Genomic DNA, 139932 nt, shown 5'->3' on the forward strand with positions numbered 1-139932 from the left:
CTGCTTTTTGGGCCTCTCATTTGAATTCTACAGGGCTCACTTGATTGAGTCCTAGAGTGCCTGTTACTTCCCTCTTATCTAAAGAGATTTAACGTGCCCTGTTTCTCTTTACTTACTTTATGCTTTGCTGAGTGCATGGTCAATAAATTGAGCTCCAGAGAGAAACTCAGAGAGGTTTAAAATAGTGAAGTCTTGCCTCCACTCCATAGTAATCAATGTTCAAGCCTAGGTAGCATTAGCAACATTATTCCATGTCCCCTCTCTGCCACATTGAGAACGTTTTGTACCTTGTTTTTCAAGATGGTTGCAATCCGTCTAAAGTCGAAGCAAATAATTGAACCTCACTTAACCTCAGGTAAACCTTTTACACGTTAATCTTTTTGACATAGTACCTTTGATATAGTAGCTTTTTCTTTTTTTTACTAATTTAGGTATGGATCAGATCTAACTACTATACATTCAGCTCCTGATCTTGGCCAAAGCCATTCCTCCAGTTCTTCCACAAATGCTCATGTACAGTCACTTTCTGAATGAATCTTCACTGGTGTAAGTGTTCTTTGGATGCCATCTTAATTTTCAATTCCCATTGTTGAACAATATGAATCTTATTCCTTGGAGAGAAAGGAAAAAAGAAACGTCATTTAACATTTGTCTTGTTTTAATGTGTTTGTCTTGTGCCTGTTAATGGTTTTAATGCAGCTAATAAGGGACCTGTAAACTAAGCTGTCAAAGCTTCTTTTTTATCTGCAGTCTAGTGGTTCAGCCTGAAGACTTGTGTTTTCATCTTAACTTGATTGTAAGAATGCATGATTATACTGATGTGACTACTTAAATACTGTCCAAACACATTTCAGTAGATGATGCAAATAGGTTTTATTGGCTGGTTTGTTGAAACTTTGCTTACTATGGTTAGGGCCTGTTGAAATCTCAGGATTAGGCCTGAACCGCCTATATTCCCTGCGGTCTGAACAATTGTTCCCCTCTCTTCAAAGACAAGATTGGATTTCCAAAATATCCTACTTAGTGTATAAATGATTGTTTGTGTAAACATGAAAAAAATATTGCGTTTGCCCCCCTAATGGTGTGGTGCTTGGCTCCTATATTAACAGCCTGGGGTGGTCCGTATGCATCAAGTAGACACGGCGTGTTTGCTTGGCCCAGAATAGGCTGCACATTTGAAATGGAATTTGTAGGCTATTGATCTGAGTTCTCTGACCTTAGTAACAGGAGCTGATGAGGGGAGTGGCGCGTTTGCTGTACACACACACAGCACCAGGTATTTGGTCTAGAAGATGCATGTACTGTTGCTGCCTCACTGTAGTGTGATTAAAACGATTAAATCGCCAAACTTTAATTTCTAGTAGGCGATTGATCCGACAGGTATCGCTGTCTGCACTCCCATTGGTAGTCGCCGCTCCACTTTGCTGATCATCATCTGCATAAAGTTGAGCGTGCATCGCCAACGGTCGCTGTGGTGATGACGTGAGAAATCGGGTTTCCATCATTTAGTTATTATACCAAAGACTTTATATACAGTAAAAACTTAGGCTACTATAACCAAAGTCACTTTAAGTTTCTAAGTACACACAAACAAAATAACCATTATGTTAACAGTTCTTAAAATAGACCTATATGTATTTGTGTGTGAGAAGAATATTTCAATAATCGGGAAAAATGGAATGTGCAATGGAAAGGTTCAATGTCTGTAAGCTAACTAAAACAGACATTAATAGTTATTATAACGTTGTTCAAAAACATGGGATCGCTTGAGGGACGGAGAGCTGTTTTCTCACGACACGGTTATATGTACATTGGCGTAAAAGAAACCCATTCAGTTGACCCTGAATGTGTTTCTTTTTTTAGTGTTTTTTGCAGAAATATTTTTTATATATTTTGTTTATATAGGCTAATTGGCGGAGAACGTTTATATACACAATGCATTAAGAGCCGTGGGGTGCAAGCTTTTGAACAGGATGAAGATGTCCAAATTTTTTCTTAGTTTATTTAAATAGCCTATATATTTTTTTCATTTAGTAGCCTACTCCCCTTCGGAAGCAACAGAAGATACTTACATGTTTCCCAGAGGACAAATTAAGTACAATTTACCTTGATCTTCAAATTCAAAAAGTTTTCAGGAAAACTGAAGAATTTGCTGGATTTTTCTGAAGAACATTTCTGCTCAGGACAAACGAGGGACAACAGTTGTGGATCATAGGTAACGATACACAGTATTAGGAATCAAGGGTATGTAAACTTTTGAATGGGGTCATTTTAAAAAGTGCAGCTTTTTTTTTTCTTGTGGAATGTGTAAAAATGTTGTATGTTCCCTCTTATTTTGTTAAAATTAACATTTTGCAAGGTGTATGTAAACTTTTGTGTGTGTGTGTGTGTATATATATATATATATATAATATGAATGATGTGGTCTCGCATGTATGTATATAGAAGTTCTTATGATTTATTCCAAACCCAGAAATATGAAAAGGGGTACATCGCTGTCTGCCTAAACCTGTTATGAACGAAAAGCTTGTTTGTATCCTGAATCAACATGAGAAAATTATATACCCCAAGCCCATATCACATCATTATGCAGATTTGAATATTCATAATGAAAAAAAAAAAAAATCATGTTCTCATCACGCACCGTGCTTGTGTTGTCATGTTTGTGGATCATGACAGATACAAGGGAGGAAGATGGCAGCTTCAGTCAAAGGCCAGTGAATCTGACTTTTGTCCCAGAGGAGACGGTACAGCCTGGGCCCAATTCCACCAGCCAATTATTCCCTCCTTACACTGCCTGCTGTGAGCCCTCCTACAGGCAGCTGTCCTTCCTGGCGCCCAGTGACTAAATTTGACAAAAATAGGAAATCTCTGTAGAGCTGTGCTTGTAATTTAATCCAAAAGGTGTTTCTTTTTTGAACCGAGTTTAACACAGTCTATGTAATGCGAGCTTGGCCGCTGCAAATGGAATGGTAATTGCTTTTCGCTTCCCAGATATGTGAAAAGGACACATGAATCATCTCCGGAGAGGGATGGTTTTCAAAACCATCAGCACTGGATGTTTTTTTCACCACCATCACTCACCTTGACAGGGAAGTCATTAAATTGGTGATGTTGAATTCCTTTTACTGTTTTGTCAGGTTCACTTATTCCTTCAACCTTGAAATCTTCTTTCTTTTCCACAAAAGCAGCTCTATTACTGTGAGACGAGGTCTTAATTTTCATGAATTTCAAATCATTCCAGCACATATGTTCCAAAAACATTAGTGTCGCTAGCTATATTTCCGACCGACATTGTTTTATATACTCCTTTTAAATATGTTTTAGCATATGCTTGTAATGTAGAAAATGTAAAGAAATATCTGGCTGTGGGGGTGATCTTCATACTTCATGTCTGAGATGGTGGCACAACGCTCTTCTAAAGTATAGCTTCTTTCTGTTGAAACGGTATTACAGCCAGACCACATTAGTTGATTGATGATTTGATATGAATCTGCATACTCTTATGTCCCTTGATTTTTTTCAGGGTTGAAAATGTATCAAGGTTTTCAGAAAAATATTGAGCACCAAGTCAGCTTTCTGAAGGATCATGTGACTCTGAAGACTGGCGTAATGATGCTGAATATTCAGCTTTGATATCACAGGAATAAATTACATTTTAAAATATATTGAAGTAGAAAACAGTTTTTGTGAATTGTAATAACATTTTAAAATATTACTATTAAATATTTTTGATTAAATAAATGCAGCCTTAGTGAGAATTGACCATTTTTTATTTTTTTTTGCAGTGAGTCAGGCTTTAGTGATTGTCACAAAATAAGAAATTCTATATTTTTAAATATATATATATATATATATATATATATATATATATATATATATATATATATATATATATATATATATATATATATATATATATTATTTTTTATTTTTTTTTTTATTTTTTTTTTTCTTCAAACATATAACGTACGTTTTCCTGGTATCTTCAAATGGTTGTCCAGAAAGCTGTTCTAGAAAGCCTGTGTTGGGATAGATGTCCCTGTTCAGTCTGACAGCGATGATGTTCTAACACATCATGAGGAAGGCCAGGACCAACGCTCCGGAGCGACTGAATCCCATTGCACAGTGGACCAGCACTTTCCCTGCAGAAAACAGAGCCTCCATGTCTGACATTGGTTAGAATTTACATATTTCACTTATTAAAATTACTGTTCTGCCTGCTGATTTTTGCACTGCTCCATTTATTGTTTTGCTCTGCTTGTTTTAGATTTTATACAATCACTGACAAAATGAATCAGTAAAAGTTCAAGGAAGTCAGACTTGTCATTTTGAGTGAGTGCAGCTTTAATGAAGGATGCAATAGAGCTGAAATTCTGTCTCAAATCAAACAGTGGGTGATCTGAAGCCTCGACTCCACACTAACTTATACCTGTGTTGTGTTGATGCGATGCGGTCTGTCGGCACAGTTTACAACATGAGTGATTCCCAGATCAGCAAGAAGTCCTTTATCACGAGCCATTGACCTGAAATGACCGGCTTTTTAACATATGTTTGCATGTTTTTGATTACATCATTTACATACATAAATTGAACCGTAGTTAAAGCCACAGGTGTAGCGTGAAGCTTTGGATTTTCACTGATATCTTGGTTAGTTGTTTTTTCTTCTCAAGACTGTGATGACTCGGTACTTACTCATCTCCAATATACAGGCTGGGCCAGATAAGACTGACATGCCCGAAAGGCTGTCTGTTAGTCAGAAGCAGATACCACAGATCCGAGAGATATATAGCCTATATATATATATATGGCGCAATGGTTTGTCTTTTGGAGCTTTTCTGTTAAAAAAAAAAATGTTACAAATCTCTGGAATCAATGATATAGCCTTATATTCTGTGTTAAGTCAATGCATGTGTTATGAGTAGAATGATCAATGCATATTTTCATGGAAATGTTTGTATTTACACATATTAGTTTGACCTTTCTGCTTCTGTAATCATGTTTGCCTTCACAGTCCAAAGGGAAATTAGATGAAAATGAACGGATGTCCTCTTTCAAAACAAAACACATAATTCCTGAGGTACTGTGTAATTTATTTAATAGCAACAAGAAAAGAAAGGACACAAAGTGTTTTTTTGTTTTGTTTTTTTGTCTCTCTGGACTGAGAAATTTAAACGCTTTATCATCACAATTTGGTTTGGTCATCAGTTTCACCAATATCCGTGGGTCACAACACCAATGGATTTGAGCAGAAACCATAAATATGTTGGAACATATGATACCCATTAGAAACTCACTACAGGGGATCAACCCTTAAGACATGTAGCCATGCATGGCTCTTCCACCTTCCCATGATAAAGAGCAAGCCACAACCGTTTCATTTCACTCCAATAAAAAAACCAAACATGCTTGCAGGCTCATTTTGAAACAAGTTCAAAGTATATCTCATCTGGAAGAAATTTAAAAACCTGCCATTTATTTTGTGACCCTGCTGCCCTGTGGAGGTTATTTACTATTTATGGGGAAGCCCTTCAATTTTGCCTTCTGATACCCACTTTGCCATTGCACTACAATGGATATTAGCAAATAAGATCTGGCCCAAAATAACTAGGATAAGGCCATGGGGGAGGAGGCCCTTAAGGGACATGCTCTTGAAATGGGATTCATCACATTGTTACCAAGTTTTCAGTTACAATTTGTAAGCTTCCAGTTTTTTCTTCCTCTCTCGGACGAGGCTCATGTCAAGATGTCGTAGCTGGTTAAGGAAGCCAGGATTAGGACAGATGTCCCTGTGTTGCCGTACAGATTTAACAGCCTCCATTAGAGTAAGATCCTCACAGATCATGAGGAAGGCCAACACTAGAGTGGCAGAGCGACTCACTCCCATCAGACAGTGGACAAACACTCTTCCTGAAGAACAGAACAGAACAGAATCAATGCAAGACACTTAAGCCCCTTTCACACAGAGATTCCGGAAAATACACGGATAAAGTGACTCGGGATTTTACCCGGGTTCGTTTGATTTTCGTTCATTCACACTGCCAGTGATTTTCCGGAATCAGAGAGTGCACACACAACCCGTAAAAAATCCCGTAAAGACACGTGACATCGATGTGACTTGTAATGTCTCAGCAGCGTCTTAAGTTTGCTTATGAGCTGCGATTTCTCTCTCGAGAAACCACGCTTGTGCATTTTTTTCTCTGATTCGATCATAAACCTAGCATAAACCTAAACATAGCCTAGCATAATTCACTAGCTGGCAAACGATCCCGGCTTCAGCGTCATCACTACGACACGGCATTATTACGGCTTTTGTTCACACAGCGCGCGTTCAGGTGTTGTGCCGAATTTCGACCCCCGCCAAATTATTACCCCCCTAGTATTGGTAGGTTTAGGATTAGTTGTGGGGGAGGGGTTAGGATTAGGCAATCAGGTACTGACTTCAACGAGGGGGGTAATAATTTGGCGGGGGTCGAAATTCGGCACAACACCTGTATCAATCCCGGGTCGTGTTTGCGTTCACACAGAAGGCGTTCTGGCAATTTCCCGGGATCATCGCGCTGTGTGAAAGGGGCTTTAGACAGTGCAAATGCTACTTTTAGTATAGCAAAAAGAATGATTCAGTGCCATTAGACATGATGGATGCTTTCGAAACACTGCTTCATGAAACTTCAAAACCATTTTTTAAGAGAGCATGCATACTCAACTCAACTTTTTTCAGAAAACGAGGCTTCGAAAATTTTGGTTTTTGAACTTTTTGAATTTTATAAACACAAACATATGGTATATACTTAATGAGTTGTAGATTAGATTTAATAGATTACACTGTCATAAAAAAAAAAAAAACATTTGTAATTTGTAAAAGGTGTCTTTATTCACCTTTTATCTATTGTTCATGTTCCATATTTGCACTGTTTTGACCAGCATACAGCTGGAGTTTTGAGCGCTTCGAAACAGTGAGCCATTTTGTGAAGCAATTGGTTCAATTTCGAAAGTTTCGATTCTTCTTCCAACAATATTTTCCGTTATGCATGCGTGAAAATGCAGAGTCTGCACGTGAGCCTGCAGAATGCACAAATTGTGTATCTAAATGGAGCGGGAAAATGGACATAAAAATGGCTGACAAAGGTGGAAACACGTTAGTAGTACTAGTATGACAATATAGTTGTAGTGTGCATGCGTTAAACGCGCCCGTAAGAGTTTATGGTCGAAATGATCGAACTCTACAGTGCACGAGAAGCAATGGCAGGTTGGAAAATGAAGCATTCCCCAAGCAGGGCATAGTGAATATTTCTGCTGAAAGTTATTCTAGCCCGTAGTGTAACAAAAATGTTGCATCAAGCATGGTCATGAGGATGTCAACTCACCATTTTTTGACAGTGCAGCTTGTATGAACCTTGCTGTTGGATAGAAAAACACACTTAAGATGAAGTCTGAGGAATCATCAGCCTCTACTCCATAGTAATCTATAGACATGTCTCTGTAAAAGCGGGCTCCAGTGTTGACATGAGGGGGTCCACTAGCAGCATTCACAATATGTGTGATCCCCATATTGTACAGCATTGGTTTGTCACGTGCCGCAACCCTAACAAAATAAAACAGAGAACATCTGTAGTTCTGTGCATTTTATGAATTTCCATTTGAATAGAAAAAATAATACACACTCATTGCCAATGTACACATTAGGCCACACTTGGTTGACATGTCCAGTGGGCCGCCTGTCACTCAACAGGAAGTTCTGCAGTTCAGCAACGGATGGTGTTTCATAGGCACACAGCTCCTTGAAAGACATCCTGGCCCAAAAAATAAAAAATTATATTTTTTTAAATTACAGTAAGGGTTTGGATATTATCATGTTAATATGCCTGATATGCAGTTTAGATGCATTCTCCATCCCTCTTGATTTCAAAATAGCCCATAGTTGAGCCCACCTGAGGCTATTGCTTGTGAAATCTTCTTGTTGCTAAGAGCACATTGACATTCCAATTCAGCTCTTAACATCATTAAATTGAATACTGACGGCTTTTATGGAATATCTTTCCACTTAGGTTTTCCTGACTGTCGTGGCAAACATGTTTACAGCTCAGGTGTAGGAAAGAAAACATGCGATGCCAGAGCTGTGAGCGATTCACTGAGGCTAGCTTTCATAATAGCTCTCAAAAATACCAAAATGTTTCTTTCTAAAAGCCTCTAAAATCTTCCCTCCTTTTGTGAACTTACATTTAGCAGCCGGTGGCCCTTTTTTCCCCCCCTTGTTCTCAGATTGCCTGCTCTTCTCTCCTTGGTCAGGGGCGTTGTTGACAGCCAGTCCACAGATATGTCTCTGGAGGCTGTTTCTTTTTTTAAATGGTGTATAATTATAAACCTCCCTGGATACAAAGAACTCTTCCAGGTCTTAGTGGGCAGTCAGGTTTGCTTTTAGAAGACTGTCTTTCCATAGACAATGATCTTTTGAGCACGTTCTGGCTGCACATATTGTGTATATCTTGGCCAGACTCCCAATACTGTAACTCACTCTTGCAGTGCAGACGAAGGTAAAGGTGGGTCATCAGTGGCTTTCATTGGACACATACATCTTTATCATGAGTCATTGTGCAGGGAAATACATATCATCTCACAAGGTCTCGCCAGCTGCTAGGTTAAACACTCTTGAAATCCAGATGTTCCTTTCATTTGCCTTGAGGGCGAGTCTCTGATAAATGGTGAGATCTTTGCACATCCAAGTGCGGTGACATGTTTGGTAATTGGAGCGTGTCAGATACCCCTCTCAAAGATACTCGGCCTTTTTTGTACTCCAGCTGAAACTGTTTAGTTAGTGCTTAAATGCTACTTGTGTAAAACAGGAAAAGACTTAACTAAGAGTTGTTCTTTCCATGCCGGTAAAATAAGCTTTGAGACCCATAGTAATTAAGGTTTTATGAAGCTAATAAAAAGGAATTAATGGCTTGGGTGTGAAAGCCACATACACCTGTTCCTTCTCAAGATCTGCTTATTACTTACTATTACTGAAACCGCATACTGTATACGAATAAATTACGATAATACAGTATGTTTCAAGGATTTTAATAGACTTTTGTTTCTTTTTTAATGTCCTTGTCCTGTTGAATCAAATAATACAGTGCAGTGGATCTGGCGTTATTTAATCTTTATTTGGAAATGCATTATATGTAATTTGTATTAAGTGGTCCAAATTTGCCAAGTTCAAATTGTCATGGTAGATCCAGTCCATGAATCATTCAGCCTGCTTTTCTTATGTGGTTTTTAAAGTAATGGAATTTTTTTTTTCCTTCAAAGTAACATTTTCTCTTCCGTTTAAAAGTTTGGGGTCAGTAATCATTTCTAAGACTTTTATTCAGCAAAGTGACAGTGAACACGTTTACACTAATATATCTTCTTCTTTTTTTTAAATAAATGCTGTTTTTTTAACATTCTATTCATCATATATATATATATATATATTAAGTAGAATTAAATTTTTTAATATTTACTGTATTTGTAATAAATTAAATGCAGTCTTTAAAAAAAAAAAAAAATAATTCTTACACAGTGTATGTTTTTAGCTATGCTTTTCTATTGCTATTTCTTCAAAGCAGTTTGTCCAAGCCAAAGTATATGTTGCTGCTGGGCTGATCTGTTTGTTCTTTTTATCCATGATATCTCAGGCTTGACAGTCTTCCCTGAGAAAACACTGACACAATGCAATCACGTACAGATGCATCTGTTTTCCAGAGCACTTTTGTGACACTAATGTGGTCATCAACATCACCCCCTCTGTGCCTCTGGTTCCTCCAGTCAATTCAGGAGATGGCTTCGCTTAGCAGAATATATATATACACACACTTGGCTTAGCTGCTTGCGTCTGTTGCCTGTTTCTCTTCTCAACTGCTTCCATGATTTATCATCATACAGTGTATGCCAAGCAGCTAATCAGGAAGCAAAGTAGTGTCTTAATTGAATGTTCTCTGAAAGCGAAGTATGTCTGGGGACTCGTGTGGGTCCTGCTTCCTCTGGTTGCACAGCTGCAGGTCACGCTGTCAGGGTGACGACAGTCCAGGGGAGTTAGTTTCTCTCCTCAAGGTTTCTGTGGGTTAATGCTGTTCTATTACAATCTTGGTTGGTTACAGTTCCCTTAAATTACATTTGCATATTGAAATGTCATTGACAAATGATAAAGGACAGGTTTGAATCTATAATCTATTTATCATGTAGCATTTTTTTTATGTTTATTACAGCACAAAAGAGGCTTATGTTAATGTAGCATATGAAGGATATCAGATGAAAAGAAAAAAGGAAAATATTAGGGGAGGACACAGCATAAAAAACAGCAAGATTTTAATTTGATTTTCATGGCACAGCACTGAACCCTGCTGGAAGCAGTCGGAAGCACAAAGGGAAAATTAAGCAAAAGTACAGTAAAATAGATGAATAAAGTTATACCCTACCCTAGAAATGGTCATCTAGTTAATATTATAACTGACACATAACTTGCATATATTTTAACATGTGAGGTAAATGATTGGAAATGCATGACATATAAAACAAGAAATGTTACAAATTACATTTAGTTATGTTCACTTAGTATACAGGTAAATACAGGTTTGCCAAACTAGTATGTTTATTTTTTAAATCAATACAGATACAAATGAAGTTTATTTGGCACCTTGTTAGTATCTGTTCATGAAACATCTGCATATGAATCCACTAGTGCAGTTGTTACACTTTCTAAAAATACTGTGACCAATTGAATATTCATCCTGCTCATGGTCAATAGAGTTTCTTGTCCAATTAAATGTTTTAAGTATACAGTGCATTTGACAAAACTGTTTATACACCAGTAAATGTTCTCCAAGATAACAAAGGAACTTCTGTGAATCAATGACCTGAATGAAACACATTATTCTGCTATTAAAACAAAAAGGTGCACTAAAAATCAAATCAGTGAAGTGCTGCTCAGTCATTTTAAACAAGGCTTTTAGGATTGAGTCAACAGAAGAATGTTGTGCTTGGCCCGTATAGTTCTCCAGATATGGCTGCCAAAAGCAATGTAAAAGCTAATACTGCTCACAGGGAGTGTTTTCTCTACAGCCAAATAATCAACCACAATTCAATCATTTAATACTGCTTAATTTGGTATTCTATGCTGAATACTGACTCCACTGTTAAATATTATTTGCTGTGTGAGCAGCATGTGGCACTTGTGTGCTGTGGTTCTTGAATATATCGAACAGATTTTCATAAAAAACACCATTCTTCAACATAATTCTTCAGTTACACTACATTTTACAGTAAAATCCCCCATGACTATGCAAACATGCCAGGCGTCAAGTAAGTTAAATATTTTTCATTCAATATTAAAGTGCTTTTATAGCTAAATTCTCATATTATAAATAAAATAACCCTGTAAATGTATGGAAAAGTATAAAGATGGCCTACACTAAACCTGAAAGGCACATGTTTTACTATGAAACTATATATGCAATCAAACCAAAAATTATTCAAACACCCGATATCATTTTTTATATTTCTTTACTAGTGGGTGCAGAACACTATAGTTCATTTATGAAGTGAGGATAGCAAAATAAAGTAAACTGTGACATATTATACCCAAAAATTCTTCATAAAGTGGACTACCAGTAAAATTTATAAAAATTTGGGGCCAAAAATTAATCAGACACTTTGACCTGACCATGTTTTGCTTAAGGTTTTTTTTTTGCTAATGCGACCTTTTTTACACCGCATACTGAACAAAATTAAGCATTGCTTGGTAATTGGTTGACCTAAATTGGTATTATCTAATTCTGTACTTAAATTTAACAGCTGACAGCTACTCAACCATTTGTGAGACAGTCTAACAGAAGGATGGCCAAAACCAGTGAAATATCAACTGATTTGAGTTCTTGTCATATTTTATTACCATTCTCTATAGCGAATTAACTGTGATAATGTGAGAAATGTTGAGGGTGTCTGGAAAAATTTTGGTTTGACTATATATATATATATATATATATATATATATATATATATATATATATATATATATATATATATATATATATCATAAATAATGTAAACATACCATTGCTTGTTACCTCTTCACCCTTTAGTTATAAAATGAATGCATGTGCTTTTGTGTGTTCGTTACATTTGTGTTGTTTTTCTGTCAGAGAATAGGACACAGCATTCGCTTTCTCTGAAGCTGAATGTCCAAATCCAGGAGAAGGCTCAAAAAGTTCCTGTTAGGATAGATTGCACGTTGCAATACGACCGTTTGGATGGCAGTGCGGAGAGTAAGACGCTGACGCAACATAAGGTACGCTAGAACCAGAGTGGCAGACCGACTCATTCCCATGATGCAATGAACAAGCACCTTACCTGTGGATAAAAAACACAGACCGTAATGGTCAGGAGGAGCTGCTAATACTATTGAAATGAACCTTTTCATTTTCATTAAATATGGATATCTGTATTATAAAGCATTTCAGAATCAAGATAAGTTGTTATCAGGTTTAGAGGGGAATTCAAAGAGATAAAGAGGAAATGCAGCAACGGAAGTTTATTTTTCTGTCCTCAAAATGATGTAAAAGTTTTGGATGGTTTTAAATTGCATTTAAAATTAGTTCTTATCTCTTATGGGTTATTTATGACAGGGAAAGGTTTTAGAAATACTTGTATCTTAACTATATTAAGAATTATGAATCAGTGTTAGTTTAAAAATGGACTTCAAATTCCTCCCCAGTGCATTTTGATCGACTTGTTTTGCATTTTTGCATCACATTAGCATCACTGACTGTGGTCACTCACCATTCTTCTTCCTCAAAGCTTTGTGGATGAAATCAGAAGCCGGTTTAAAGTGCACACTAAGATCAAATGATGAGGTGTCTTCTGCTGGGATGCCATAATATACAATTGTATTTCCATAATAACTCTGGTCCCCAATGCTGCCTTGCTTGGAATGGGCAGCATTTAAAACATGAGTGATGCCCATTTTCTGCAAAGCTTTTCTATTTTGAGCAATGGCCCTATAAAAAAGTGAAAATGTGTTATGTAATGTAACAGGACAACCACTATAGCATTAAAAGTGAAGCAACTGCAGAATTGATTTAACTAGAGGGATGCACATTATGATTGAATCTCAATCAAATAAGTCACTTTGAATAGAATAGTATCTTCTCAAATCCTTAAATATAAAGATAATATAATAAAACGAGATGTAAACCACAATGACATAGCTTGCGTGCTATAAATCTTTAAATAAGAGCTAATGGTACGACACCGCATATCAGTTATGTGGTAGTACCGGTAGGCTACTTACACATTTCCGATGTACAGGTTCGGCCAGACCTCGTCGACTGGAGTTAGATCAAGTTTGCATGTGTCCAGAACATTCTCTAACTCTTTAATAGCCAGGAGTCCGTGTTTATGTTTCTGAGCTGTCATTCTTCTGAACTGACCCAAATCAAACTATTAACTTACTCCCGTGAATATTAGTTTCTGCTGTTTTCCCGGGGTTCAGCATACATAATCGGGTTGGCACGTCGTGATCCACACAAACAGGTGCTCTTTATGACGCTGCTCGGTCACCAGATACCGCTGACCATCTCAGCTCTTCGATGTTGATAGAAGCCTGTGTGCGTACAACAAATAGTGTGAATGACCAGGGCAGGGGGCGCCCGGTGGCTCGTAAAGTCCAAACCTCCATTGAGTCGCATTCAAATATATTGATGTTTTTCATCTTACTGGAGACATTTATACTCGAAAAAAATATAACCAATATATTGGAATTAAATATGTGAATTCCAAGGCATGGAACCTGACATGTAAATTGACTTATAGCTTGACAGTCTTAATAAAATATTTGAATAAAATGGCTGCACCAGTAACGTTAATCACGTATTGTGATTGGCTCATCTTGACTAGCGTGGGAAAAAGTAACAAGCACCACGTGATCATGTATGTACTAACTACATCAATGCTTTGGACCAGAATAATGACACTTTAATAGCCCCTGGTTTGACAATACATTGTAAAGCGCTTAGATTTGTTAATTGTTATTTACATATCGTAACTGACGCCTAGGCCGCTAATTCCAACCTATTTAAAAAATATATGTTTCTTATTGTCATTCTAGCTTGTTCCATTTCTATGGACATTGTGATCTGTTTCACAAATGACGGATGATTCATCCGATGACGAGAGAACGGGACAATAAGTGACAATTGTGTTGAGTGAACATTTGGAGTATTGTACATAGTGGAACAAAGAGAAAAACAGAGTAACAGTGTTTGCTGATCAGCTTTGCATTTGTATACTGATCAGCTTAAGATTATATAAAATATATCAAAGATTGTATTTGAGGTTTAATTTGTGCCCAGTATATTCAGTAATTAAATATTGCTTAAAAAAAAAGAACTAAAAATAGCCAACATTTAACCAAAGTACAACACAAAGCTGTGATTATACAAGAAACTGTTTATTATTATGTTAATGATGATTGTTGTTGATCACTGCAGGAGTAGGCTACTGTTTAAATGTTATTAGATGTTTGAATTTACAGATTTCTGAATTGCATGCTTGTTTAAAAAATATCAAGCTACTTTGACTGTGCCTTGTAGTTTAATTCATTGCCGAGAGTTATTAACTGCTTCAGAAATCCTCGGTTTGGAAAGATCCATCTTCTTTCTTTCACTTTCAAGATGGCATCCACCAGAGAGTAATTGCAATAAATCATTAGGTAAGCTAAGACCAGAGCAGCTGAACGGCTCACTCCCACAGCACAATGCACAAACACTTTAGCTGTTGAAAAGAGATACAGTCATGAATCTGACAGTAACAGATCTATCTATCTATCTATCTATCTATCTATCTATCTATCTATCTATCTATCTATCTATCTATCTATCTATCTATCTATCTATCTATCTATCTATCTATCTATCTTCATAAATATTAAATTAGATATCAATTAATAATGAAAATGGATAAAATAATAATAAAATAACACTAACCAGTGTTGATCATGCCTAAAAAAATGTTATACTATTTTAAAAATGGAAATTAAATGTTTTTACATACCACCTGCTGTGCTGAGAGCATCATTAATGTAGTGTGCTGAAGGGTAGAAAAAAGGTGAAATATCAAATGTAGGCAGATCATTGGCCGGAACACCATAGTACTTCACAGTTGTCCCATAAAAATCATCTCTTCCTTTGCAACACATTTTACCATGTGCAGCATTTAAAACATGAGTTATACCCAGTCTCCATAAGCCATATCTGTCATGAGACATGTGCCTGTTTATGAAAGAATGACATAGTAAACGGCTAATATTTTCTTATAATCAACAAATCAAAAAGAAGTCACACACAAATGCACTTACATGTCCCCCAGAAACAAATTAGGCCACACTTCATCGACATGGTTACAGGACAGCTGACCCCCATGTAATATATCCTCCAGCTCTTCAATAGAAGGCGTTTCAGACAAAATGTTGCCCACTGTTCGATCTACATTCTCCATTTTCAGGAATAAGAGCAATGGGGAGAACCCACAACTTTATGAGAAGGCTACTAGACTACATGAGTGACATTTCCAGGTGTGACACTTCTGCATTACCATGTTTTCCCCAGTAGATATCAGTGTATGGCCACTTATTTAACACAAGTCCTTTTTCCAAGTGCTGTATGCCAAAGTGAGCCTACGCACTGTACGCAGTGTAAATGAGCCTAAATCACTGACGTCTCTCCCTTTTTAAGCGTGTGGTAGGCTATAGTATATTTGATTAGAAATACAGTATATTTTTGTAGAGTAGTTTGATTGAATTAAGAAAATGTTAGGCCTTTTAGACCTCTGTGAAACTAGAAAATGTTAGGCCTCTTGAAACTCATTGTTCACGTTCAGACAATCAGTAACACTGTATCCAGTGTATGGGACATAGTATGCCTGTTCTCACCATTTGAGTGTTACAAAGTAAAAACATATATATTTAAAAAATAATAATCTAATGGACAGCGTGCCACTAGTAAGAAGAAGCCAAGAAGTCAAAGAAACAATTGGGCCGACAGGTGGAAGATGAATCAAAATGGGAATATAGCAAACACCTGTGTATGAGGTCATTGGTTAAAACTGTATAAAAATAAAGAGTTTGGATTGAGGATGTTAGATGGTCTACAGGCATCTCGGCTTAGCCATCTAGAACTGGAATGTTTTGGGGTTTTTTTTGCAAAGAGAAGACTTTTTCCATAACAGCGGCTGCTTTTTTCCCTTTCAAATAGGTCTAATTATAGAGCTTGAGTGCGGGCTGTGAAGGAGCAATATCAGAAGTTGTTTATTTATTTATTTATTGGTGAGTGATTAAAAGGATTCAATTAAATGGGATGAATCAAATCCCCTACCTATCACTATTGGTTAGGTTACTGGTTTTAAGTCAGAACAGTGCAGTCCTCTGCATGACCAGCACCAACTGCGCATGCGCCATCTTTTCCACTGCCGGGCACGCGCCTTCCCTATCCAAACGCACGCGCTTTGAGTCCTCCCGCAACATCCTCGAGAAGTTAGTCACGAGAGACCCGAGCGACCGTTGAGCAAGGCGCGAGAAACGTCCATTTCAACACCGCGAGCAGTGTCGACTGGCCTGCTGGTGTTCTGTACTTTGTTCAATCGGTTTTTATCGAAACGGGTGTGTTTGGCTAAGCTGTACACACACCCCTCCCGTGAGCAGTAGACTGAGCTCAGACAGGAGTTTGGTCATCAGCATCCGCTCCGCATTTTTACGGTGTGCTAACTACCTAATCGCCTCCACCTTTATGGATTTTACTGTACCGTAGTTTTTTTTAAAACGACATATTTCAGTACGCGAGACTTGTTTGACTGCGAGGCTTATTTTTTATCAGACGGATGAGGTAAATACAGAGAATCACACACATGTAGCCGTTGTGAAGCTAGCTGAGGAAGTGGACTGTTACTTTTCCATCCCTGTGTGGAAGGAGTCGCTCGTCTAGATGATTCAATGTTATGGAGACGCGAAATGCCACATAAAGACTGACCTCGGTCACTTTCAGAGAGACTAATACCTTCGCCGCCATTCACAGGATTACTTGGAGCTGTCTGCAACTGTACAGTTAAATGAGTTAACATTAGCTAGGAATCGATCATCCGCAGCTAGCTCATTAGCCAACTCCCCAAGTGATTCGTTTAGTACAGTGTTAACACAACAGTTTATGTCGTGTCATTTCTTTTTTTAAACCGACAGACATATAGATTGCGTTTAGAAGATGTCCTTTTTCAATTTTCGGAAGATATTTAAGCTGGGCACGGAGAAGAAGAAGAAACAGTATGAGCACGTTCACAGAGACATCAACCCCGAGGAGGAGTGGGAGATCGTGGGAGAACTTGGGGATGGAGCCTTTGGGAAAGTCTACAAGGTAAATATCATCTTCCTCCAGTAGGTGATTGTCACCTGACCTGAGTGTATTAGCATTGTCCCTCTGACTCAACTGATTCATTTTAAAGGGGCGGTTCTCTCCAAAGTGTAAATTTTGTCAATATTTATTTACCGTTATGTTGTTCCAAGCCTGTATGACACAAAACGAGATGTTGTGAGAGACTACCAGCATAACTCCATTAATTGCATCTGTTTTCCATACAATGAAAGTAAATAGTTGCTGAGACTCATTCTAACAAGTCATTTTGTGTTCCACGGGATAAAAAGGTGATGATGATAGAACTTTAATGTATAGTTGAACTATCATTTTAACTGATTAAAAAAAAAACTATAATTTTAACTGATTAAATGATCGTTTCCTGACCAGCACTTGACACTTTCTTGAAAACTGCTTGATGAATCTATTGATGACTTCCCAGTATTATGAATAACAGTAGCACTAGCAACTATGGTATTTTGGCAGAAACAATTGTTACCATGGCATATTTTTGTAAGGGCAGTAGAGAAGTAAAGAAAAGGATGTAAACATGGGCAACTTCATCTAGAATGTAGAGTTATTGAACCCAACGACTTTCCAGTCTCAATTGAACACAATTTAATTGGACAAAAAGAGTCAAACACAACTAAGTAGTAGCCTATTTGGCTTTATTTAATCTCCTTACATTCTCAAAAGCCTAGTTAATGTAGTTTTACTCGTGTTGTAGAACCAGTTGTAGTTGAATTCACACCATTGCTGTCAGTCCTGCTTCAGACTTCTGTCTGATGAAGAATGTTTCCACACTGCTGTTGTTTATGGAATGCATTGTGTTTGTGACACCACAAGTTGGGTGTGGCATTCTAAATAAATTGTACAACACACACATCTTTGTGGTATCATAGTGACATGATTAAAATGCAGACAGATTAGCCTTTGTTATTTAAGATTCTGCACTGGTTTTCATACAAAACCAGCCACAAAATATAATCAGTAGGCCTATGTCTCAAGTTTATCGACATCTTATTCTGAAATAAGTATTTGTAAGAAGTTGTCTAATGAGGAAGTAACGCTCTGTGTGAATGAATGTAGGATCTCATGCAGAGGTGTGGTGAGGTTTATCAGAGTGAATCAGCAGGATCTTCCTGCCTCAGTTTAGCAGTGATGCTGGGGGGTGTTAGGCGCTTTGATAAACATCTAAACCACATTTTCATGTGGTTTACCAGAGGTTCGCTACTGTTTCTTTTTATTTTGCAGTCTTTTATTCCTATCTTACCTATGGTGAGATACACTGTACTGTATTTTGAGTCTCTTTAAAAAAATATTCCAAGCAAAACAAGTTATCAATAAATTAATGTGCATTCCTGGACAGTGAAAGATTCATCAGTGGATGTTATTCCAAAGGGGAAAACAATTGTTTGTCTTTGTAATCTTTAATCATTCAAAACATAATAACTCTCCTCTGAAACAATTTTGCTTGTCAATGTCCAGTGACATCTTAGGCCATACTGGCTGTTGGATAATGTAGTTCAGGCATTGTTTTTAGCAAATTTGATATGGCTCCATCCTTATAATGAACAACCACCATCCAGTAATTTCCAGATGGATAAAATCAAGCTCTGTTCTACATGTTTTCCCTGACAAGTTTAGTTTTTTAGATTTCTGAGATTTATGTGGCTAACTTAAAGTTGGCATGAAATGACAATTCCCCATATGTATTTTGTCAATACATATTATAGAACTTATTGTGAACAATTCATCTGTGCATGTTTTGTTTTTCCTAAAAAAAAAATACCTCAGAATGTTTGTTAAAATGTCATAACTTGACCTTCTGGTGATATATGCAGGACTCCCAAAATCCAATCAACAACTGATGGATAGAACCAAAGCCCCGCCCCAATTATTATTTTTTATTATATATTTTTTTTTTTAGATAATCCATTACTCTTGGGAATTTTACGTAGCAAAATGGAAGAAAAGATCTGTTGCGACTTCAATTCCATTGCGATTTTAAACCGCATGATCTGAATTTGGTTTTACTGACCAGTCTGTTGTCTTTGAGGATTGAGATAGGTCTGTCATTGTATATTCTTATCAGCACTAGTACAATACAGTTATAAATTATTATTTCCTCTTCAGATGAGCGATGAGAAGTGTGACCTGCCCAGACTCGCTAGTTCTGTGGAACAATAATGGAAACCAAATTAACCTCTCTCTCTTTATCATGGTTGTTTCAGAAATGCAGAGGTTGTGTTAATTTCCTGTTGGTCTGAGGGTAAAAACAGGCGTGAAGCAGTACAAGTGAAATTGAGAGAGACTTTCTGCTTCAATAAACTCTGGTCCACTCACACATTTCATGGTACACTTGACTCTTCTCTGTTTTCGGGTAGCTGTAAACACTCAGAGGTTGATCCCAGAATAGAAACTGTTCCTTGGCATAGATGGAGGATGGTTGAATGGAATAATGTGTTACACCCGTCATTAGTCACATCCGATTTGAATAGAATATTCTGGAGTTGTTAGCTAATGCAAACACTTACAAAATACAACTGCAACACTTTACTTTTTGTGTTGTAGTTCATAGGGATGATCTCAAAGCCTCATGGAGATATGTATTTCCTCAAACAGCCTCTGGCGCGCCTTTAGATGAAGTAACCCTGTCATGCTTCCGTTTTTCTTTTTTCTGCTTTTTTAAAGAATAGATGTTGTTGCTTTATGTATCAGTTGCAGGTTACTGGGAGGGGCTAATCTTTTACAAGATATTTCTGTTTTTTTATATATATATATATATATATATATCATATACAAATCTCATGTTCAATATTACAGAATTTCATAATACAGTTACACGTGACGTCTGTTGGCTTATTACTTAATCATTATTGTAACAAATTTGTTAGTTAGCAAGGCCAATGTGCTTTGATGGTTATAAGTTTCATTCTGAATGTCTCTCTTGTTGGAGTAAAGCTGTGAAAATGCTTTTGTAATGAAGTAGGTCAAAGGCAATAGGCTAATCTCTGGGTACATTCAGGAATTTGTTTCTCATTCAGCCATTTTACAGGTTGTACACAAGTTCTTTCTTTTTATCAATAGTTTTACTTCTAGTGCTACTCATGCCATTAAAGGGGTCCTCCTATTATGCCCTTTTACGAAGTCTTGATTTTGTTTTTGGGGTGTACTAGAATGTTTTCATGCTTGACTGTTCAAAAAATTCATTATTTTTCACATATTTTGTATTATTACAGCTCCTCACTCCCCAGTCTCTCGAATGCGCCATTTAGGTCCTGTTTCAAAGAAACCCCTCCATCCAAAATACGAAATGTGCTGTGATTGGTTAGTTGGCCCAGTGTGTCGTGATTGGCACAGCGTAGCGCATGTTAGGGAAATTTCCCGCCCCTCCATAACTGCGATTTCTGCTTTAGTGTAAACTGTAAATATTAAGGATTGCGCCAATTTCAAACCAATTCGAGCTCGATTCAGCCCCTGACAATGTTAACGAATGAGGATCATTCGTCTCTTCGACATAGTGGCAACACTATTCATCTTCTCTAGCGCAGCTCAACCAGGCCTAGCCCCCTTTTTTGCGTATTCCAGATTATTTAAATGAGAAACATTGTGACACAAGTCAAGATCCGGAAAAATCGTGTTGTAGTTCAAACGAGCCATTTATTGTACTTCTTGAAAAGTGGATTCTGTTAAATAAAATATCTCCCTTTGAAGTGGACTTTGAGCTTTGTAACCTGGCAGATCTTTTTATGCTCAAACAGCAACATTTCAGACTAACTAATGTTGAAAAAGTGGAAGTATTAGTAAAATAAAGTAAAAATTTAGTACAAAGCTACACATATCAGACAGTTCAGAAGTCAAGATAACGGTGTATTTTGCTGTAAACTGTCTCCTGAAGCTGTACCGAAAACCGAATGCTTCATGAATTCATTTTTTAAAATTTATATTACACCACCAGAAATGAGAATTTTACACACTATTTGATGTGAAAGAATGTTTCCACTTCAGAATGTTCTGTTCGTCATCATCTTATAACATCTGTGCACTTCAATTGGTCAAGGATCGCCCACTCAGGTAGGAAGAGGCCATCTGACTGATATGTAAAGCAAATAGTTGTGCAACTATCTGCATTTTAATAAATTAGTTCGAGAGACAGTAAAGTTTTTTCTCTGAATTTTTATCCATCTAAAACTAAGCACAGATTATTTCAAAGGTGTTCACTTGATCAACAACCATCAGACGGCTTCTGTACACTTCTCTCCTCGTTTTGTGCACTTAAAACAATTCGGGTGATCCGAATACAATACTAAATCAGGCGGCTGAGATTGCAGCATCAGCACTTTCATATGCTGCAGGTATTCCATTTTCAGTAAGGTACTTTACCTGGTCTTCCATTTAAAGGGGTCATGAACTGGATTGTTTTATTATTTTATAATGTTGCCTGGGGTGCCCTTATAATGTTAGTATGATTTTTACATCAAAAATTGTCATAATTTATAAATAAAAGCCTTTTTTCCAAGCCTGATTTCAGCCTTAGATTTGAACGCTCCGTTTTAAGGGGCGTGTCTGCTGTGAGACTGCAGTGCAAACGCCCACTGCTGTGATTGGCTGACATGCTTGCATATGAAATAGCTAGTTTTACATGAACTCTCTCGAAAACTTTTACTACGTTTTTACTATTACAGCTATCGAGATTAACAAATCGTGAAAAGTATCGTTTAAAGCATTATATTTAAATCTATTCCATCACATGAAAGGTTGCAGCATGATGAGCACTGACTGAGCAGATGACAGACAGTCTGTTGATCGCGTGAATAAAGATCTTATCATTGCAACGCAATTTTTGCACTCTCACAAATGCTTACTCCAAATCACAATGCAAACACGATGTGAGTACACAGTAAGAGCTTCGTTGTGTAGTGTAACAGTGTCATTATTTCATCACGAGTTTGGTAAGTGTCCAGATAAGCTCTCGCGGCTCGCGCTGTGCTGTTTGATTGACAGCTTGGGCGTTTGGAAAGGGATTGTTCTTTGATCTTTCTGTATATAATTTAATAACAATTTAAAAAAGATTATTTTCATAATACTACGAGAAATTATGTGAAGTTGATCGTTTAGTCACTGATGCATAAACAGTATTGAACGATTTTAAGAGAAATATCTGAACTTGAATAATTACACAGAAATCACTGATCGCAGATCAGGCATTAGCATACACATGGTTACTTACATGTTGCTGGCAGATCCGTGTCGGGAAATTGTGATTGACTGATTTAATAAAGTTTAACCATGCTGTAATCCGAAGGAAGCTTATGCAGACTGTCTTCTTCCACAAACAGGCATGCACAATATTTAGTAAACAGCATGTTTATTGCTTGGAAGTAGCTCGATCCGGTTTAGCAATTATCATGTCGTCCTATGTTATTTAGCATGTTTGGGCGAATCGGTGGGCGGGGCTAAACAGGCCGTGTTGAAGTAGGCGTTGATCTTCTTTTGTGGAGGTGGTGTTTTATCCTCTTTGACGTCATAGTTCCCCACTTTGAAAAACGAGTCGTTTGCTGAGCCTGATGTCTATAAAAGCTTTTATTGGACTAACAAGGTAGTTTTCAGTTCTGAAACTTACAGGATATTATTATAGTATGATGATCTCTTATATGTCAAAAGCTCAAGGAAATTTTGATTTCTCAGTTCATCACCCCTTTAAGATGTGAGAGGACATAATAAAATGAAGAATCACCTAGGAATCCCTTCATATGTTGGTAAAGGGTGGGCTAAGCTTGGAAAATTATACTTTTCCTGTATCCTGTAAGTAAACACATCTATTTTACATTCAACTAAGTGCCTCAAAAAAAACGATTAAATATCTTTTAATGTTCCTAACCTGCTTTGCATGAGCAATTAACCGCTGGATTTCAAAAGGTTTAAAATTCATCTACACTACCTTTTTAAAACCCAGCATTTAGTAGTTTGTGAATCGGTTATTGTCACCGTCTTGAAGTAAAAGGATTTGTTTCCTAAAGACGGCCAAACACTAGACTCCTAGAAATCAGGTAGAAGTCGACATATGACTTTGTGTAAGTATTTCTTTATTAGTCTGCCATATGCATCAGACATCAGGTGAAAGGAGTGTGGGCAGTCCGTGAGCATGACGTCTGAGGCTGAGACTAGCGAAATTGAGCTTCTAGTTATTGATTGTATCTTAGTGGTTGTCTGCTAAGGGTAGAGGTGCATCATAGATATGTAGGCTAACTCACAACGACACTGACAGTTATTACAGCTCAGATGAAAATGTGTTCAAGATCAAAGAAAATTATCCTTAAGTTTGAGCCCCTGGCATTGACAAAGTGTTGCATGTGGCTTGTGAGCTGCTGTTTGAATAGCAGGTCTGTACAGCATCATAGAAGCCATTGTATGCCTGTGCTACCTGTTGAATATTTCCCACTGTTTGCTTTTATCACAGGCTCAGAACAAAGAGACCGGGATCCTGGCTGCAGCGAAAGTGATCGATACCAAAACAGAAGAGGAGCTAGAGGACTACATGGTGGAGATTGAGATCCTTGCCTCCTGTGACCATCACTACATAGTCAAACTGCTGGATGCTTTCTATTATGAGAGCAAACTATGGGTGAGTGACTCTTCTCATGAGGGGTTTGGTTACTTCTGCTGTACTGTAGCCAGACACACACATACACAGACATTGACCTCTGTAGGAGGAGTAGGAGTGAGAGCACACTTCACTCTCGCCTTGCTCGTCGAGTAGCACTATGCTGTTGGTTAAGAAGTGTTTGTACACACAACAAACTGGATCTTGCTGTGTTTTTCTCACATACTTCAAGGCTATTAAAATATGGCATAATGTTCATTCTGGGCTTTGTAACCATTTTGTAACCACATTATTTTAAAATGTTTTTAATTTTCTAATTTTAAATGTTTTATTTTTATCAAACTAATTTGTTCCTAATAAAATCTAAGATGTAATAATCCAATCAAATCCTGTTGGATAAAATCAAGTTCATTCTCACGTTCATTCTCAACAACGGTAAAAACAATTAAAAAAACTTGCTCATTTCATTTTTTTTAAATGTAATAGTGAATAATGACAATGTCAAGGCTTAACAGCTCCATACTAGTCCACAACTATCCCTCTCTGTTCATCCCTGTCTAAAGAGTGTCAGTGGATCCTATTTTTCTACAATAGAGCTCCCAAGATAATTATGGAAGGATGGTTTCATATGATCATCCCCTCTGCGGTTGGCATGTATAGAAGGATAATGGCCTATTTCAAATGACCAGAGAAAGTGCTCATGAATTAATTAGATGCAAGTCCAGTCTGCTTAGCCTGGCTGCTATTCAAGAGATATGAATGCACAGCTCATAGCAGCACAAGCAAGCCTCTTAATGCGTAGAGAGATCGTTCCTACACTCAGTGTCAGAGCTGTGCAAAATATTCATAGAAAGCTGACTAAAATCTGCACTGCAGTCAATTGTTTGTCACGTAATGTTACATTATTCACCAGCCTCCTGTCAGTGTTCAGAGTTAATTCAGATGCAGCTGACTTTTCATGTGTTAACATTGTATGAAGGAACTGACGCTTTAGTGTCGAAGTGTGTCCGATAAACTTAAGTTCTCTTGGTTTGTGATGAGATTGCTTACTGTATGTTACCATGTAGGCTATTTCTCTCCTCTCATGGGACATAGCATAATATAGGGGTTGTATTGATTTTTCTACAGCACCTGTTACCTTAAAGACCAGCTGCTGTGGTCAGTGTAATAGGACGGTGTTCACTTACATAATGATTTTATCATTTCACTCAGAGGATTAAGTTTCATTTATCACTGCACTGCTGTTGGTTGCCATTATCCAGTATACCAAAAAAATAAGTGAATACTTGTGTAACCTAATAAAACTAGAAATTAGAGTAGCAATTTTTACAAAATGTTCTCATCTCATCATAGCCCTTCTAATGATACCTGAGAGTGGCGTTAACAAAGACCTCGGAAAAGGTTTTTAAGTGAAGTCATCAGTGCTTTAACTAGAAGAAACCAATATTTAATAAAAAAAAATGAGTGGAAACCGTGATACTTTCTTTCAGGATTCTTTGATGAATAGAAAGTTTAAAAGAATCATTTATTCCAAATAGAAATCTTTTGTAACATTATAAATGCCTGTACTTTTTTCTCAGTGTCATTATTAGTTCATTCATCTTCTGGATCTGTCTTTCTCCTCCTCCTTTAGATTTTCATTGAGTTTTGTGCCGGAGGAGCAGTAGACGCTGTGATGTTGGGTAAGTTAATGGTCTTTGTTTAACTGAAGGTAATAGAAGGCTCTGTGGTCGTCTGAGTCTGTTCTACTGTGTGATGATGTTCCATTCCTCCAGACCTCACTGGCACACCAGCATGCTTGTGCTCAGTTTTGCCACTGGACTGGACCATATAATTATCAATGTCAGTTTTTTAAGGAGTGGTTAGGCTCTTTTTAAAGCTACTCAGCCTTTTTTCCATGTTGGTTGGAAGCGTTGTTGAAATGTCCCCACACGGATCAGTCCTTTTCTGTGACATGCCATGTCAGCAAATTCATAAGTAGAAATTACAAATTTTTCATGGCTCTCAGTGGTATTAATTCAGCCAGAAACAATTCTTAAATGTCTAACAAATGGTCCCATTTCTTCTCTTTTTGTACAGTGTTGTCTGTACCATTTACAAAAAGCTGTTTTCAATCACAAATCTTGTCACCTTATTGATTGAAAAAACATTTTGCAGTTGTAAACAATATCCTGTAAGAATAAAACCTCTCCTTCTTATGACTGTTTAGTCTTCTGTGATGAAAATCTGGCTACTTCTACATTTAGCCTGAAAGAGAGGTGTTGCTGGTGGGAGGTGTTGGGGTGAGGAGGTGTTCTTATGATGGAAACGCTTTTGTTGACTCACTGTTTGTGCTGTTATAACTCCCTCTGTTGCCTTCTGCTTGTTCTGTGATGGCCTATCCCAGTAGTGCAGCTGTAATAAAGGCAGTTCACATTGCTTCAGTCAGTGTGCACTACTTAGCCAAGAACAACAGCAGAGAACAAATCTATTAATAAAAGCCACAGCCCTTTGTCACTTTTACATTGTAGTTTATTTGTCTAGTTTAAGTTGAATACACATCACAGCAAATAAAAAAAATCGTATAAAGTGTGCTTGCTTAGTAGTGACTGTTTACGGCAATTTTGCTTGTGTATGTGTGTGTCTGCAGAGCTGGAGCGGCCACTGACAGAGCCTCAGATCCGGGTTGTGTGTAAACAGACACTGGAGGCGCTGGTTTACCTCCATGAAAATAAGATTATACACCGCGACCTGAAGGCTGGAAATATTCTCTTAACCTCGGATGGAGACGTCAAATTGGGTAATAGCTTCATGAAGTGTGCTTAAATACTGTCTTAGCACCTGAGGGACAAATGACTGCCTTAAAAAGAAAACAATGTTGTTATTGTTAAATAAAACTAAAACTATTACAAAACATTTTCGTTCATTGAAATAAAGCTGAAATAAAATATTTTTGAAGATGAAAAAAAACTTGAGCGAAAGTTAAAATAAGTTGAAGTACTAAAGTTATTTAAAAAAATAAATAAAAAAAAAAATAAAAATAAAAATGACAAATTCACATAACACAACAAAACACACACAAAAAATAACAAAAATTGAAAGAAAACTGAAAAATATAAAAATAGGTTAGTTCAAAATATTAAGAAATACTATAATATTATATAAATAATACTACATTTTCACTGGAGTCTTGAAAGACTGGAAGTATCTGGGAGTTTTAAAATGGTGATTTCCCTGTCCTTGAATTGTGATCGACATGAATAAATCAAAAATATATAATAAATAGAAATTAAATATTTATTTATATAACAATACTAAATGCATTTATAAAAAATTTTTTATAATTATAAAATTCTATGAATATGACAATTCAATTTTATTTTCTAACAGTTATAACAATTCATAATTATAAAATTCTAATTTTATAATTGTTACATTTTATATATTTTATTGTTGCTTTGCTCTAAAACATTAAATTGGCTAGGAATTACTCTTTATGGCTGTTGAAGACACCTAATAATTTCTGTAAAATGATTAAAAAAAACCTTATCCAGTCATCCCAAACATCTGGAAAGGTCAGGGAAAAGTAATTTTGTCAAAAAGCCTACTCCTCCTACAAAAAGATCTTCGGTAATTAATAGGGGTAAACTGAAATGTTTATCTTGACTCTTAAGTTTTTCAACAACTGTTGTTGTTGTTTTTTAAGGCTTTTTTAATAGCTTTTTTAATTCCATAGTGCTGTCAGCCATACTGTATGTCTCTAATTTTGATCAATGTCTCTTCTCAGCTGATTTTGGAGTGTCTGCAAAGAATACAAAGACCCTACAGAGAAGAGACTCATTCATTGGAACGCCTTACTGGTTAGTCACTCAATTTAAGTCTTGCTTTGAATCATGAGATCTGTCACTATGTAAGAACAGAGCTGTGAATAGGGCACATAATACGATTCTTTATTTGTCCGATTTACCAAAATCCCCTCCCTCCCCTTCTCTCTCTTAAATGCAAGGATGGCACCCGAGGTGGTGATGTGTGAGACGTCAAAGGACAGACCGTACGACTACAAAGCGGACATCTGGTCCCTGGGGGTGACTCTGATCGAGCTGGCACAGATCGAGCCGCCCAACCACGAGATGAACCCAATGAGAGTCCTGCTAAAAATAGCAAAGTCTGAGCCCCCCACACTCGCAGCTCCATCACGATGGTAAGAGTTATGACTCACAGTGCCATGATCTTCCACTTGTGTCAATGAAGTCAAATGTGATTAGCAATAGAAGCAATATCGTTTCCGAGGACAGGTTATTTCGATAAAAAATGTTTTTGGTCATATTTAGTAATATTTTGGGTGGTATGATAAATAACCTATTGAGCTGATGAATCGTATAAGCTGTCGCCCACCCAGAGTCCCAACACATGATCAGCCTGGAACTAGCCTGTTGCTCAATAGTTATGACTGTAATACCCCCAACGAAGAGCCCTTTTACATTCAGCACATGGTTTATATTTGTTCCTCCGCTGTGTTAAACAGGTCTCTGGAGTTCAGTGATTTCCTGCGGAAAGCGCTGGATAAGAATGTAGACAATAGGTTGAGTGCATTGCAGCTCTTACAGGTTGGGCCGTCTTGTATTTCTTGGTGCAGTTCCATTTAAAGGATGAAATTAAAATGCACATGTAAGTAATGAGCCATGGTCTGCTTTCAGCATCCATTTGTTTCAAATGTGGAGGATAGCAAACCACTGCGAGAGCTGATTGCTGAGGCTAAAGCCGAAGTGGTTGAGGAGATTGAAGAGGGGAAAGAGGAAGAGGGAAAAGAGGAAGAGGAGGAAGAAGAGCCCGAGCCCCAGCTGGTATGAACATCTACATTTTTGACCACTTTCAGAATGTAGAAGCACATTCAGAGAATCTGAAATTGTGATGATAATATGCATGGAAGACAACATCACCAGAGTTCTTTAAGTATCTTCATGCACATCACACTGTTCAAAACATCACATTGTTTTTATTTGTTATATGTAGGCAGTGCCTGGACACAAACGTGCATTATCAGACACCAGCGTTGGCAGCTCAGAGGATGAGAGGCAGTATCAGAACACGCCAACTCTTGAGTCGGTCACAGAGAGGGCTGAACCTGAAAGAAAACCCAGTTCAGAGGATCAGGCTAGTGACAAGACCTCTGACATGCTGGTGGACACCAGCAAACCCAACCATGCTGAGGATGAGAAGATGAATGAGTTTAGTGTGTCAGACACCAGCAATGACGAATCACGTTCTGGTGAGGAGGCTGTACCAAAACAAGAGGAATCTCCTACACCAGTGACCACAGAAGTGGAGATTTCTGATCAGCCAAACCCACCAGCATCAAATGACACCGTCCTCCAAGAGATTGTGACTGTCAGTGAAGAAACTGGAGAGGAAGAAAAGAAAGAAGTGAAGGTGGAAGAGACAACAGAGAAGAAAGAAGAGTATGAAGAAATGCAGCAGCAAGCCAAAGCACTAACCACCACAGATGAAGAAGAGGAACGTATCCTGCCTTCAGATGAAGCTGAACCAGTGAACAAATCTGATGGTGTTACTGAAGAAGGCACTGAACCAGTTGTTATAGGAAAAACAGAAGACAAAATTGAGACTGAGGAAGAAATTACTAAAAAGGAACTAGTGGAGGATGAGAGAACAGTAACCTCACCAGATGTCCCTACAGAAGAGGCAAAGAAGAACCAATTGGAAATTTCACCAGATGCTTCTTCAGAAGTAAAGGAGGAGCAAATGGGAACTTCACCAGATGTTTCTACAGAAGAGGTAAAGGAGGATCTTCCTCAAGTGGCAACAGAGGATAAAGGTGGAGATGAGGCTGAGAGTTCAGAACCCAAAGAGGATCCTGCAACCAAGGGAGCAGATGTAGTAGAGGACACCTCTGTGAATGAATTGCCTGTTGTTGTCATCAATGGTGTAAAAGAACAGGAGGTCAGTGCAACAGAGAAACCTCAAGAAGCCAATGAAGACAGACCAGAGACCCTGGAAGCACCTACCATGCTTGAGAATGACCAGAATGCAGCAGAGGTGGTGAAACCTGATGTTGAAAAAGAGAAAGACTCTGACTCAGGCAGCAGTTCTGCTGCAGATACTAACAGCATTGACATTAACCTGTCAATCTCCAGCTTCCTCTCCAAAAGCAAAGAAGGATCTGTTTCAATACAGGTACCTACAACTAACATGTGTCAAACTCCGGTCCTGGGCCACTGTCCTGCAGAGTTTAGCTCCAATCAGCTCCAAAACGCTTGCCTGGAAGTTTCTAGTAATCCTGAAGACCTTGATTAGCTGGATCAGGTGTGTTTAATTAGGGTTGAAGCTAAACTCTGCAGTGTTGTGGCCCTCCAGGAACTGAGGTTGACACCCCTGCTATAACTGCACCAGATGTCCTTGAAATTAAGGTTCTGGAAGTAAATATTCATTCAACTTTATTCACTCCCACAGGACAGCAAGCGCCAAAAGAAAACCCTGAAAAAGACCCGCAAGTTTTTGGTCGATGGGGTGGAAGTCAGTGTCACCACATCCAAGATTGTAACAGACAATGACACCAAGAGTGAGGAACTGAGATTTTTGAGGTATCTAAGCTGACATCAGTTACTGTTACTAGTTAATTGCAATTTGCGACTGGCAAATGATAATGTATATATGATAATGCTTAAATGTCTTAAATCACCAGAAAAAGTGTGTGAAGTGTGTTTATTTTGTAGGCGTCAGGAGCTACGAGAACTGAGGCTGCTGCAAAAAGAGGAGCAAAGAGCTCAGCAGCAGCTCAGCAACAAACTGCAGCAGCAGAAAGAGCAGCTCTTCAGGCGCTTCGAGCAGGAAATGACGGTCAGCACCCTCATTCCCTCACCATATTTGTTTACATTAAACATTGTAATCAACTGTTTATTGTACACTCTTTTGTTTTGTCCATAAACACTGAAAGAGCTGTTTTAGTTTTCTTAAATGCAGATGTAGCATGATGGATAAGTTAAAAGTATCTAAACACAGCAAGGTTGATTCACATAACAGGAAGGCTGCAATACACTGCCTCCTAACCATCTCTCTCATGTTAATTTGAGATTTTGCCACCACAGTAACAAGCAGTGCTTTGGATTTATGATCTATTTTTGTAATGTTGTGATCTATAGTAACTCCGCCCACAGTCATTGGTCCAAAATCTTGCTTCACATGGCATTTTATTAAACATCATGTATGTTCTGATTGGCTGTCATTTTGCTTTCATCTGTAGCTATGTTTCGTCCCAAAGTTTTGAATTTAACTTGCGCAAAATTGGAAAATCCATCCAGTGAGCTTAAGAATACATAATCGTTACTTCCTCATAACCTGGCGCTAAACATCATAAAGATAGTAGGAGAAGCCACTGTATGTAATAGTTTAAATATAAATATATATAATAAATTACTTGTGCCTCAGAGCGCGCAGTTGAAACACAAAAGACGCGGTCATATTATCTTGCTTTGGAGGCGGATGCCTGCTGTTTGGGAACGCAGTTGTGTAAGAGATAATTAAACCGAACCACTTTGATGACAGACTTTGCTGAGGCATTTCAGAATGACCAAAACAGCATTTCAGATGATCATCCGCTGGGTAGTCCAGTTATGCCGTCCCATTGCTTAGTCACGTCTTTGATTGATGTGCATCGATTCAATTTATGAACACATTTTCTTATCGGATAAAAAATCTATCTGACTCAGTTGAGCGCACAAGATTTTCATGTGCAGTTTTAGAATTTATGAGAATTTAAAAAAGTGTTTTTGTTGAAGTGCTCCCTTTTAGTTCAGGTTTAAAAGCCTGATGAAGTCTCACAGGGGCACAAGCACACAGATAAAATTGCTCAGTGCATTAGTGGTCAGTTACCGTAATTCAGTATTCCTCTTTCACACTCTCTCTCCACAGGGAAAGAAACGTCAGTATGACCAAGAGGTGGAGAACCTTGAGAAACAGCAAAAACAGACCATAGAGCGTCTGGAGCAGGACCACACCAACCGGCTGAGAGATGAGGCCAAGAGGATCAAAGCAGAGCAGGACAAGGAGCTCTCCAAGTTCCAGAACATGCTGAAGAACCGCAAAAAGGAGGTAACCGAGAAAGTGGGGCGCAGAGTTGAATGTACTGTATTTATGCATGTATTTGTTCAGGCCATGACTTGTTGCTTGTTGGTACTAGGGATGAGCATTCAGAGTAATTTAACAGTTGAGTACACTAACTAAAATTCAAATTAAAAATTAAAAAATGCAAGTTTGACACTTTAGAGAAATTGATTTTTATTCTCAAACATTAAACTATATCACACTTACATTGGTTTTGAAAAAAAAAAATTGACAACCTCTTTTGAAAGAATGAGAAAAAAAAAAAAAAACTCTTATCTGGAGCTTGCATAGAAATCAGTTTGAAAAGTAGGCTGCCACCATTAGTGTATTTGCATACATAAAAATGCTGTTTCAACATATCACTTTCACTTTTTATAGCTTCACATTCTTATTTAAAAAAAGGCTGATATGTGTCCCTGCAGCTTTTCATCTAGATCATGCTTAACATTTTCTTGACATTGATTTGAGTCTATGGCAGGTAAAGGCACAAAGGAGTCGGACAATCTATTTGTGATTAGTGTTTACTTGTCAACTAGTTAGCAGAATGAGTATTTGTCTGTTGGATTGCTCATGTTCATTCCTATTTGGTGTGCTTTTAGTAGCTTTTTTTCATTCTTGTTTTCTGGGGATGCAAAATCCAAACAGACAATCTTGCATTTGACTAATTTACTTAAGCAGCTTTGCTTCTGGAATCACAATGCAGCTGCAAATGGAATTGATTTCCTCACCTGTCCCTTTAGACACATCTCAGCTGTGTCTCTTGCTTTGTGTTCAGACTTGTAAATGCAAAGCAGTTCTTTTCTTATCATGTTATGTTTGCTTAACGAAACTCTGGCTTTCACATTCAATTACCTCCATCCTCCGAGAGGCCACAGAGATGGCTTTAAAGGTTAATTGGGTGCTAAGCAATGGCTTAGGAACAAAATAAAGGTTCTCTTCATTTCATCTCTTCCTCCTGTTGGTGTTTTCAAGTGTTGCTAATGAATGAAGGGATTTCAGTACAATCATGCATGGCTTCATGGAAATGGGGTCTGTGTGGTGTGGGTTTGTCACTATTCTTATTTCCTTTTAGGTATTGATGCATGGTGCATTTGCTTTCATAGTCAGTAACATGATTATAATAGCACATTTCAGCTGTTTGGTCTCTCATTGCATCATCAGCCAGCATGATACATGCTCACAGCTATGGTCAAACTGTGTATTAGCACCGCTAGATTCTCTCTTATTTTCTCTTGTTTTGGTTTTTCTGTGGCACTTGTACTAGACCGCTTGCTCCTCACTAATGCTGTCATATGCATGAACAGAGTGCCTTAATGGATTCAGATACGGGAATGTCTTGTTTTCTCTCTCTCTTTCTCCCTCTCATGATACCCTGTTCAAATACATCTTGAAATTGAAATTTATACATTTTTCCTATAAAGTATTAACATTATTTTTCAAAATAAGTATATGTAAAATAACTGTTTTTTTGATGTTATGCTTTTCTAAATGTCACTAATTATGTTGCTGTGTGAGTGTGATGTAATGAGTGGAGATCAGTGCTGTGGTGTAGGGCCTCTTCTCTTGATGGGAACACAGTTTTCATAGACTAATATGTACTAGAGATTAAGTTTCCTTTCATTTTAAAAATACTGTTAAAAGTGACCTTCATTGCAAGATGCACATTTCAGTTTTCTATATTGCTGAGCAGCAGATAAAGTAATATACACTACCCTACCATTTAAAAGTTTGGAGTCGGAAGGATTTATTTTTAAATGACTACTTTTATTTATCAAGGATGCAGTGATCAAAAGGGACAGTATAAGACATTTATAATATTGCAAAAGATTTCTTTCAAATAAATGCTGTTCTTTTGAGTAAGCAGCACAACTGTTTTCAACATTGATAATAATAACAAATGTTTCTTGAGCACCAAATCATCATATTACAATGATTTCTGAAGGATCATTTGACAGATTTTAATATATTAAATTAAAAAACAGTTGTTTTAAGCTTTTATTAATATTTCAATTTAAAACTGTATTTTTGATCAAATAAATACAGCATAAGAGACTCCTTCCTAAATATTAACACAAACTTATCAGCCCCCAAACTTTTTACTGGTAGTGTGCATGAAATGATAATGTATATGATTTTATTATGGCAGAGATAGACAAAATTGTTCAATTTGAATGAACACTATGTAACATTTATTAATTGGACAATACAAATAATTTGAGCTGCTTAATCAGACTGGGTTAAGGCCGGTTCACATCAAGAATGAAAACTATAAAGATAACTATATTAGCTAAAAGTAAGTGTTAATATTTTCAGTTGGACAGTGACTGGCATTTCTGAGAATGAGGATAATCTAGAGTCAGCAAAATATCTTTCTTTCCTGATCAAACTGACAATTTGACATTTTGGCACTTGACCTCTCTTGCTGTTGAAAAAAAATTCCTGCTGACACGGCTTCCTTTACAGAAGAACAAACGTCAGCAAAATAGAAGTGTGCATCTTTTAGAGATTAATTTGAAGGGATCTATACTCTGATGGTTGTAGAGGTGAAGGAAGGATCTATGTTAGCTGCTGTTAGTGGGCTTTTTCTCTGTTCTTCAGCTTCTGAACAACTCTTTAACGGTAGTAGCTGATCATGGGCTATTGGAATCATCTTTATATTAACTGCTAACCCATTTGGAAATCATCAGTGGTTTGGAGATGATTATCTTTCAAATACTAAAGCGTTCATCATCATAGATTAACCCTTCATGGCAGATTTTGCATGACTTTCTCCGACTAATGATTTACACCGTCAGTCCCTACGCAAGTAAAGCATTCATTCCCAACAGTCTGCATGCTCACACTGTAGGTCAAACAAGAGGTCGAACAGTCCCCCAAACGCATGAGAAAAGAGCTCATGAAACGCTTAAAGGAAGACCTAGCAGTCGTTCAACATGAAGAGGTAATTTAGACACCCCATACACACACTTCCACTTCTCCTCTTTTCTACCACTCTGATCTTGAATTGTAGGATTGACAATAATTAAGGTTATTCCTTAAATTCCCTATTTAAAAAGAATCTTCCATTGGCATTAATGAATAATTTATCCTCCCTTTGCTGCCAGAACAGCTTCCACTTTTCTGGACAGACTTTCCGCTAGATAATAGAACATGGATGCAGGGATTCGCTCTCTTGTCCAGACACAAACGCATTAGTGAGATTAGGCGATGAGATCTGGCACCTGCATTCCAATTAATTTTAGGGCTGTGCGATAATATTATAATAATAATAATAATAATAATTATTATTATTATTATTATTAACTAAAATAATAAACGAACAAGAAATATTACTGATATAATATTTTACTGTAATATAAAAATAGCATTTAAGGAAAGAAATATAATAGTTTTGTAATTTTACAGTTGTACAGAAAAATAAAATGATTAATATTTATGACTGTCTTAATTTAATTATGAAACATTAAACCTTAAAGCTTCTCTTTTGTTGACAAGTGTTTATAAGCTTGCTTATTAAAGAACACAGTCTGCGCTTCACTCCAAAACATGCAGCGCATATATTTATATAATTAAACCATACCCTTTCACTTTTATTTTTGGTTTATCATGCAGCCCTACCCTATTCCACTTCAAGTGTTTGTCTGTACAGATGGCATGGCTGTATACTTCATGTTATGCACCTGTTAGAAATGTGTGTAGCTGAAGTAGCAAAACCGGTTAGAAAGGGGAATCCCCATACTTTTGGCCCTGTAGGATGTTCTGTCAATCCGTCAACTCCAAAGAGAGAGGAGTATAACAGACTAATGATGACTCATCATGCATGTCAAGGATGACAGCCTTCAGACTCACCAGCTGCTAAACCTGCTCTCTGTCCATCATCTGGATCAACTGATTTCACTGCTCGCGGGTCTTAGCTCAGGACCCAGGACACTAACAGATTATTGCAATGAGGAGACTAGATGATATTGTGAGATGTGTGTATGGTTTGCGTGTGATGCGCTTGAGTGCTGGTGTGTGTCCCCTGTTCCTGACGTGGTGGAGTTGGCTGTGTTTTGCTCCACAGGGTGTGGCCCAGGTTATGATACAGTCTTTTCAGTTGTCCTCATGTGCTCTGTTCAACGCTCAGATGCAGGATGTAAGTCTCCTCTCTCCTCGTGACTCAACCCTCTCACATGTGCCCGTCCGTCACACAAGTTACGGAGCAGATGCATACAAATTCACAACAGCTGTAATAGTTTAGCTAACTTTTTTTAAATAACTAAAAGTAATGGAAAACCGATTAGCTTACACATTTTAAAATCAGAGAGAATAGACCATAAAGTATAGAATGCAGTATAAATGCAAAATGCATGTTTTCAGCACATCTCCTCGCCCCAGTACTTTGATTCCAGGGAGGCTCACATGAACTTCTGCAGTAGGAATGAGGCATTTCATTGCACTGTTGTCACTCCTGAACTATATATTTGTTGAGCGACACTAGCAGAACTGATTTGATTATGTTCAACATGGTTCTACTGAAGCATGCCCCTTTGTAACGGTGCAGTAGTGTTTGAACGTGATGTTGACGGCACATGCGGGCAGGAAGGTGCTCTGTTGTGTTGGAGTGCTGTTGCTGCACTGTCTCAGTATCTCTTCTATCCATTCACTCTCTCATACTGTTACTGAAACTTTAGTCAAGTTTCTGTGCGTCACCTGTGCTGCTTTTTTTCTGTCTGCCACTGAAGGCCAAGTTCAAAGGAGTCGAACATCAGGATGACCTTAGGATGACATTTGAGATGTATTATTTTTATTAGTAGTTGTATATTAATGCATTAGCTTATATATATCGCCTGTATTGCTTTGGTTGAGTAATTTGTCAGTGTTATGCATGTCTTTGGCAAGCCCAAATGGATCTGAAATGATTGTCAGGAAGTTTTCCGAAATTATACAAATACATACACTACCATTGAAAAGTTTGTGGTCAGTAAGATGTTTTTATTTTATTTATTTTTTTACTTTCTATTCATCAAAGAATACAAAGAATCTATCATGGTTTCCACAAAAATATTGAGTATTTTTCAACATTGATCATAATAAGAAATGTTTCTTGAGCACCAAATCAGCATATTAGAATTATTTCTGGAGGATCATGTGACACTGGAGTAATGATGCTGAAAATATAGCTGTGTCATCACAGGAAAAAAATACGATTAAAATACAAAAACAATATTTTAAATTGGAATATTTCACCAAATTAATGTTTTTACTGTATTTCTGATCAAATAAATGCAGCCTTGATAATCATGAGACTTTTACCGACCAAACTTTTGAACGGCAGTGTACTTTTTTGCGTTTATCAAATTTCATTAAGCTTTCAGGAACTAATTTTAAAACACATTTTATTGTGTTTAATCCATCCCATCTTTTTTCTCCCCTTTAATCAGCTTAGAAAATATGAAAAAAGTCAGTCTGGGCTTACCTTAAGGTTGTTATTGCTGTACTGTGACTTTGTATGTATTGTTAATCTATTCTCTAGATCATTCCTTTCTTAAATCTTTATCCATTTATCATGAATTTATAAATGTTTTATCTCTGTTAAATGGTTTTAAGTGTGTGACCTTCCTCTTAATGCTGTGGTATCAGTGCTGTGTTAGTGCTCATGTGAAATGTGTCTGCTTCACCTTGGAGCATGATCATGTACAGATACTAATTTACAACCCCCCTGTTGTTTCTGTACCCGATTCCTTTCTTCTTCTTCTCGCTCCACCCGTCTCTCTTAGGAGCAAGAGTTTCTCCAGAGGCAGCAGCAGGAGCTGGATGGAGCTCTGAAAAAGATCATCCAGCAGCACAAACTAGAGATTGCCACTATAGAGAGAGACTGTCTCAACCACAAGCAGCAGCTCATGAGAGGTCAGGCACTCTTTACAGAGAAGCCTCTGTAAATATTCTTACATTTAATAATAATGAAAAGCATTTTGATTTCTTTCTTTTTTTTTTGCCTGCAGTATATTTTCATATAGTTGCACAAACTTCCTGAATAAAAATATTACTTTCTCTCAAAAAAATTGTATTGTCCCCAAACAGTAGAGTGTGTGTGTATATATATATATCTATTTACAGAGGTGAATATTCTTACATTCTTACATTTATAATAGAAAGCATTTTAAAGCATCCTGTTTTTTTTGTTTTTTGGTGTTAACATTTTTGTTACTTGCAGTATATTCTCAAAGAGTGATTATATGAGAGAGTCCAGTAGACTTTTGTGGTTATGTTCATTATAAATAAATCAGCTGCACATATTTGGTGATATATTTATCTAGGTCACGCTTTCAACTCCAACCACAACGGAAACACGTCACCTGCTTCTACTGACAGTAAAGCTGAAATAGAGCTAAACTTTGTTATTTTCAGACGGGGGCCAATTATAAAGGCCAGCCGTATTCCTCTTGAGGTGTGGCCCAGATCTCATTTGATTAGATGTGTGTGTGAAAAATGTCCCATACAGACCGTTTTGAGATTTGCCATCTATGATGTGCAATGAACTGTGACTGTGTCTGCAAACATGTCTAAACATGAATGGAGTCAAATGATCTGGTTCTAACGGCTGAGAATTGCTCTATTTCCTCTATTCTTTGGCTCACAAACCGACAGCTCGGGAGGCAGCCATGTGGGAGCTGGAGGAGCGCCACCTGCAGGAGAAACACCAGTTGCTGAAGCAGCAGCTGAAGGATCAATACTTCATGCAGAGACATCAGCTCCTCAAGAGGCATGACAAGGTGAGACCTGGCAGTCAATTTATACAACAAATCAAATACTGCCATGTTTTGTAGCCACTTTGACTGTTTATTCCTACTTGGCTGGTCATCAGGAGATGGAGCAGATGCAGGGTTATAACCAGCGGCTGATTGAGGAGATGAAGAACAGACAGACACAGGAAAGAGCTCGGCTGCCAAAGATCCAGCGCAGTGAAGCGAAGACGCGCATGGCAATGTTTAAAAAGAGCCTGCGGATCACTGGCACAGGAACACCAGAGCAGGACAGAGAGAAGATCAAACAGGTCAGACCCTCTATCAGGAAGCTCGGGAAGACCTTTGTCAAGATCAGAGGAATCAGGCTTGTGTTAAGTCCTTTTTAAACTTTTTTCTACTTTATTTTTGAGCAGTTTGCTGCTCAAGAGGACAAGAGACAGAAGAATGAGAGACTTCATCAGCATCAGAAACATGAGAACCAGATGAGAGACTTGCAGCTGCAGTGTGACTCCAACATCAGAGAACTTCAACAGATGCAGGTCTGTAACACACAGACATACATTCTTTCCATCTTCCTCTTTCCTTTTTGCCTGCTTTTTTGACTGCATTTATGCTCTGTTCTGTTGAGTCTTTTAAATTAAACTAGTTGTCCTCCATCTTTGGTTGTAACATCTGGTTCATTGTCTTGTTGCCAACAGAATGAGAAATGCCACCTCCTGATTGAGCATGAGACTCAGAAGCTGAAGGAGCTGGATGAGGATCACAGTCAGGAGCTGAAAGACTGGAGGGAGAAGCTTCGTCCCAGGAAGAAGGTATTCAGTACATCATTAACATTATTTGCATTTTCATTGGATCCAGTTAAACCTGATCATTTCAAGTGGATCATGCTGCATTTTCCCCCATGTCAAAGATTGTGGGTTTCCAAACAAGCTGTTAAGAAAATATCTGAAATCTAAAAATGTTTTTAACATGATTATATAATTATTAATAACTTTTATATGCACACTACTACTGATTAATGTTTTTGAGAGAAGTGTATTTTGTTCACCAAGGCTGCAATTATTCAATCAAAAATACATAAAATAATATTGTGAAATATTATTACAATTTAAATAAATGTTTTCTCTTTGAAGTGATTGCAAAGCTGATTTTTTTTTTTTTTAGCAGTCATTGCCCAAGTCTTTAGTTGTGCTGCTTAATATATGATGAAACTTTGAATTCTCTGATGAATTGAAAGCTCAAAAGAACAGCATTCATTTGAAATAAAAATCTGGTAACACTTCAAATAAGGTTCATTAGTCAATGTATTAATTAACATGAACTAACAATGAGCAATACATTTGTTACAGTATTTATTAATCTTTGTTCATTAATCCAGCTGTTCATTGTTTGTTCATGTTAGTTCACAGTGCATTAACTAATGTTAACAAATACAACTTTTAATAATGTTTTTGTAAATGTTGAAATTAATATTAACTAAGATTAATAAATGCTGTAGAAGTATTGTTCATTCTTAGTTTGTTAACTAAGGTAGTTAACTAATGAACCTTATTGTAAAGTGTTACCAGAAATCGTATGTTACATTTTATAAATGTCTTCACTTTCACTTTTGGTCAGTTTCATGCAGCCCTGCTGAGTAGAAGTATTTTCTCCTCCCCCCCAAAAAAATATCTTACTGACCCTGAACTTTTGAATGTGTGTGTGTGTGTGTGTGTGTAACCCTATATACCCTAATATTATCATTTTAAAAAAATCTAAGAAAATATTAGAATAAAGTCTGAGCTCATAGTATTCTGGAATGATAATATGCCATCTCATATATTTTGAGTAGGACTGTTCTTTGTAAGTACACATACTATATGTCTCTCTCCTGCTCTCTCTCAGGCTCTGGAGGAAGAGTTCACACGTAAACTGCAAGAACAGGAAGTCTTCTTTAAAATGAGTGGAGAGTCTGAATGCCTCAATCCCACCACCCAGAGCAGAGTCTCTAAATTCTACCCTATTCCCAGTGTCCACTCCTCCGGCTCTTAACCTTCACCACTGAGCTTTATTTAAAGCGAGGAAGTGCTGTTCTAGTCAAGAGTCCATTGTCCTTTCAAAGGTATGAGATCAGAATAGATGCATGGGTTTGAAATTAAAGAGAGTTAGAAAGCTAACAGTAATGAAGGACAAACCTTATGCATTACATTGACATGCTTTTTGCCACATTGAATCCAATGGATTAACATTTTAGTTTTCTGTACGTTGTCTTCTGGTCATGTTAATCTGTGCTTAAGACATTAGCGCAAATTAACCGTGAATACACTCAGGCAATATCATCTTGTCTTTGTGGAATACAATCATGAAACAGCCTTAATAAGGGTCACATGATGAAAAGCCCATAACAAACATAATATCACAGACAGAAATATTCAACTTAAGTGGTGAGAGATCACATTTAAACACGTGGACACTCGAGTCACTGGTACACAAGCTTCAGTTCTGTTATGGTCTTGTATCAGCTGTTATATGTTGTATTTTTGCGGCATCCTCTGTTTTGCCTATTCTGTTTTTAATCTCCATGCAAAGTTGCTTTTAAAACATACTACTCTTTTGAACTTTTACTCTTTGCTTTATGGATAAAGATATTTGCAGTCAAGGAATGTAACCCATAAGTTGACATTGCACACTTTAAAACAAATTGAACATATGCAGTAGTGATCTCTTTAGTGCATTAGGAAGTAAATTGTCCAAATATTTGTATACGATGATGTCATTTCTCATTGTGCATGTCACTTTGTGGTCCAGAGTAACCGAGTTTATTTTTTTATGAGCAAATTAATTTCACGTATTTGAAGGAGAGTAGGGCAGTCTTTGCCGCCTTGAATGTTTCTTATATGGTGGTAAAAAGTTATTTATGGATTTAACCGAAGTTGAACGTTTTTATTGTTAGTTCTTTTTCCTGTTTCATCGAAATATAAGGGGAATATGAACTTGCATGTTACATTGTTTATTTTAATTTTAGGTTTTCTTTTTATTGAAGGACACATACTTTTGATAGTCAAATGTAGAGCAGAATTTTGAATAGCCCATTGCAGTCTGCAAAAGTTTCAGTGGGAAGACATGAACACCTCTCACTGTTGCTGAGGACTTTTCATCTGATTCAAGCTTTATTTTTGATAACATGTTTTGTGTAAGAAATCACACATCTGTATCTTAGCTATATTATGACATGCTGTGCTCATATACTTTTTGCATGCTGAGAGAAATCCCAAATGCTGTACTTTTACCAGAGACGTGAACTCTTTGAACAGGTTTTAAAAGTTGGCATTTGCACAAACAGGATATTTGTCCAGAGATATCCCAGTGTCATACAGCTGAACAGTGACCTTAAACTCTTGCAGCACTTTGATGGAATATCTGATGCATTTTTGAGGTAAATTTATGTATCAAAACGCTTGTCCATTGATAAACTGTAAATAAAACTCATTGTATTTTCTTTGATTTATTGGTGTTTTTTTATTTCTAGACATGGTGCAGTTTGGGTTCATATCGGGTTAGGCGTAAAATCAATACTCTTTGTTAAAGATTCAGTGGCTCTTGTAAAGAGCGTGAGTCATGTTACATCACATGGTCTATCTCAGGTGCTTAAAATACCTTTTTGTTTGATGTATCCGTTACATTCTGATTTGATTTTGTGTGTTTGCATTGCAAGACTTCACCATAGACAAATTTATATAATACAAAAAAAAACATTTTTCTTTTTTTTTAAATCATAAAATAAAGGCAATTACCCACTATCGGATAAAAAGTACATTTCAAGTGCTAAATGCATAATGAAGACTAAGACTGATGTCTTAAACCCATGTTAGTAAAGCTGAAAATCGTTTTGAATGTATGAATTATAATATTGCATGCATTGGTTTGAATATAAAACTGTATAGTGTGATAAAATAGGAACCAAACAAGCCTCTAAACTGTTACTTCATAAGGGGAGGCTAGTTTATGGATTTATCTTCTTAAAGATTTATTTTCGCTGTCAGTGCATCCACAAAAGTGTGCTGCTGCAAAAGCCCTTACGCACCAGTGGTCCGTACCCATCTACCAGTCTGGATATCACCTAAAGTTCAATATTGAGAGAGATGCATGTCAGAGTGCCTGCTGGATGTCTTTAAATACGTCATCATTGATGATTTTTAGATGCTGGTTGATGTGACATAATAACTTTGAATATATTGAATGAACTTTGAATGAATACGTTGTAACATCATGCTAGGATATATGAGTATACTATTCTAACCTTTTTCACCCTTTTCTCCCCTTGGTCCCTCCAGTCCTCTTTGTCCCGGGAGGCCTGGTATCCCTGAGCTCCCTGTTTCCCCTGTAGATCACATACAAACCATACAGCTTAATATTCACAGCTCTTCACTTTCATGTTTAATCAGGCAGCGCTTTAGCTGATTTCCTGTTTGATTTTGTCCTGAATAGCTAAATCAATGATGACTGGTACCTTTGTCTCCTTTAGGTCCTGGGTATCCTCTGTCCCCTTTGTGTCCTGGCCTGCCAGGAGGCCCTGGGATGGTCCCATATGCTAAATAGATAATGTTTAGGCAAAAATAAATAATAATACAAGCCAAATGTGGTAATTAAATCTATAATCTGCATATGTGAGTAAAAGTAGACACTGACTTCTAAAGAAGTCCATGAGGTCTGCAGTCACGTTCCCATAGGCACCAATCACACGGCTGTACCCGGGTGGGCCAGGAGGACCAGGAGGCCCAGCAGGTCCTTGGATCCTTCCTGCTTGTGTTCTCCAGTATCCCTCTGTCAGGTCCTGTAGTAGACCTTGATCTAATGGAAAAGAGTGACATGGGTTTGCTTATTATCCCTGTGATGGACTGGCCATCAGTTCACTGTGTTTCCCTGGCCCAAAAAGCTGGGATTAACTCCAGCATCCCTGCAGCACTACTTAGGACAAGCGGTTTGGAAAAATGGATGGATTTGCTTTTTATTACAGTGCTTTGTTATAACTATTTTGCCTTTTTTTTGTAGACACCATCGCCAGATAGGCTACTCGTAGTACCAAACTAAGCCAACACACAGTAGTGGAGTTTTTGAATGAATCTACCAAGTGACTCATAAAAACTGGCTGCACCAAAAATGCATTCTTCCCTACTAAATAGTTGACTAAACAACAGTATGAAATGGCTAGTATGCCCGAATTCACAGTACTCGTAAAACAGTAGGTACAATTTACCCAGATGACCTACTACTTCCAGTCAGGGCCATAACCACCATAGACATTGATGGGGACCCCCAAATATTTGAGATTTCTGATGCTGCTTTCCTGCACTACATTACACAAAACACTCTGTTGTTAGGATGAAAAAAAAAGTTTTGAAAGTTAAATTTTTAATATGGTCTGTCTCAGCGGTCAAAGAAGCAGGCTTTAATGTTCACAGAAGATGAGCATGAATTCCAGCACAACACTTCTTGTAATGCATAATTGAATGTGACGGGGCAACAAAAATATTAAAAGAGCTTTTTTTTTAGGCATATTAGGCAAAAAATTCAAGTGTGTGCATATTTTTAAAATAAAAATATTTGCTTAGTTAAAATTGATTACTTTAAAATAAATGTAGGCTATTTTTGCCTTTAAATTCTTTACTTGTTTAATTTCCTTAAATAAAAGACCATTACACCCATTATTATTACCCTCCTCCTAAACACTGGTTTGATCTTCCCCAATCTTTAAAGACATGGGACTTCATTTGATCTTACGATCATTTCTCAAATGTGCATATGTGTGATTCGGAGAACGAACATACACACAAAAAAAAAAAGGTTTGTATGTCTCTCTTCCAAATGTGAAATTTATAAATTGCAAATAATCTTGAAATTGTGCACAGCTGAATGGTTTCAATCTTGTAAACTCCCCTTAATTAACGCCATTAACATATAAAAGTGCACCAGTCAGCATCTAAATTCTTTACTTGAGAATGGCGAGCAGCAAGAATTGCTTAGATTTCCAAATACCTGCAGACTCTCTGCCACAGGGAAAACTGTATAGACTGTGGCGTTAAGCACTTTTCCACGCCGAAGACCGTTTTTATAAATATGAATGTTGCTGTGGATTTTAGTGTATGCACACTCTAAGATCAAATCTGTGCGTAGTACTTTTATAAATGAGGCCCACGGTTACAGCCTTGCATCGGTCGATATTCTGAAGTGCGCATCCAATGGACAATTCACTATCCCCTAAGAGATAAATGGCAGTGAAGTGACACAACTGACATTGGTAGGTCACATGACAATGACAACATGACAAATATAGAAGATCTGACTTACATTCATACTAAATAGAACATGAAGTCATTATTCAGAAGAAGTACTAAGAGAATAGAACAAATCACCTAAATGAATGACTCAATGGCTTACTTTAAAGACAGTCACTTGTTTTGGACTAAATATCAGCACTTGTGATCAACACTTACCTAAATTATTACTCAATTCTTTTGCTGCATTGTATGTGTGGATATTTCTTTCAGAAACACAAATTTAAGTTACTTTTACAGCTTCATTATGAATATAACTGTGGTGCATATGACTTGACTGATACTGTACTCACTTTTAATGTAATCGGTTACTTTTATTGCAACATTGGAGTAGTCCACTGGTTCACTGATCTCAGTGCCAAAGCGGTGTTGGCTTCTGGCATTCTGATAACTGTGTCCGGGGTCACCACGTTCGCCCTTCTGGCCAGGGGGTCCGGGAGGCCCAGGGGGACTGTGAAGATAGCGCCTCATAGTGTCACCTGAAAAAAATGAAACTATTTATTGATGTGGTAAAAGCGTTTGCAGAAACTGGTGAGACAAATCTGGGAGTTCAACAAATCATGCATTCAACTTTCAGAATCTAGAATGGAGTGAGATCACTTGTTAAATCAGTCAGACATCCACCAAGTGAAAGTGTCCAATGTAAAGTTACACTGAGGTGTCAGTTTCTGGATTAGAGCATGTGGTGAGTGACACTCACTGTTCAAGTAATCCTGCAGCTCAGCACGGATCTGTTCTCGTGCAGAAGATCCTGTATATGATTCAAGGCCCCTAGTGTCACCTGGAGGACCCTGGGGTCCTGGTGGACCAGGAGGTCCCCTAAAACCAGACTCTAAATACCACAGAATCACATAATGATTTTTTGTAACATTGCAGGTATATATAAGGCCCTATTTACACCTGGTATTAAGATGTGTTTTTGTCTATCCATTTACAAGTGGACAGCATTAAACACAAGTGTAAACATGGTCAAAAACATTTTGAGCTTGTCCACTTTCAACTGCTTCCAAAGGTAGTCGAAAACGTATGCGACTGGACTGCTTTCATAGTGTTGATACTCAATGTGTTCACCAAACAGCCAAAAAGACTGCCTGCTCTCCACCGGTTGACCACTTGTGGTTGGGGAACTGAAAAAACACATCCTAATACCAGGGGTAAAAAGGGCCTCAGACAGTAGAATATAACTCATTGGACAACTCACTCTGCAGGTAGAGCTGGATGTCCTCCAGTCTGTAACCTGAGACTGCAGAGGAGCTGCCTCCTGTGGCACCAGGCGGACCAGGGGGTCCCTGTATTCCTTGAGGACCAGGGGGCCCTGGACGTCCAACGCCTCCCCCAAGCCCTGACCCTTCAAACACATTCAAGGGGAATTTAAGGAGAGGAAACCCTTCGCATGTGCATGCACTGTTATAAAACACATAATGAAAAATGATTTTTAAATTTGAAAAAGAATCACATACTTTGAATAAGAGCTGTTATGTCGCTGTAGGTAGCACCTGCTTGGCCAGGTAGGCCAGGTGGGCCAGGGGGGCCTGGTGGTCCAGGTCTGCTTGTAATACCCTGATCTAAAAACAAATTCACAAATGACATTGGACTTACCCCAGACAACAAAATAGTGTCGGCCCAGATCTGGCCCACGTCTGGTACATGTTGATTCCACGTGTACCAGATGTGGGCCGGATCTGGGCAGATACTATGTTGCTGTCTGGGACAAAATTCAATCTATTGCAGCTTTAACATAGAATTCGGGTTGAAGACACACCATTCATTATTCTGATAGCATAGTTTGCCACTTCCTGTGCATTAAAGGTACTAGCACTAATCCCTGGTGAACCCGATGGTCCTGGAGGGCCAACCACATAACGCCTCACATCTTCTCCTGAGCAGAAGAAAGTCACTGGGTGAGTTCCCAGATTCAAGACTCAAAAGGCTATATATGCATAAGTGGATCTGATATGGTTTACTCACTCTGTAAAAGGGAAATGATGTAGTCAGCAGTTATACTTCCAGGTGGGCCAGGAGGGCCAGGAAGTCCTGGAGGACCTTGAGCACCTTGGCTAGTAATGCTACCACTGATTCCAGAGCCTGAAACAAAAGTATATATTTTACTACAAATGCAGCAGGAGACACAGAAATACAATTTAAACGGCACAGATTCCATCTTAACTTACGCTGAATGTAAGCGATGACCCGAGATGCCATGTCCTCTACAGACATTGAAGCTCCAGGTGGACCTGGTGGACCTGGTGGTCCCTGAATACTAGACAAATGCTGCCTCATGCTGTCACCTGTGGAAAGAACATGACACATTCATGAGGAAATGACCTTCAGGAGAAGGAATGTGATCATCCAAACCAGGGTTCACCAATCTCGGTCCTGGAGGGCCGCTGTCCTGCAGAGTTTAGCTCCAACCAGCTCCAACACACCTGTTTGAAAGTTTCTAGTATGCCTAGTGAGACCTTGATTAGCTGGTTCAGGTGTGTTTAATTGGGGTTGGAGCTAAACTCTGCAGGATACCGGCCCTCCAGGACCGAGATTGGTGAACCCTGATCCAAACAAACAGGTACTCACTTTGCATATACTCCATGATGTAACGCCGATACTCTGAGGCAGAATGGGATCCACCGGGTGGACCAGGGGGTCCTGGAGGACCAGGCCGCCCCTGGGGCCCGACTGCAACTGCTCCTGATACAGAGACTGATGACAATGAGAAGTGATACAGAGAGTAACGGCATTGTTTTGCTTTGGGAAACTCATCTACTAATCTAATAGTGGTGCAACTTGAGGTCAGTGTTATTCCCAAACAGCTCTAGTGGGTCCATTATATTTTTCCAAAATGAGGTATCCCACACTGAGGTATCCAAATTTGTAAATTTATATTAAAGGTGCAAAGAGCAAGTCTCTGAGTTTTTGCAGAACTATGCCCCCCTCTGGCGACAAATGAAACTGCAACACTGCAACTGAACGCGCATGACGTCACGCCCAGTCTCAGATTCGGCCCGAATCCCTCTTATTTATTTTACTGTACAGGATTATAGAGGCAATCGCAGTGATCAGAGAAGGGCTCATTCAGCCCATCAGGCAATTGTTTAAGCATGTATGGGTTAGAAAAACAGGTATTTTTAACATGAAAAGTTGCTTAATGCACCTTTAATGAATATGGTTTTATTTTCGGTGACAGCAAACAAAATGCTCAGTTACAATTTTTTCACTAAAGAGGTAAAGACTGGTTAGACAAGTCAATAGCTTAAAGGGTTAGTTCACCCAAAAATAAAAAAATATCCTAATTTGTGTTTTGAAGATGAATAAATGCTTATGGGTTTGGAATGACATGAGGGTGAGTAACTGATGACAACATTTACATTTTGGGGTGAACTATTCCTTTAATACATATCCAGTACATCATACTAAGATTTACCTCTTGACTCTCCTTGTGATGCTGATAAACCTGGTACTCCAGGATCCCCTGAGAAATTATTTGACAAATTATTGTACTGTAGATATTAATATACCTGAATACAATGTCTCATCATTATTTAAGTTATTTACCTTTACGGCCCTCTCGTCCAGGCGGTCCAGGAAGCCCTGGAGGACCAGGTGGCCCTTGAGCGACACCGTACTCAGAGACTAAAGAGTAAAATAAAGATTAATTCAATATTTATTATAGCTTTTATGAACACTTAGAAACTGTTCCTCTTTGTGTCAGATGTTTTATAATCTATTTACAATATTTAAATTAACAGCAAATTAAGTATTGTAGAGGCTAAGTGCCATAAACCAACTAAACACAGGCACAAAAATATAATTAAAACTGACTCATTATTGACTAAATATGTTGCTTTGAGTGTAAAAAAAATAATAACTTACTAACTCTACCGGGACTCCCTGGAAGGCCAGGCTGACCTGATTCCCCTAAAAAATAATATCACATATGGCAAACAAAGCACTATTATAAGGCATGTGGTGATCCATCTGAGTATTTTATGTGTTTTACGGTTCATATAATTCTTGTCACCCATATTCAGAATTAGTTGGAGAAGAAACCCTTACCTTGATATCCTCTTGGACCTTGGGCACCTGCAGTTTACATATATATCATTAGATATCTGAATCTAGTTAAACTACTCTCTGACATCACATTTCACATTCATGGTGTTTTCACTGATGATAGGTTGGAAGAAAAGTACTAAGAATCAACAAAACTCACCTGTCGCTCCTTTAGGCCCTGTGGGTCCTGGTGGCCCAGGTGGTCCTGCAAAAAATGTTCCTGTGTAGGCAGCATTTGTAAAGCTGTGAGACTTCAAAAACCACAACACCATTACAATAATGTAAAATACCAGGCATATGCTGTAATCCAACCTGAATTAGGCACAAAGTTTCCTGGATCTCCCTTGTCTCCTTTAGGACCAGGTCTGCCATATCCTATTACACAGTAACAGAAGAGTTGAGAAAAGTATGCCATTATAGAGTATGAGTTAGTAGTAGAGTGAGATGTACAATTGGCCAAAAAATGAAAGATGTCATATTTTGTGTAAAGTACTGCTTCACATCATCTTACCTGCTGAGCCTGGTAAACCTGGTGGTCCCGGTGGACCTGCTCTGGAATCTCCTATTGGAGATTAAAAATGAACATCTAAAATTGTTTTTTAAACACTGGTGTATTTTGTCATATCCATAACTTTAACATTTCATGAACTTGAACTTCACTTCATGAACTTCACAAAGAAAACTTAAAATTAAAACTTAATTAATGTGCCAAAAAAAAAAACCTGTTTCATGGATAATGTTACTTTACCTGGACGTCCAGGAGGCCCTGGGGGACCAGGAGGACCTGGTGGTCCAGTAACAGCAACATTTGCAGCCCCATACTGTCCTAAAAATGACAGACATACAAGCATTATGTGAATGCATTTCTATAAGCTACTAATGTTTAAATTAGATTGTTCAAATAAAGACTTACTTTCTGCACGCGTGGAAACCAAAGTCTCACCAGTCTTCACAACAATACCCGGTTCTCCTTGATCTCCCTTATCACCTTTAAGACCTGCACAAAAATCAAGGTAGATGCATGGATGCATGGAAAGTCATTTGATAATAATTTATATTTTACTCATATACAATATTAAATAGCAACACCAAATACAAAATGCAATTTTACCAGGCTGACCAGGATGTCCAGCAGGGCCAATGGGACCTAGCATTACAAAACAGATGTATCACAAAGTCACATTATAAATATATAGTTTATATATAAACGTGTATCTAAACGGTGTAAATAGGTCAAGCATGTCATTCGGTGTATTTTTTAAAAAAATATACACAATTTTATGTATGTAAAATGACAGGCAAGTTGTCATTATTAATAATATCTAAAATGTGTTTAATCAACAAACGTTCCTGGCACAGTGAGTTTACTGGTTAACAGGAGGAAGGTATTTTGATTTGGCTGAATTTTTAATCTGGGTTTTGTTTGGTTGTTTTTAACAGTTTATGATTATGAGCATACCTGAGAGTCCTGGTGAGCCAGTTGGGCCAGGAGGACCGGGGCTTCCAGGCGGTCCTGGGATTGCCACTGAGCTAGAACCTGCTGCAAAATCAAGCAGTTTTTCACTTCAGATTTACTCACAATTCATGTTCACAACACTGCACACAGTGCACAGTGACCAGTTAAATGTGTTTTAATGCTTCACTTAATCTTACCTGCATTGATCACTCTTCCATGCTCACCAGTCTCACCTGTGAACGTTTTAAGATTACTTATCAGGACATTGATATGCATAGTTGTACCTATATAATTATAATGTCCAATAATAAAACAAAATATACAGCTAAAAATAGAAGACTTCAAAAAGCAGCTAAACATTGATTTTATAGTCTGTTTCATTAATACTGATGTTTTCACACAAGCACCTTTAGCTCCAGGCTGACCAGGATTGCCAGGTAGGCCTATGACAAAAGAAAACAAACAATGATCACCATTACAGCTTCATACATAATTGAGAAATTTTACAACAATCTTAATTGCACAAAAATAAAACACATAACTTGGGTGGAGAATATAATGAAGTTTACGTGACAGGTTACCTGGAGGTCCTTGAATCCCTGGAGTTCCTGATTCAAAGAGAACAGTAGAAAAAGATAGAGAATCAAACTCAATGCACTATCAAATTTTAGTTATTATATTTATCACATGGTGAATGATGGGAACTGTGCTATAACTATGCAGCTTAAGATAATTTTCTAAGAATGAGGATCATGATTTTCTACATGCTTTTATACCTGGTTGCCCAGAATCACCGAGTGGCCCAGGTGGTCCTCTGATTCCTGGCAAGCCAATTGAGCCTGACTCACCTAGATATGAACAAAATGATATACAATACAGATTAAAATAAATTTGTAGATTTAAAAACATTCTTTAGTTTGAAATCATCAAATTCTGAAAATGCCACTCACCTCTTTGGCCCTTTTCACCATCAGCTCCTTGAGGCCCTAGTATGAAATGACAGAATTACTATCTGGGAACTTATTTTACACCAGTACAAGATTTGCATTAAAGATGTCCAGGTAATAATGGAGCTTTAATCTGTGCCATGCAGCTAAGCAACTGAGTGTAAATATACAATATAGTGATATTATGTAGTGATATTATTTGGGGGGAAATCGCTTTAGATAACAAATAATTATCACAAACAATTTCTGGACATTTTTCATGGATTTCCTTTTCTAACTATTTGAGACAGACTTTATTTACACAACTGTATAAATAAATGTTTGGGGTTGGTATGATTTTGGTATCTTATAAAGTAGCACAAACCCCAAACTTTTGAACGGTAGTGTAATTTCTAAAGCTTGCACTCTCACTTGTACCCACATAATGAAAATACAATATTTTTCTAAAGACGATTAGAAATCCAGCTCTGTCAGATGTTGCATGTCGGACTGAATGCATGGTAGTGCTTATATGTATACAGGCAACCCATGAAAAACCTTTGACTCTGACAATCCCAATCCACAATTTTCTTCCTATCACTTCCTATGGCTGTTCTTTAGGTGTTCTAAAATGGCAAAAGAAGAATTACCTGGTTCTCCTTTAGCTCCTTTCTCACCAGCTGGTCCCTGTCGTCCTGCAGCACCAGGAATACCTGATGAAGGGTATAGTGATTTAACACTGAATCAAATATTTGTGAACATGGCTCAAATGAATCAAGTTCTTTGATACGGCTCAGTCTAAACATACATACCTGGCAATCCCTTGTCTCCTAAATCACCATGATCACCTGATACAACACACACATCATTTTACTTGAATTCACATTGACTTCATTAATACATTGGTAATGTTAGGCTGACATATAAGTGGTTACAAACCTTTACTTCCAGGTGGACCAGGAAGTCCTCTATCACCTGTAAAGAATTTTTAAAAAATCTATAAACATTACGATTTTATGTAGGCTTATTGCTTTTTAAAAATGCACCAAGTTTACATTGGGCTACACACCTTTAGGTCCGACAGTGCCAGGTTCACCTCTGAAGCCTTGAGGGCCTTGTTCACCTGCACAAAAAATGTTTTTCACATGTAATGTCATTATATGATGAAAACAAATACACAATGCCACTAAAATTGTTCAAAGAAAGAGTTGATTACCATGTAAACCACTAGCACCTGTTGAAAAATAGACAAAAAGAGAACAAAGATCAAACGCATACTTATAATTAATTACTGCTTAATGATTAGGTAGGCTAAACATTTATACATAAGTATATATTTTCATGCCAATGCATTTGCACAATGACTCACATCTTAAACCATACTGTATCAGCTTTTATTACCCAAATGAAAACAACAACAATAAAAATAATAATATAAACTGTGTTTTGTATTGACCTTTAGGCCCAGGTGCACCAACTTGACCAGGAGAGCCAGGAATACCTAGAGAACGAACAGATACACAAACACGTTGTAAATTTGATCAAAACAGAAGCTTAAATCTCACATTTATGTTGTTTATGAGAACTTAAATTGTGTGAATTAAGTACTAAGAATTAAATGCTAAGATCGTGTTTCAAGAGCCAAATTCTCAAAACATGCAGTTTCTTACCCCTTTCACCCTTCTCTCCTGCTCCAGGAGGTCCTGGGTCTCCACGGGGTCCAGGTTGACCATCTCTTCCCCTGAATCCTGGAGGTCCTTCTGCACCATGTTCACCTATCACATACATTTTAGTTTACAACTTTAGCATACAAGGTTCCATGAAGTTTCCATCTTTAGAAAAGGTTCATTCTTTTTTCAGAAAGAGTAAGAGCATTAACAGAACTGAGTCAAGTGTTCACAGTAGAAATGTGTCTTATATGTTTCCTAAATGTAGCAAGGGACTAGGCTGTAATCTGGAGTGTATGAATGGAGGAAGTACAGGAGTGTGGGACTAACTGACTTTATTTAAAGCTATTTGTTAGTGCTACAGCAATAGCACCTGTTAGCTTCAGCATTTATGGACTGCATATAAATCTGAACCTCTAAGCCTTAACTTTTTGGGTAATTGTAGATTTAAACAGAATGGATGATCGTGATCGGTTTTCCAGAAAATTACAGCATCGTGTAAAGTTTCAGGTACCTGCACTTCCTTTCAACCCTTTTTGTCCTTCCCTTCCGGGATTTCCTGGTATTCCTGGTGGACCTACAGATACAAAAAAATAAATAAAAAAATAAAATAAAATTATATATATATATATATATATATATATATATATATATATATATATATATAATTTTGCTGCACAACTGTCAAGACTTTAGTTCTACAAGAAGACCAAGCATTGTTCTTACCTGGCAGCCCTGGAAAACCATTGTCTCCTGAAAAACAGGTTCGAAAAAAATCATGTTTACAACTGTACGCATTTCAATATAAAAAGATAAAAAGTTAATTGAATTTACAGATAGCATAATTGATTTTAAAACTGTACAAACCCCTCGTCCCTGGAGATCCATTGTCACCTGAAAGTGATGAAAAGAGTAAAGGTGTGATGGAGGTAGTGATAGGAAATCAGGTTGCTCTCCATTAAATCTCAATAGAAGTTATAAATTCGGTTTTCTGTAATGTGTGCTCAGTAAAAACAGAATATGTGATGTACCTTTTGGCCCTGGAAGTCCTCTTTCAGCTTTAACTGAAGAAGCAAGGAAGGCTAGATACACACACAAAAATTATAAGTATTGTGTTTGCATATAAATGCATTTAATAATCAAATATATGCATTTCTATAAAATGTATGTTTCGATGTTTATGTGTGTTTGAGCAGAACTGTTTTCACTTGTACCTTTCATTGCTTCAGACTGCAGCTCTGCTCTCAGTATTTGCTGTACATTTCTCTGCAGTACAGAATTGTCTGAATAAACTGCAGAATCCAGTGAATTAGCATATGCTGCTTTACTTCCAGCATCTTTATATATGTCAATGTCATCAATAGGAGCAGACAGACGACTTGTGCGGGCATTCATGGAGGAAGATATTCCCTCAAGAGCGCTGACCCGAGACTTTAGTTTCTTTACCTCCTCAGCTTCAAGGAAACGAGATTAGCAACAGATTAGAAAACTATATGCAACAGCACATATGTTTACTTAAGTTTCTAATCTAGATATTCAAATCTTACATAGAGCAATGAGTCCAAACAGAAGGCCGAGGAGCAGCAGGAGGCTGAGCAAAAAACCCAGCAGCCACTTCCACCAGGAACAGCAGTTTGGCCCACATCCACAGAGGCCCCCTCCACACTTACAGTCATCCTCATCCTTAAGCTTAGCCTTATGAATCTCTGATAGAACGCAAATATCAAGAGACAGGTGATTCCCAGTTTTATACAGTGTGACTCTATAGTATTATGTGCAATAGTTTCACAAATAAAAAGATTTACCTGCATAAGTAGCTTTATCTTTTGTTGACACTGATGTAGATCCATCTTTGGAGGGGTAACATTTTTAAAAATCACATATTCATTTGATATTAAACAATATAATGATACATGAAAATTAAATCCCTTACAATGCGTGCCAGAGCTAGACTTCACAGGAACACTTTCAGAGTAGCTGGTCATCATAGTTTCCTTCTTCACTGAAACATCTGAATATGACCCTTTAAAATCAATCAAGTTAATCAATATGTAGTGTTAGAGAAGATCAAAACATCAATCATTTTGCATTTTAAATCACTTTAAAGGGATAGTTCACCCAAAAATAAAAATGTTGTCATAATTTACTCACCCTCATGTTGTTCCAAACATGTATAAGTTTCTTTCTGCTATTGAACACAAAATAATATATTTTAAAGAATGTCGGTAAACCGACAGTGGACAGTAGCCATTGACTTCCATAGTAGGAAGAAAAATACTATGGAAGTCAATGGGTGCCGTCAACTGTCTGGTTGACTGGTTCCCAACATTTTTTTAAATATGTTATTTTGTGTTCAACAGGAGAAATTTTCATATTTGGGTGAACTATCAGTCTAAAACATAGAATACAACATTCAGTCCTGTGTTTACCTGCTGTCCCATTGGGGGCGCTGTTGGTAAAGTGCTTGCCACTGTCTTTGGTCAGGATAAATTCGTCGGTGTCTCTCTTCACTGGAATGTTCTCCTTCTCCAGCGTCAGGTATCTCTTTGACACATTCTCATTAAGGGTCCTTGTACCAGTTCCTAAATGTGACACCAAGTCTTCTTGTTTATTATGTGACAATCGCTACATCTTTTGAGAACTACAGTAACTATAAATCCTTTACTGAGTGACTATAACAAACACCTGCTGTGGAGACGCCTGTGCTAACAGCAAGAGTGCTGTTGGGACTTGAGGAATAATTCTTCTGCACACCATATCCTAGAAATACACATATCAACAAATAAATAATCATGTTCAAATGTCAAGTATCTATTTGCCACCTCTTTTAAAAGGGCACAGTGTCCCTGTTTAAACAATGATTACAAGCAATGATTTTTACGTGTCCTGGCTAAATTAAAACATATTATTATAAATTGATCAAAAGTGACGGTAAAAACTTTTACCTAGTCGAAAGAAGTTTCTTTTGAACTTTCTATTTATTCTGATTTTTTTTTAGAATGATTTCTGAAGAATCATGTGACTCTGAAGACTGGAGTAATGGCCTCTGAAACTTCAGCTTCGCCATCATAGGAATAAATTACATTTAACCAGCGGTGGACTGTAACAAAATTTACTTGAGTAGGCTACTAATTAAGTACACTGTTTGAGTATCTGTACTTTACTTGAGTAGCCTATTATTTTTTTCTGGAAACTTTTTACTTTAACTTAGCACTAACTACATTTGAAAGACAAATATCGTACTTTTTACTCCACTACAATTCTGTCAAGGTCCTTGAGTAGAAAGTAGTAACGTCCGTCATGAGATGATTTTAGTTGCAGGGTTGCATTTTGGTCGGAAAATAAAGTCGGATTGACGTCAGAACCCGACGTCGGACAGACGTTGGATTTTGGTTGGAAATGAAAGTCGGGTTGACGTCAGAATGTCTGTCCAACGTTGGAGATTATTGTCAATCTGTCGTTGAATTCTGACATCAACCTGATTTTCATTTTCAACGTTGGGTTTGGTCTTCTAAATGCGAATTTTGTCATTGTTTTGGAGCACACTAGCTTATAGATAACAGTAAGGCTAACATATTCATACTAAAAACAAAACAACTTTAAATCGGGCACTATTTGAGGGAACAGCCATTTGGGTGTCCGAAACCATTGTGGACGTTATTGAGTGCACTTATTCAATCTCACATTTAATCCCACTACTGGAACTGTGTTCTAGAAATAAATTTGATATTGATATGAGGGTAGGTAGGCAGGCATAGATTCAGGGGCATAAGATATTGTAAGTAATACATACAACAATGCAACAATAGTAAAACAATGCATTGACATTTACTTTTTACTTTTGATACTTAAGTACTTTTAAAAACAAGTACTTCTGTACTTTTACTTACAGTAAGTAAAAATCGGTCTTTACAACTTTTACTTGTAACGGAGTAATATTTGACCAGTAGTGTCTGTACTTTCACTCAAGTAGGAAGTTGTGTACTTTGTCCACCTCTGCATTTAACATAAAACAGTTAATTTAAATTGTGATAATATTTCTAAATATTACTGGTGTACTGTATTTTTAACAAACAAATGCAGCCTTGGTGAACAAAAGACAAGTAAGACCCCTATAACTGACCGCAAAATTTTGAATGGTAGTGTATGTTTATATAAATTATATTTATAAATTTCATAAAATGTTAGGATTTCTTTACCCAAAATAATTCAGTTTAAAACAAATTGAATGTGAGGTTTCGGCTTTGGGAAAAATATCTTTAAATTATTCAACTAAAAGTAATAAACAGTGAAAAACACAGGATTAATGAATGCAAAATACGGTGACAATCCAGCATTGGCCTGACAGAGCAATTGACGATTCAATCATCTATCCCAAAACTGTCTCACACTGACCCTGGGCCATTCTTATTGTTGAGCCCTGTTGTACAGAATATAAATATAACAAACACCTGCAGTGGAGACGCCTGTGCTAACAGCAAAAGTGCTGTTGGGACTTGTCGAATAATTCTTCTGCACTCCATATCCTAAAAATACACACATAAACAAATAAACATGCTTACAAGGAATGTTATTGTCTTCTAATGTCATTACAATTATTTAATATTATATGCCTTAGAGGATACCTGAGACTGTGTTAACTCCACTCGAAGTTAGAACTCCACTAGCAGGAGCTAAATTGTTGTGGAAGCCATACACTGTAATTCAAGAAAAAAAAAAAAACATGAATTTGTACATAAAATGTATATAAAAAATACCATTGTATGTCTGTTAGAGGACTGTGTTTTCAATTGAATGTTTTGATGTGTTCAACTTCACAGTTTTATTTATAATCACCCCAGAAAATAATCATTTCCAAGGTGTGATATTGAGGGATTTACATATTTATGTTCAAAGTTTGCCTCAATCAATTACTAGATTAATGACTTGCTCAATTCTCTATATTGTCAGGTCAACAGTGATCAACGATGCAGACCTGATAAGGAGGATGGTGATGTGCTGCTGACAAGCGAAGCTCCCGTTGACATGTTGTTGGTGTTGCTGTGGAAGCCGTAAGCAGCTCCAGCTCCAGGTCCAGTGGAAACTGTAGAGGGCAGTGTGGAGGAGTTCCATGTGTACGAGGCAAGGTCAGCATCAAGAATAGTGCTGTCATATTGCTCGACTGAGAAAATTGAAAGGAGGTCTTAACGCTTTGGCAATGAGCACAAGATCTCTATGCACAGATGAACTGGGGAATTTGGATTTTGAAAATAAATGGGCTCTGCATACCATAGGTGTGGTAGGAGTGTTAAATACAAAGATATCTTGCAGTTTAATCAAGCTTTACTATCTGTCATCAGCCTGAGCTTTCCTTACCTTGCTTGGTGGAGATCTTGGTGTCTAAGGTGGTGGCCTTGCGAGGTATAGGAAGAGGGGAGGAGGAGGGAGAGCGTGTGGGGCTGACGCTGGCGGAGCGCGATCCCTTCAACAGCTTCTTCACATCATCCAGCTCAGTCCCTATAGCAACAGCACTGTATTAGTCACAACTTCATGACTAAACATGCCTTTTACGTTCACTCTCTCAGGTGTTGAACAAAACTAAATATTTTCTGAGCTTTTTCCTTGAGTATCTGGGAAAAACATGTGAAATTAATTTGTAAACTTCCCAAGTTAAAGTTATGTTCATTTCACTTTTTGTTTTTTAATGCAGTTTAATTATCGTTGAGTGTTACATCTCGATTTATTTAATTTCCTGAAATAATTGAATTAAAGAGAAATAGACAACATACATCTAGTGGAGGGAGATGCACTTTGCAGTCTGGTCCTGATTTCCGTCTCTAAAACAGACACAGAAAGAGAGATAATAATAGTGATAGAGAGAAAACAGTTTGAATTTTGAACATGATTGTCTTGTCATTATTTCAACACTAACACATACATTTAGCACATACTGTATATTTAATATATGGAACTGATCAGTAATGTCCCACAAACCAAGTGTTGAGACACATTGAACATCGTACCGGTGTCCTTCAGTGTTTATTTTGTGATAATGACGCCTGAAAATTACATTATAAAGCTTATTAGACTGCTACTTTTCAAATAAATACACAGTCATGGCCAAAAGTATTGGCAGTGACATAAATTTTGTGTTTTGCAAAGTTTGCTGTTTCAGTATTTGTAGATACTTTTTCAAATGTTTCTATTATGTGAAAAACATTTCATTAGTTTTAAAGGCTTTTATTGGAAAAAAACATTCAGTTTATGCAAAGAGTCAGTATTTACAGTGTTGTTGACCCTTCTTCTTCATAACCTCTGCAGTTCACTCTGGAATGCTGGATATCAGCTTCTGGGCCAAATCCTGATGGCGATCCATTCTTGCCTTATTAGTGCCCGGAGTTGATCACAATTTATGGGCTTCTGCTTGTCCACTCGCCTTTTGAGGATTGACCACAGGTTCTTTATGGGATTAAGATTGCCTGGCCATGGATCCAAAATTTCAATGTAATGATCTCTAGGCACTTCATTATCACTCTTGCATTGTGACATGGTGCTCCGTCGTGCTGGAAAATGCAAGGATCACCACCAGTTTGTTGAATTGGAGAAGTTGCTCTTGCAGGATGTTTTGATACCATTCTTTATTCACATCAGTGTTTTTGGGCAGAGTTGTGAAAGAGCCCACTCCCTTGGATGAAAAGCACACATAGATGGTCTCAGGATGCTTCACTGTTGGCACAACACAGGACACATGGTAGCTTTTCTTCTCTGGACAATCGAATGTCCAGATGTCCCAAACAGTCAGAAGGGGGCTTCATAAGAGAAAATAACTTTGTATCAGTTTTCTTGCACCAGTCATCAGCTTCTTCCTGCAGAATTTTAGTCTATCCTTGATGTATTTCTAGGAGAGAAGTGGCTTATTTGCTGCTCTTCTTGACACCAGGCCGTTGTCCAAAAGTCTTGGCGTCACTGTGGGTGCAGATGCACTCATACCCATCTGCTGCCAATATTGAGCAAGCTCTACACTGTTGGTGACACAATTCCATAGCCAACTCCTCAGGAGGAGACGGTCCTGGCACTTGCTGGACACTCTGGAGTTGAAACTCTCTCCTTGATGTTTTGATGATCCGGTAATTGGTTCTTTCAGGTGCAATATTCTTTGCAGCAATTTCCTTGTATGTGAGGTTATTTTAAGGCAAAGCAATGATGGCTGCATGTCTGTTTTTGGAGGTAACCATTGTTAACACAAGAACACAATGATCGGAAGCACTTCTTCTCTCATTTTATAGCAATCAGTCTGCTCTTATAATCCAATCATCCAATCATTTTATAATCCAAGAGTGATTTCTTCTGACTAGTACTTGTTCACACTTTCCCATGTGCTGATGATATGATTAGTAAAATGATGTTAGCTGGCCGTTTTGTGCCAGGGCCAAAAAAAAAAAAAAAAAGGGTTTTTGTGATTAAGTTTATTTTTTGGCCAATTAAGCTTTTTGATATTTAAAATGCATCTGATCACTCTGCGCAATAATCTAGAAGCAATGTGAATCAACACCTCAACAACTAAAGCAGCTGACTTTATGAAACACAAAATTTAAGTCAATGCCAATACTTTTAGCCACAGCTGTACATGGACATGGCATATTGATTTGAATGAACAAAGTTTCAACATGGACAATAGTCATTTTTCAGAAATATTCGACAGCTGAATGCTTCAATTGACGAATCAGAATCGGTTGTGTAAAACATTATTGATAATGAAAGAATCAGGCCTAAATTAAAGATGTGTTTGGTAATTCAATGAATGAACTGTCCCTACTGCCTGACTGGGGAGTGGCCCACCATTTTTAGCCAATCAGAAATACTCCCTGTGAATTAAGTCTGTGGTGGGCAGGGTTTTAAAGGAACACTCCACCGTTTTTTCATATTAAACTATGTTATTCCCTTAACTAAGACGAGTTGATACATACCTCTCTCGTCTCAGTGCGTGCACTCAATCACTCTGGCGCGCGGCGACACTTTGATAGCACTTAGCTTAGCCCAGTTCATTCATTAGGATCCAAACAGAGATGAAGTTAGAAGCGACCAAACACCTCCACGTTTTCACTATTTAAATACAGTTACACGAGTGTTTACACGACCAAGTATAGCACTTGGGAGCACTTAGACTCGGCGCAGTAATATCATCACTCCTGAAAAATCCTCTCCCCCTCTCCCTCTCACTTCTGTCATTAGAACCAACGTGACTTTTTACTGCTCCGAGTCGAAGTGCTCCCAAGTGCTATTCCGCCATACATTATAGTTATCCTTTTTACCCGCTTTTAAAGCGCCACGTTTTATTTTGTGTCACCATACTTGGTCGTGTAAACACTCGTGTAACTGTATTTAAATAGGGAAAACGTGGAGGTGTTTGGTCGCTTCTAACGTCATCTCTGTTTGGATCCTAATGAATGAACTGGGCTAAGCTAAGTGCTATCAAAGTGTCGCCGCGCGCCAGAGTGATTGATTGCACGCACTGAGACGAGAGAGGTATGTATCAACTCGTCTTAGTTAAGGGAATAACATAGTTTAATATGAAAAAACGGTGGAGTTTTCCTTTAAACTATTGGCCTTTTGGAAGTAAAAATGTTATATGACAATAGTACTTGACTGGATGACCTACGCAAAGTAATTTATATATTTGTATTAGTGTAAATAATCTCACCCCTGCTTTGACTCCTTCCTCTAGTTGAACCTGGAAACCGAGCAATGAAACAAAAGATGATATTTCTAGTCTCAGTCACATAAAAATCCTGTTAATCCTTTTAATGTGGCTGAGGGTCTTACCATAGTCTTTTCTTGTGAACTCTGGGGATGAGTTTTCACTTGAGCTTCCTGAAGTTTAAAAAATGATTACATGCTAGCATAATGAAGGACTAACAAAAATGATTTAGTTTATTTAATTAAGGTTTCTCAGCTGTGACTAACCATCATAACGACGTGAATGAGTGGTTTTGCTTTTTCTCTCCAGAAACAAAGGGGAGTCTTGTTTTCTTCTCATGCCATCAGTGGAGCTGGATCTCAACCCCGGCCCTGATCCTGATCCTGATCCTGATCCTGATCCTGATCCTGATCCAGAGACACTCTCATATCCTCCAGAAGCACCACCTGCCTTCTTACTCTTACTCCCAGATGACTCCTCTACCAGATATTCCCTTGATCCAGAGACTAACCCACCTGCACTCACCCCCACAGATGCTGAGTCACAGAAGCAGGGACAATTTTAGCCATTTACAAATTCTTAGAACATTTATTAGTCTATTCTGTCTTTAGTTAATATACAAGTTTATTTGAAATCTCAAATGGTTTATTGGCTTACAGGATGAGAAAAAAGAACTGCTGCTGTTTTGAGTCAAAATGTTCTTCTCCAGGCCAGGAGACCCAGAGATGCTTGACATGCCCTTGTTGGCGGATGCACTGAAGCCTCCTGAAGGTAAAAAACACAATAAACTTCAGCAATATCCACTTTTACCTCAAATTGAAAAGATGCTCAAGTTACATTCACAGTATGACAAACAGGAAATTCCCCTTGAAGCACAAATTCTGTAGAGGAATAAGGCATTGAATGTGAATAAAACACAACGAGAACACATAAAATATATATGGGAGGGGATAACTTACGTGGAGGTAAAGCTGTAATTCTTGTAGTAGAGATTGTTTCAGTGATGCCTGTGTTTTCAGAATATATGTCTTATAAATGTGAACAGTTCTTGCTTTGACAGTCAAAAACATATAGCAGTATAAATACCACTGTGCCACTTCATCAGTCATCAGTGTAATAATCAAGCTTCTCAGTAACATTACAGAACTGATAGATGGCGATAGTGTTCTGAATTAAAAGATCCTCACAGACTATTTTGGTGCAGATTCACAGCAATTAAATACACTCAAACATCCTTACCTCTGTCTCCTGAACTTCCTCCTGGATAGTTTCTTTGCTGCCTTAAATCATCCATTCCATGCTAAATAAATGTAGCAAAACGGTACAGATCATTAAAATCAGTGTGATAAGAAGAATCAGTCTTCATTGTAAAAAAAGTTGTATATCAAATTAATGGATGACTTCAAGATGTTTCTATCAAAGCTGAACTGTAGGATATACTGGATCAAAATAACTGCAAAAAATATATATATTGCCAACTTCCTTAAATGTTAATATAGTATTTAATCAATTAAACTAGATGTATTGCTATGTGAAATGACAGAATCACTTGCGTTTACATGATAAAAGTTGTATTGTACATGACTGAATGTCCTTCAAAATAAGTTTTAACAAGAAATGTAAAATGTGTGCACACTGATAAACAAAAGGATTTTGTTCTCTTTCTTGGCATATTCTACTCAGATTTCAAGGCAAGAATGGAAGACTATTCCAGACCATATCCAAAAAGTAATTATAAATGGCACAACCCCGTATTTAACTTTAATGTATTTAACTGAAAAAACCTGCCTAAGGGACAATTACTTGTTCCAACAAAAGACTTGCAGGTACAGGTAGTCTCATATTTACAGTGGAGAGAGTAAAGCAATTCATCACCACCCCACCCTCTTTACATCTTCAGTTTCAAATGCAAGAGCTACTGTTTCCGTGCAAACCACAATACATCAATGAAAAAGCTAAACTCAGTGAATGGGCCCCCATAGACAAATAATGCCTTTATTTGTCCATGTGGGGCTTTTCAGAACTCAATTCAGAATCAGCAAAGGGTTTAGCCAAACTTCTTTCCCACATACTGTGAAGTTTAGAATAAAACAAATAAACATTTACACAGATATAATTAATGAAATGGTCCCTTATTTATCATTAAAACCATAACGGTGTTTTGCTTTCTACTGTTTTAATCCAGTTTCAAGTCAGGTGCAACCCCACACCAAACCAAGATACAAAGAATTCTGATTGTTCACATCAGGATTTATAAATAACAAGTATTTCAGGAGAGCAACAGATGGTTAGAATCATATAAGAAAACAATAATTTTAGAATCTGCATCTAAGAAAATAATAATTACAGATCAATACAAAATGATTAATTACATGTAGGCTAACTGAAACAACTATTATGGTTAATTTATACTTTCACTTTTATATGGTAAAAAAAATATAGGCTATATTTGATGTTAATGTGTTTTACCTTCGATCCTTCGAATCTGAAGAGAAAAGGGTTGGCTGTCTGGATGTTAGATAAAGTAAGGTCACTTCAGAGCTGTCTGTGAACCTCACTTGTGCAGAATGAATGTTGTTACCTGATTTCTGCCGCTTTCTATCTGATTTTCTCTTTACTTTGATAGGCAAGTCTCCACATGACTCCTGGGTAGGATTTTATATGGAGCCACTCCCCAGTACTGGCAGGTAAACACAGACAGACTTTGAAAGAAGACAATCAGGCCTCAGGAATCACAATTTTCATTATGCTCCTGCAAACTAAAGCTTTAGGACATGTTCAGGTGAACAGGTGTGGCTGGATGAGTTATCTGTGCGTCAGTAACTTCACCTAGAAAAAATAAAACTAAGTTTAAAAAAAGTAGGTTTAATCTACTACTGTTGGCATAACAGTGTAACCATAACAGAAAATGCATTTTGTTCAACGTCCGCTGACCAATCATTTTAACCAATGTTTTATTTGAGAGTCTGTAAAATAATGTTCTCTGTAAGTTAGGTCATGAAGACTTTGATTACATTATAGACCTTACATTCAGCAGGCTTCAAAATGTCATGCTTTGTCTCTTATTGCACAAGTGCTAGATGCATTAAACATTTGACAGACATTTCTTTCAACATACACTGCATTCAAGGTATATTTGATCGACTCATGCATTTCCTGGGAATCAAAACATGCTTAAATACTTTTCAAATACCTCAAAGGAAGCATTGGTCTTTAATGAAACTGTAGGAACATGACTAGAATAATTTTATTGTGAATTTGTCAACTGCTTACAGTCTGAACATTTGAAATGGGGTCAGATGAGGATACTGTTGGCATTCATTTCCAGCAAGAGTTTAACTCCCTGTCCTTACAGATGTACACGTGTTCATGCATACCTTTTTAGCCAATCCTATACAGTAATAGGAAGGGGTTTTTGTGACAGATATGATTTAATGCTATAATAAATATTATGTAAATGTATTACTCATTATTATTATTATCAGTGAATCATCTGAGGAGCTGGATCAAAGAACAATGCAAATTTTCCTAATGGAATTTAGGGACATACAAGCTTCCCAAGGGAAAAAGCTGTTACTTCTCTTGAGATTTACCTTTTTCTATTGATGTATTTTCCCCACTGACCACACCCTGATGATACAAAAATGCACATGAGTCACAAAAGCTTTAACTCCACCCCATAATGGATGTCTCACTCTCTCTCTCTCTCTGACCAGTGTATTAGACCCATTCGAATATAGGAAAAATGTGAGAGTGCATGAGTCTACAGCTATTAAACAATTATGATTTCACAAGTTATAACAAGACATAAAATATTTCCAGTAGAGGAAGAACAGCCACGGGGTTGAATAAAAAAATGAATGAGCTAAACTACAAATGTAATCATCTTCATTTGCAATTAGATGTTTTTCTTTGTAATTGTGTTCCTTAAATACCTTTTTTCCCCCCCAATGATTCTTTGAATCCATGATATTTACCTAATGATTTTGTGCCAAAATGCTGTTTGTTATATAAACTATATAATTACCTGGATTCATGAGTTTGATTCATTGATTTCAACATCCTTCTTTTTGACTTTATGGGTTCAGTCAAACTGTCAACAATTTCACCTCTGATTCATCTCTGGAATCCTATTAGTCCCTTTAACCAGGCATACGTTTAGATCTACCATGGGTTACTTTTCTTTATGTAATATATATATATATATATCTGACAACAGCTGGTATATGATCATCACGGAGGTCAGATCTTACCATCATCGAGTCAGTCTGGGATTATGAAGAAACTGAAAAAATTGAGACAGAATAAATCCAGAAGAACTGGCAACGTCTCTAAGACACTTGAAGAAACCTGCCTGCAAAGCTACAGTACTGTGAAAAGTTGTGTAAAAATGCAAAAATAATGTCATAAATCTATCAATTAACTTTAATCAGTTAACTATTATTAACTGTTATTCATTTTTAACAATTAACTAAATCAAATCAATAGGTGTGACCACCCTTTGCGTTTAAAACATCTTTTGTCCAGGTACTCTTGCACATAGTTTTTAGTTTTGCAGGTAGGTTTTTTCAAGCGTCTTGGAAACGTTGCCACAGTTCTTCTGGATTCAGTCTCAGTTTTTCTGTTTCTTCATATAATCTCAGATGGACTCGATGGTGAGATCAGACCTCCGTGTGGAGCATCGGCTGTTGTCAGAATCCTTATAAAACAAAATATATAAATAACTAGCTTAAAACCATTTCTTTGGGGTGAAAAAACTAGTGTGCCCTAAGACTTTTGCACAGTACTGTATAAACCTATTTTCTGTGTTATTTTGTGAATTAAAAATAATAAATGAAATATGAGGTGCTGGATTCTAACAATTATTTTTTTATACTAAAAGAAAGAGACTAGACATGTAATAATTGCATATTTCTTCTATTTATGTAGCTTATTATTAACTTATATTATAAAACAGTTATTTTAGACTACATTTCCCATGATTCTTGATAATGACAATGACGTATAGACGGCCCGGAAATGACAACGAAGTAAATGGAACTTGCACCAATTTCAAAACATCTGCCTACTGATCACTTTACAGATGAAAAATCTGATTTATACAGTCTTGCTTCCGACTTAATTTTTACACCAGCAAAACGGATATATTATTTTGTCATTATAGAGTTATGTAGCCGTTTTCTCCTTTTCATAGCGATTTCACATAGTGTGAATCATGGAGACAACCCCGATAAAACTGACACCAGCTAACTTTAATGAAACTACACCGAATACAGCCCAGTCTTCTTCAAGTAGGTCCAGCGCAACCACGGTAAGTTACAGCTTATTGGCTTTTTGAGTTGATGTCTAATATTTGGTTTCAGACTAAGCTAACATTAGCAAAGAATGTTAGCTTGAACACCATTGTTATTTCTCACTCACAAAAACACGGTAAAGTTACTGTACTACTACTTGGCTTTGTGATTATTGTTGATACTTTGTTGACATTTGTTTTGTTTTTTGCTTCAGTCCATGAGTGCCTCACTGAGGGAGAAGTTAAAAAGAGCACGACACTCATTCAGATCCCCCCTCAGTGTGGTCAAACGCCTTAAAATTGAAGATGACAATCAACCACAGACTTCACAACCTGGAGACACAAAGCACAGCGTGACTGAGGAAAGAGAGACTGATACTGATGTCAATCAGAATGATATGAGGGAGCAAAGAGACTGTTCACACGATCACACAGCCGAGACTGTACCAAACGACTCGATTCAGCAATGCGAAGAGCTAAGAAAAGCAGTGAAGGAGAGATCAGAAACCTTGAGAAGATTAAAGATGGTCCAGATGTATAGAAACAAGGTAAACATCTAAATGAAGTATTGGCATTGACTTATAAGGATGGTGTTGTTGAAGTTTTTCTCTTTGCTCTTTCTTTCCCCATAGAATGACCTGATCCGGCTGCAGATGCTCATAGACAAGTGGAGATCCTGTGCTCAGTCTGTGCTGTATGAATTACAACGTGAATTACCCACAGAGGGAAAACAAGCTAGTCTGTCTCAGCTTATAGACAACTTTGGGTTAGATGACAAGTTACTGCACTTTGATAGGACAGAGGAAGAATTCACAGACACCTGAAAGTCTTTATATTAATTTTATTCACACTGTTAAACCGGTTGTAACATGCCATTTCAGACCAGGTTATTCATTAATTAACATTTGGATTGAGAAAATATCCAGATTATATGTGGAATTTATAAGACATTGCAGTGTGAATTTTGATAGGTTTATTAAACTGTATTGTAATTTATTAAACATTTTTTTGTGTTGTCATGTCTGTCTATTGAAATTTTTTTTTTTCAACCAAAAGCTGAAATAATAAATCTGTTATGTATCCTGAATCAGTTGTAGTGTAGTTGAGAAAGAGATGGGAAGTTCTTCATACGCAGTTTCTCAACCTCTGCTCTCAGTAGGAGTATCTCTTCAGATTGTGCTCCGACTGTGTTCAGCAGCTTCTTTCTCAAGATGATATCTTGGTAGTTCTTCTCTGCCTCTGTCTTTTTATCATCTCCCATTGCTGGTTAACATAGAACAAAATGTTGAGATATTTTGTTAAGTTATTGGGCCTAATTCATTGACCATGAACAGAATGTACAAATCATGCATCTTTTAAAAAATGAATTAAATTCAATAGGTTAATTTACACTACTGTTCAAATGTTTGTGGTCAGTAATTTTTGAATGCCTTTGAAATAAGTCTCTTATGCTTATGCTCACCCAGACTGCATTTATGTGATCAAAAATACAGTAAAAACAGTATTATTGAGAATATATATTACACTTTAAAATAACTTTTCTATTTTAATATATCTGATCACAAATACAGTAAAAACAGTATTACTGAAAATATATATTACACTTTAAAATAACTTCTATTTTAATATATCTAAAATGTAATTTATTCCTTTGATGACAAAGCTGAATTTTCAGCATCATTACTCCAGTCTTTAGTGTCACATGATCATTCCAAAACGCTGATTTGGTGCCCAAGAAACATTTCTTATTATTTACATTTCTCAGGATTTTTTGGTGAATAGAAAGTTCAAAAGAACAACATTAATTTTAAATATAAATCTTTTGTAAAAGTATAATTGTCTTTACTTTTCACACAATTTAATGTGTCTTTCGTTTGGCTCGAGGTCATGGTGCAAAGGACCCTAGGTTGATTTTACTCCGAACCATCCTTTTAAATAAAAGTATTAATTTCTTCTCCTTAAAAAAATAAATAAATTATTGACCCCAAACTTTTGAATAGTACCAAGTAATCTATTTTTGCTAAAAACAAATTGTTACTTTCTTTAATGTAGTAAAGATATAAAGTAATTTACCAACAGCCTCGACAATATTTCTTCTCTCTGCGACAGTTATCTCCATGTCACCCATTCTTAAGTCGAGGGCTGCGTTCTTCTCTTGCACGTGTGAATGTTGTCTGTTCAGGTGCTTTATCTGTTTCTTGCAATTCTTAATTTTCTTTTGATGAGTCTAGGCCAAGAGTGAAAAAAAAAAGACCTTTATATCTGCCACTGAATTTGATTAATGTAATCATTCAGACTGAATTTACAACTGGGGAATACCTGCGCTGAGAAATAAGCATCTGGCTAAGTTACTCAATATGATTATTATCTTTGCAAGGCGCTTGAAAAGTAATAAGCGAGTTTACCGTTTCCTGTAAATCTATGGTCCTCTCCAGAGTTGTGAGATGCTTTGACATCATGTTGTTATTACTTGTTTCAGTCAGGTACTGACATGAGAAAAATACAAAGAAACAAATATTTGTAATTGTAATATTATATGATTAAAGTTTCACAGACAAAGGTAGTCCTGAGCCATAGTGTGCTCTTGTCTTAGATCTGTTAAATCATATTCCTCTTTAATTTTTACTAGATTTTTTTTTCAATCAAGATTACTTAAAGTGTAAGACTAAAGATTAAATCCATACGTCTTGAATCTCCTGAGTGATGCGCAGGGTCTGTATGTCTCTGGCTTTGTTGCTAAGATCTTCCAGCTCCATTCTCATTCTCCTGTGATCCCACTCCTGCTGTATGATTCCTTTGCGGAAGTCTTTACACTCCACCATGCTGGCAATCTTCTGATCTCCTAAAGCCTGATTGATAAATCAGTTTACAAGTTATTAATGAATGAATGAAGAAATGAGTGAATAGTTGCATAAACTGACAAAGAATCAGATAAGTTATCTGTGAATTTATCAGACAATGTTCCTGTAGTTTTTATTTTGATGAGTAGTTCTCTTCACCCTGATGGTGCTGTTCAGGTCCTCAATTACTTCGCGATGGATCAGCAGAGCATCGGTGTTGTCAGCAATGAAGTCTCCAGCCTCCACTTCCACCTGGCCTTGCTGTAGAAGGATCTGCACCATGCAGTCCAGTCGAAACCTCATCTTCTCTTCACAAAGGCTAAGACAATATTAGGTAGGAAATTATTTGCTCACCGATTCTCAATAACATCTTATTTCCAGTGATATCCTTAATTTATATAATGAAATGTCTTCTCACCCACTAAGTTCATCAGTGAGATTTTTGATTTCAAGTTGAGCATTCTCGTCCTCATCTGTTCTCCTCTGAAGAAAAGCCTGCATCTCCGCCAGGGTCAATGCCTTTAGTTTGACCTACAGGAGTCAACGTAAAACCCTTCTCAGACGGTTTTTGATTATGAATTATGAGGAACTCAGCTTAAGATTTGGGGGACTTTTAGCTTCTTTCCGTCATGTCTACCCATTCTCACCTTTTGTTCACTTTCCACTTTGGCCCGTCTGGCCAGGCAAAACCTTTCCCAAACGACTGGATCTAATCCTTCCGGCATGTTCTCTGGAGCTTCCAACTCTTCCATGGCCTTCATCATCAGAGAGAGTCCATCAGATGGTGCTGTTCCTAACAGCGCCCCCTCTTTAAACGGGTTGTTTTCAGTCTGAGTTTTTATCTTCTGAACCCTGTCAAACAATGCTTTTTTACTCTTTTCAAAGGTAATTAATACTGGACAAACACTTGCAACTTCTCTGAAATAATACCTGGGTCTGCGTTTGTAAAGCTTATAGAGCTGGTCAATTATATGTCCAGGGATGTCAAAAAACTCTTTGCGAAATCCTTTGTCGAGAAGCTTTTAAAAAAGGAGAAGGGCTTATAAAATAAGACTTTCTTGGTGAGAACATTATGGACATGCATATGCATGATATTTTCGTAATCTTACTTTGTCCTCAGCGACTGTGTTATCATACACCTCTCTAAACTCATCAACGGTCTCCCTGTGTTTTTTCAGTTCTTCCCCAATTTCATTCTGTCAGGAAAGAGAGGTGACTCATACATTAGAAAATGTACAAAACAGTCTCACAGGAACGGATTACAGTGCCACACAAGTTTGTTCTTGCCTGAAATTTTTGTCTCATCATCAGGAACATTATAATTGTCTAATAACAAATAATAACTGACAATTTCTGACATGGTTATAGAGTTGCTGTAAACAGACAACAGCACGGCTGAATAAATAATAAAAGACAGAATATCTACATACAAACGAAGATCACCTTTACAATTCGTGCCTTATCAAGTTTAAGGCTCAATTGTTTCTCTCTGCAGAGGATCTCTTCTTCGGTTTGAATGGAGTGAACCAGATTTGCAATCTTGAGCTCCTCCTGAAGGATAAAAAATCATAATCTATAGTAGTAGATGAGCAGTTACTGTTACATGACTACATTGTTAGCAGGTCATGTTATTTGTACACAGTACGCCCCTGAAAAGGTGACATGCAAAAATGTAATGATGTTTTGTATCATCTTACTTGGTATATGACCATCTCTGATTTCACCTTCCTTTCAAACAGCTTTGTGAGTTTTTCGTCAAACATCTGGGTAGCCTCTTTAATAGATGTCAGCAGTTTCTTCATTTCTGTCTCCAGTGTCTAGGAAAACAGTGACTTTGTTTTAAAGAGATTTGAAATGTAAGGGAGTGATTGGTTATAGGAATAGTTCATCCAAAAATGCAGATTTGACACCAACGATGCCAAATGACCATTGGTTTTTGCATATACTGTGATGGATTTTGAAGCAGCAACTTGAATATACTTGACTGCAAGTAAGATTTTGTGATGTCTATTCCTCACAAAAAAGTTATTGTATAGCCTCAGATGATCTGAAATATAGTATAAGCATTGTATGGATACATTTTATGATACTTTTATGGTGCTTTAAAAAATAATAATTTTCAAAGCTTGACAGTACAAACCTACAGAATATGGGTGAACGATCCCTTTAAGTGTAATGTGATCAAAGTCATACTTTTCTGTATTTCTCCTGCTCCTCTCTGAGCTCCTTTGCTTTTTTCTCAAACTCTTTGAAGCTCTTTCTCTCTTCTTCTGTCCACTGTACTTCAGGTTTAGACATGAACTCAGGCTGAGGTACTTCCTATGAAATAAGCATATCTTAAATGTTATTTTCCCCTACCTTGGTGTACTTATTAATAAATATATTTATACATTCCAATAAGATTATATCTGCCATCTCACCATCTTCAGCACATCCTCTTTTTTAAGCTCCAGAACTCCACCCATCATTACATTGAGCGCTTGATCTCTCATTTTGTCTGACTGCAATGGAAATGCAGAAAAGTTATTATCATCTAATATACTGAAATATCAAAGTAACACACTGTATCGTTACAATATCTGTAAATATAAGACCGTTTTCATATTGCAGCTTAATGTTTTATACTATTTAAAAGTTTTGGGTCGGAGAAGTCTCTTATGCTCACCAGACCTACATTTATTTGATCAAAAATACAGTAAAAACAGGAATATTGTGAAATAATACAATTAAATGACTGTTTTATATTTTAATATATTTTAAAATAAAATGTATTTCTGTGTCACATGATCCTTCAGAAATCATTCCAATATGCTGATTTGCTGCTCAAGAAACATTTCTTATTATTATCAGTGTTGCTGCTTAATATTTTTGTGGAAACCTCAATACATATTTTTAGGAATTTTTGATCACTACAAAGTTCAAAAGAGAATTTTGTCACTTTTGATCAATTTAACACATCCTTACTTAATGTGTTAATTTATTTATTTCAAAAAGAAATCGTACTGAGTGTATAAATTGATTAAATTTAGAATTTTTATATGAATACATAATGAATAGATTAAAAACTGAATGTTGGTCCACTCTTTTTTTAAACCCTAGATTATTAAACTGATATGACTAAAATGAAATTGAATGGTTGTGTTAAACATGAGTTATAAGGTGAAAATAAATAGTTTAACTGTTAAAAGCACACCTGTTGTGAGGTACAGTAATGTTATACCTGGGCTGCAAGCATTTGCCGTTTGTCTTCTTCTCTAAGATTTTCTTCTTTTTCTTTCTGCTCGGGGGTGAGGTATTTCTCAACCTTGATCTAGAAACACACACATGAATTTGCCTGTCAGGCTCTCTGTCCAAAATAATAAATCAGTGTTTGCCATGTTTACATTATTTAAACGATATAAAGTATATGATATAAGTATTTCAAATTGAAAAATATAAAATGGGTCTGCTGTGTATCAGACTTTTTAGACAATGGATCGGGTGACTTGGACCAATAAAGGTAAGATAAATCCTAGATTAACCCTAGAATTATTTAAAATCTTCTATACAGACTGCCTGAGTTACCTCTAAGTCGGTCACAGTAAGAGCTCTCTCAGGACACTCATTATCGGTGAGATTAGGCTCCCACAGGGTCTCACTTAGGTCCAGCTCAGTCATAATTTCAGAGATACGCTTCTTCTTCTCTCTGACACGGTTGATTTCCTGCTCCTTCTGCTTGTAAACTGCCTCAAATTCTTTGTTGAATGCGCTCTTCACTTTGTAGATAACATCCTTCATAAAACAACCATGAAATATAGCAAATTAATTGTAGTTCAGACCCAAATGAACCCTTTTTTTTTTTTACTCTTTAGACAGTTTCTGTACTTAAAACAGGATGCAAACACACAAATAAAACAAAATTTGTCCTGACTCTAGTTGTTTATCAAGACAACAAGAAAAATCATCACCTTTAGCAAGGTGATTTGGTTGATTTTCTGCTCTCTGACATGTAATTTAAACTGGTTGTAGAGATACGGGTTGACGCCTCCATAAAGAGCACTCAGGCTGCCAGTCAGAGCAGGACTGTCCTCTGCTGCCATCTCCTCCCTTTTCTCTACAGAGATTGTGTCTAAAATCGTCTCTTGAAGCTATGAAGAATATTCATATTATTTGTGTCAGGTTTTATGAATCTAACATCTGTAGAAACAAACACTGTGTATCCAGCGTCAAGGTACATTATGTTCAGTATCATGTGAGGCTTTGGTTGCTATGGAGGAATCCATTCCAACAGCTGACTCATTATTGTTTGAGTAATACACTGTACATTTACTTGTGAATCTTCTTGTTCAATCTGCCTCGTGGTCTCAACCCTATGAAGCTCTTCAAGTTCCTTTTCAGTGCGTTCCTTCATGGGGTAGTTCTTCACCTCATTTTCAGAATGAAAGGCCTGGGGGCAATGAAGAAGACACAAAGACACTGACAGTTGGCAGCTGTATAGTATTTCTAGTAGTTACAGGTAAGCCAGGTTAAATTGATGGATGTGTATATTGTTACAAAGGTTTTTCCCCCACATAAAATCTACCAGATACCTTAATGGCTTTCCCTTTGACTTGCATGGAATCCCAGAATTCTCTCTTCAGGACCTCCCTCTGATAGCACTTAGCCAGATTCTCCATCTCAATCTCCTTCCTCACCTTAAACCACAAAAAAAAAAAGTTGAGATGTATATATTAGTTTTTACATAAATATTGGATGATGTATCAACATTCTAATCATAAGATATTATTGTTGAACTATAGGGGAAAGAAATTCTATAGAAACTGAAAAGCTTGTTTGTACAAAAGTGACGTGACGTGTTACGTGTAGCCAAGTATGGTGTCCTGTACTCAGAATTTGTGCTCTGCATTTCACCCATCCAATTGCACACACACACACACACACACACACACCGTGAACACACACTCGGAGCAGTGGACAGACATTTTTGCTGCGCCACCCAGGGAGTGATTGGAGTTTAGGTGCCTTGCTCAAGGGCACCTCAGTTGTGGGTAATGAGAGAGGAAGAGAGTGCTGTTCATTCACTCCCAGCACCTACATTTCCTGCTGGTACTGAGACTCGAACCCGCGACCTCCGGGTTACAATTCTGGCTCTCTAACTAACTATTAGGCCACAACTGCTTCCAAAAAGATGTCTATATAAGTAATCTGCTCTTAATCATCTGTAAACAGTCATGTTTACCCTGGTAACCTCCTGCTTTCCCTCCAGCTGCAGTCTCTGTTGCTCCTCCACATCCAGGTTAAATTCCTGTTGCTCCAGTTTCTCCATGTCTGCCAGACTCTCATTCTCCTCCATCATAGCTTTGATCTGGAGTGAGCCAGAAACAATTAGGATGAACCTTTCAACTTCAAATGTGTGTATGGAAACAATCAAGTTAAATAATAATTTGTTTAATATATACATTAATAATAGAAGTGGAGGATTCTTTCTCTTACTCTGTCACGAAGAACCTTAATGTTTCTTCTTAGGTTCTTCTTCGTCTCTGCATACTGCTGGATCTCTTCTTGGAGAACCTGGTGAGATAACACTAGAGTCATAATCTTAGTATTAATGGATTATCTTTCAGTTATTCTATTTCTTAAGCATCTTCCTTGATGTTTGTGGAAACCAGTATAATAAATATCCACTGCCATTCAAACGTTTGGGGGCAGTAAGATTTTTTTGTATAAAGTCTTTAGGCTGTATTTATTTGATCAAAAATATAGTATAAATATTGGTTATGGTTTTGCTCAATTTATTGGGTTTTGATCAATGTATTCACTGTGGTGATAATAATAGTAATAGTAGTAGTATGAATATAAATAACATAGTAACTATTACAGACCCAAAACTTTTAAGTGTAAATTTTTATATTAAGAAAAAAAAAAATGTAATGCACAGTGCATACTGTAACATAACGTTATAACACCTTTGCCAGTACCACATCAGTGGTTAACATTTATCCATGTTAATTATTTCCATAAATATATTTTGTAATCATATGAATTTTTTCTCGAGGAGGCCTGTGATCAGCCATTTTAAACTCATAAAAAATAAACACAAAAGTTGTTGCAACCTGAAAAGAATTAGCTGCTGGCAACAAATGATTCTATATTATACAATTAAGAACAATAAACACACTTTCTTAATTAAATGAGACACAACACCACATAAATAAATTCAGAGACAAACACTAACCGCATCAAATTTCCCATCAAGCCATGTAGAACTAGTTGGGGATGCAAAATAGTTTTCCTCTTGTTCAGCTTCATGACTCATCTTTTCATTAAAATTGGCCTGCAGGGAGAATTTTTTGAAAGATTATATTGTGTATCTCAAGGAACATCTCCCCAGTTAAACTGCTAAACCAGGTACAATATTATGCCTATTATTTAAACATTAGAAAGCGCTGTTTCTATACCTCTTCTGTATGAAATGATGAGGCACATCTGGTAAAGGATTGTGTCTGTGAATCCCAGTCAGTCATTTTGGTGAGGACAGTGTTCTCTGAGGATACTACTGACTCAAAAGAATCAGCAATTGATTGACCATACTGGGTAGCTGCAGCTGCTTTGTCAGCCCCAGAAAGCTTTAGCCTGATAAATTTGAAAGCATTGTAAAAACAAAAATGCTTCAGGTCCAGCTTCAAGGGCATTTTAAAATGACCAGAGAGAGAAAATATTGTTATAGATCAAAGTTCTATAGTAATATTGTCTGTTTGATGTTTTTTGAGACCCCAAGCTCACCTTAGCCTGCTGCAGACAAGCGAGCCATCCCTCAGGCCAGTGGTGATGAGGGTCTGACTGTCTGGGGTGAAACAAACAGATCCGACTCCATCCTGCCAACATGAGTGGCACTGCAGCTGCACACACCTGTCCTGCATGTCAAAGGCATACTCTTACATACTCTTCAGATATTTGGGCATTTTCTGAGAAACATGTTGCTCCAAGCCCAGTGCTCATAAACATGGATGAACTTGTAGAGAGTGGTTTTAACAGACAATACCATTGTTGAAATCTCACAGATGCACAGCAGTCCATCCCTGCCAACTGTTGCCAGCCAGGCTTGATCTGGAGAGAGCTGTAGAAATGCAGGGCTCAGAAAATGGCCCGATGCCTCCTTCTCTGGTATAAGTTGAACTGCTTCCTGCACATTAGAGGGCTTTTCACTACTCTGTATAACACATGAGAAGCAGTTAGGAGCACTGCCAAAAAACTAAATAAAACTGTCATCAAGCTGTGAGTGTTGTCTGTTCTTATTGCACCTCAGGGATACTGAATCTTTGCAAGACTTTTCTCTGTTGGCAGTAACCAAATATCTTGTTTGTGGCCAGGACACAAGAACTAAGTGCGTGAGGGAGCTCGTACAAACAGCTGTGAAGGACATCTTTACGCAGACGGCCGTGGACATCCACAAAACTTGTTGAGTCTGGAAGAGGCACAACATTATAATAAGGAAAGCTGGAGTGATGTACTCTGAATTTCTATCTTTTGTTCTCCTAATTTATCAGCAAAGCCAGGCTTCTATGCCAGCTTCAATTATGGCATGTTTTTTCCTGTATGGCATGTACCTGTAAGCTCTTGCACAAACAACGTCAGTAGCAGAAGTACATTTCCCTCATTGATTTCTCTCCCTGTCGTGCTGCATAGCACCAGCACTTTAACCTGTCCGTTTTCCTTTTGGTACTGAGTGGAAAGGCTTACAATGGCACCTGGAGCCTCTGTAAAACAAAACAAAAACAAAAAAAAGTAAAACAACTTGTTAAAAATTACTTAAAACTTTAGGCAAGAAAGTTAATACACTGCCATTCAAGGTTGGGGTCAAGTAGGTTTTATTTTTATTTATTATATAATATATATAATATATAATAATATATCTCAGAAAGTAATTTATTCCTGTGATGGACCACTATCCTTCAGAAATCATTGTAATATGCTGATTTGGTGCTAAGAAACATTTTTTATTACAATCAATCTATTTTTTCTGCATTCTTTGATGAACAGAAAGTTCAAAAGAACAGCATTTATTAGAAATAGTTTTTATTATAAAAACGCTTTTATTATAATTAGAAATGTATTTACTGTTTTTTTTTCCAATCAATTTAATGCTCGCTGAATAAAAATATTAATTTCTTTCAAAATAAATCTTACTGACCGAAACTTGAAAACAGAGTATGTTGTCCTAAAAATTACCAATCCATCCAATAACTTCAAATCCTTTTGATGGCCTTGCATTCAGCACAAACATGCGTGAGTCTGATGCTCCAGTGATTAAGAAGTTGCCACCTTGATCAAACCTGTTGAACAAATATATATTATACAGTATGCTCAACATTCAGTTCACATCCCATACAGCATCATGGTGTCGGCCCATATCCGGCACACATCTGGTACACGTAGATTCCACACGTACCAGATGTTGCTGTCTGGGTTTATATTTGTTCTAAAGAAATATGAGAGCAAATAACCCTGCAGCTAAGAAACTCACACTAAATGGTCTACAGGGACATGGTAGAAATGAACTCTGTGAACTAATCTGGGCTTCTGTTTTGTAGTCATCTCCACAAACAGGACATCTCCAGTGGCTGTCCCTACAACAACATACTGCGCTACGAGGCAGCATGCCATACTGGTCACCTGAAGTAAAGTCGTACCAAATAGTTATACACAGATTTGAGTATTTATGATTTGGGAAAAATAAGTACTGTGTGATTCATATAAAACCTGTAATTATAGCACTAACATGTGTTTGCAGAGAGATAGAGCCCATGCATTGTCCATCATCCAGAGCCCACAGCTGTACGTCTCCTGCTTCTCTGACTGACTGCAACAATGGAGATACAGATGCTATTTTCAATAATATTTTATTTCTACTTTTTGTAATCTAATATATATTACACTGTAATAATACTATTTTAATAGTATCAATGTATTATTTAAAATAATTAAATGGATAGTTCTCCCAAAATTTTTAATTATGTCATCATTTACTCACCCTCAAGTTGTTCCAAACCTATATGTATTTCTTTCTTCTGCTGAACACAAAAGGTATTTTGGAGAATGCCAGTAACCTACAGTTGATGGGCCCCATTGACTTCCATTGCATTTAAAAAAAATTAATACAAATTTATACATATTATGGAAGTCAATGTTGCCCAGCAACTGTTTGGTTACCCATATTCTTCAAAATATATGTTCAGCAGAAGAAAGAAATTCATACAGGTTTGGAGCAACTTGAGGGTGAGTAAATGATGACAGAATTTAAATTTTTGAATGAACTATCCCTTTAACCTAATGACAGTGCAAAGGTCTTTTACCAAACAAATGCTTCTATCAGTGTAGATTGGAGAAACAGCCACAAAATCTCCACAGAGGACATCTAGGACTTTGACAATTTTATCCTTCAGAAGTGGTTTGAATCGGTAAACACAGCCCTGTGAAGCAAAACCAGGATTTATTAACAATGTTTCTCATCAATGTCTTTAAATAATTGGTTTTTTTATAATTTGCATTGCATTATGGCATAAATATAAGGCTATGATGAGTTTTTGATCAAATATATTGTACATTATAATAAAACTGTTTTTACAATAATATTTATGTGGCATGAATCATAAAAATACATTGGTTTTATAGTAAATTATAATAACACTTACTGTGTTACAAGGTAGCAGCAGCGTCTCACCGTCAGGGGAAAAGCATATAGCCGAGGCTGCCTCATCCAAAGCCCAAGTCTGCACTACCTCTAATTTGTTTCCTTTTATTTGTATTTTTCGTAAAATGCCTTCCTGTAATGGTTTTGTAAATGCTCTTGAATCAGGTTGAAATTATGTCTCACTTGAAAAGAGAGTAGTGTTTAGTTTCAGGGCTATTATCAGGGTGAAGATAAATAACATTTCTTACAATTCCTGCAGAGAAGAGATTACAGTCCTGCAGTGCTAAGCTCTGGAAACTGCCCTCCTGTAGGGACGTTTCACTGTCATCTGGGATGTAAAATTACAATAAAATGCAATTAAAATAAGATCTAAAAAAAAAGGAACTAAATCAGTCTAAAACTCATACTAGTTACAAAAATGTCAATAGTGAAATCAATAATGTTCTAATTTGATATGTATCAAGTATAAGTTTACCTGTGCTGGTTACTTCAGTTTGGGGTTTATACAGGACAGAGACAAGCAAAGTGTCAGGATTCACACAAAGCAGGAAACCTTCCTTGCAACCAACATACAGGTCAGAAGAAGTTGACCAGCAGATGGCACTTGGACACAGTTTTGCTTTCATTAGTTTCAAAGGCTGTTGGGACAAAGACAAATATTTTGCTGTGACTTTCACAAAAATCAAGTGTAGTCTGAACGTATCTTTGCCATAGAAAAGCTCTTGAAAAATGACTGAATCGAAAAATGGAAAACATATAAAACATTTTTTGTTGATTTTTTTTGTTTTAGATTATTAATTCAGCACTAATACAAACCTATGTTCAGGAGAACTACTGGTTTACGAGAACACACTTCTAACTAAAGACACAACCCATACCACAAAGTTGTCAGCTTTGTCTCCACTCAGTCCAGCGACAGCTGAAGTGGGCATCTGAGGATAGAAGTGGGTCAGCTTCCCACTGGGCATATGAGACGGGTTTGCTTCACACTCAATAGCTGAACCATCAGTGGCGGGGAGATCGACAGCACTTGCCAAGCAAACATACAGAAGATATAATGAGTACAATAAACAATTTCTGTGCATTGATCCCATCAGCATATGAAATACATGTGCAAATAACAGTGACATCTGCTGGAGACACACTCTACCTAGGATTCATCAAATGATCGTTGCCACATCTTTCAACATTCCAGATGGTAAGGGCTTTAGATTTTACAGCACAAATTTGATACCAGTTCATGGGGTTGAAAACCAGTGCTGTGATGTCCTCTCCCAAAATTGGATGGCTACAAAGTGGAATCATACTCTCCCAGTTCCTAAAAAGATATTAATTAATAATATTAAAACTGTAATGCAAAATATAAATAACTTCTGTAGCAAATCTCAGACTAATGTAAATAAAATTGTTGTATTTGTATTATATATATATATATATATATATATATATATATATATATATATATATATATATATATATGAAGATTTCAGATGCAAAATCATCTGACAAGTCTGTCTAACGTTTTTCTTTAATTTTAACATTTTTATCAGGCTCCTATGTATAGGTTTCTACCTAAGTACCGACATTTCTGATTGGGCTGAGGTTGGGATTTAGTGAGTTTGAAGTGAAAGTATTTGATGAACGTATACTAAATGCGGAGAGCATTCACTCAATATTTTATACTTTTAGAGGCTTTTTTTATATGTCTTCATATATATATATATATATATATATATATATATATATATATATATATATATATATATATATATGTGTATATATATATATATATATATATATATATATATATATGTATATATATATATATATATGTGTATATATATATATATATATATATGTATATATATATATATATATATATATATATATATGTATATATATATATATATATATATACACACACACACACACACACACACACATGAATTTTACCATAACGTGATGGTGTGATCAGGTATGGAGGAAGAACTGACTAAATAAGGGCCAGTATCACACAGAGCCAAAGCTGTATAGCCCAGTTTAGTTGTACCTAAAAAAACAAAAGGGAAAAAGTTTTAAATAGTTTTACATGTTAAAAATAGTTTTACATGTTTACAAAATTGTGTGTGTCCTAAAACAGCTCTAGGAGTTTGTTGTTTAAGGTGCAACTCAAAAATAGCTGACCTTTCAGTTCACACATTAGCTCAAGCTCTGGATAGTTGTAGACAAAGATGGAAGGATTCAGTCTGAGGTCAGAGAAAGCAAGACACCTGCGATGTCCACTTGCTGTAAAGGCCCCAATTCCAGAAGCAGGACTCTCCAGAGTCTTCCTCGTTTTAGTTTCCACATTGAGGAAAACAATGAAATTTCCGCAGGTGTAGCAGGCTGTTTTCTTGTCGACAAATTTAAATGTGCCATTGGTGAATCCTTGCACCCACCTTATACATGGCAATAAACAAAAAACAGCATTATTTACATATCTTTTGTATGTATTCTCATCATTGCAATGAATACTACAATATTTGTACATATTTTATTAGCTTTCTTATTGTTTTATATTTTATTGTTTGTGTTTATTTTTTTATTTTCAGATTGTAAGAGTAGTACGTTGATTTTAGTGTATTTTAGTTTACTTTATATCATAAAGTATTTCCAGTGTGTGCTGTGTAAGTTATATTCGAGCATGTTTTCTGCTCAATGCTAGGTAACGTTAACTGTTAGCTAACTAGGATAACGTTACTGATGCAAAAATTTGTTATCCAGTCAGGATAACTTTACAAGTTAAAATTCATTATGTGCAACAGAAACAATGTTCAGGACTTTCCAAGTTTTCTCAAATAAATAATTCGTAACTCACCGAACTTCCAAGTTTCCCAGTACATCCATTTTCAATCCGTAAGCAGCAGCAGCTCACCCTCTGAGTGTGTGCGCCTGTGTCCATAGCAACCCATAGCACACGGACTTCAATAACAACACACATTTTATTGTTTTATTTTATTAATTTAATTTTAAGATTATAATACATATATGAAACATGATATAATATTATGCGTAGTTTGTATGGTCTTGTAACACCACTTGCTTGAACGTTAACAAAAGATGACTTTTGACTTCAAAGTGTAACGTTAGCCCTTTTGCTTTTCACCATTAACAGCTCCTGATTACTGGCTAAAAATGTATATAACACTTCTAATGATATGTATAATGATTTTTAATAATGGTGTAATTAAGTTCCCAGATGTCAATATTAGCGATTAGATTAGAACGTAAATATCGTGTAAATGGCGTTATAATCGAGACAAATTGAATGTAATAAGAATTAATTATTTTTTGTTTCTAAGTTTTCAGACACGTGCACGCGGTTTTATCCCAGAATTAAAGGGATAGTTCACCAAAAAATGAAAATGTTCTCATCACTTACTCACCCTCATGCTGTTTCAAACCTGTATGAGTTTCTTTCTTCTGTTGATCACAAAATAATATATTTTAAAGAATGTTGGTAATCAAACAGTTGACAGAAGCCATGACACCGGCATAGTATGGAGCCCATCAACTGTCTGGTTACCAACATTCTTCAAAGTATCTTCTTTTGTGTTTAACAGAAAAAAGAAACTCATACAGGTTTGTAACAACAACGTGAGGGTGAGTAGGTGATGACAGAATTTTCATTTTTGGGTGAGCTATCCCTTTAACTCAACTGTTTTTCTGTTGCTGACTAGAAATCGTACTGGTGACTCTTATTTTGAAGGTGTGCTTGAAGCAGATTTTGAAAGGGAAATCAGTATCGGATTCACAAAGCGTTTCAGTTGGGAACTATCCAACCTACAATGTTGGACACGGCGTCGTGAGTAATAAAGTAATGTCCTGCGAAAGTGAGAGGACAGCATCGTCCATTATATAAACGAATGATCGGTAAATGATTACTGTTGCTATTATTAGCCCATCGTATATGGAGTTTAACTTGACAGAATGTCGTTTAGCCTGCATTTCAAATAATTAGCTTAGTTAGCCAGCCGTGGGCGTGGGTTAGCTTAAATGTAGTCATGTGTGAGTGATGTGGTGGTGGTGTGACTTCTACAATGTCTTCATCACGTGAATGACTGTAACGGTTGTTTTAGCATATGAACCGACAGATTACGCTCATTCATATCAGTTCGTGCCGTGTACAGTAGGACGGGCGAGTCAGCACTTCATTTGAGGAAGCAGCTAGCCTGCGTAGCCAGGACAAGTAATGGAGACGCTATGTTTTAAAAAGATACCGAGTTGCCTTCGTAGACAACATCATAGGCTCAGTCGAACAAAAAACTGCACTTCTGCATTAGCGTTCTAGGTAGGCAGCTCACTAGGTGTTGAAACGCAGCCAGACTGCAATTCCGAGTCACTGACAGCCTTATGACTGACACTCGTTTCCCTAAAATAGTTATTCAGCTCTCACTGTCACTAATACATGCACGGTGTGGCCATAAGAATGTATTTGTATATATTTGTATTGCACATTTGCATTTGGAAACATTACTTCCGTGTATGGGGGCTGTGTTTGGGTCTAATGGACTTTGAAAACCTGTTATCTCGGTTTGCTGTGCAGCTCTCCAGAGATTATTCTGTGTGTGTGTGTGGTGGGGGGGTAGGGCTCGGCTCAGTGGAGGGAGGTTCTGCAGCACAGGCTGATCTACTTACATGTTTGCAACCAGGGCCCTAGCTTGTGTTATAAGCTGATCTTTTGTCACCTAAATTGAGTGTTTATCCTAAGTATCGACTCAGCTTTCCTTTTTACAAACTTGTCTTTCGGCAGGTGAGCGCTGGCTAAATGACAATGGCACATGTTGGGGCAGTAGTTGCAGCAATGGCTGGTGTGATGTCCATTCTCCTTCATTCTTCCATACACAAGATTGAGGAAGGACATTTAGCTGTGTATTACAGGTGAGTTTAAGGAACTTGCATTGGAAATATCCTGGGTTTCATGCTGCTTATGTTAATCATTCATAAAATACCTGTAATATAATTGTAGGTTGGGGAAAGGCTTGATCAGTTAACTTTAAGTCGTTCAAAATGCAAATTGTCATCATTGCTTACCTTCATGTTGTTTCAAACATGTATGACTTATTTTCTGTTTAACATAAAATCAAATATATAAAGAAATTACTTTTTTTTTGTCCATACAATGGAAATCAATGCTCACCGGAACGTTTTAGTTACCAACATTCTTCAAATATCTTCTTTTGTGCTCCACAGAAAAATGAAAGTAAAACAGGTTTGAAATAACATGAGGATGAGTAAATGACAGAATTTTCAGTTTTGGGTGGACTATCACTTTAAGTTTAACTTTAAGTGATAGTCCACCCAAAAATGAAAATGGCAGTGGTAATGTTATTTCTATGCAAATGAAATTGGTGACATTTATCATTCACTATCATTCATATTAGTTCATGTGTTTTACCATTTATTTTTCAGAGGAGGAGCTTTGTTGACATCTCCTAATGGCCCAGGTTACCATATAATGCTGCCTTTTATCACTTCATACAGATCAGTGCAGGTACAGATGTCTTTTTGTTTTGTTTTTTACAATGGGCCTAATAACAAATTAATTATTACTCTTATTACAGATTTAAATGTTGCTGATCATGATAATTTTATTTGACTTCTGTAACAAGGGTGGGTTCTTGAATATTTTGTTGAAAATGCTTTTTTTTTTCTCTCATGTTTGCATCATATTTATAGACAACTTTGCAAACTGATGAAATAAAAAATGTGCCTTGTGGAACCAGGTAAACCTTCCTTTTGTTGGATGTTCTGTTAAATGTATAATAAATAGCCATCTTTATTTTGCGTGGTATATTTTCTTTGGCTCTTGAATAAAAAATAATAATTTCATGTCTTCCACAGTGGGGGTGTTATGATCTATTTTGACAGAATTGAAGTGGTCAACATGCTGGTTCCATCAGCTGGTAAGAGCCTTAAAGTTCCCGTGAACTGGAAGTTGCAACCGACTTTACTTCCTTGTTGTGATGTATTTCCAAGTGAAACGGAGGGCGGGGTTTTACTTTAGCGCACCTCCTCTTCATCCCTTGCTCATAGCGCACTGACTGTTGGAGGGGAGTGGTTAAGGACATTTTCAGATTTTGATTAAAGTTTACCATGACAAAACAGTTTTTCTTCTGTGTATTAACTTGCACGGATTAATTGTTCTCCACAAGACTAGTAATGTGCACTAACATAGTAAAAAGGGTCAATTTTGATTTCATGACGACTTTAAAGAGAGAGTTCACCCAAAAATGTAAACAAAAAATCTCTCATCATTTACTCACCCTCAATCCTCTTTCAAACCTGTATTACTTTCTTCTGTGGAAGACAGAAATAATGCTCTTGTTCGTTTTCTCCACAGTGCTGGAGATAGTGAAGAACTACACTGCAGACTATGACAAGACGCTAATCTTCAACAAAATTCACCATGAGTTAAACCAGTTCTGCAGTGTGCACACACTACAGGAAGTCTACATAGAGCTGTTCGGTGAGTGTGAGTCACTTATGTCAAACAGTTTATTCTACCAAGAATACTGTGAACTTTTAGTTGTTTATATGAGCACTGACGTTTCTGCTGTGTCATAAGTTTCGTCTTTGTCAGAGACTTGCATTTGTGTCGTTTTTGTTTGACAGACATAATTGATGAGAACTTAAAGACTGCACTGCAGAAGGACTTGAATGCTATGGCTCCTGGTCTCACTATTCAGGTATGGTTTTTAATCCACTGTTTCTTTTCTCTGAGGTATCAGCTTTGACTTCAGCAGAATTACACACTTACATGATATATTGCAGGCTGTGCGAGTCACCAAACCTAAAATTCCAGAGGCAATCAGAAGAAACTATGAGCTAATGTGAGTGAATATTTATTTATTTTTCTTATATTATTCTCTGCAGTTTGATTGGATGTGATTTAAGGTATCTCCATATTGTGTGCTTTTAAAATGATAGTTGTGCTGTTTTTCACGCTTTTACTCTGGTAGATTTTTAACTCTTTCCCCGCCAGCGCTTTTTAAAAAATTTGCCAGCCACTGCCAGCGTTTTTGATCATTTTCACAAAATGTTCATGGCCCTAGAATATTTTGTTGTATGAATACCTGAACATGCAATATATCAAAAGAAAGAACAGACCCTCTGCTTTTAAACAACAAAAAAAACCTTTTTATTCTAACTTCATGCATTTTTTTTTATCAACACTTAAATGTGGAAAGTTTCATAAAAAAGCAACATTTTGAGCAAAAAGCTGAGAAAATCACGTTTTTGTCAAAGACTACATCGAGATTGGATTCAGAACGATGATCAAAACATAAATGGAGTAAACTGAGTCCATCAACACCCCTACTTCTTCACAGTCCTCAGGTCTGCCAACTCTAACGCATTTGACACTTTTCACACGCTCTCACGCCACACGTCCATTTTTTCACGCAGTGAAAAATCACGGAGCAAAGAGGACACTGACACCGACACCGACAGACTAAACAGAGCAGGTTACTCTTGATATGAAAAAAATTCTCAGCTCTCAGGTTCTGTCCATTTTATTACGAAATTCAGACAATAAATACCGTTTTGGCGCTTGTAAATGTGACGTGACAGAGCGCCTCAGTTCAAGTAAACCAATCATCTGTTACCTTTTATTTAAAGATACAGTACAACGTACCGAAAGGTATATATGCCTCATACATAAATAATATTGATCAATCAGTGTTTTTCAACCATGGAAAGAGGTTAATAAAACAGCAGGAGAACAATTATGGCACAGAACGTTACATTTACCTCAGGAAAGCCATTTAATGACCATAGCACGTTAGTTGACTAGAGAAAGAGCTATATAGAGAGGAGTATTTTGCTAAATATGTGCACTATATGTGAACCTGGATCACAAAACCAGTCACAACTTAAGTCGCACGGGTATATTTGTGGCAATAGCCAACAATACATAGTACCGTGTAAACATTGTAACGTTGTCACTAAACTTAATAAAATTCTGTTTAGTTAAAAAATGTTTTGACAATCACAATTACACCTATTGTAATGCAAGTTGTTTTTTACGATCCCCCCAATCCACTCCCCCCCTCCCCCTTCCATAATTCTCACTCCAAACTAAACTCAGAAGTTTGGCAGCCCTGGTCCTATAGCTCATCTTAGGTCAATTCATTCAGTATCATTAGGCTGTTTAATGTTGATGATTGCATTATTTTACATATGCATATGATTTCATATGCTATCGCTTGTTTCTGCATCATCTTTTCATGTGTTTTGATATGGAGATTCAGTACTCTTTCAGAAGATGTGCCATAGCGCCCCCTACCCTATAATAGTGAAAACACAGAAAGTCGGAAAATTCTGTCAAAAGCGGGAAAGTGTTTTCTCACAAATGATGGAAATTTCCGTCCATCATTTAACCAAGAGTTAAAGAGGATTTATTGAGATTTACCGTTCAAACTTTTAGGGTCTTTAAGATCTTTTTTTTTTTTGCTTTTATGCTTACCAAAGCTGCATTTATTTTATATAAAAAAAACTGTAATATTGTGAAATATTATTACAATTTAAATAACTTTTCTATTTTAATATATTTTAAAATGCAATTCATTCCTGTGATGGCACAGCTGAATTTTCAGCATCATTACTCCAGGCTGCAGCGTCACATGATCAATCATTCTAACATTCTGATTGGTGCTCAAGAAACATTTATTATTAGCAATGTTGAAAACATTGTTGCCTAATATTTTTGTGGAAACGTGTGATAAATCTTTTTGTAGTATTCTTTGATTAATAGAAATTTCAAAAGAGCAGCAGGAAACCTTCATAACATTTAAATCAATTTAATGCATTCTCCTTGCTGAATGAAAGTATTGAATTCTTTCAAAATAAATCTTACTGATCCCAAACTTTTGATCGGTAGTGTTCTGAAAATCATCAGGCATCTTGATTTATTGTCCTTGAATGCATGTATCTATTGTTACAAAATTGTTTTCCCTGTCTTTTATGATCTGCAGGGAAGCAGAGAAGACAAGGCTGCTTATCACCGTTCAGACGCAGAAAGTTGTGGAGAAAGAGGCTGAAACTGAGAGAAAGAAGGCCATCATAGGTGAGTCCAACTTACAAATATAATGCTGATCATGTACAGGATCAGAGTTCTGCCCTCATTCATCTTGTGTGTTGCTCTCATTACAGAGGCTGAGAAAATGGCTCAAGTGGCAGGGATTCACTTCCAACAAAAAGTGATGGAGAAGGAAACGGAGAAAAAGATCTCCGAAATTGAAGGTCTGGTTTATCTACAGAGCATTTTCACTGCATGTCACACAGAGTATGTTGCTCATCAGACCCATTTTTTGATTGTAACAGATGCTGCTTTTCTGGCAAGAGAGAAGGCAAGAGCAGATGCAGAATATTACACTGCTGAAAAATTTGCTGAAGCCAACAGGGTAAAAAACAAAAAACACACTTTTTTTCTATTATTTGTTACATTTTTGTGTTGCTCAATGTATTTTTAAATTTTTTTTACCATTTAATTTATTTAAGAAAATGTGCCCTTTACACGTGAACATTCAGTACTTTATTGTCATAATTATATCGAATTCCTTGGAAGATCTCGTTTATTAGCTTTAAAGATGTTTTAAGTGTTTGTATTAAGTGTATTTACACAGTGTTTAATCTGTAACACTTTACAATAAGGTTTAATTTAACAAAATTACCTAAAATTAATTAGGAATATTTATTTTTATTAAACTAAATTAGTTAATTGCTACATTTACTAATACATTTTTAAAATCCAAAAGTTAAGTAAGTGATAATGATGTACATCCAACTGGTTGTTATTGCAGAATAAACCCTGACAGGGTGATTAGGACTTACATGACTCTGAAGGGGTTTATTCTGTGATAACAACATTATCCCACTTATTACACAGCTTATTGCCACATAAGTAAGTAATTAGACATGAAATATTGAAAATGTAAAAATATTTTATTAGCTCTTTAAACGCGAAAGCTTCCGCAGAGAGCGCAAGAGCAGAGTTCAAACTAGGCGGACATTTAAGGGATTCAGTACGGTCATACCTCTTATTACACAGTGTTTCACTTAGATAACTATGGGGATAATATATATTGATTTGAGATGAAACTAATTTAAAATCGTTGTTATCTTATTTTCATTACAGCTGCATTTGTATTAAAAACAAGAGAGAGTGAGTCCGTGATACCGGATGATACTAATTAAATACCTGTACACAAAATATTGATTTGAGTTTTAATATTTTAATAGCTCACCAAATGTAAAACTTCCACGAGGAAAAATCTTTCCCAGTAAGTGTAAACTCCCCGTCTTCAGTGACAATAACCTGGATGAGCCTGCGTTATCAGTTTTTAGCGGTTGTTATCGGGGAATAGAGTCAAGTATTCCACATAGCTGTGTAATAACATTAGTTAATGCACTGTGTATTAACATTAAAAAACAATGAACGACTATATTTTTATTAACTAACATTAACAGAAATTAATAAATGGTGTAAAAATCAATTGCTCCCTGTTAGTTTACCTTATTGTAAAGTGTTACCCTTTAACATGTAGGTTTAAATCACAGACTGGTGTAACAGTAAGTTTGTTCACTTTTAGTGAGTAAACTATCAATCTAATCTGTTAATTGCATCAACGAGAAAGCAAAAAGACTTAAAGTAGATTGTGTGAAGGAATTTCACTCTTTTTCAGCTTATAGACCTTATGTAGCTCCGCCCCTTTTCAGCGCTGCGCTCGTTGTCTTTTGACTTCCGGTCTGTATTTTCACAGCGATCTTGCGTATAATGAATGAACGGCTCGTTTTAAAATCTTCCCGGTCTACTGACATTTGTTAAGACATCTGCTTTAAACATTACAATCCTCATGATAACTTTCGTTAACTTTACATTAAGTAAATCCACTTCAAGAGCTAATTACTCCTGGACAGCAATGCCATAGAAATATACAGAGCGACCGCAAAAACGGAAGTTCAAAGACAATATTCTAAAGATGGCGGCGCCCTCGTTTCTCTGGTGCATAAGGTCTATACAAAGCTCAAATATCCTTCAATCTAGCTATATTAAGAGAGCACATGGAGGCTGTAGCTGATTTTATATTGGTGCTAGTGTCCACTCTGAACACATGGAGGCACATTCACGCATTCCTTCAGTACAGTTGATTCCACAGGAAATGCTCAGATCATTTATCAGACTACTGTCTCCCTCCTCCACAGCTGAAGCTTACACCAGAGTACCTGGAACTGATGAAATATCAGGCCATAGCCTCAAACAGCAAGATCTACTTCGGTCAGGAAATCCCAAACATGTTTGTAGACAACAGTGCCTCCCGTCCAGCCGTGGGCCAGGGTGCGGCAGATTTGATGGAGCAGCTGGAGTCCTTGAGTATGAAAGAGAGTCTTAAGAAAGCGCCCAAGCCCAAAGCCACAGAAGGCCACTGAGGGGCCTGAGAGCTGTCCACCCCCTCTTCCTCTGCAATTTCTCTCTCTCTCTCTCTCTCTCTCTCTCTCTCTCTCTCTCTGTGTGGGGCATGGGTGCTTGTGAGGCATGCTGACATGGATGCTTTCCACTCTTCTACTGCAGTGGGGTTGGGTGCTTGGCTAGCTGTGCTGTGAGTCAGTAACCTGAAGAGACTGTCACACAGAGCCTGTGGTTTTCCAGCAGTCAATTGAGAACTAAAAAGAAATGTCTAAGAACTGTGCTACTGAATATTGCCAGGTTGAATTGTTGCGATTCAAATATAAAAAAAAAAAAATCCCTCCTATGTCCCTAACTCACATCAGCATGCTTTTTCCCTTTTTTTGCTCTCAACTTTTGATTCTCTTTTACAAATCCATGCTAATTATTTTTTAGATGCAAATGCAACTATGTGAATTATGTGAACATTTCGAGGTTTACCCTTTATGTGTTGTCTTTAACATAACTGGAATTATAAGGCATCACACTAATTGAGATCAAAGGCAGTGGCTTTATTAGCTACAATATGATGGGACTCATTTTGTAGCCAACATTTGTCATCTTTTCTTTAATATAATATATATTTAAGGGATACTTAACCCTAAAATGTATATTCTGTCATCATTTGGTCACCCCCGCATCGTTCCAAACTTGTAAGACCATCTTATGTGGAACGAAGATATTTAAAAAATAATAATAATAATAAAAGGGTTTTTCTTTCTTCTTTTTTTTGCCCATAGAGTGAATGTTGTTGAGGTCCAATATTGTACCTTACTTGGACCCCATTGACTTTCATTGTATGGACAAAAACAGTTTTAAACAATCTTTTAGAATATCTATCTTCTGTGGAACACAAGAAATAAAGTCCAACTGGTTTAGGATGACGTGAGGATGAGTAAATAACAGAATGTACATTTTTTTTGGTGATCTACCCCTTTAGAAAAGTCCTCATTTTCATTGTCTCTAACTTCATTATAGTTAAAATCTTAATTTAGTTCAGCCACAGCTGCAGAGATCAGTGGCTTTTACATGTAAGATCGATCTTGTTTTAAAATTATCCCTGCTTGATTTTTGTTGATCTTTATGAAGACTTTTTCTATGACCTTGAGACCTGAATACTTGGTGTGAATTAAATTTCATGTAATGTCAGAAATAGTGGGTTTGGTATAGTATTGTGTAGCGTTTGTGGGTGCTCTGTGGATGATGTTGAATTGTTGGTTTATAGAAAGGGTGACACTGATCATGGGTTTCATAAAGTTTCATAAGATGTTAATGTTTTGTTCCGGGGCTCCTGCCTTTGAAAAGCAATGAGATGAACCGCTGTTTGTTTATAGTCGGTTCCTTTATGACTGAAAATGCCTTTATGCCTTTAGTTGAGCTTGCTCGTTTTGTCATTACTGGAAGGAGTTTATTTCAAAGGGAATTCAGTTACAATAAGGGCTACAGTATTATTAGGCACTATCAAAGAAATTTAGCATTATGCTGGATGAATGCATTAATGATCAGACTTTGTAACAACATATTAATGCATTTTGGGAGCCAGGTGATGTTTTTCACTGGAGTTGCCCTGAAGCCTCAAAAGCTTCATCAGAATTTCACCACTAGAGGAAGCCAGTGATCTTCAGGAATCTAAAGACTGGACAACAAAGAGTTAAATGACTCCAAAAATGTGGCAATGCTTCTCTTAAAAGTCTGCCTAAGTTGTTTTCATATGCCAATATTAACAATTCATTAAATCAAACCATCCAAACTAGGTTTTGAATAGTGTCTACTAGTGCTATCTCTCAGGAAAAGAGACCTGTGTGCTAACTTGAATGACCAGCTTTTATGGTATCTTACATTTAAACTCTGACCACTTCACAAACAGATGTGGAGTCATGTTGTCTGTGTGAATCTGTCACACAGCACATCATTTTTCCATCCTTTCCATACTTATCGATTAAAGAGACAAACATTCAATATGTTTAGTTTGAATGTTCCTTCTACATCTACAAACAGTGGCTTCTCCCATTTTCCTCTTAAATTGACTTTTCATACAATGTTTTCCTTCAAGGTGTAAGATTAACTGTCTCATGATTTTTCTGTCCATATGATCCCTGTGATTCTTATGGTTGATTAAATGAGAGAGGACAGAACTTGACTGCCCTGGAATAAAACCCACTCTGTGAATGTCACTTTTTTTATGTCAGCAGAATTTAAGCTCCTAATTTTAAAACATTTATATGCAAAATTTATAAAATTTTGACAATGTTTAATTGTGAAATAAAACCTATTTTGATACCATGAAATGACTTTTCTTGGTGTTGCAATTATGTGTTCATATTCTTGCCTTGCACAAGAAGAGTACATCATGTCCTACTAAGGAAGTGTTTTGCAAAAGTTTTTTTTTTTTTTTGAGAAATAAAGAGGAAAAGGAAATAGTTATTGCGTATGAAAGAACTTCATTCTAAAATGTTTCATGGTTGCTTAAGTGAAAAGATCTCTCACTCTAATATTCTGGTCTTCAGTTGCGACTGGTTGCTACTGTAATGCATCTCTTTGGGTTATTTTTCACCCATTTATACAGCAGAGCGAGTTACAAGTTGAAGTTTCATATGGTATTTATCTGATATGTAGAGTTAGGTGTGTAACCTAAATGACAAAAAAATAAAATCTTACAAGTTGTCTTCAATCTTAAACAACTTTTTCATGTTTTTCTAACTGTTTTGGGAATAATCTGATACAGTTATTATCTTAAAAATAACTCAACCACTTGATGAACAATCACAGCAGGCAGTTATGGCTCATATATTTGTGTTTGCTTGGCAAATAAACCCAGAATGTCTCAGTCAGTGGTATTTGTCCAAATACAGGAAATGTCACAAAGTGTCATCTCCAAGTAACAAATGAGCCGGCATGAACTTTTTGATGCAGGACTCAGACTTACTAACAGTGCATGAGTAGAAGAAGGACAAAGGAAGGAAATAGTCACTCAAGGAAGTGGGCAAAAAGGTCTGTCTCCAGCTGACCTTAAAGAGAGAACAGAAGCTTGAGCTCCCCCAGGACCTCCTGAGTAAATATCAACCATTTAGATCAGGTCCCTAGGCTGACTCAATCCCCAGACATAGGGAATGTTTCCTGTTCCTGATGGTCAATAAGGGTGACATTAGTTTCTAATTAGAAAATTAGTCATTTAGACTTTTAGATTGGATCAAAATTCATTTGAATTAAAGTGTCTCATTTAGAAGATGAATCTGTATGTTGAGTTAAAATGTGCTTGTTAAAAATGCAGGGTGCACCACATATTTCCTTCCTGCACTACTCATCAATGATACCGCTTAAAGGAAGTGGCTCCACCCAGGCTATAGTTGAGGTGAAGAGACCAAGGCCGCAACAGAAATCGCAAATTGTAAATACTTATTTTGAATGAGAAATTACTTCACGACTGAAAATAAATAAATAATTAAAGTAAAGTTATATATAGTATGAATGTAATCAGGAAATACTACTTTTGCCACGTTGCCCTCATCACGCGACCTACCAGCGTCAGTTGCATCCATAGGTGGCATCGCGTCCTTGAAATGGAATTTGGTCGCGTCACTGCTATTCACATCCTATCACGAGGCCCTGGGATAAAGTGACGGACGCACACTTCAGAATCTCGCCGGAAGAAGTAGGTCATCCGGGCACTTTTTGCCTACTCTTTTATGTGTAGGCTACTGTGAATTCGGACATACTTTTTTTGCCACACTGTTTTTCGCCTACTATATAGTAGGAAAGTATGCGATTTTGGATGCAGCCTAAAACAGTCATGTTGTGGTTGTTTTGTCAGGCCAACTTTATTGCAGATTCCATTAATAATCCTTAAGCCTTATTTGATTTAAAGCATTTTTTATTAACTAAACAGAACTGACTCTGAATTCATGTTAAAACAAGTTCTCTGGAGAGCAAGATTTCATGACTCCCAAATGACTTATACAGGATACATCACTTGCACAGTCTTACTCAGCACAGGGATGGTGGCCAACTTTTCTTTCCGTTGTTCATTGACATGGAATGAAAAAAAGCAACACGTGCACTAGAACAAGACATATCCACGAACATATATATTTGTATTTATCTTCAAAGAAAAGCCATCATCCAAGCAGGACACATGCTAGTAGAATTTTTTCTTTTTTAAGGTTCTTTAGAACTAATGGCAAATCTGTGGCCTGCCTACAACCATTGCAGGAAGGGCAGTGCCCAGGTTTTGTAGTTGGTTGGAGGGACTATGGCGTAAGAGACACCATGTTCCCGTGTCATGTTCCTATGACAACCATGATGAGATTTATGAATTACTGGCAACAGCCTGAACAATTGTGTTCTGTGTTCAGTCTGGCTCATCGCCCTGCTCCGTCCCCTGAAGCGCTGCCGTAATTTACCAGGGAGTCATGGGGCAGCTTCTGTACGGACATGATAGATGATAAGCCTGGCTTCTCTCAACCAGCTCTGATTAGCACAATAATGCAGACCAATCTAAGGGGATTTCTACATGCCCAAATCTGATTTTCTGACACATGACGTTGTAGTTTTAACAGAATAGATACAGCACATACTTAGGCTATACTGGTTGTGAAACAAAATTTTGCATTATATACACACACTAATGTTCCAAAGTTTGTGGTCAGTAAGATTTTTCTTATAGGGGTCATGACATGAAAAAACTAAATTTACTCAAACATTTGACATAAGAATATAAAAAAAAAAAAAAAACTCCTCATTATAAACAAAGCATGAAATCAAAAAACTATTTTTGTTTTTTTATTCAATTATGTTTATTTTATTAAAAAAGTTAAAGCCTAGGATCCATCATAAGAAAAGCAATATAATCCCATTACAGTTCAAGTTATTTGAATCAGGAGTGTTTCTCAAAATAGCTAATATAGACGTTAGAAGGATCATGTTACACTGAAGACTGGAGTAATGACTAAGCTTTCACAGCCATCACAGTAATAAATTACACTAAAACATTAAAATGGAAAACAGTTATTTTAAATTGTAATAATATTTTACAATATTATAGTTTCACTGTATTCCTGCTCAAATAAATCAGCCTTGTTGCATGAGCATAAGAAACTTTTCAAAAACATGGCCCGGAACAGTATAGTGTGTGTGGTTCAGGTCAGGTGTGCCCTACATTATGGGGACAAAATGTCATGAGGGCAATAAACGAAAATAGAAAACAGCTTATAAATCATAGTGGTTTTTTTTTTTTTTTTTGAAATTGTAACATTGGAGAAAGTTTTCTGTGATGGTTAGGGGATATAAAGTTTGCACAGTATAAAAATCATAATGTCTATGAATTGTCCGCATAAAACATAAAAACCCACTTGTGTGTGTGTTTTATGTTTTTTTTTTCTTTTTTTGCTTGCATCTAGCATTTTGGCGGATGTTAATGTGCATTATGTGTGTGGTTCTCTTATCTTGGCAAGGGAAGAACAGTTATCTTGCTGCTTGCACATCCACTTAATCATCCTGACTCAGTGCAGGTCTGTTTTTAAGGTTGTGAGATTTGAAAGCAATGCTTTGAGGTCTCCTTTTACCCCTGGGTGTGTCACGGGGTTAGCATCTCTCCCTGATAACACCTGTCTGAAATCGGAGTTTATCGCTGACTTTGTTTTACACTCCAAGATTTTTCCCATACTTGTCATCAGTTAACTCCTGAACTGGTTCATTTCAAGATTTGCAAAATTTTAAAGGCTTTTAAGTGTAATGAAACTTAAATTAAGCCATTTTCAATGCTGGAATTGTCATGACTAGAACGGTAATCAGTAAAGTATTTGTCTTTATGTATTGGCCAGGATGTATCTCATTTAGACTAATAGATCTTCATTGACGGATCATGTCTCTGATGACAGCAGACAGCTTGTTTCCAGATTACACAGACAAAAAGTTCAACAGAGCACACAGATTCTGTTATGTGAACATCTGCAGTTATGTACAGCAGGGACATTAAGGAAACATCCATGCAAAAAATCAATCCCAAACTATGTTTGTGGATCTCTTTCCCATCTTCAGTCATCCTTTGAGAAAAGAAGTGAATAGGAGAAAAACACAATAAACATGCCAATTACCTGGAATAAAAAGACATTTTTTATTTACAGAATGTTTTAAATGTTTTTCAGTCTGTTTGATTACCATGTGGTTTTCATTGCATTTCAAAATCCTCCCTCATTAATCTTCCAAGAGTCATTTAAACAACATAAAAGAAAGGAACGCTTCAGACAGTCATGTCTTAGTCTGAACAGAAACAGATGACTGGGATAGGAATCAAGGCTATCCCTTACATCTGAACTCTTGTCACTGGAATTGTACCATCAGATTTTTATGAATTTACTATGCAGTGTCACGCCTTGAGTTTTGTTTGTTTTCACTGTGTGCAAAACAAAACAACACTATTGTCATGTCATTTTACTCTACTTTACCTGATGATCTTAACCTTCCAAATGTTGATAAATTGTCATGATGAATGCTTGGGTTGAATGTCTCAGCAGTTCAATACAGCACAGTGGTGAGGACTTTAAGTTCGAGAATTACAGGAACCTTCAGTAAAAGGATTGCAGGCCTACCATTATCATTGCTCTAATGAATACTCTGAGTTCAATAGACTGCATTTGTGGTATCATTTTAATTACCACAAAAATTCATTTTTGATTTGTTCCTTAAAAAATCTGGGCTAAAGAGAAGCAAACCATAGTAGTGAATGGAAACGTTAAAATACTCACTGTTTCTAGCTATAGAACAATAAACAATATGTCTGTTAACAAGATTTTACTTTTTTTTTACTTTTTTGTATAAAGTCATATATAGTTTTAAAAGTTATTTGCCATGATAACGGCCTAAACCCTGTAATTCTGCAAAAAACTTTGATTTAAAAAACCTCAGATCTCAAACACTTCAGTTTTAAGGGAAGAATTAATGTGCTTTTATACAATTATAACCTTCACATTCATGCCTATTAACTCTGCAAACTGATTACTTACATTGCCTCACCATAACTTGGATTTTCACTTTTTTTAGTGAATTATTATTTTTTTTTAAGAAAAAGTTACAAAGATTACATTTGTGGTAATCAACATTTGCTGTTGATTGAGCCCAATATGTACTAAATATGTAATATTCAGAATTAAAATGGAAACTGGAAAGATATACATTGCCAAACCTGACATATAAAACTAGTTGTGAAAAAAACATGACAATTAAACATTTGAAGACAGGATTCTCTGAAGTGCAATTTGAAGACTCCTGAACAAGCTCTCTGAAGCAGAGTATGTGCAGTACTTTATTTTGCTTTTCCTCTATAGTATTGGACTCTTTTATACTCTGTCCTTTTGTAAATGGTCTTAAAAACGAGACATTGTAATAGACTAGAGGGAGTTTCACTCTCATTCCCTCTTTATGAGAACAACGCCCGTTCCAGACGTTCTCACAGTGTGCTGTCTTCATATACCGTTTGCTGAGGGGCTCAGGCATGCATTTGACTGTAAGTCAGTGTGACTCAGAGAGTTTTAATGCTGCTTTACCACCCAAAGATCCAACCCCCAAATTCCGCCGGTCTCTCTCTCAGAGCTCAGCTTGAGTCACCAGGGAGCTATGAGAACTTTATGGCACAAAGTATCAGCTTCTTATATGAAACATATCTTTTTCAGGATATATCCAGCAATATTCACTCAATTATAAGAACGTATTTGTAATTCATAATGATCTCTTACATATAGCCATAAAGCTTTTTTCCACTCTCAACTTTGCTGCAGAACTGTTTACATTTGGTCTGAGGTTTCCACATGGGGTTGATGTTAGTATAAACACATGCCTCATGAGAGAGACACAAAGTGATTGCAAATACTGTTTTAAAAGGATTTTGTGAACTCCTGGAGCCAAAAAGAGCAGAGAGAGGATGAGTAGCTGCAACTCTGCTGGAGCCAAATCTACATTGTTGAAAGAAACCCCCCCAAATTACAGGTCTCCCATGATTTGATAACTTTATGATAAAGAATAGCCTGTGGTGAAACGAGGGAGCTGTTGATGGCCCCCCAGGGAAACAGAATGTGATGTGTTGATAACTTTTCACTCACTGGATAGACTCATGGAGGGAAGTTGATCAGTGACTGCTAACACCTGTATGGGCAACTGTGGCATGCTGACGAGCCTTCTTCACAGCCTATAATGCCACTTCACGAATGCATAATAATAATAATAATAATAATAATAAACATATATAGGCCTATAAGTTAAGAATCAATGTTTTCCTGCAGCCTATGTGTCAAAGGAGGATATTCTTAAAGAAAGGAGAAGTGAAACTTGATAAAAATACTTTTTACTTCTTGTACTGTAAATGTCATTGGATATTTTAGTGTCTATGCAAAGTGCTTAGGCTAACTCTTTCCCTGCCATTGACGGAATTTACTGGTCTTCCGTGTTTTCACTGTTATACGGTAGGGAAGCGATATTACACGTCTTCTGAAAGAGTGCAGAATCTCCGGATCAAAACACAGGTGAAAATAAAAGCAGAAACAAGATGTATTTTACATAAGTAGATGCATATGTAAAATAACACGATAACATTACAAATACTTTACTTTCGACATCTAACATCAGTCACAAACATGGAAGACTGGTCTTATGACATGACGACTAATAATAATACTGTAAAGTCAGGTGACTTACAAACAATGTAAAATGATAAGAAAAATTCCAAAATACAGTAAAACCAAATTTGTGAAGCAAAAAAAAAAACTAATTTACTGGGTATACTATGGAAAATCATTAAGATTTTGAAAATCACACAATCATAACATCAAAATAATTATATATACTAAATATAATGTTCAATAATTCCACATAAAATAAAACCACTATCACTGCATTTACTGTTGAGAGTAAGCTTTGTAAGATTATCACGATCAATGGTGATGGAGGTCTGTTCTTAAATATTGAGTGAAAAAAGAAAAAATAGTGAAAAAATACAACGTAAAACCTAAAAATAAAAACTATACTGATACTGGTGAATCATTCATATGCAGAAGCATAAACTGCTGAAGATGGTCACTGCTGGTGCTAATGCAATATGCAAGTTAAAGAAATTGCCATCAGTGTTTCTGTGTGCTAACGATCACAGATTAGGAAACAGGTATGGAAAAAAAGATAATTTCACATGGACAACAACACACCAGCTTTTTACAAGTTAACTAGGAGTGTTGAGTATGCATATAGTATGCACTTCCTTATGGTGACAATGTAATGAAATAATGAGATCATGAGTTGTGTGCCTTTATATTGCTCTTAGTGCTTTGTCAAGTCCTTAATGCGTAGGTCCTTAAGATGCACAAGGTTCTCCAATCGGTTTACTTTGATCTGTAAAATCTGGAGGAAAGTAGAACATTTAGGTGATATTCAACTGTGGTTGTAGGTTTATGATATAATATCTGCAAACCAAAGGCTAAGCCAATGGCACAAAAGAACAAACAAACAGAAGGGTAATGTCACAATAATTATGTAGTGTCATTTCCATTCGTATAAACTTTGATGACTATTCAAATGACTGCAGAAGTTGATAAAAGAATGAATGAATGAATTTATTTTTCTTTCAATTGAAACACAGTTGCAGTTATCAAACTTCAAGCAGTTGAATGTTTTGCTGAAAACCTAAAAATTGTCTTACTAATTGTCAGATGACAAATATCACATCTGCTGAATGACTCATTTAACAATCTTGCAATCTCTTACCACATTACCACAACAGTGACAGGAAACATGTCAGTGTACATGTGACCTGCAGCCCTTGACCAAATGCAGGGAGAACAGCACAGGAAGGACAAATTTCCTTTTGCGACAGAAGCATCTTTCACCAGCTGGCATTGTATGCTAAAGGTGCTGAAACTAACTTGTTAGTTAGGTTTTGGGATTTGCAAGTCATAAGATTTAACATTTTTAAAGAATATCTGTACGTCTCATGCAAGAAATAAATATTTAAAGGGGTCCTATTATGCCCTTTTACGAAGTCTTGATTTTGTTTTTGGGGTGTACTGTGCTTTCATGCTTGATTGTTAAAAAAACACATTATATGAAATACTAAATGTGTCCCAGTGTGTTCGCACCGCTTAGCGGAGAAGCACGCGTTCGGGAAATGTCACTCCCCTTACCATAACAGCAAGTTTGCCCTTTGTTTACATCGTAACACCAACATAAACTCATAATTGGAACTGTTAATAGAAAACGCAACTAGAAATAATAAGACATATTTACAAGTTGTGATCCACAAACAACAGATTGTTTTGACAAAGTGAAAACTGCTCCATTTCAGGAGAAGCTTTTGTGCGTAGCCTGCATTGTTTTCTCTTAGTCTCTAGAAGCTGTCCTCGGTAAAATGTGCAGCACACATACAAACGTTGGGGTTATAATGTTCAGAAACAGTGTTTAAAAGAAATTTTAACTACAAGTTTGTCAGCCTTAGGAACTGTCTTCTCTAGTGCAGCTCAGCCAGGCCTCGCACCTTTTTTTGCATATTCCGTGGGCGGGGATTATTTAAATGAGTAACATTGTGACTTCATAAGATCAGGAAAAATTGTGTTGTAGTCCAAACGAATCGTTCGTTGTAGTTCTTGGAAAGTGAATTCTGTTAAATAAAATATCACCCTTTGGAGTGGAGCTTTGTAAGCTGGCAAATCTTTTATATGCTCAAGCAGCAACATTACAGACTAACTAAAGTTGAAAAAGTGAAAAATAGGACCCCTTTAAAATTAATTATGCACATTAAATTTGTGTTGAAACAGAAGTATTGATATATTTTTTGGTTTTGTATTGGGACGTACATCCAAGTGTAACAGATTATCAGAAAATTATAAATGTAGGCCGGTGACATAGTTCTATTAATTGTTTGTTGATTGAATTTTGAAATGTGGGCAGTGCACTCAAAAACAGAGGCAGATGAATGTGAGCTTGCAGGGGATTTAAGACTAAATGATTGATAAAGTTTGTCATTTCACTGGAAGATTGAGATGCGTTGTTTCTTATTTGAAAATTACTATGTTAAAATAAATAAAATCAATAACATGCATTTTGAGAATAGATTTTCATTTTCATTGATTGCAGAAGGTGCAGAGTGTGGTTTCTGCACTACTAGTGGCACAAAACGAAATTGCAAACATAATGACTGTTTCGATGCAGGTTTCCTAAACCTTCCCCCCATATTTGGTCAGCAGACAAACAGGCAGCTAAACCCAAATATTCATGCTTTGGTTGAGCAAACATGTCTAATCTCAGACAAACAAAGCAATGCTGAAAGTGCCAAAGATCAACAGTGTTTACACTATATGGGAAATCTCTGCATATCAAGTTGGATTTTTTTTGTTGTTGTTATTTTAACATCAAAACCTTACCTCAACAGTCTCCTGTAAAGTCAAAATGTCTTGGTCCTTTTTTTCCAAGAGTAAACGGACAGATGGATCCGCATTTGGTCCCAAGGCTGCAGCAGCACTAGGCAAGATTTACAACAAGTCCATTATAAATGTATATCTTTTTTCACAGGCCTACATCAAAGACCTCAGAAAGTTCTATTTAACAAAATCTCATCACTCAATACCTGACTTTGCCTGTTTTCATCACAGTGGTTGGATTGGTGGCTGGAGTGTTCTCAAAAACCATCATATGATTCACTGTAGAAATGTGAGAAAACAGAGAAAGGGATAAGGTGATATTTAAAAAAAAAAAAAAAAAAACATTTTCATTTAAACATTTTTTGGTTTTGAAACTAACAAAAACATGGTAAACATGTCCTGATGTACAAATATAGGTGACAGCCTAAAACTCAAGTGCCGGGTCTTGGCATAGACCAGCTTCAGGATCCCTCCAGGCTAAATTCAGGCACCGAGACCTTATCCTCATGATACCCTGCATCAATTTCCTCTAGATGAGTGGTACTCCCCATACTTTAGGTTTTTAAAGCTCATGAGAATTGCTTAGCCAGGAAGGCTAAACTAATTAGACTCCATTTGAACCCATTAAACACAGTAAGGTCAAAAAGACACATTGACGGGGCACCAGACTGTAACAACGGAGCAGTAGAGTTTTATTTGGCTTTAAGCTTTGAATCATCAACACCAGCTGTGCTTCACCTTATAAACATAGTAAAAAAAAAGTAAAAAGCACAGGACTCCCGTTTCCTTAACAGAAAAGGTCTGCGCTTCGATAATATGATATATCAGAAACAATCTAGCCTTTCAGGTCTCATAATAGACTCAATAGTCTACTGTTGGTTGGCTTGTGTTTGCTATGGATGAAAAGGGCTTTTAGCCAAGTGTGTTGAGCCTGTTGGAAGTGATAAGGGCTATCTGGTAAATGGAGCTGATGGACGCAGAACCTTTTCTATCAAGAAAAGAGGGAGTAGGACCTGAAACCAGATGTTGTCATGACTAAGACGCCATGATGATGAGGTGTGGGAAATGGAGGGTTGATCTGGCCCTTCTCCATGTTATGTTAAGAGTACAGACCATGCAATGCATTTGGCCTATTTCTAAACACAGCTGACTGTTTTTATTCCATCCTAATACATATGGAAAGAATAAGTTTCCATAACTGTTTATCAAACTAAACTTGAAACTGGAGCACCTGTATATTTATCTAATAAATAGCCTATATATATTTTCTATCTGTGGATTCTTATCAATTAAAATATCTTTAAAAAAACTGTATGACTTTATTTCTGTGAAACACAATAAAAGATATTGTATTGGGTTTTCAGTGGTATTCTTCAAATATTTTATTTTATGTTTCACAGAAGAAAGGTTTGGAACGACATGATGGTGAGTAAATTATGACAGAAATGTCATTTTAGGTTGAACTAAGCAGAAGGCCTGAGCACACAAAACCTAAGACACTTGACCATCTCTAAAAGTCTTGACTTATTTTTCAAGGAAACTGCTCTTCTTTGCACATAAAAGGGCATAAATAAACTCCTTAGCACTTGTGACACTTAATTTGCTAATCTTGGTAGTTTGGTTTATAGTTACTGAGGCAAGGGCTGTGTTTTCTGAGTATTGTGACAATCAGCTCATCTATGAACACTGACCTGTTCCTAAAAACATAATGATGACACATTTCACATGTTCAGATATGATCTGTTTAGACAAATGATGAGCTAAACAGTGGAATTAGACTACATTCTTACTAGCATCAAAAATAATCATCACAATTCATATGCAGCGGAGAGAGCAAACACATGTCTACAGTTCACATGTCCTCCCTTCACAGCAAACACTTGATATGGGTGGGAACACTGGCCAGTGGCCACTGATTTCCACTAACACATTTAGGTGGGTGGTGATTGAGGTCATGCCATATTCCGTCACATTTATCTATGGGAGTCATGTTCTGTAGAGGTATAGACATTGTTTCAGCTTCCTTCTTGAGCTTAAAAGGATAGTTCACACAAAAATAACAATTCTGTCATTAACTCACCCTCATGCCGTTCCAAAGAAAGACTCAAAACACAAATAGATATTAGATAATAGAGATATTTCTGTCCCTCCATTGAAAGTCCAGGTAATCAAAACTTAGGCGATCCAAAATGGTCATAAATGTGTCGTAAAACTAGTCCATCTAAATCTAGTTCAATCCAAGTTCAATTTCTTATTTAAAAGCTGTTTTTAGTGTTAACTTGTACAGTTAAAAAAATGTGTACAGTCAAAATCAGTCAGTTCAGTCAGAGTAGCAGTTAGTAGCCTACAGTGGTACCATGCCAGTGACGCCATCGAACACGGCAGCGCTCTGATAACAACAAATGTAAATTTCAGTATTGGGAAAAACTTCATATATGTTTTGTTTTTAATATTATTTTTGAATTAATTGTTTACAATTTTAATAACCAACATGTTATCGAATTATATTTTGTTAGTTTTAGTTCCCCTTTAAATCTGTTCATCATATAACGTGATCATATATTTTCACGATACTTTTTGAAGATTAACAAAAGTCTTATGGGTTTGGAACGACATGAAGGTGAATAAATGATGACAGAATTTTCATTTTTTGGAGACATTTTACAGACGACTAAAACGTACTGATTTGTGAAGTGACTGTTTTATAAAAAACAGTCTTAATGAACCTAGACTCAAAGCCGAAGTCACTAGGGATGGGCGATACCAAACTGTTTTAAGTTGATACGATACCGATACTTTTTCTGATTAAACATATTGTGATTAAATAATACAAAATGACAACATAAATATAAATGAATTAAACTAAAATACAACAATATAAAACATGTGCACTTTCTTAAAGATTTCTTTACCTTCTTAAACTTCTTGAACATGCCAAATTGGCCATAGGTGTGTGTGTGAGTACCAAGCCATGTAATGGGGAGGGTTGGGGAAAGTCCTGGCAACCTACCCCAGAAAAAACATAGCGAGAGACTGCCATAGGATCACAAAATGGTAATAGATTGATAGATATTGATACTGCAATATCAATGCGCCCATTCGCCCGGGCCTCCCCCACCTACTCCTGAGCCTTGAGCTTCATGTCATATCTCTTCAAAATGACTTCATTGCCTTACTGTAGCATATAAAACTTGAAAAGCTATAGTCCCGTTTCTGTGCAACATGTTTTACAGTATCTACCTGGTCTCAGCTGTCCATTTGATGTGCTGTAATATTCCAAGTCCTATGAAAAAGGATGAGACAGGGTTAAAATACTGCTCAGTCAACCATTATAAAGAATAATGAATTATGCAAATATAACGGACAACGCAAATTCACACAGACTCACCTGTGTACTATCGAATTGTTTTCCTTGTCTCTTTTCCTCTATCTTCTCTTTTAGAGAGCAAAGGACTGTTTCAATGTAGCCTGGTGTGCTGACCACAATTTTCTTCAGCAAGTCCTCAGGTATTTGAAAGTTCAGCTTGGAGAAAACCTTTCTGAAATGAGAACATGATGCAGGCGTGTGTTGTTCAATTATATACAAACATAAGGAATGTCTTGGTAGTAAAACGTCTCATTACGTATGTAACCCTCGTTCCCTGAAGGAGGGAACGGAGACGTAGTCGGACGTACCGTACTGATTGGGATCACGCTTAGGGAGCCTTCCAGTATTGTTAAAACGAGCCAATGCACATTGGCGTGCGAGATTTGCATCTTGCGCTCTGGCCCGCAGCGCAGGTATAGACACGGAAGCGGATGCACACACGATTTGTTTTTCGCTGAGGAGCCGAGCGGAGCCCGGAGTCAGCGGTGGCCCAGCAATAGTGGCGACGGGACTACGTCTCTGTTCCCTCCTTCAGGGAACGAGGGTTACATACGTAACCGAGACGTACTGTACTGATTGGGAAATTAAAACGCCACTTAGTGCTGCCACCTTCCAGTGCCAAGCGAAAGCCTCCTGATCCTCCCGCATTTATTGAGGTGGGGATGGAAATGGCTTAGGCCAGGGAAGTCCACTGCTGTTCCACATGACCCACTCAGGCAGACTTGGATAACACTGGGAAAGTGTGCCCTTTCGGTGGAAAGGGAGATGCTACAGAACCCACATCCTGCCCGTAGGGAGGTATCATGTGGAGGTTACACATATGGACTGGGCGTTTCCGGGCAGTACAACATATGGAATGTCACTGAGGTGGCTCCGGCCTATAGCAGGGGGGAGACAACACCAGTCAGAGACGGCAGAGCAGGCTCGCAGGCTCTGCCAAGGGAAAGACACAGGCTCGCCGCAGGGAGCTGTACCGTGGAAGAATACACATATGGGATCGCCGTAGGGATCACAACATATGGGACCCAGCCTAGCACAGGTTTCACCAATGTATGCGAGTGTTAGGCCTGGCATCGGACGCTCCGCCATGGTGCGTCCTGGGATTGATACGCCAAGATTATGGCATCCACTATCCAGTGAGCCAACCTCTGCTTGGAGACTGGTCTGAGCTGGTCTGAGGTCCTGAGGCTTTGTGTTCTGTCCACGTACAGGCACAGAGCGCGGACGGGACAGAGAAAAGCCAGGGCTGGGTTTGCCTCCTCCATGGGCAGCGCTTGCAGGTTCACCACCTGGTCCCGAAAGGGAGTGGTAGGAACCTTGGGCACATATACAGGTCGGGGTCTCAGGATTACGTGAGAGTCGGCTGGCCTGAATTCCAGGCACGATTCATCGACCAAAAATGTGTGCAGGTCCCCTACCCTCTTGATAGAAGCCGAAGCAAGCAGGAGAACTGTTTTTATAGACAGGACTTTTAACTCTGCTGCCTGCAATGGCTCAAAGGGAGGTCTCTGCAGTGCTGTCAGCACCAGAGATAAGAGGGTATAGATGGGGGGCAAGGCGGATTCAATCTCCTCGCGCCCCTCAGGAACCTGACGATCAGGTCATGCTTCCCCACAGATCTCCCATCAGCTGCATCGTGATGTGCGGCAATAGAGGCAACATACACTTTAAGGGTGGAGGGAGACAGCCCTCACTCCAACCCATCTTGCAGGAAGGAAAGCACAGCACCGATCGAACATCTTCTGGGGTCTTCTCTGTGAGAAGAAGTTCCACTCAACTAACAAGTTCCACTTCAGGGCGTAAGCAAGCCTCGTAGAGGGTGCTTTCACAGAAGTGATGGTTTTTACGACAGCTTGTAGTAGATCACCTAGAACCTCTGCGTCCCATCCAGGGACCAGACATGGAGTTTCCAGAGGTCTGGACGCGGGTGCCATACGGTGCACCGTCTCTGAAAGAGGAGGTCCTCCCTGAGAGGAGTGGGCCAGGGAGGGGCTGTCGAGAGGAGCATCAGTTCAGGGAACCAGGTCCGGTTGGGCCAATAAGGGGCAATTAGCAAGACCTGCTCCTCTTCCTCCCTGACTTTGCACAGTGTCTGTGCGAGAAGGCTCACTGGGGGAAACGCAATCGTTTACTTGCGGAAGCCCCGGGGCCAGCAGGGAGTAAAACAACTGGCAATGGGACGAGTCCGGAGAGGCAAACAGATCTATATGTGCAGCCTCGAAGTGGTCCCAAATGAGCTGGACCGCCTGGGGATGGAGTCTACAATCTCCCTGGGCCACAGGCTGTCGTGAGAGCTCGTCGGTGGCACGATTGAGTAGGCCGGGGATATAAGTGGCACGAAGCGACCTCAGATGCTTCTGACTCCATAGGAGGAGATGGCGGGTGAGTTGCGACATGCGAGGGGAGCATAGACCACCTTGATGGTTGATGTACGCAACAGTGTTGTTCGTACGGACTGGCACATGCTTGCCGAGCAGTGGCGTTTTGAGGCGTCTCAGAGCAAGGTGTACTGCTAGCAACTCGAGGCAGTTGATGTGCCAATGCAGTTGGGGGCCTACCCAGACCCCCGCTACTGCATGCCCGTTGTACGTGGCCCCCCAGCCGGTGTTGGAGGCATCTGTGAAGACCACAGCATACCTGGACACTTGTTCTAAGGGCACTCCGGCCCGGAGAAACGAAGGGTCTGACCATGGGCTGAGGGTTTGGCGGCAGGCCGGGGTGATTGTCACATCCATCTTGGGACTCGACCGTGAAGCCAGTGCTGAAGCGGTCTCATATGAAGCAAACCGAGCGGCGTTACTGCGGCTGCGGATGCCATATGCCCCAGGAGCCTCTGAAAAAGTTTCAGTGGGACCACTGTTCTGCTCTTGACAGTATTCAAGCAATTCAGCACTGACTGGACACGTTCCTCTGATGGACCGAGTCCAGCTCCATATCAAGAAAAGAGATTTGCGAGTTTGCTCTTTTCCCTGTTGACCCGAAGACCCAACTGACTGATATGCTCGAGCAGCAAGTCCCTGTGCTCGCACAACTGCTCCCGAGACTGAGCTAGTATCAGCCAGTCGTCGAGATCAGTTGAGGATACGAACACCACGCTCTGTGGATCCCATGCACAAAACAAAGCAAAAATAATGACTTTATTCAGCCATCTCTTCTCTTCCATGTCATTCTCCTAAGCTGTTGATGTAGTGTAACAGCACAGCGCTTCTGGGTTGTACGTCAGAACGTAGGCTCACTATTGGCCGACGCTGGTCATGTGTGTGATGCTGGCCAATAGTGAGCCTACATTCTGACGTACAACCCAGAAGCGCTGCGCTGTTACACTTTGTGAACTCACTCAGAGGCCCACACAGAAGAAAATGAATAGTTGAATAAAGTCGTTATTTTTGTTTGTTTTTCACACAAAAAGTATTCTTGTCGCTTGATAAACTTAAGGTTGAGCCACTGTAGTCACTTGGACTATTTTAACGATGTCTTTACTAACTTTTCTGGGCTGGCAGATATCATTTACCTAGCAGCCAATGAGTGAGCCAGCTCTCAGATTTCATCAAAAATACCTTAATTTGTGTTCCGAAGGTGAATGAAAGTCTTACGGGGTTGGAACAACATGAGGGTGAGTAATTACTGACAGAATTTTCATTTTTGGGTGAACTAACCCGAAGCGAAAGACAAATGGTACTAGCATCCGCTTCTGTGTTTAGATGCTAATTTCGCACGCCAATGTGCATTGGCTTGTTTAATCAATACTGAAACGTCGAACGTAACTACGTCGAACGTAACCGAACTGAAAGGGAACTGCTCTTTCTACATCATTCCCCCCACTGATCGACATATGATGCCCAAGTATGCTGTCTAGTTAGGCAGCTCATTAGGTTTGGAGACCCAGCCAGTGTTAATAGTGTTATTGCTGAGGTGTAATGTCACATTCCTGCAATCCTCCGGGGAATGTGGCAAGCGACACGCGGGGGTCAGATAAGCAGTGCACTGTTTGCATTACTATCTGCGTGGAGAACAAATAAATATACATGCCTGTTCAGGGTGCTCCAGTTACTCAGCTTCTGTTGCGTGGAATGTGCGGGTGTGTAGTTGTGCAGCTCCACCAGCTTAGGGAAGAAATGCTTCACTACTTCTGCTGCCATAACTGCTTATGGAAACCATTAAAATACTCAGACTATACTGAACTGAGAAAATGTCAGTTAATTAGATGATAATATGTAATAGTATAATAATATTGCATTATTTTTATCTAGTCATTGTTCAAATGCGATGTCAACAAACATGAATAGTTAATTAGCTATTGGTTTTATTTGTTTCTTGAAGGATATAACGTTACCTCCGTCGCTAAAATCTCTTGCTATATTCCGTTTGGTTCTGGAGAGCGGTATCTTGTCTATCCACGCGTAAAGGTATTGCAAAGTTTCTTCGTCTAATTGTTTAGGCCCATCCATAATTTGAAACAAGCTTTTGCGCGATTAAAAACCGAAACTGTTATTCTCAGAGGAACGCGTATTATGAGTGTTTGAATCGTTACTAGGCAACGAAAATACAGGGCGCAGTAGGTCATGGCGTTACACGTGAGAAGCGATTCACAATAATGTGGAAATAAACTAAAACGGATTAAAAAAGTAATTAGAAAAACTTTATTATAGTAAACAAATTTAAAAACAGTACATTCTCTCATTGAAAAGTAAAATCAGACCAGCTGAGATCATTGCAAGTTTGAATAATAAAAAATAGGCAAAAAACAAATTAATTAATACAATAGCAATATTAATAGCAAAAACCTCAAAGATCACACACACATAAAAAAAAAAGGTGTAAGAAACTTATAAATAAGGCAAAGTCTGACTCTGCACATAAGATAATCACTAAAGCCAGGACGGATTATGTTTGAGAAATGGCACCAGCCTCTTTGTAGGACGCCTCTTGCAATGTGATGTAGACTTACAAACTGAACTGACTGTAAACAGCTGCACATAACCCTTTTTAAAATTAAAATATAAAATAAATAAACAGCAAAGACAGCCAAAGTACAATAAAGGAAAGAAATTATAAACAAGTTGTACCAAAAGTGTAACAAAGGCGATTCCTAGAGTGCAAATGCTTTATTCTGTTTTACCATCCTTAACTTCATCTTGTTATTCAGAGCAATACCACAAAGAAAGATGAGTTTTGTTCAGCTCGTAGACTTCTTCTTATGGAACTCTCAGTGATTCATGGTAACTATACTGTTCCAGATCATCTGGGCCTGGCAGGAGGTTTTAGTGCAACTTTCTGGATTACCTACGGTGAATGTAAAAGAGCTTTCAAAACACTGACATTTATTCACACAACTGAACTGTCAAGCAGCTTGAAAAAATTAGTATCAGCAGTTTTTGAGACAAACGAAAATGCTTTTATCGTTTTAGTGAACAGCTAAATGTAAAATTTTACCTGAGGTGGAGTGAATACTGGCTGCATCCCAGTAGGTTTCACTGGAGGCACTGGAGGCTGTTTTGACTTAGTCACCTATCAGTTCAAACAAAGAAGGGATATTATTTTTGGTTGGTATTCATAGAATGTTAGTAGGGTTGGATGCTTTCTGTTAAATCAGTCATCAAAAATGAGCTTCTTACAGGTTTAGACACCAGCGGCGGTAACGGTCTTGATGGAGGAAGTGGTTTAGATGGTGGCAGTAGAGTTTTTTCCTAAAACAAAATTTATACATGATATCATCTCTGCAATGAGCTTGAAGGCATTAAAAGCAACCAACATTGAACTGACAATTATATTTAATAATACACTACCGTTCAAAAGTTTGGGGTCAACTTTTTTTTTAATGTTTTTGAAAGAAGTCTCTTATGCTCACCAAGGCTACATTTGATATGATCAAAATACAGCAAAAACAGTAACACTGTGAAATATTATTGAAATTTAAAATAACTGTTTTCTATTTTTAATATGTTTAAAAATGTAATTTATTCCTGTGATGGCAAAGCTAAATTTTCAGCATCATTACTCCAGTCTTCAGTGTCACATGATCCTTCAGAAATCATTCTAATGTGCTGATTTGGTGCCAAAGAAACATTATTTTTATCAGTGTTAAAAACAGTTGTGTTGCTTAATATTTTTGTGGAAACTGGCATGCAATTACAGTATTTAAGGATTCTTTGATGAATAGAAAGTTCAAAATAACATATTTTATTTGAAATAGAAAGTTTTATAAATGTATTAATTCCTTTTTAAAAATCTGACCCCAAACTTTTGAACGGTAGTGTACACTCTTAAGATTAAAGGTTATTATTGGCATCTATGATTCCATAAACAACCTTTAACATTCATGGAATCTTTCCACTGCACAAAAGGTTCTTTATAGTGCAAAAAATATCTTTAAGATTATTAAAATGTTCTTCACACTATGAAAAAGAACAGTTCGTTTAAGAAAGACTGAAAGGCTCTTTGAGGAACCTTTGTTTTTAAGAGTGTATATCAAGATAATCTAGGACTCACCTGAGCAGGATAAATGTTTCTGGAAATGCTAGGAGGTGGTGCAGAGGGTTTCACAATCTAATTGAATATGGACATATATTATATATATATTTTTTAAAACAGTCAAGAATAGAGTCAAGAATAGATTCATATAATTACACAGTATTTTTTTGATAAGATTAACTACCTGTTCTTTCCTAGTTTGTGGTGCATTCTTTGGAGGCTGTGCATAGTGAGAAATAAGTGATAGGAATTCAGCATATATTCAGAAGTTCCTTCATCCTAAAAAGCACTTTTAATGTGAAGCACAAATTGAACAGCTCGTTTCAGTGCTAAATGAATCATTTTACCAGTGGTGCTGGTCTCCAGGGTGTAGCCGGAGAATAGAGAGGTTTGCAGGCCAGAGTAGTGGATGAGTCAAGGAAAGTTGGTTGACTGATACGTGGCATTGCACATCTGGGGCTGTTCTTTGCACTTCCTGGTTGGAATGCCAGATTGCACTGGCCTGAGGAAGTGTGGATGTCCTTCAAAGACCTTTTAGAAGATAATTTAAAATAGAATGTCCTTCTTTAATAGTATAATATTTTTACTGAAATGAAAACAGACATTGAAAGGTCATTATTGACAGTTAGGTAACAGATCCTACCTTTTCTTTCTAAATTCTGTTATTTTGTTCCTGTAACACACCAGTGCTCCAATAATAATGATCAGTCCAATGACGACTACAGATGCGGACACACCAATTATCACAGCATTTCTTACTGTAAATCAAAATCACACATTTGAAATTGCACAGAATTAGTATTGCATGGACAATAATTGAATTACGTCAAGTACTGTACAGTTATGCCAAGGATGTAATTGGTTTACTTTTTGGAAGTTCTGAGAGTTGGACATCACAATAGGGTGGTGCCCAGCCTGGATCGCAGTGACACTTCCTCTCATGGTTACACACCTTTAAAATATAAGTCAGTAATATGTTTACATGTGTTTATGCTTTGAAAAATGATCTGTCTATAAAGCAAATATGAAAGGGAATATAATCACATGCACATTTGAGCGATTTCACAACATCAGAGTATCACAGCATGACAAACATTGCATTAATGCTTTTCTTCAAAAAAAAATTTTTTTTTAAGTTAAGTAAGTTTTTAAAATAATATAAAACTGAAAAAGAAATCACACACCCCATGATTGTTGCATTTATCAGAGCAGTTCTCAGAGCCGTATATACTAATGTCTTGACACAGGCTGTTGTAACACACCTGTTGATTGGAAAACATAAAAAAAAAAGAATAAATAACTGAAGGTTTTGTATACTTTGTAAGGCAATGTACTGGACATTATTTACTTGCCTTATTAGTGCCACATTTGGTGCCTGCTGGAACCATCCCTAAGTCTTCTGTGGGCGAGGGATCCACAGCCATGTAGCACTTTTTTGATGGTAAAGTTATTACAAATTTGTTCGAGGTTATGGGGAAATCACTTCCCCCATAACAGTATATTTTCCCACATTTCCTGTGCCTATAGGATTTAGAATACCATTGTGTCATTAGAAAGCAATGAACAAAATACTATTTATAGATCTTTATCCATCAAAGAAGAGTTAAGTTACACTTACTCAACGCTCTTGGAGGTTCCATCTTTTACATTATGGTTAAAGCAGGTGTCAGCATCCACCTCAGCATCTAAACATATACAAGATATTGATTTTTATTAATTAATTGTATTAATTATCAATTTCTATATAAAAGTTGTACAAGTATATAAGTTGTAAGACTTTTATGTTAAAGTTTTTGTAAATGCATAATAAAACATCCAAAATGCCATGTAATCTCGCTCAGCGAGACTAGTACCTGATCCCCACAGCATCTTGCAGTGTTCCTTAAGTGTTGGACATTGTCCATTGTAACAGTAGCCCTGATTATGATTGCAGGGGAGTCCATTCATCTTATACTCATCTTCAGGACAGAAGGTCGACTCTCCTGTACAGTACTCATCCAAATCACAGTCGTGAGCACTCTTTCTGCACAGGCTACCTAAATGTTTCAGCTAGAGGGGAGAATGAATGACAGAAATTAAGGCAATAATCTACTTTCACATGTATTTTCAATTGTCTTCTTGTGTAGCCTGGTGGGCGGTTTTTCTGATACCTGGCAATTGTGGCAGCACTCTCCATGTGCACAATGGGCACCTTCGGTCAGTCGACAGGTGGAGGCATTGCAGCAGGGATTGTTGCATTCCTAAAATCAACAAAATGAAGAACTTTTTATTTTTCAGAATACACTACTGTTTGGGGTAAGTGTTTTTTAAATAAATTTTTTTTTTTTTTTTCAGCAAGAACATGTTAAATTGATCAAAAGTAACATTAAAGACCCAATAAAGACATAATGCTGTTTTATCTTACTTTCTATTCATCAAATAATCCTTAAAATATCCACAAAATCCACAAAAATATTAAGCAGCAACATTAATAAAAATAAGAAATGTTTCTTGAGCAGCAAATCAGCATTTTAGAACGATTTCTGAAGGATCATGTGACACTGAAGACTGGAGTAATGATGCTGAAAATTCAGGAATAAATTACATTTTTAAAAATATATTAAAATAGAAAACCTTTATTTTAAACTGTAATAATATTTCATAATATTACTGTATTTTTTACTGTATTCAATAAAACATTTAAAAATGTCAAAAACTTAAATTCTTACCAACCTCAAACTTTTGAACAATAGTGTATATATTATAGGCTACTCAAATACACACTTCTATTTTAGTGATGTTAAGCCGTCACTGAGAAACTGAGTTGACTCATCTGGAAAATTTCAAAACCAACATGTCAAACCTCAACAGTTCCGCAGTCACATTCTTCGCCTTTTTCAACAAAAGCATTTCCACAAACTGGACCTCCATATAGTTCACCCTCATCCGGCACGTCTAGCAGACAGCTGCTGTCATAGTTCTGCAAAAATGTCCTCAAGGATGATTGACTGCAAGTACTGAAGGAATCAGGGTAAATATACCTGTTGGAAGAATATGAAAGAAAATGAAGGTTCTGAGGAAGAGTTAAACTGCAGTTGCTTATATCTTCTGCCATTGTATAAATGTATGCATTTACAATTAGCCTCACCCAATGCTATCTTGCATAATGCAGCCATTGTTAGAGGAGCATCCACAGTTTTGATTATCATGTGACATACCCAGATTATGTCCCATTTCATGTGCAACGGTAGAAGCCACTGCAATGCAATTGTTATTATGGTCCTTTGCAAAGAAAAAATATCTTATGTTATTTACCACAACCAAAGCTTTATTTCAAACATTAGAAATGTAGCACTTCTTAATCTATTGATTTACATATATAAACATATTCTCAAAATATACCTCATTCACAGCACCGGAGGATGAAGAGCACATAGCATACATTGTTGCCAACCCAACTGTTGATCCAACAAAATCTACAGCACTGAATAAAAAAAGAGAATTTAAGTCATTAAATTATGTTTTTGTTGTTTCAAAAATCCACAAATAAAATTTCTAAAAATTAAAAATAGATAATTGTATGTGGATCCTAACGCATAGAATAGATCAAATATCCAGGCACCACAATGCACCACAAACTAGGAAAGAACAGGTAGTTAATCTTATCAAAAAAATACTGTGTAATTATATGAATCTATTCTTGACTCTATTCTTGACTGTTTAAAAAAAAATATATATATAAAAAGCCATTATTTTCAGGGCAGGGCTACATATTAAAAAACACCAACGCATATCGGCCCAAACAGGCTTTCATCAAGGCGCCTGTTTAAAATATTATTTTCTATTACTAAATAAAGATAGATGTTTAAAGCTTGTGGTGAGACACATTTTAAAGGGAACAGTATTCAGTGTAAGTACAAATGTGGCATTCTCAGCACAGAAACTGATTAAGATGAGCAGTCAGTGACTCACGTAATAAAATGGGCATTGTCATGCTTCTTTCTTTTGAGCAGGCTATCCTGACGCCATTGTAAAAAACGTTCCAGAGTAAGATTTGGTATATCGCTGACATCAATCAAGTCTCTTTGAGACCAAACTTCAAGTCCGACCAACATGACACGTATGTTTAACGGTCGGTAAACCTGAAAGTGAAAAAAGTTGTATTTATTCAATAATTATTACTTTAAAAACCATACCATGCAAAACCTATTATTTAATAATTTAATAATACCTTGTAATAATACCACCATACCTTGTCTACGTGATTTGCAACCAGCATCATTCTTGCTTCAATTTTCTTAAAACTCCCAAATTTCTTGTACTGAAGAAAATGTATAGATATATTTTAACAATATGAACACAACACATTAGTAATCAAGATATTTCTTCCTTTAAACCACATTCACACCTCCGTATGATCAACGACCAAAACCATCTCAATGATGCGCTGTCCTCCACTGGGGACTTTGTTTTTCTGAAGGAAAGTTGAAAAAGTCATTGTCATAAAACTTTTAATGGTAAATGCATTATAAATAGACAGTAGGTACAAATTAAACATTCTGCATAATAATGAAATAAGGAGCTAGTCCAATGTGAATCAGAGATCATTATAATATCATTACCATATATTTGCCTTTATACAGCCCGCTAGACTTTGGGCCAAGGTTATAGACTGTGTCATTAATGTATCCAAAGGCCCCTTGCTTGGTCTTTAAATGCTCTTGCTTGTAAATAGCATGGTCCCCATCCAAAGACTCCTCTAGGGGCTCAATCAAGTAAACTTGATTGTTCACCCTCAGAAACCCTCTACAAAATAAAGAAGATACAATATTTCAAAGAGGGCGAAATGTATTATGTGCCGATATTGCACATATAGTACACATGTAGTCATTTACACTAGACAATGTTATCCAAAGCAACTTATTACAGGCAAAATCCACAAAAATCACCTTTATAATTAACAAAAGTTGCTTAAAATTAACATTATCCTTACTCCATTCCAGAGCAAAGCCCAACACTGACTGAAGAGTCTTCAAGATCCTGGATGTGTCCCTGATAGTAGCAGTGATCCTGAAGTCAAAAAACAGAATACAATGTAATATTAAGCAGCAATATTCACATACTATGTCAGACAGAATTAAGCTGTTTTACTTTTTGAACATACAATATTGTCTGAAGACTTTGTCTCTGAAATTCCATCTTCGGTATAATGTGACATGGTGTAATGTTTTCCTAAAAGCTCCCTGTGAAAAAAAGAAATGTAATTAGGCTGAGTGTGAATACAAGACGTCCTCTACATATTGTTTAGAGCATAAGCTGTTATAATATTGTCACATTCTCACCTATTTCTGTGCAAAGATATTGTTAAGTTCCTCCCATCTACAGTCAAATCATATTCAAGTTGTTCAGGATACCTCTAAAGAGGTGAAAGCAAGCATGCATGAAAAAAAGTCGAATCAAGCATCCCAAGAGATGTCAATATGATATTTCAGATTTGCAAAAATAGTCTGAAAAAGAGCAAACCTTGAGAGAAGAGACGCTCCTTCTCACTCGCTCTTTCAGTGCCTGAGGTCGGAGTTGCACCACATCATAGCGCATCACATGAGGTAAAGCTGGATTCGCTGCCTCAAGATTCTCTAAAGCAACAATCAATAAAGTTAGTTAAAAGCAGTAAGTTAAAAGCACATCACGCGATGTGACATGATTCGCGTTGTAAAATAATCATCATAATGCTGTGCGCTCACCCCATGAATAAACAAAAGAAAGCAGTGATATAAATATTCCAGTGTATTGCATGGTTCACTGTCCTGTGGACTTGCTCGGGGACTCGTGGTAGGCTGCTGTGGGAACTTTATACTTAAAGTTAATGCTCCGCCTCGAAAACATTACGACCTCCTTATCCGGTAACAGCAAACTAGTCACTAATGAGTCACTCACGGCCCAGTAAATGTGTAAGTATTTTCAAGAAACAAAATACAAATACAATTTTTCAATAGAAAAATCATTTGATGTAAAAGAATAAATGTAAAAAATCCGGCTAGGTATAGGCTAGCCTACCACCCAGAATGCTAATATGGTAGATTTTTGTAGTTCATCAATCTTTTCAAATGGAATGAATATGCTTGTGTAACAAAGTATCTCTATTAAAACTTTCTGAGGGTTAAGATCACTAAAGTAGCAAATAGTTTGATTGGTAATACTGTCAAAAACAATTAACTATATCCTAAACAGAATGTTAAGTCACTTTTATTTATAGCGCTTTATACAATACAGATTGTTTCAGCAGCTTTATAGTGATAACCGGAAACTGATTCAATGATGCAAACTTAAGACGAAAGCAGTTCTGCAGAAAACAGTGTTGTCATCGTCCAGCTCTCATCCAGTAGTGTCAGTGGAGTCAAATCATTGTTGAATACTAAGTGTATCAAGTGTTAATTATAAGTGTTTATTACGTGAAGAATCAAACATAATGTATTAGGCTACTTTTGATATTTTGCTTATTAATACACATTTTTTAAGTGTCATTAATATAAAATATTATATATTCTATTTAAAATGATGTTTCTTAATGGCTTCTGTGCCAATTATGGGGGCTTACCCCAAGGGTCTAATTTGATCTCAATCAAATTCAATCAAATTCACCTCAATGTGTCCACAAATTCCTCAATATCAAGTAGACTATGATAAAAAAAATATGTAGAATATGATATTCAAGGTAATACAATGTCACACATCACTGTTATCCAGAGACACATAATTAGATCAATAAACCTCAGAACTGTTTCCACTGACTAAATATCACAAATGCTGATATTCAGATTAAATGACAAAAATAGGAAGAGCATAGCCATTCATTAGCCTAAATGTGTTGAGATGAGATTTTGTCATCTCCTGAAGGATGATGTCATTAAGGATAGGCTATGTGCGTTATTACAAAAAGGATATTGCCAAAGTGTATAGTTGGGACAGAAAGTAAAATTCAAGGTCACTTAAAAAAAAAAGTCAAGGACATGAATAGTTAAAATGTATCACATGTGCTATAAGAAAAACAAAAAATATGATTTCAAATTGTTCATTTGTTGTCAGTAATATTTTATCCAATATATCATCCAGTATCCCAGCGATCTTATTGGACAAGCCGTTTGGAAAATGATGGATGAACAGCATAACAAGAATGACATCTTGTGGTTATTTTCTGCAGGTGCAGTTTTTCTCTCAGCTTTTTTTCTGATTATATTAGGTTTACAGCAGGTATTGATTATCAGTATTAGACTATATATATTAAGCTATCAGACTATAAATCAGACTTGTTTTTATTAGATTGCACTGGTTTTGCATCAAAATAAAATTACAAGTTTCTCATGAAATCATATCTGCGTCATCAACCGGCTTTTATTTTGAAAGGGCGATGACACGGATTCGCATGGCGGCATATAAACGAGTATGTTGACATAATGCTGCAACCAGAATTAATTGAACTGTTGGGGTCTGTAACACCAACAATTCTTGCAGATAAGATACCGGTGATTGAATATAGAAAATACGCGTGTCTTGATTTACAACAAGAAGAAAGAAGGGATGAAACTGCTGTTTCACCTTTTGGATTCAGACCTCAACGAGTTCGCATTGCTGTAGAAGATGCATTTTTTGAGGTTAGTAGATTCAATTTGGTCGACAAGAATTTTGCACTTCAAAAAAACAATTGCATGTTTTTCTCTCAATATGTTACTTAACTTAAGAGTGTCAAACTAGAAACTACATGACCACATGGTGATGATATTTACCAATATCCCTATCTCATGTTTCTTCATGAGGATGGCGACATACACAGGCACATGTACCTACGAGATGTCGTGACGGCTGTTGTATATGATGAACAACCTCCAACGTGAGTAATGTCGCTTCACCATTGATATTGCTTTGTAGTTAGGCATATTACTTAACAAATCATTAATAATTATAATAATAATTGGTAGATCCCATTGAGATCATAATTGTTATGCATCATAATTGTTAAAGCTATTAAATAATTATCATGTGTCTATAAAGAAGCTCAGTTGTTCAGCTCTTAAAATGTCCTTGTATATTTATTCTAGTTCATCTTTCTCTGTTGCTGTCATTATGTGACTTGCTAGATTACTATTATTATTAGTGTAGTTATTAGTACTATTATTAAGTGATGTCAATGTATCTCATGATGTTTAGTGCCTACTGAAGATGTCGCTTGGATGAGTGGGGATTTTGATGAACATCCTCTTGCCTTGATAAATGTATCACTAATATCTCAAACCTCTTCCCAGTATCTCTGAGTTTAGATGTCACATAGCTGGATGCAAACAGTTATTTGACACATTGGAAGGGTATGAACACCACTACAATTCATTGCATCGAAATGTGTGCTCCAACTGCAAGCGCTCATTTCCATCAAACCGACTGCTGGAGATACACATCTTGGAGTGGCATGACTCGCTCTTCCAGGTCATGGCGGAGAAACAATGCATGGTAATAGTACCACCTGATAGAGGTCATAGGACTGTACTGAGTGATACATGTTGTTGTATGAAGTGCTATGGTTATGTCTTTCATAACATGTTTTTGAGTGGCATGTGTCAGACAGACTATATGCATGCTAGATATAGTTTTATTTACCACTTTGATGAAGTTGATGAGAATTGGAGTGTCATTGATTGCAGGCAATCTTGCATGAATTCTTTGGGTGTATGTATAGCCTACCAATCAGATAAGAAAATCTACTGTACAAAAAATAATTTGATGCTGCATACATTTTTGTAGCACATACAAACTACAAATACAATTTCCGGGTTTGTATTACTCTCTCAATGGAAATACTACATATTTTTTAAAGAATTGATATTCATACATTTACACAGAAAAAAGTACCGGTAACCATTAATTAAAATGTTTATGAAATGCTGCCACCTACTGGTTTCAACAGCAGGTTACATTAGAGTCGGTGCGTGTTTCATTGACTTGAAACCGATTTTAAAGGGACAAGAAATAACGTTTGTGAAAGAAAATATTAGTACACTTTTCCTCCTCCCCATACACATTCTCTTTGAACAAACAAATATCATTCAGCTTTGCTGATTGTGTTCTGTTAATATTGCTTTTCAGTATGAGTGCTTGGTTGATGGATGTGGATTGAAATTCAAAACAACCAAAGAAAGGAAAGATCATCTTATCAGAACACATAGCTATCCAGCAGACTTCAGATTTGACAAATCAAAGAAGAGTGGAAGGTTTGAAATTAATACTGATTGTAAATTGTGGACAATTTTAGAATTGTGGACAATTATAGATATTCTACTTTTGCACTCCTATCCAGTCACCTCAGTCATTTCAGTGCCTCATACAATTACTTTTTAAAATCATTTTAGAATGTTTTTTTTTAATTATCTTAATATGCAAATCAACAGAATACGAGAAAAAAAGACTCGGCAACAGAAGGATGCACATATGGAGGTTTCTGAAACAGCAACTATACAACAAGAGAGCTTTGAGTCCATGGACTTCTCTCTGACCCCAGATCCAAAAAGCCTTAAGACAGCAGAAACCGGACCAATGCATGAAGCTAATCTAAAGCCACAATATTCATACAAGTGAGTGGATTCATGGTCATGGATTCATATAAATACTTGATTAAGTTTCATTACCCTGTAGACTCAGTGATCAGAACTATCTGTGTTGATTATTATCTTTCCTCCAGAGTTCCATCATCCATTTGCTTCGGTCAAGGCTCAGTCAGAGGCTTCAGAGGAAGAAGAAAGAAGTAGGGCAAAGCTTTTATTCAAGGCAAACAATTGCAGTAATTTGTTGAGAGTGGCATTTTTGTAATAAAACTTGTAAAAGCAATCTTTAAAAAGGTGTCTTCTCTCTTTGATGTTATTAATCAGATCTAAAACTTAGGCAGTTGTGACAAGAAATTTAAGTCAAATGTTAAGCAGAATATCATTATATATCAATATAATTTTCACCTATTGAGTAATTTAAATACATATTTTATGTATTCCATTAAGTGTAGGATATGTGCTTCGAGATCTAAAGATGCTTTCAACGAATGGCACATTGATTTGCTCTCTCGCTTGATGCTTCAGACACAAATACGCGGAACTGTGGAACTCACATAAGACCTGTTATAAACTTGAGATGCTATGGAAGGAATGTGTGTTCTCGAATGGGTTTGACGGGGATTTGGATTTTGTAGCACTATAAAGGTTATCTGAAGGACTAGCATTTGGATTGTAGGCTACGTATGGATCTTTCGTTTTTCATTTTGGTCGAGAGAGTTCGGCGTTAAGTGTTTGATCTTTTTTATTTAAATACTGTTTTATTCCTCTTTTTTTGTTTCTTTTTAAAAATATATATATATTTAGGAGCATATTCGTGTCTCTTGGAAATGGTCGTGCTTCCCATTTAGCGCTTAGCCCTATTTTTAAATTAAAAGTATGTAGCTAATCGTCCATCATTAAACAATGTAATACGTGGAACAATGCGCAGTTTTACAGCTGTAACAAACCTCAGTGAATTACATAGGCTAGCGCTTTTTATTTAGGTTTATGAAACGTAAGAGAGAGAGAGAAAAAAACTCCCGGAGGATTAGGTTGAAGTTTGTATTTTTTAGGCCTACTTGTAAATAATGACATTGTACACATCAGTCTCTGTGAAGATTTATTTTTTAATGCAAAAGATTATTTTTCTAATTTGTATATACATATAAAATATACAATAATTTACAGAAGATAAATGTAAACACTGTATAAATATCAGCAATTCTATTTGTATTTTTTTTTTCAAAAGGGCAATGCAAAATCGGTAATATATACGCGTATTTACAATAATAAAAATCTAGACATTAATCTTACAACCTAGCAAACTAGCATACATGTAGTCTACTGAAGGGATTATGCCTAAACAGGCGAAAAATCAATAAACAGGCCAAGATACTCTCTGTAGGCTATATCTAACGACATGTAAAAAGGTTTGGTATAGGAAAAGTTCAGTGAAAGGATGGAATAGACGATGCTGTTTGTCTCCGCATAGTTTCTCTTCAATAAAGACCAACAGAATAACAAGCATCGTATGTGAACATAAAACCGTGTAGCCTGTCAAATTAATGGGGGGTAAAAGAAGTGTAGCAGACCTACGGGCAGATTTCGTACATTTTTAGCTATTTGGGTAGCCTATAATCTTTGTAATATGCTACAAAATATTTGGTTTGCGTGAAAATACATGTGTTCATTAAAAAAATGTGGGTTCAAATTGACTATCCATTTAGGCCGAATTTGGTTGCAGGTCTAAGCTAATGGAAATGAGTAATGACATAAGAAATTAAATGTTTATTTATTTATTTATTATTATTTCTTTTTAGCCTACTAGGCGTTTCTGCTGTCAATCGCAACAAGCTCTTTAAATTAGAAAAAAGCTTTTAAAAACCTAATTATAAGGGCATTTCTTTAATAAGAGCTTTGTTGGATCTGGCAGATCCCACACTTCAGATCATTGTTTTCTCGCGCATCACCCATCAACAAGTGATGCTGATCAACAAGTGGCACTTGCCAAATCGGCTGTGCCCTCAGCAGAAATAATCTCTTGGAAATTGTTTTCTCTGAGACTAAGACAATCAGCCACACTGTGTTATGTCTGCTTGTTTATAATACAATATAAAGTCTTCTGTGTTCAGGGGAAGAAGATTCATTGCACTTTTAAAGCCAATTTGGGGACTCTCACTTTTGGAATAAACTGTGTAGTTCACAAGAATAAATTCTTTTAAATTGGTATATTTGCTGAAGTTCTTTAAAGAAAACATATTTGCTATTTCACTCGTCATTTGACTGGCAGAACCGCTGCAGACGGTGAACTGAAGGACGTTCTTCAGTCGGTTAAGACAAATAGTACATTCCGTAGGTCACTGGCCCACCGAAAAGTCCCGGGACTGGTAACGCAGGTCTAGCAAAGGAACTGGACGGTCCGTAGAGGGGTGGAGAACCAACGTGTGTTCCGAGTGGGAACGGAAAGGCGAACGCAGGTAATAATGGCTTGGTTGCAAGTTTTAGTTTCTCTAGTTCGGCCTCTTGAAGCCTTTTTGCCTTCGCCCGTCTGTTTTGAAACCAGATTTTAACTTGAGTCTCTGTGAGGTTGAGTGAATTGGAAAATTCCGCCCTCTCTGCAATAGAAAGATACTGTTTTTGACGAAATTTTCTCTCCAAAGCGAGCAGCTGCGAGGTGGTAAACGGTGTCCGCGGTTTTCGGTTGTTCTTATGTTTTCTGAGGGTACACGGAGGTGGACTTGAGTGCCCTGCGAACAAACAATAAAACATTAAACATGTTAAATAGAGAATAATTATGTTACGTTGCCTTGATAACAATGAATCCCTGCTTTTTCCACTTATGCTTCACGTTTATTTTCAGCATTATCAGAAGTAGGCTATATACATAGGCTATGCGAAATTGGGATAGCCTAGCCTGCTTGAAATGCCTATTAAATTGCCTATACATTCAGATATGAAAATATAGGCATAGCCTATTTTTAAATCAAATAGCCTACATCCACAAATGTGTCTTAAAAAGGAATGCGTTTTTGCAACGCAGGCTTTTCTTTGCAGAAGTAGTAGCCATACTGGTCAATTATATTCTACTTTTGGATGACATCAAGACTTTCCTCTACACGTCTCACAATCGTTTTATTTTCATACAAAAAGCTCATTTCAAATCTAAATAAACTTTTTATATATATATATATATATATATATATATATATATATATATATATATATATATATATATATATATAGGCATATATATATTAAAATTCATGTTTATAATTGCAATGCCTCACTGAACAACTCACTTGGCGGAGAAGTGTACGAGGGTGTCTGAAACCAGCCGGACTGTCCCTTGTCATTTAGTTCTTCCATATCTCCTCTCTTGCAGTCGGATAGGTTGGAGACGCTCTCCACTGGGATCTTTCTGTCTGCGTAAAGAGCCATGGGCGAGAGCCTCAGCCGCTCATCTGCACTGGATGTCGGAGATATAATACCAGATTCAGATGACGTGTATAAAGTCCGTGTGCTTGTTCTGTCTGATATTAAAGATTCCACACTGAACGGGAGACTCTGCGCCTTGCCTTTACATCCTTTGACAGTCGCTTTATCGTTGGTTTGCTCCTCTTTGTCCGCACTTTTGCGTTCCTGTAGTTTTCCTTCTTGGGAGAGTGGCCCTTGAAAAGAATTCATCATGGATGATAGAGGGGCCATACAATAAGAATATGTGAGTCGTCCTGAATTGTACTCGTTCCCCAGTGCCTTTCCCTTCTGCCGTCGCGCTTTTGCGACGCCTGCCTCCCTCTCCTAGCAGAGCGCACTCGCAGCTATAAACTTCCAAAAGTTCTCTTTTTTCCCTGCCGCCCTCCAATCGGCTTGACATTTCACCCACATGACTTTCCGCTTGCTCGTCCTGATTGGTCAAACAAGTTTCTTTGAGACGTCACAATGATTTTGAAAGAAATGTTGCATGGTTAATCATACTTGTCTTGCCGAGGTGGTTTATTGATTGCTCTGGGGGCTCCAGTCTTGGAGGCAAGGAGCCATTTGAGAAGTTTTGTTGCAATTAACCAGAGGGGATGTCTGTATAGCGGGCCTCCGTACTCATTAACTGAACTCTTATTGAAAACATACAGCGAAACAAACCACTTCCTTGGCCTCTTCGTCCACAATTTCTGGGAGATTTTCTTTATAAAAACGCTGGATAGTGGAGATAGCGGAAAAATATTTATATTGCACATGTGATAGAATTTCGAGAGTGTTATTCAACGCCAAGATAAGGCGGGTGGTAGGCTATTATTTTTTTTACATTTGTGGTATAGCCTGATTTTTTTAATTTTATTTTTAATTTTATTTAAAATTGCTTTTTTAAATTTTAAATTCTAAATCGCATCGGGTTTGTTTTACCTCAAAAATGGAACTATGTTCAGAGAAAAAACAAAACGTTTATCCATAAAGACAAAACGGTAGGACAAAATGATGTGATTGAATTGAGGATGATTTTGTCACGCTGCATTACAGCAATTTAAAGCTTGTCTTGGCCCTTTAAGACTGCAGAAAGCCTCCATTGAGGCGCAACTGGCAACCCCTCACCGTAAGTCAAAGCATTTCATAACGCAGACAAGCCCTGTTTTGGAAGGCGCCAGTCTCGGCAAGATCAAAAAGGAAGCTACCTCAGGGAGAATATGCAACAGTTAACTCCACTTAACCAATTGTCCTCGAAGAGTTTAATGTCAAGGCAATAGCCAGAGGGCAATCAGTTCCCACAGACAGCGCGCACTACTCAGTTAACTGTTGCCTCACTACATGTCTACTTTTAGAAGGTTTAGACTTGATCATTTTTATCATCGGAGCATGTTTACTTTGCAGATTTCTGCGAAAGAATGAACTGGAGCTATTAGCCCAGTAAAGTTTACTTTTAAAACGGATTTAGACCTTTGTGCCAACAAGTTAAATTAACTAGCTACCCTAAATGTAATAAGCGACTCCTGTAATTAGCCTATATACATTTTAGTTTAATATTAAATTTTAAGCATTTTAGCAGTTCGTTTTAAAATCATACTATAAAAACGCGTTCATTTAAAAAAAAAAAAGAAGAAGAAGAAAGAAAATAAAGTTTATTAGGCTATAGGCCTACAGCAATGTTTGGTTTTATTATTAGTAGCCTGCGACCTGCTTGTGGATCATGACATTCATTTGATCAGTTTCAAGACCTGAAGAAGCATATTTCTTCCAGGACGTAGAGTTAAAATTTCATCTATTTGACAAAAGTAATTATACAAAAAGTAGCTATATAGTAGGCTATAAACGGAAACTTACTGTAGGCTATAGGCTATTATGTCAGCTAATATAGGCTAGGATGTACAATGTATACGAATCCATTTAAGAACCACATGATTCATCGATACAAACTGCGGTTTGGCTAATTCTGATTCCGCACTTATAGGCCTATGTTTGATATTTAAAATTTTAAATTAAGAGTTGCTGATGCAGTCTGTAAATAGGGCCTATTACGTTTAGAAGCCTAATATTTGATAGATAATTTGTTAAGAGTAATACCAAATGCCTTTTCTACCTTTCAAGATGCGTGTTGTGGACTTCATGCTCTATGTCTTTCAATCCAACAACACCGGTGAGAAAAAAGTGGAGTGCTTTTTCTCCTGATCCACAGTGCCTGCTCTCGATAAGGCGGTATTTCAGCGAAATCCTTGGTGAATGTAATTGCTAGGCCCATGTAACCTCCTCCCATGAGAATACCACTCCAAGTGTTCTTCAAAACCAGTGCACATATTGAAACATTTACTAAGGAAGTGGTTCTCTGATTTATTACAAAACAAAATACTGTAAGTAGTGTGTCTATGTGCTACTCATTACCCCAAAATGGCAGAAGCTGACATGGGTTAAGATGTGAAAGAGCCCAAACAACTTATATATTTATATAAATATGTGAAAACAGGACCTTTAAGACTATTTTCCTACTGATAAAGGCTATTGCAATAATTCCCCCAAGTAAACCATTAAAATATTTGCTGAGAATAATTTTTTTTTTTTGTGCAGAATTATTAATTATTCATATTTAGCTCACTTTCTACCACAAATTAATTCAGAAAATGTTGAAGTTGCCATTTAATAAATTAAATGTTCTTGGCATTTATGTGAGACATATTTGCTTTTAGATGCTACAAAGGTACAAGTGTACTGTAAAATGCTTAAGAACATAGGCTATATAAATCCTAGTCTATATGGTATAACGGGGCTAAAGGCTCCACGGGGTAAAAGGCTCCTTTGATTTTATTTTCCTCTAAACCTCTAGATGGCAAAAAACTTGCCATAGCACTTTCCAAAACATCCGCTTTTCAAGATGCAAGTGGATTTTTGGCTGATCCTTGACGCGATCACGAGTAGGAACGCAAAGTTCTGCACTACTTTGATGTAATATTTTACGTAAAAAAAAGTTGTCGATTTAAGTAAATGAGAATCGCTAAAATTATTGAATATATTTTGAGACAAAGGTCTTGTTAATGATTTTCAGTTTTGTTCAAGCTAATTAAAGCAACAGTTTTTCATTAACGGAAGAATATGTAAAGGTAGGACTATGGTAGGCTATTTGGGGTAAAAGGCGCCCCTGCTGTTGAGGCGAAAGGCACAATAATTAAAATGATAATAAATATCTGGTTGACTTTTCCATTTGTTGACATGACATGGTTAGATTCAGGTGGTAAATATCATATATTAAGTTGGTTGTATTACTATGTGCATTTTGTGGGGGTAAAAGGCCCATCTTGCCACCTATAAGATTTTTAAACAAAATAAACCACTTTTATGATTTATTTTCACACAAAATATGTTGCTCCATAAATGTTCAATACAAACATTTCTTTTTTTTTTTCTGCAATCATACACATACATTTTTTCTTAAGTTGTGCCTTTAGCTCTGTTGTACCCTATATATAATTGGTACTACCAGAAGCTGGACTTGCATTACTGTACAGTGGGCCACAATGTCCTCATTATTTGTTAACAAACCAAGATTTTCATATTCTTAGAGCCAGTGTCAAAGTTGATATGTTAAAAGACCACATTAAGATTTCTATCTGAAGACATCGCTGTTGCCTTTTGCTTCTATATAGCTATTAAGTAATTTCCTTTGCCGTCATCTCAGGACGTTATTTCATCTCTGGGGAATTTAATGTCATGTGTAACTTTCCTCCAGTCTCCCTTGACTCTCAACCTTTTTTATTGAATAATTAATTTTTCCTGTTACTCTTCTTGAGGTTAGTATAATTGCTTGAAATGTAAACACACAATGTTATTATTTGGGAATCCCTCATGACTTGACTATTGCTCTGCCAATGGAACAATTGCTCTTAAGCAGTACAATACTGTTTATGTTAGTCCTCTGTGCATGAGTTCAAAGTTTTGCAAAGATCTGATTCTTGATGGAATGTTTGCCTATGTCCAAGGGGGGTTACATAGATTTCTCATGCATCCTTAGCTTTGATTCTCATGTTTAAAAAAATAAAGCCAAGCAGAATTCTATGCTGATTGCTGAAAGACTCTTGTGGTTGGAAAATGCATCTTTTCAAAAGGAAAATTGTTGGGAAAAGTTGTGTCAGTTATAAAGTGGTACATTTTTGTTTGCTCCTAGTCATTGGATGTAAGCAAACCTAAGTGTTCGAAAACAGAAAAAAATGTATAGTTAAATACTCCAGATTTACATGACATTAAATGTTTTTTTAGTGCCAATTTAGACTAATAATTCAGAATCATGCCAGTATCTTGGATGATGCAATAGTATTCATACACAAATGTGTGAAGCATAGTTGAAGTTCAAGTTAAATTGCCATCATCTTGGCCCAACTGACATTAATAGTTCAAGACGTTTCATACCCTCTCCAGCTATGCCGACATGCTGTATGTTGAGCCAATCACAGATGTGTGGTTATGCCATAGTACAGAGAGGACAACCCCCTCCTCTTACACACACACGCATACACACACACACGGCCATTATGAAGTTTAAGGTCACAGAACTATCTCATCTCTGTGGTTTTACAGCTCTATTTTGTGATCTCATCCTAGCATGTTAGTGTCTTTCTGATCTGTGCCTCATTTCTCTTTAGACCATGAAAACCTTTGAGAAAGCTATACTTCTAAGCATGTAAAATCTCAGACTGTCATCTTCAGAGATTTCCATCTTCATAACCAAGTCTATGCTTTTCTATAGTCACCGCTAAAATGGGCCGTCTATAAACATTAAATCTTGAGGCATATCCGTACAGATTGTATTGGCATCATGTTATGATAATCATAGGCATTTAGACGATCAAAGAAAATCCTTGCAGAGGTTTCAAAGGGCACAAGTAACCATTTTAAATGAGATCAGTGTTTTTGAATACTCCAAGGCACAGAACTTGAACTTTTGGCTTCAAGGTTTTTGTTTTTTAATCAGATCTTGTTCTGTGGATAATACTTTGGCTTGTCAAGATCAATTTACATACGCACATTACAGTAGTTCAGTTTTGAGCGTTTTCATCTCTGTGTCAAGCAGTGCCTTAGTGGGGTGCAGTCTCTCCATGGTTCTCCTTAAATTTGGCTACTCTTCAGCCTATTGTACATAAAAGGTTCTCACCCAAGATTTAAGTTAAGATAATTATTATTTTATTTTTCCATTTCATACGTCTATATCATTTAGTGGTAGGAGGTTATTGCTTGCAAATGATTTGATCCTGTCAAATCAACATAATTATGCAGGAAAACGTTCAGAATATTATATATCTATCCTATTATCTTTTGCATTTTTATACATATACCTTAATGAAAAAAAATCCCCATTGAAGTATAATCTCACAATGTTTGGCTTTAGGCTTCCAAAGTGGTGCCCTGTTTCAGAGATTTCCGCCTTTGACTCCAGAAGACATTTCTGTCACAGCGTGGAGGCAAGTAAACTATGTCAGAAGTCATTACAGACCTTGAAAGCAGATCTGTCCTTCAAGGTCGCCATGGAGTAGGATGGACATTTTCATAGTGTGAATGAAAGTTGGCTGATTCAGTGCAATGATTCAAAAACTTAAGTCAGCTAGAGGCTGAAATGCAAACTAGTACAGTATGTTGGAGAATCTGCGCTAATTGTACCTCTTTAAAAATGTTAGAAACTGCAAAAATAAGTATGCATTTAAGTAACTCTTCTTGTGTTGCCAGGGCGATCACAACGGTGGAAATCAAGTTTTGTAGAGTATATCCATTTACTTAAATGCTAAAGAGCACTTTGAACTAAGATGAAGTTGTTGCCACAAAGCTCATGATGTCCGTTAACTGACCGCTCACATGAAAACTCCAGAAAGTGGCATCAAGCTCCAACAGGATTACATCTGAGCATTGTTCCTGGGTTTTACAGAGACAATTGGAACCTTAAACCCTTGTCAGAAGCACAATGGGACACAGTTATAGCCCTCTGTGAAATGGTGGCCAAGATGAAGTGTTGATGTGACAGAAGTAGGCAGAGCACAACAGCTGTATCCCACTGAGGGAAAATTAAAACTATCATTTACATCTCACAATCAGGACTTTGCCAAGTCTGGGGAGAATTACCTCTTGGATAATGATTATTGCTGGATCAATGACGGCACACAAAAGCAGCAATTGAATCCCAGGCCTCCAAAAAAGTGTAATGTAAATGCTAACAAAAACTATATTGCTCTAATGTCTATTACAGTTTCATTTTGTTCTTTTTTTGTTGTCGCTTTCTTATTATTGATTCAAGTAACTAAAGTATTTTTTTTAAGTATATCATTGTAAGTTTGTATTTCTATGCCTGAGAGTGTGTACGTTGCAATCAAATATTTATTGATGATCTTGAGAGATGCTTTCTTACCAACCTAACTTAAAAGAAGGTGCTTATATCTTTTTTTTGTTTTTTTGTGACGCGCAAGCATTAACATGCTTTTAAAACCGAGGTTGTCATCTGTTGTATGGTAGCTTGTGTGCAAATTTTCAAGAATAAAAATTGTTGTTTCTTAAGAAAAGGGGTTTAGAAAAAGGCCTGGGTCGAGTTATTTCTTTAGTAGTATTTCTACTCATTCTGACCAGTGTTCTCTTGACGTCTTTTTGAGAACCCAATGGGTTGTTGCGAGTGAAACCGGTGGAGGTCAGGCCTCATAAATGCTTAACTACCCCGAAAGGGAAACTGCTTTGGCAAGTTGGGCTTGTGTTTATGTCCATGCGCATAGGGTTTCCTTAAGATTTTTTACTCTGCCCAGAGGGGGCACTTAAAACAGAGGCCTCGGGTGACACGGATAAGTAGAAAGTATCTTGACCTTTTATTTGACTTAACAAGAGCTTGACCTGACCCAATCAGTTTAGGCTAACATCATGGCCCCAATCCTAAAGCCATTTGACTTCCCCACAGAAAAATCTTGCCTGCTTTAGCTCAACTGTCGCACTCATGTTTTCCAACAATTATAAGGGTAAGTCGCCCATGAACTGCTGAGCATCCCAGCTGAGAGACTGAACCCACCACAGAGCCATGAACCTATTAATGCAGCCTGTCCAATTCTCAGACATTTATATATTGATGCACATTATTTTGAATGCATAGGTTAAAAAAGATGAGTTGATGGTGTGCAAATAAAGATGTACATATCAAGAATGTATGTACAGTAAAATAAATTATATTCTATTTTGTTGAAAATAACCCAATTGCCTACTCTAATCTGAAACTCAATCGTAAAGCAACATAACCAAATGTATGACTCTTGTGGACATTATTTAGCGACTGCTTGTTATCTGGCTAATTTTAATATAGCTACAAAGCACAAAGGGAAAATAAAAAAGAGGAAATTCAACAATTAGGTAGTCAGCGATGGAAATGAACACATACCCTGTGCTACATTCATTTGGTTTTCATTTAATAGGCTACATGTAGTTTTGTTGTATAAAATGCTTTTATGAGGCCATATGCATTTGTAAATATTAATATAAAATTTAAAATCACACTTATACATTTTTATGAAATCAGGGACATGCATGTTGTTTAAAGGTTCATTTTACCCCAAAATCATAATTCTGTCATCATTTACTCACCCTCATGTCATTTATACCTATGTGTGACTTTCAGGTTGTTTCCTTTTTTTCATACAATTGGGTCCAATGATGTTTGGACACCGACGTTCTCACACAGGTTTGGAATTACATGATGACAGAATTGTCATTTTTGGATGAACTATCCCTTTAATGAGAGGATATTGCAAGTAGATTTTGAGAAAATGAGGTGCGGTTTTGCAGTGTCATTTTCATGTCAGGATCATTTATAAAGCATGCTGTGAGGGAATTGCCTTAATGTTCAAGTTTATCAAGTTTAATTGCTTGCCCTGACAGACTAAGCATATTTTTTCATTTACTGGCATTTACAGTCACTTTCTCCTTTTCTCTTTTCTACTCCAGTGTAAATGTAATATCCATTACACTAAAAAGCAAATAACGCTTAAGGGGCACCACAAAGATGACAGCGGACAAAATTGAGGCAATTTTTCTGGACTCTAGCTGTGGAATCGAGCCGAGATTTTTGAGGGAAAGCAAAGGACAATGAGCGTGGTCACATGGTTTTGACTATTGGGATGAGAAACTAATTGTGGCCATTTTGTGGTTTAGTGAGGAACCAAGAATGTGACCACATATTCGAATGCACCAACGGCTCTCATTCTGTCTGCAGTGGCTCTCTGTATGAATCAATGAGTTAGGTTTTCACAGAAGTGTGAATTATACCTTTTGGTTCTTCAACCTAAATTTGATAAACGCCTGACAGAAAACCAGCACTTAACTGTTCCTCAGAGCACACTTCCCTCAGCAGAAATATTGAATTAAAAGGGGCTGTTCTTATGCAGACCTTCCTTGTCAACCACTCCAAAAACATTTGTCTGTATGTCAGTTTCTTCAGTGTAATTAATGCCCTATTTGTCATTAGAATCATTGCAAATGAAATTCTTGATTTCTTTATGGAAGATATTATGCTGGTTCTTGTTTACGATTAGAAGCTCAGGTGTTCAAAGTCAAAAACGGACAAGAAAAGAAGTCATAGTCAGCCTATTCTAGCATCGCTCCTCAATTTACTTGCAAAGAAAACTAGAAACTAAACTGTTTTCAAGCCGGATCAAATCCTACAAACAAAGATCAAAACTAAACAAGACTCATCCATCAAGAGTGCTTTTTTTACATGAGATTTATTTAACTGCTAACACTTATTAAGCACTTGAGACTGAGAGAGTGTTTCAAGCAGGGAGATTTCAGAGGCTGGGGAATGCAAGCACCTCACAGCGAGGCTCTTTAACAGGTACTCACATGATTTAAAGGGTTTACTGCGATTACGAGTGAGACAGGGCCTGAACAAATAAGTCAGCCTGATTGTCCTGAGATTACAATTTCCAAGTCCTCCCATGAAACCCAGAACAAAGAGGAGGGAGGAGAGCAGAGAGGCCCTCTGAATAAACAAGCCTTAAATTCTCACTGAATCTTAGCTGCGCCACATTTATGAACACTTCAAGCTGCCGTGCTCTCATCCGTACCGTACATGCAGAGAGATTCCTGGTGGTGACCATAAAAACATCGAAATGAGAGCAAAATGTTTATTTTACACTTAGCGGAGGCTTGTGTTTTCATGTTGCCTCTTTTGAAATGCAGACTGTGGGTTGGAGGGGTGGAAAGAGAGGGAGGGGGTTGCGGGAGGATGAAAGCTTTGTTGTGCTTGGGTTTAATGAGCTGGAAAATACAATTGCACTTTTCTGACTGTGAAAATTGCTTTGAGGGCATCATAAATTAGCTGCTGGGAGATACTTCAATTGACAATGCTTTGTGTGATTCCTGCACATGGCTCTCTATGTGTCAGGCGGCGCCTTCAGAGGGATTCAGCCGAAAGAACGCGAGGGGATCCGGGACCTCAGTGCCCGGACAGTCAACTGCTTTTGATCCCTTGAAGTCTTTCAGATGAGATTATCCAAAGTGGTATACAGTGGAAGTCTTGTTAAACCTTATTTTGTGTTTATGTGGAGGCCATGTTTGTTAAAACTATATTCCAGTTGCATTCAACAAATTATGTCTTTGTAGCTTTAAAAAGATAGTTCACCCAAAAATGGAAATTCTTTTACTCACCCTCATGTCTCTCCAAGCCCACAGGACTTTCATTCTTAAAAAGAAGATCTTTTGAACTGTTTTTGTTCAAATAAAAGAAAGTCAGTTAGGTCCAAAATATCACTGGTCCCCATTGACTTTCACTGAATGGACAAAATGCACTGACATTTCTTAAAATATCTTCTCACGCCAGTACATGAGGGTGAGTAAATGATGACATGATTTTTGTCGTTTGGGTGCACTGTCCCTTTAAGAACAATTCCACATTATACAAACTTCCAAAAGACAGCGTTCTGAACAATGAAAGATGGAACCTTGCATATGACTGAGACTTGTGGTCGAATGTTCTCAGTCATGGTCCATATTCTTCCACACAGTACTTTTCTGGGGCCTCGACCACAGCACAGTAGAGCTGTCCATTGCCTGCAGGCCTGCATATCTCTGCATTCTAATGCGTTGGTCCCGCTGGGTTTTTAACTTTTGCTCTGTGTAATTGATGGCTTCCACACTCCGGCTGAGTTCCTCGCCCCTCTCCCTGGCGATTGTTGGTATATTTCTGCCGTTTGGGCTCTCAGGTCTGTTATTGTTCTCACAAATAGAAGTGCAAGAGGGGGCTGGGTGAGTTTCGAAGAAGTGCCCCCCTGATATTTAGTCAACTCCGAAGGGCACTTTTCATTCTGCCTTTGCAAGCTTGGCACATGCCTTCTGTTACTAAGTGGCTTTGCATTGAAAGACTCCACAGCTTCTATTCTTCGGCCCACTAGGTGCCCAGACTTACAGCTCTGGCAGCTGCTGGGCCCTCCAAAAGGCTCTATAGAGCGCTCTCTGCAGGTGTGCTCTCCTGCCAGAGCAATTTCCAATCAAAGGCCCTTTTCAGCCCACTCAATGGGAAGCTGACTTCGTATGTGCCACTGCTCGAGAGTAGCATTCACAATGGATGCCTTCTCTAAACAACATTGCTCATATGGAGTACTGCCACTAGGCCTTTTTCTCTCCGGTTTTTCTTGTCTGCGATCAGAGCCAGCGGCTGGCGCGGGTTGCTTTTTTCGGTATAGAAGACGGGCAGCTTTTTCCCCCTGCAATTATCAAACGAGTTGTTACACATTACTCATAAGGTGTGGCTCTCCCCTCCTCTCCCTCTCAAAGGCCTCCTCTGTTTTTCTGAAGAAACTGCTGGCAAGCTGAGACATCTATTCATTTGGCTACTTGAGTGTAATTGCCCGGCTCTTTGAAGCCTGTGAGAGGCGAGTGATTTCGCCCCTGCCCTTGGGCGACGGTGGCGACATCTCCGGCGACCTCTGCGATCCCCTGCGGTCGGCGGAACACCTCCGCCAGGGCAGCCTCCATACAGAGCGGGAATAATGCTGCCCAGGCTGCTCAATTTCTCCTCCTTTTCATCTCTCCCTTTGAAACTTTTATTAACAACAGCTTTCACACTCATATCAAGAGGCTTAAGTAGACAAGGGAGCTGGACTCCCCGATGCTGACGGCCGAAAGTCACCACTGCATGACTTTCCTTCACATCAGTGAGGGTTTGAAGCGGGGGCCGCATTGAGAAAACACAGACTTCTCAGTTCACACCAGTGTGCCTGCTCCCCCTCTGCCTTCGTGTTTTGCGTGTCATCTGCGATGTCAAAGAAATCGCCGTTAGTTGTTTTTGACATAACGTGTATCTTAATCACGTGTCTTCTCTCTGAACTTGTTTCATAGATTATCTGCGGGTTCTTTTTCCTTTTTTTAGATCAAAGACAGGTTCAATATTGACATCGTTGGCTGTTTTAAAATATCATCCATTGTATTAGACTGCATGTCTTGATATGACAAATAGGAGTGATAAAACCGCAGTTGAGAAGCATTGCATGTGCCAAGAAAAAAAAGCTAGGATGGGACAGCCTTGCCATAGACAGCCTGGAATGCTTTGAAACATCTGAGTGCCTGAACTAATTAAGTTTGGTAAGTAGATGTTATCAGTTCTGGTCTAATTTCACTAAGTACTTTCGGAGGGTTTTCTTGAATCAACTCCACTTCGTGTTATTGCCTGCCCAGGGCTGTTTACTTTTCTCTTAATTACATTCACAATTCGATAGGGTGAATTACTACTCTATTTACTAGTTACCTTGGAATTTAAGACACAGGTTAAGGTGATGGAACGCAAATGGAATTACATGTGCTTTAACTTGCGTTACAATTTAACACAACAACTTGGATTAACAGAAACTGGGGGGAAAAGTCCTCATCCAGGCCTCATCCATTCAACCTTTGTGTTAGAAAAGCAATGAAAGAATGTGTAATTCTGCTTATTAACCCAAATGACACAAATGTTTTTTAATATATTTTTATTTTTTGTATTAACATGATTAACTATTAAATATGATATGGTTCCAAGTTATATAATCAGATTCCTGTCAAATTACCCAAAGTTGTCACATTTCCATTGCGCATGTTACATGTAGAATATTTCTTCTCTTATGTATTCTGTATTTTGGGGAGGGAAATTCTAACTTCCTAAGTTCATACCGTGAACCTTCAGAGCTTGTTATTCTCCACTCCGTAGAAGTCCTGAATGATAAAGCTGGAGACCAGGTAGATACAAGACATGCAGCTGGACTCTCTCCACTGGGCCCTTTGAATGCTCCAGCATGTATGATGTCACCATCTAAACATACTTTGTCTTTCTCTGCCTGTCTGAAAAAGGAAATAAATGAAATCTCTCCCACAGCCCAAAGCCAGGCATAATGTAAGGCAAAAATGTATCTCTCATGTGGCGAACAGATCTGGCCGTTTGACTAATTCAGCGTAGTTGTAAACAAGTTCTAAAAAAAATCTACTTGTTTAAGCTGAGAAGGTGAAATACCTTCTTAGTGTGATATTTAAGATCTAAGTTTGCTGGCAGGGTGTACTTTACACTACTGCCTGAAGACATTGTGTCCTGTCTCATGCAGAGAAAGAGAGAAAAAAGAACACAGGGCTATTATGGGTTTGATCTGGCTCCACAAGGCTCTGATGATAGTCTCAGGAGGGTTAGGAGGTCAAGAGATGCTTTCATAGTAGCATGGATAAAACTAAGCCTCGGGAGACGACAGATTGATGAGACTAAATTATATCACAGACTTTGTGCAAAGTATTAAACAAAAATACATGTAATGAAATACCAAGAGGCAAGATGTCTACATGTCGCCATTGGATGGACGGCAATAAAACCAAACAGGGTTATGAATATTGCATGCTACTTGTATTATTTGCTTTGAGGTTTTTAAGAGGGACGCATTTCCTGTAGCCAAGTCAGCTGGTAACAATTTTGAGACATATTAAAGCAAGTCTTTGCCAAAGAACTTCCCTTTGGGATACTTCGGGAGGCTACGTAAACCAATAATGTAATTATAATCCAGTTTAGTAAGAATTACCAAGTTCTGCATTATTTATATGAGGCACAGTTTAAAAAGAGCCCAAGCTTCCCTGTTGACTTTTAGTAGCTTGTTTTATTTTAATGCAGACCAGTAAACTGCACATCTTCTCATTGCCAACTATGGGGTGCTAAACTTGGTATTTCACAACACTGTAGTCTAAAGACAGAAAGTGATGGACTAAATGAATAAAGTAAGCATCATTAAAGTGATTACAACTATTATAAATATTTAGCACCATATGTAACAGGTAAAAAAACAAAAAATGTATGATATTTTTTATGTATTTGTACTGCTTCGATTTCACTGGCGTCTCTTTGGTAAGAATGTGGGCCTTTGCCATGTAGAATGCAAAGGAATGTTTGCAGACAGTGAAAACTTGGGAAATATTCAGCATAAAATACAGTTTAGTGCAAACGTCTGTTATTTGGCTTCAGTTTCATCTGAGTGGGTATGTGAGAGCTGTATAGCATAGTGTTCACATGGGGCATTCGTTATCTTAACAAGCACCATATTTGACCCTGGTTGTATGTTTTTCTCTGTATGTCATGTCCTATTACTGACTCAAAAGGCCTTAATGTTCTTTCGGTGCAGCCTTTGAAGAAACACCAGATAAGCAGAAGCAAGTTATGGATTGTATGTGGGCCTACCGTTTTGTCTTTTATCAGTTATCTCTTTCATTAGCCAGTGATCTTTAAAAACATTTTCATTAATTATCCCAAATGTTTGGTATAAATATCCAGACATACACATTTTTTGTTGTTGCTGAAGAAGACTCTTGATCCCATTTACATTGAACTTTTTGTTTACTGGTTTGACATTTGACCAGCGAAATCATGGCCAGTACTATGTGGACCCTGTTAAACCATAGAACAATCTGGCTATGTGCATTTCATTGTTTTCTTGCTTTATTTGTTACAGTATATAAGCACACAATAAGTTTCCTTCACTTCTTACACAAGACATAGCAAAACAATGGGGATGAAAAAATGTGCATGGAGAGCCTCAAGTGATAAGCTGCCTTGTTGGTCTAGTATTGTATGTGGTTTTTGCAGACATGTAATTAGGGTTTCTGAGGTCTGGAGCCAGACAATCCAGGGGACAATGGCTCTGAACAATGTGCAGGCTGGACATGTGAACCCTGCCTCTCCCTGCCTCATCACACACAAGGATGTCCAGTTTAGTGTAATGACACACAATTAGAAATAGATATTCTAGGTCAACCGCTTGTTGTGACCACTGACTGTTTAACCTGGCATATCTGTATCTAAAACCTATGTTAATCTGCTCTGGATGAGAGGGACCTTTTCAAAGCCTCTTTGCTTCTAATGTTAAAGGGAGAAACTAGTAATTCAAAGTAAAGTGACGAACCTAAACCTAAAAATACAGTTTGCATTAACTTGACAGTAGCT

The 139932-nt window shown here is 37.3% G+C and overlaps 12 protein-coding genes across 20 annotated transcripts; 4 read left to right on the plus strand and 8 right to left on the minus strand.

The window, feature by feature from the left end:
* Nucleotides 1-5082: 5082 nt before the first annotated feature.
* dusp13a (dual specificity phosphatase 13a) lies at nucleotides 5083-8316 on the minus strand. The gene is made up of 4 exons (XM_079856360.1): nucleotides 8221-8316; nucleotides 7665-7793; nucleotides 7368-7585; nucleotides 5083-5910 (listed from the first exon to the last, which is right to left on the minus strand). Coding segments are annotated over exons 1-4 (570 nt in total). The 5' UTR covers nucleotides 8223-8316; the 3' UTR covers nucleotides 5083-5689.
* Nucleotides 8317-12058: 3742 nt separating this feature from the next.
* LOC307148919 (dual specificity protein phosphatase 13A) lies at nucleotides 12059-13811 on the minus strand. Its single transcript, XM_079854857.1, has 3 exons — nucleotides 13313-13811; nucleotides 12802-13019; nucleotides 12059-12372 (listed from the first exon to the last, which is right to left on the minus strand). Exons 1-3 carry the CDS (start codon nucleotides 13435-13437, stop codon nucleotides 12161-12163), a joined length of 555 nt encoding a protein of 184 aa, XP_079710983.1. The 5' UTR covers nucleotides 13438-13811; the 3' UTR covers nucleotides 12059-12160.
* Nucleotides 13812-14460: 649 nt separating this feature from the next.
* Nucleotides 14461-15586, minus strand: LOC307149397 (dual specificity protein phosphatase 13A). Its single transcript, XM_079855692.1, has 3 exons — nucleotides 15377-15586; nucleotides 15073-15290; nucleotides 14461-14793 (listed from the first exon to the last, which is right to left on the minus strand). Exons 1-3 carry the CDS (start codon nucleotides 15514-15516, stop codon nucleotides 14591-14593), a joined length of 561 nt encoding a protein of 186 aa, XP_079711818.1. The 5' UTR covers nucleotides 15517-15586; the 3' UTR covers nucleotides 14461-14590.
* An 895-nt stretch (nucleotides 15587-16481) lies between these two features.
* On the plus strand, nucleotides 16482-42332 carry slka (STE20-like kinase a). 3 transcript variants are annotated; one of them, XM_079855555.1, is made up of 20 exons: nucleotides 16859-16898; nucleotides 17257-17420; nucleotides 23881-24045; nucleotides 25658-25706; nucleotides 26654-26803; nucleotides 27791-27863; nucleotides 28010-28204; nucleotides 28529-28610; nucleotides 28701-28847; nucleotides 29017-30195; nucleotides 30472-30602; nucleotides 30735-30858; nucleotides 31930-32109; nucleotides 34970-35062; nucleotides 37881-38010; nucleotides 38752-38876; nucleotides 38969-39157; nucleotides 39263-39388; nucleotides 39548-39661; nucleotides 40734-42332. In XM_079855555.1, exons 2-20 carry the CDS (start codon nucleotides 17271-17273, stop codon nucleotides 40878-40880), a joined length of 3549 nt encoding a protein of 1182 aa, XP_079711681.1. In that variant the 5' UTR covers nucleotides 16859-16898; nucleotides 17257-17270; the 3' UTR covers nucleotides 40881-42332. The 3 variants fall into 3 exon arrangements, with proteins under 3 accessions (XP_079711682.1, XP_079711683.1, XP_079711681.1); XM_079855556.1 differs by lacking the exon at nucleotides 34970-35062 and adding an exon at nucleotides 36185-36256 and having other exon boundaries at nucleotides 16482-17420; XM_079855557.1 differs by lacking the exon at nucleotides 34970-35062 and having other exon boundaries at nucleotides 16482-17420.
* Nucleotides 42333-42461: 129 nt separating this feature from the next.
* On the minus strand, nucleotides 42462-64540 carry col17a1b (collagen, type XVII, alpha 1b). 4 transcript variants are annotated; one of them, XM_079855552.1, is made up of 57 exons: nucleotides 64406-64540; nucleotides 63176-63236; nucleotides 62896-62943; nucleotides 62594-62701; nucleotides 62203-62472; nucleotides 62062-62109; nucleotides 61940-61969; nucleotides 59028-59075; nucleotides 58615-58755; nucleotides 58235-58420; nucleotides 57885-57956; nucleotides 57711-57785; nucleotides 55945-56019; nucleotides 55689-55841; nucleotides 55193-55282; nucleotides 55065-55109; nucleotides 54807-54965; nucleotides 54474-54713; nucleotides 54291-54341; nucleotides 54127-54153; nucleotides 53986-54012; nucleotides 53774-53836; nucleotides 53263-53367; nucleotides 53049-53093; nucleotides 52809-52826; nucleotides 52662-52715; nucleotides 52532-52567; nucleotides 52405-52440; nucleotides 52243-52305; nucleotides 51617-51652; nucleotides 51443-51514; nucleotides 51248-51274; nucleotides 51074-51109; nucleotides 50864-50899; nucleotides 50670-50750; nucleotides 50322-50357; nucleotides 50124-50207; nucleotides 49959-50036; nucleotides 49722-49772; nucleotides 49523-49585; nucleotides 49371-49430; nucleotides 49214-49240; nucleotides 49031-49075; nucleotides 48713-48790; nucleotides 48582-48629; nucleotides 47735-47848; nucleotides 47335-47451; nucleotides 47132-47248; nucleotides 46926-47042; nucleotides 46624-46728; nucleotides 46365-46511; nucleotides 45864-45995; nucleotides 45457-45642; nucleotides 43518-43679; nucleotides 43339-43419; nucleotides 43129-43209; nucleotides 42462-42948 (listed from the first exon to the last, which is right to left on the minus strand). In XM_079855552.1, exons 2-57 carry the CDS (start codon nucleotides 63228-63230, stop codon nucleotides 42905-42907), a joined length of 4629 nt encoding a protein of 1542 aa, XP_079711678.1. In that variant the 5' UTR covers nucleotides 63231-63236; nucleotides 64406-64540; the 3' UTR covers nucleotides 42462-42904. The 4 variants fall into 4 exon arrangements, with proteins under 4 accessions (XP_079711678.1, XP_079711677.1, XP_079711679.1 ...); XM_079855551.1 differs by having other exon boundaries at nucleotides 47735-47860; XM_079855553.1 differs by having other exon boundaries at nucleotides 47735-47860; nucleotides 62203-62451; nucleotides 64406-64494.
* Nucleotides 64541-66926: 2386 nt separating this feature from the next.
* sfr1 (SWI5-dependent homologous recombination repair protein 1) lies at nucleotides 66927-68104 on the plus strand. The gene is made up of 3 exons (XM_079855574.1): nucleotides 66927-67247; nucleotides 67445-67777; nucleotides 67862-68104. Exons 1-3 carry the CDS (start codon nucleotides 67152-67154, stop codon nucleotides 68051-68053), a joined length of 621 nt encoding a protein of 206 aa, XP_079711700.1. The 5' UTR covers nucleotides 66927-67151; the 3' UTR covers nucleotides 68054-68104.
* A 212-nt stretch (nucleotides 68105-68316) lies between these two features.
* cfap43 (cilia and flagella associated protein 43) lies at nucleotides 68317-82677 on the minus strand (the record flags this gene model as incomplete). The annotated part of the gene is made up of 38 exons (XM_079855550.1): nucleotides 82597-82677; nucleotides 81924-82177; nucleotides 81693-81789; nucleotides 80890-81057; nucleotides 80618-80768; nucleotides 80215-80377; nucleotides 79988-80067; nucleotides 79741-79872; nucleotides 79402-79518; nucleotides 78828-78908; nucleotides 78573-78721; nucleotides 78278-78381; nucleotides 77656-77805; nucleotides 77350-77513; nucleotides 77091-77258; nucleotides 76832-76962; nucleotides 76507-76681; nucleotides 76284-76382; nucleotides 75542-75619; nucleotides 75288-75413; nucleotides 74638-74742; nucleotides 74379-74495; nucleotides 74017-74196; nucleotides 73634-73840; nucleotides 73290-73379; nucleotides 72490-72570; nucleotides 72263-72388; nucleotides 71767-71886; nucleotides 71513-71620; nucleotides 71179-71265; nucleotides 71000-71088; nucleotides 70717-70921; nucleotides 70488-70600; nucleotides 70229-70388; nucleotides 69914-70078; nucleotides 69635-69715; nucleotides 69303-69456; nucleotides 68317-68492 (listed from the first exon to the last, which is right to left on the minus strand). The coding sequence occupies exons 1-38, from the start codon at nucleotides 82623-82625 to the stop codon at nucleotides 68317-68319; spliced, it is 4980 nt and encodes a 1659-aa protein (XP_079711676.1). The 5' UTR covers nucleotides 82626-82677.
* A 769-nt stretch (nucleotides 82678-83446) lies between these two features.
* erlin1 (ER lipid raft associated 1) lies at nucleotides 83447-92707 on the plus strand. Of its 3 annotated transcripts, none has more exons than XM_079854581.1 (12): nucleotides 83447-83651; nucleotides 84532-84659; nucleotides 85191-85272; nucleotides 85458-85504; nucleotides 85623-85684; nucleotides 86122-86247; nucleotides 86394-86467; nucleotides 86553-86611; nucleotides 88754-88845; nucleotides 88932-89021; nucleotides 89103-89182; nucleotides 90984-92707. In XM_079854581.1, exons 2-12 carry the CDS (start codon nucleotides 84547-84549, stop codon nucleotides 91206-91208), a joined length of 1050 nt encoding a protein of 349 aa, XP_079710707.1. In that variant the 5' UTR covers nucleotides 83447-83651; nucleotides 84532-84546; the 3' UTR covers nucleotides 91209-92707. The 3 variants fall into 3 exon arrangements, with proteins under 3 accessions (XP_079710707.1, XP_079710705.1, XP_079710706.1); XM_079854579.1 differs by having other exon boundaries at nucleotides 83496-83651; nucleotides 86122-86253; XM_079854580.1 differs by lacking the exon at nucleotides 83447-83651 and adding an exon at nucleotides 84051-84069 and having other exon boundaries at nucleotides 86122-86253.
* A 6838-nt stretch (nucleotides 92708-99545) lies between these two features.
* spef1 (sperm flagellar 1) lies at nucleotides 99546-110508 on the minus strand. Its single transcript, XM_079855570.1, has 7 exons — nucleotides 110318-110508; nucleotides 110014-110125; nucleotides 106006-106156; nucleotides 105858-105900; nucleotides 102824-102896; nucleotides 102621-102717; nucleotides 99546-100605 (listed from the first exon to the last, which is right to left on the minus strand). Exons 1-7 carry the CDS (start codon nucleotides 110430-110432, stop codon nucleotides 100525-100527), a joined length of 672 nt encoding a protein of 223 aa, XP_079711696.1. The 5' UTR covers nucleotides 110433-110508; the 3' UTR covers nucleotides 99546-100524.
* A 102-nt stretch (nucleotides 110509-110610) lies between these two features.
* adam8a (ADAM metallopeptidase domain 8a) lies at nucleotides 110611-120289 on the minus strand. Of its 2 annotated transcripts, none has more exons than XM_079855559.1 (25): nucleotides 120219-120289; nucleotides 117958-118070; nucleotides 117777-117850; nucleotides 117599-117677; nucleotides 117428-117504; nucleotides 117057-117240; nucleotides 116843-116908; nucleotides 116687-116755; nucleotides 116407-116576; nucleotides 115837-115918; nucleotides 115583-115716; nucleotides 115298-115475; nucleotides 114606-114695; nucleotides 114309-114504; nucleotides 114074-114140; nucleotides 113808-113976; nucleotides 113640-113717; nucleotides 113323-113407; nucleotides 113099-113213; nucleotides 112803-112986; nucleotides 112640-112675; nucleotides 112474-112530; nucleotides 111600-111671; nucleotides 111418-111492; nucleotides 110611-111267 (listed from the first exon to the last, which is right to left on the minus strand). In XM_079855559.1, exons 2-25 carry the CDS (start codon nucleotides 118030-118032, stop codon nucleotides 111223-111225), a joined length of 2457 nt encoding a protein of 818 aa, XP_079711685.1. In that variant the 5' UTR covers nucleotides 118033-118070; nucleotides 120219-120289; the 3' UTR covers nucleotides 110611-111222. The 2 variants fall into 2 exon arrangements, with proteins under 2 accessions (XP_079711685.1, XP_079711684.1); XM_079855558.1 differs by lacking the exon at nucleotides 120219-120289 and adding an exon at nucleotides 118179-118304.
* On the plus strand, nucleotides 119830-122311 carry znf511 (zinc finger protein 511). The gene is made up of 6 exons (XM_079855566.1): nucleotides 119830-120086; nucleotides 120249-120322; nucleotides 120735-120936; nucleotides 121570-121694; nucleotides 121872-122054; nucleotides 122162-122311. The coding sequence occupies exons 1-6, from the start codon at nucleotides 119889-119891 to the stop codon at nucleotides 122226-122228; spliced, it is 849 nt and encodes a 282-aa protein (XP_079711692.1). The 5' UTR covers nucleotides 119830-119888; the 3' UTR covers nucleotides 122229-122311.
* A 1347-nt stretch (nucleotides 122312-123658) lies between these two features.
* msx3 (muscle segment homeobox 3) lies at nucleotides 123659-125793 on the minus strand. The gene is made up of 2 exons (XM_079855567.1): nucleotides 125303-125793; nucleotides 123659-124750 (listed from the first exon to the last, which is right to left on the minus strand). Exons 1-2 carry the CDS (start codon nucleotides 125706-125708, stop codon nucleotides 124335-124337), a joined length of 822 nt encoding a protein of 273 aa, XP_079711693.1. The 5' UTR covers nucleotides 125709-125793; the 3' UTR covers nucleotides 123659-124334.
* Between the last annotated feature and the right edge of the window lie 14139 nt (nucleotides 125794-139932).

Source organism: Squalius cephalus, assembly GCF_949319135.1.
Source record: "Squalius cephalus genome assembly, chromosome: 21".
NCBI classification, from domain to species: domain Eukaryota; kingdom Metazoa; phylum Chordata; class Actinopteri; order Cypriniformes; family Leuciscidae; genus Squalius; species Squalius cephalus.

Excerpts from the sequence above, each read along its gene's own strand:
- dusp13a (XM_079856360.1), bottom strand. Across the intron at positions 7,586-7,664 it reads AATGTGTACATTGGCAATGA|GGTTGCGGCACGTGACAAAC; the intron begins GTGTGTATTATT and ends TTATTTTGTTAG. Across the intron at positions 5,911-7,367 it reads AGCTGCACTGTCAAAAAATG|GAAGAGTGTTTGTCCACTGT; the intron begins GTGAGTTGACAT and ends TCTGTTCTTCAG.
- LOC307148919 (XM_079854857.1), bottom strand. The coding sequence starts at position 13,437 with ATGACAGCTCAGAAACATAAACACGGACTCCTGGCTATTAAAGAGTTA. Across the intron at positions 13,020-13,312 it reads AACCTGTACATCGGAAATGT|GGCCATTGCTCAAAATAGAA; the intron begins GTAAGTAGCCTA and ends ACTTTTTTATAG. Across the intron at positions 12,373-12,801 it reads AGCTTTGAGGAAGAAGAATG|GTAAGGTGCTTGTTCATTGC; the intron begins GTGAGTGACCAC and ends TTTTATCCACAG.
- LOC307149397 (XM_079855692.1), bottom strand. The coding sequence starts at position 15,516 with ATGGAGAATGTAGATCGAACAGTGGGCAACATTTTGTCTGAAACGCCT. Across the intron at positions 15,291-15,376 it reads AATTTGTTTCTGGGGGACAT|GCACATGTCTCATGACAGAT; the intron begins GTAAGTGCATTT and ends TTTCATAAACAG. Across the intron at positions 14,794-15,072 it reads TGCTCTCAGCACAGCAGGTG|CTAAAGTGTTTGTGCATTGT; the intron begins GTATGTAAAAAC and ends TCTTTTCAACAG.
- slka (XM_079855555.1), top strand. The coding sequence starts at position 17,271 with ATGTCCTTTTTCAATTTTCGGAAGATATTTAAGCTGGGCACGGAGAAG. Across the intron at positions 38,011-38,751 it reads CAAGCAGCAGCTCATGAGAG|CTCGGGAGGCAGCCATGTGG; the intron begins GTCAGGCACTCT and ends ACAAACCGACAG. Across the intron at positions 39,662-40,733 it reads AGCTTCGTCCCAGGAAGAAG|GCTCTGGAGGAAGAGTTCAC; the intron begins GTATTCAGTACA and ends GCTCTCTCTCAG.
- col17a1b (XM_079855551.1), bottom strand. The coding sequence starts at position 63,230 with ATGGATGATTTAAGGCAGCAAAGAAACTATCCAGGAGGAAGTTCAGGA. Across the intron at positions 54,154-54,290 it reads AGGACTTCCAGGGCCAAAAG|GTGACAATGGATCTCCAGGG; the intron begins GTACATCACATA and ends CATCACTTTCAG. Across the intron at positions 50,208-50,321 it reads TGGACATCCTGGTCAGCCTG|GTCTTAAAGGTGATAAGGGA; the intron begins GTAAAATTGCAT and ends ATTTTTGTGCAG.
- sfr1 (XM_079855574.1), top strand. The coding sequence starts at position 67,152 with ATGGAGACAACCCCGATAAAACTGACACCAGCTAACTTTAATGAAACT. Across the intron at positions 67,248-67,444 it reads GTAGGTCCAGCGCAACCACG|TCCATGAGTGCCTCACTGAG; the intron begins GTAAGTTACAGC and ends TTTTTGCTTCAG. Across the intron at positions 67,778-67,861 it reads TCCAGATGTATAGAAACAAG|AATGACCTGATCCGGCTGCA; the intron begins GTAAACATCTAA and ends CTTTCCCCATAG.
- erlin1 (XM_079854579.1), top strand. The coding sequence starts at position 84,547 with ATGACAATGGCACATGTTGGGGCAGTAGTTGCAGCAATGGCTGGTGTG. Across the intron at positions 85,505-85,622 it reads AATGTGCCTTGTGGAACCAG|TGGGGGTGTTATGATCTATT; the intron begins GTAAACCTTCCT and ends TGTCTTCCACAG. Across the intron at positions 85,685-86,121 it reads CATGCTGGTTCCATCAGCTG|TGCTGGAGATAGTGAAGAAC; the intron begins GTAAGAGCCTTA and ends TTTTCTCCACAG.
- spef1 (XM_079855570.1), bottom strand. The coding sequence starts at position 110,432 with ATGGATGGGCCTAAACAATTAGACGAAGAAACTTTGCAATACCTTTAC. Across the intron at positions 106,157-110,013 it reads AACTGGAGCACCCTGAACAG|AAAGGTTTTCTCCAAGCTGA; the intron begins GCATGTATATTT and ends TTCTCATTTCAG. Across the intron at positions 105,901-106,005 it reads AACAATTCGATAGTACACAG|GACTTGGAATATTACAGCAC; the intron begins GTGAGTCTGTGT and ends CCTTTTTCATAG.
- adam8a (XM_079855558.1), bottom strand. The coding sequence starts at position 118,230 with ATGCAATACACTGGAATATTTATATCACTGCTTTCTTTTGTTTATTCA. Across the intron at positions 114,141-114,308 it reads CAAGATGCTGTGGGGATCAG|ATGCTGAGGTGGATGCTGAC; the intron begins GTACTAGTCTCG and ends GTATATGTTTAG. Across the intron at positions 113,408-113,639 it reads ATAAATGCAACAATCATGGG|GTGTGTAACCATGAGAGGAA; the intron begins GTGTGTGATTTC and ends TATATTTTAAAG.
- znf511 (XM_079855566.1), top strand. The coding sequence starts at position 119,889 with ATGCTGCAACCAGAATTAATTGAACTGTTGGGGTCTGTAACACCAACA. Across the intron at positions 121,695-121,871 it reads AAATCAAAGAAGAGTGGAAG|AATACGAGAAAAAAAGACTC; the intron begins GTTTGAAATTAA and ends GCAAATCAACAG. Across the intron at positions 122,055-122,161 it reads AAGCCACAATATTCATACAA|AGTTCCATCATCCATTTGCT; the intron begins GTGAGTGGATTC and ends TCTTTCCTCCAG.
- msx3 (XM_079855567.1), bottom strand. The coding sequence starts at position 125,708 with ATGGCCCCTCTATCATCCATGATGAATTCTTTTCAAGGGCCACTCTCC. Across the intron at positions 124,751-125,302 it reads CTCGTACACTTCTCCGCCAA|GGCACTCAAGTCCACCTCCG; the intron begins GTGAGTTGTTCA and ends GTTTGTTCGCAG.